General features: G+C 57.9%; 29 protein-coding genes across 29 annotated transcripts; 13 read left to right on the top strand and 16 right to left on the bottom strand.

The window, feature by feature from the left end:
• Positions 1-2,245: 2,245 nt before the first annotated feature.
• CNS1 (HSP70/90 co-chaperone) lies at positions 2,246-3,764 on the bottom strand (the record flags this gene model as incomplete). Its single annotated transcript, XM_066778367.1, has 2 exons — positions 2,246-2,958; positions 3,146-3,764. The coding sequence occupies 2 exons, from the start codon at positions 3,762-3,764 to the stop codon at positions 2,246-2,248; spliced, it is 1,332 nt and encodes a 443-aa protein (XP_066630804.1).
• Positions 3,765-6,205: 2,441 nt separating this feature from the next.
• On the top strand, positions 6,206-10,403 carry SLS55_006937 (uncharacterized protein; the record flags this gene model as incomplete). Its single annotated transcript, XM_066778366.1, has 2 exons — positions 6,206-9,365; positions 9,412-10,403. The coding sequence occupies 2 exons, from the start codon at positions 6,206-6,208 to the stop codon at positions 10,401-10,403; spliced, it is 4,152 nt and encodes a 1,383-aa protein (XP_066630803.1).
• A 4,566-nt stretch (positions 10,404-14,969) lies between these two features.
• Positions 14,970-16,182, bottom strand: SLS55_006936 (uncharacterized protein; the record flags this gene model as incomplete). The annotated part of the gene is made up of 4 exons (XM_066778365.1): positions 14,970-15,284; positions 15,343-15,537; positions 15,585-16,047; positions 16,100-16,182. The coding sequence occupies 4 exons, from the start codon at positions 16,180-16,182 to the stop codon at positions 14,970-14,972; spliced, it is 1,056 nt and encodes a 351-aa protein (XP_066630802.1).
• Positions 16,183-17,440: 1,258 nt separating this feature from the next.
• Positions 17,441-18,803, bottom strand: SLS55_006935 (uncharacterized protein; the record flags this gene model as incomplete). Its single annotated transcript, XM_066778364.1, has 3 exons — positions 17,441-17,732; positions 17,783-18,365; positions 18,419-18,803. 3 exons carry the CDS (start codon positions 18,801-18,803, stop codon positions 17,441-17,443), a joined length of 1,260 nt encoding a protein of 419 aa, XP_066630801.1.
• A 705-nt stretch (positions 18,804-19,508) lies between these two features.
• Positions 19,509-20,558, bottom strand: HEM4 (uroporphyrinogen-III synthase; the record flags this gene model as incomplete). The annotated part of the gene is made up of 1 exon (XM_066778363.1): positions 19,509-20,558. One exon carries the CDS (start codon positions 20,556-20,558, stop codon positions 19,509-19,511), a length of 1,050 nt encoding a protein of 349 aa, XP_066630800.1.
• A 359-nt stretch (positions 20,559-20,917) lies between these two features.
• ERV1 (Flavin-linked sulfhydryl oxidase of the mitochondrial IMS) lies at positions 20,918-21,695 on the top strand (the record flags this gene model as incomplete). Its single annotated transcript, XM_066778362.1, has 2 exons — positions 20,918-21,111; positions 21,215-21,695. The coding sequence occupies 2 exons, from the start codon at positions 20,918-20,920 to the stop codon at positions 21,693-21,695; spliced, it is 675 nt and encodes a 224-aa protein (XP_066630799.1).
• A 671-nt stretch (positions 21,696-22,366) lies between these two features.
• tmk1 (mitogen activated protein kinase) lies at positions 22,367-23,590 on the bottom strand (the record flags this gene model as incomplete). The annotated part of the gene is made up of 4 exons (XM_066778361.1): positions 22,367-22,395; positions 22,448-23,177; positions 23,230-23,425; positions 23,484-23,590. 4 exons carry the CDS (start codon positions 23,588-23,590, stop codon positions 22,367-22,369), a joined length of 1,062 nt encoding a protein of 353 aa, XP_066630798.1.
• A 1,923-nt stretch (positions 23,591-25,513) lies between these two features.
• On the bottom strand, positions 25,514-26,762 carry SLS55_006931 (uncharacterized protein; the record flags this gene model as incomplete). The annotated part of the gene is made up of 2 exons (XM_066778360.1): positions 25,514-26,343; positions 26,546-26,762. 2 exons carry the CDS (start codon positions 26,760-26,762, stop codon positions 25,514-25,516), a joined length of 1,047 nt encoding a protein of 348 aa, XP_066630797.1.
• Positions 26,763-28,136: 1,374 nt separating this feature from the next.
• DBP3 (RNA-dependent ATPase) lies at positions 28,137-30,265 on the bottom strand (the record flags this gene model as incomplete). The annotated part of the gene is made up of 4 exons (XM_066778359.1): positions 28,137-28,293; positions 28,342-28,413; positions 28,470-30,072; positions 30,223-30,265. The coding sequence occupies 4 exons, from the start codon at positions 30,263-30,265 to the stop codon at positions 28,137-28,139; spliced, it is 1,875 nt and encodes a 624-aa protein (XP_066630796.1).
• Positions 30,266-31,180: 915 nt separating this feature from the next.
• SLS55_006929 (uncharacterized protein) lies at positions 31,181-31,675 on the bottom strand (the record flags this gene model as incomplete). The annotated part of the gene is made up of 2 exons (XM_066778358.1): positions 31,181-31,503; positions 31,636-31,675. 2 exons carry the CDS (start codon positions 31,673-31,675, stop codon positions 31,181-31,183), a joined length of 363 nt encoding a protein of 120 aa, XP_066630795.1.
• A 3,299-nt stretch (positions 31,676-34,974) lies between these two features.
• Positions 34,975-37,438, top strand: SLS55_006928 (uncharacterized protein; the record flags this gene model as incomplete). The annotated part of the gene is made up of 6 exons (XM_066778357.1): positions 34,975-35,427; positions 35,482-36,452; positions 36,511-37,002; positions 37,062-37,103; positions 37,162-37,238; positions 37,293-37,438. The coding sequence occupies 6 exons, from the start codon at positions 34,975-34,977 to the stop codon at positions 37,436-37,438; spliced, it is 2,181 nt and encodes a 726-aa protein (XP_066630794.1).
• A 7,229-nt stretch (positions 37,439-44,667) lies between these two features.
• Positions 44,668-45,623, top strand: SLS55_006927 (uncharacterized protein; the record flags this gene model as incomplete). The annotated part of the gene is made up of 5 exons (XM_066778356.1): positions 44,668-44,690; positions 44,774-44,851; positions 44,908-44,959; positions 45,010-45,189; positions 45,243-45,623. The coding sequence occupies 5 exons, from the start codon at positions 44,668-44,670 to the stop codon at positions 45,621-45,623; spliced, it is 714 nt and encodes a 237-aa protein (XP_066630793.1).
• An 844-nt stretch (positions 45,624-46,467) lies between these two features.
• On the top strand, positions 46,468-47,612 carry SAS2 (SAS complex subunit; the record flags this gene model as incomplete). Its single annotated transcript, XM_066778355.1, has 3 exons — positions 46,468-46,803; positions 46,862-47,150; positions 47,209-47,612. 3 exons carry the CDS (start codon positions 46,468-46,470, stop codon positions 47,610-47,612), a joined length of 1,029 nt encoding a protein of 342 aa, XP_066630792.1.
• Positions 47,613-49,301: 1,689 nt separating this feature from the next.
• Positions 49,302-50,198, bottom strand: SLS55_006925 (uncharacterized protein; the record flags this gene model as incomplete). Its single annotated transcript, XM_066778354.1, has 1 exon — positions 49,302-50,198. The coding sequence occupies one exon, from the start codon at positions 50,196-50,198 to the stop codon at positions 49,302-49,304; it is 897 nt and encodes a 298-aa protein (XP_066630791.1).
• Positions 50,199-50,581: 383 nt separating this feature from the next.
• Positions 50,582-51,885, top strand: COQ1 (coq1 putative hexaprenyl diphosphate synthase; the record flags this gene model as incomplete). Its single annotated transcript, XM_066778353.1, has 2 exons — positions 50,582-51,661; positions 51,724-51,885. 2 exons carry the CDS (start codon positions 50,582-50,584, stop codon positions 51,883-51,885), a joined length of 1,242 nt encoding a protein of 413 aa, XP_066630790.1.
• A 7,757-nt stretch (positions 51,886-59,642) lies between these two features.
• BUB1 (protein kinase) lies at positions 59,643-63,515 on the top strand (the record flags this gene model as incomplete). Its single annotated transcript, XM_066778352.1, has 3 exons — positions 59,643-60,602; positions 60,722-61,220; positions 61,267-63,515. The coding sequence occupies 3 exons, from the start codon at positions 59,643-59,645 to the stop codon at positions 63,513-63,515; spliced, it is 3,708 nt and encodes a 1,235-aa protein (XP_066630789.1).
• Positions 63,516-64,229: 714 nt separating this feature from the next.
• SLS55_006922 (uncharacterized protein) lies at positions 64,230-65,552 on the top strand (the record flags this gene model as incomplete). The annotated part of the gene is made up of 1 exon (XM_066778351.1): positions 64,230-65,552. The coding sequence occupies one exon, from the start codon at positions 64,230-64,232 to the stop codon at positions 65,550-65,552; it is 1,323 nt and encodes a 440-aa protein (XP_066630788.1).
• Positions 65,553-67,226: 1,674 nt separating this feature from the next.
• RPN12 (regulatory particle non-ATPase) lies at positions 67,227-68,146 on the top strand (the record flags this gene model as incomplete). Its single annotated transcript, XM_066778350.1, has 2 exons — positions 67,227-67,775; positions 67,868-68,146. The coding sequence occupies 2 exons, from the start codon at positions 67,227-67,229 to the stop codon at positions 68,144-68,146; spliced, it is 828 nt and encodes a 275-aa protein (XP_066630787.1).
• Positions 68,147-69,154: 1,008 nt separating this feature from the next.
• Positions 69,155-70,028, bottom strand: MRPL19 (mitochondrial 54S ribosomal protein uL11m; the record flags this gene model as incomplete). The annotated part of the gene is made up of 2 exons (XM_066778349.1): positions 69,155-69,568; positions 69,900-70,028. The coding sequence occupies 2 exons, from the start codon at positions 70,026-70,028 to the stop codon at positions 69,155-69,157; spliced, it is 543 nt and encodes a 180-aa protein (XP_066630786.1).
• A 1,156-nt stretch (positions 70,029-71,184) lies between these two features.
• On the bottom strand, positions 71,185-72,686 carry SLS55_006919 (uncharacterized protein; the record flags this gene model as incomplete). The annotated part of the gene is made up of 3 exons (XM_066778348.1): positions 71,185-71,448; positions 71,536-72,298; positions 72,349-72,686. The coding sequence occupies 3 exons, from the start codon at positions 72,684-72,686 to the stop codon at positions 71,185-71,187; spliced, it is 1,365 nt and encodes a 454-aa protein (XP_066630785.1).
• Positions 72,687-74,264: 1,578 nt separating this feature from the next.
• On the bottom strand, positions 74,265-76,029 carry SLS55_006918 (uncharacterized protein; the record flags this gene model as incomplete). The annotated part of the gene is made up of 4 exons (XM_066778347.1): positions 74,265-74,332; positions 74,449-75,004; positions 75,058-75,620; positions 75,852-76,029. The coding sequence occupies 4 exons, from the start codon at positions 76,027-76,029 to the stop codon at positions 74,265-74,267; spliced, it is 1,365 nt and encodes a 454-aa protein (XP_066630784.1).
• Positions 76,030-77,160: 1,131 nt separating this feature from the next.
• Positions 77,161-81,981, bottom strand: JHD1 (JmjC domain-containing histone demethylation protein 1; the record flags this gene model as incomplete). Its single annotated transcript, XM_066778346.1, has 3 exons — positions 77,161-78,189; positions 78,244-80,993; positions 81,621-81,981. The coding sequence occupies 3 exons, from the start codon at positions 81,979-81,981 to the stop codon at positions 77,161-77,163; spliced, it is 4,140 nt and encodes a 1,379-aa protein (XP_066630783.1).
• Positions 81,982-83,285: 1,304 nt separating this feature from the next.
• On the top strand, positions 83,286-83,913 carry SLS55_006916 (uncharacterized protein; the record flags this gene model as incomplete). The annotated part of the gene is made up of 4 exons (XM_066778345.1): positions 83,286-83,323; positions 83,409-83,432; positions 83,494-83,744; positions 83,813-83,913. 4 exons carry the CDS (start codon positions 83,286-83,288, stop codon positions 83,911-83,913), a joined length of 414 nt encoding a protein of 137 aa, XP_066630782.1.
• A 2,074-nt stretch (positions 83,914-85,987) lies between these two features.
• On the bottom strand, positions 85,988-86,718 carry SLS55_006915 (uncharacterized protein; the record flags this gene model as incomplete). The annotated part of the gene is made up of 2 exons (XM_066778344.1): positions 85,988-86,443; positions 86,509-86,718. 2 exons carry the CDS (start codon positions 86,716-86,718, stop codon positions 85,988-85,990), a joined length of 666 nt encoding a protein of 221 aa, XP_066630781.1.
• A 1,019-nt stretch (positions 86,719-87,737) lies between these two features.
• On the top strand, positions 87,738-89,615 carry SLS55_006914 (uncharacterized protein; the record flags this gene model as incomplete). The annotated part of the gene is given in 2 exon segments (XM_066778343.1): positions 87,738-87,742; positions 87,758-89,615. The coding sequence occupies 2 exon segments, from the start codon at positions 87,738-87,740 to the stop codon at positions 89,613-89,615; spliced, it is 1,863 nt and encodes a 620-aa protein (XP_066630780.1).
• A 2,237-nt stretch (positions 89,616-91,852) lies between these two features.
• SLS55_006913 (uncharacterized protein) lies at positions 91,853-92,230 on the bottom strand (the record flags this gene model as incomplete). The annotated part of the gene is made up of 1 exon (XM_066778342.1): positions 91,853-92,230. The coding sequence occupies one exon, from the start codon at positions 92,228-92,230 to the stop codon at positions 91,853-91,855; it is 378 nt and encodes a 125-aa protein (XP_066630779.1).
• Positions 92,231-95,963: 3,733 nt separating this feature from the next.
• Positions 95,964-97,031, top strand: SLS55_006912 (uncharacterized protein; the record flags this gene model as incomplete). The annotated part of the gene is made up of 2 exons (XM_066778341.1): positions 95,964-96,134; positions 96,273-97,031. The coding sequence occupies 2 exons, from the start codon at positions 95,964-95,966 to the stop codon at positions 97,029-97,031; spliced, it is 930 nt and encodes a 309-aa protein (XP_066630778.1).
• A 1,748-nt stretch (positions 97,032-98,779) lies between these two features.
• Positions 98,780-100,118, bottom strand: RPN6 (26S proteasome regulatory subunit rpn6; the record flags this gene model as incomplete). Its single annotated transcript, XM_066778340.1, has 2 exons — positions 98,780-99,786; positions 99,848-100,118. 2 exons carry the CDS (start codon positions 100,116-100,118, stop codon positions 98,780-98,782), a joined length of 1,278 nt encoding a protein of 425 aa, XP_066630777.1.
• Positions 100,119-100,364: 246 nt separating this feature from the next.
• Positions 100,365-101,765, top strand: sof1 (the record flags this gene model as incomplete). Its single annotated transcript, XM_066778339.1, has 2 exons — positions 100,365-100,367; positions 100,425-101,765. 2 exons carry the CDS (start codon positions 100,365-100,367, stop codon positions 101,763-101,765), a joined length of 1,344 nt encoding a protein of 447 aa, XP_066630776.1.
• Positions 101,766-105,408: the final 3,643 nt, after the last annotated feature.

The following is a 105,408-nucleotide window of genomic DNA, read 5'->3' as shown; positions in this document are numbered from 1 at the left end:
AGGTTCTCTCTGTACCTGTGTTTCATAATAAAATTCGGGGCGGCTCCTTGACTTACGCCAATCGACTAATCCCAGCATTACTGATGCGGAGGTAGACTAGCAAAAGCAAATGATATGCACGAGGTTTCGGGCCTGTATAATAGCCAAATAGCTGAGCGGAGAAATCAAGAATCTACTGACATGTCCCGTATCTTGATTGATGTGACACTGCTTCTTCGATGGCAGTCTCAGTCACCCCGGTGCATCTACATGCTATCTCCGGCCTGTGGCGCGCCGCATGAATTTCGCTATGCACCCCGTCTCTGCGTGTGTTCCTGCGTCGAAAAGCCATGTTGATAATGCATAAAGTGGCTGCATGCGCCTCGAAATCCGGGGCACACCGCCGGCCGCGTCAGTTGAAACACCGCTATACACATGGGTCAGCTATACTTCTCGCTCAGCCCTGTCGCCGCATGACAAACGGAGGTGGCAGCTACGACCACGTGCTTTCACATCACACACACATCAACAACCTGGCCCGGTGGTGATGAGCGCTTCCCGCTCTACGGCACATGGGACGGGCGAGGGGGGGAAGACCACCTCCCTCTCTCCAGCTTCCCGCCCTTTTGCACTCGATCCGACCCGATCCGCGCGCACTCCCTCATGAGTCGGACAACGAGGCCCACGATCGCGAACGTGCATCGAGCCGATGTCCGAGGCTCTCGGCGCGGCCGCCTCGCTGAAGACCGCCCTGCTGCTAAAATAGAAGAAGAAAAGAGCGGACTGGGTCACTACCGATGATGACAGATAACGGCGTGGGTCGTTTTGTTGGACTATCGAAACGCCGGGTCCGGGCCAAGATGGTCGGGGTTTTCTTGATTTTTTATCTCTTTTCTTTTTTTTTTCAGGGTCTTGATTCATGACCGCCTTCGGGGCCGGGCTACTGCGGTACTCGTCCTCGCTGCGGCTCCTGCTCCCTCTCTCTCTTTTAAGGCCGGCGGCCCCAGGGGTGGGTGGCTGAATGTCACCTACGGTTTTGGGAATGGGGCGATGGAAAAGCATTGGCCGTTTTACGCATGCGGCACGGTATTGGTGGTTGTTGCTGAAGGTAATCTTGCGTCGGGCCGTCGCTTGGTCAGGGCGGCCACGTGCGTCGACGCGGCTAAGTGGGAAAAGGGCAAAGGCAGTGGGCGGTCATCGGTCGTATGCTACGTACGTGTTGTCGAGTCGTGCTCGGATGGACGCGGCGAGGAATCTGTCGTCGTTGTTCAGCTGGACAGGGGTGGTCGGCAAGGCAGATCGAGAGGTGGTGAGTAATCGTGGAGGGATGTTGTTGACGGGTCATGTGGCCCGTTGTAGCCTTTTGTCTATCTCAATTATCGACGACCCACGGATGAAAGCATCTGGCCTTTTGGTGGGGTAATCTGTGGGTGCGCATGGGCTTTTGGAGGCGTTTGAGCTGTGTCGTCAGGTGGCTGTCGAGGCAGATCTGAGTGAATGCCGGAATCGGGCCGGCTGCTTCGGCGAATTTCATTGCAGAGGGCCATTTGTTGGTGGGTGAGGATTGCGTGCGAAGTCAGTGTTGTAGCAATGAGGGTCTGCGCATGTGGGATTGTGGTGATGATAGTGTGATGCTTGGGCCGGGTGTCGGTACTTGTGGTGGTAATTGGGATGAGCGGGAGGTGCCGTCACGCCTCTTGCACGCGCGCGCCTACACCTGTTAGGAAGTTGTGCTGAGCGGTCTCGTTATAGCGTCGCTGGTTGGCAGAGCGGTCTGGAGGGGAAGGGAAGTGGAGAGTCCGCGTGGGGCTGCGAGAGGTAGGACCCTGCATGAGTTCGCCGGACGTGATTCTGGGGTTTGAAGTGATTGGGCTGAATGATCTGAGACCGGGATCGCGGAGAAAAAACCGGGCGAAAGTCTGTGACGTGGTGGAGCTCCAGCCCAGCAATCGGATTCGTCCCTCGGTGGTGGGGAACAATTGGTTCGAGCGCGCGATGCGCGCGGACTTGAAGATGGTGATGCGTGTTTCAGGGCACCGTGTGGAGAAGGGTTTGTTTGGACGTGGTTGAATGTCTTACCGCCCGGTGGTTGCAATTTGCTCGCCATCTTGGACGTGGTTGTATTCAGCTCTCCCAGCTGGATATCATTGCTTCATTTCTCCCATACACGCGAGATGAACTGTCTCGCCGCTACGTCATTCGTCGGAGTCCAGCTCAGTCTCGCCAATATGGCTCCCAATCATCGGACCGGGTTGTGCTATTCATCTCACAGACCTTTTCTCTTCTTGAACTCCGCGATCCACTCTTGCGCCCTTGCTTTGGGCACGACGTTGACCTTGACCAGTCCATCCAGGATCTCTACTGTGCCCCCTGCCAGCAGCTTACCCAGCGGAACCTTCTTGCCCGCTTTGATCAGGCCACTGGAAGACGTCTCCAAGTAGCACTCGGTACCCGCCTGGGTGTATTCACTGCCCTCGTCCCAAGGCACTGGCAGAATGTACTCGAGGTGCTGGCCCAGGCTGTCTGTCTCGGCACAAGCCTGAATGAAGTCACTCTGCGCGTGCAGAGGGTAGAGGAGGATTAAGGGAAATGAGAGGACTGAGGAAGGGTCCAGAGGCTCTGCCAGCGCAATCTTCGCATCTCCAGTGTCAGGGTCTGCACCAGTAGACCGTGTCTTGATGTTGCGTGCTCTGAGCGCTAATTGAAGGGAGTTCTCTTCATTGCGCTTCTTCGTCTCCCGCTCTTTGCGTTTTTGCTCGGTCTCCTCGAGGTACTTTTTGCGTGTTGCGATCTTGGTCTTAAGTGACTTAAGGGAGGCATTGTTGGCATCAATCGCCAGACCACGCTCACACGAGTCCTCGGCTTCGGGGATCTTGTCCAGGGCAAGGAGAGCGGTGGCGCTGCGGTACCAGGCCTTCACATTCAACGGGTTGATAAGAAGAGTTGCCTTGCAATTTTGTATGCAGGAGCGGTAGTTCTCTGTTTGCAGATGCAGTTAGCCTGTTTCCTTGTGTAGCAATGAAGGAGCATCTAATTTGCTGGGCGCGCAGATGTATAGTAGCAAATTGATACGAGGACGAGATACCCTGCAACATCTGCGCCCGCAAAGCACTCGCAAATGTTCCAGGTGTATCTCTCGGCTTGGTCATGGAAAGGGCTGACATACTCATCTCCAGGTTGCACAACGCCTTGTTTACGAGAGAAGCTTCCTCAATCTGCTTTTCTTTCCGCGCCTCCTCCTCCGGATCTACTTGTTCTTCCGCAAGATCCATGTCCGGGTCCTCGCCCAGCTCTTTGCTCGTGCCCTTCAGCACGCCAAGGGCTCTGTCATAGAACTCCCGTGCGTCAACCCACTGCTTTGCGCGGGCACATTCATTTCCTTGCTCCCGGAAATTACCGGCGACCTCGGCCTTGGTTCCTTCATACGCGAGCGCCTTCAATCCTTCCAGCGCCGTGTTCTCGCCGCCCTGCCCATCGCTCTCGTCCAGTGATGTCATAAAAAGCGGCGTGCGATTGAGCTCGGCCAACAGCTCGTCAGCGGTCTTGGATGCTGTTTCCGTCATGACTGGTGGCTTTGCAGCCGACGCCTTTCCGTCGGACGGCTCCTCGACCGCAGACGCGCCCTTGGCTTGGGTAGCATTGTTGAGAAGAGATTCGAGCGAGGGCATGCCGCTTGGACCGGGGCCACTGGGGAGGTCAGAGGGTTTGGGTGGCGAGTTTACGGCCGGGCCATTGAGGTTGAGTGACTCGTCGAAGTCGTCGGGCAGCTCCTCGATCTTGCCCATGGTGGCGGTTTCGGGGGGACAGTCGCGTCGCGGAATATTAGGGTCAGGCACTTCGAAGCAGCAGCAGCTCCAGGGTTAGACGAGGCACGGGCGGGCGAAAGACTGGATAGAGACGGGAGCCACAGCGAGAGTGGACGAAATTTCGTTATCGATAACATGCGGGCCTCAGGCGCCAATGACTCTCTAGATGGGCGGCGGATGCGCGACGGATTCCGGAAGCAGCCATCCGACCGGGGACGGGCGCCTGCTGCAGAGATTGGCTCTCGTCTTTGCTTTTTCTCCGGCTGTCAACGCCCATAAGCCGCCCCTGCATAAGCAACATTCGCCGTGGCGGCATAACGCTCGATCCTCCTTCATGCCAATGCCAGTCCGGCTGATCGTCGACGGCAGAGCCGCAAGGATTCACACACTGATCTGGACGGATGCTCCCTGTCGTCACGTCGTCCAGCGGATAATGGACCGCTAGGGCCACGGGCGGATCCAATTTACGTCCAAGGACGCCCTGCCTACTGCCACTATGGGGGTTCGGGAGAGGAGCTATTTTGAGGCGACAACGGTACGCTAACGGTTGGCGCTCTCTCTTGTACTGTACATACAGCTGCATAGCCTCTCGCACCAAGGGAACGTGCGGCATAAACCAGGCGGAGCTGCTATCTCGCGTAGGCCGATAGGGCTTCCCGACAGCCCAGGCCCATTGATGATATGATTCTTTTTATACCCTCCGCATTGCGGTCCCGCTAATGCACATTGGATTACGTTACGGTCGATCATGAGAGCACAGATGCCCGGGTCGCGGGCATCTGCTGGGCTCCGCATCTAGGTACGACGCAGCTGGGGCAGAGCTAGATTCCGACGATTTGTCAACCACACTTTGGGCAGCGCGCAGCTGTGCCCACGCGGCGGGCCATGTCTCGGCAGCCAGCGGAGGCGCCAAGCTCACGCGTCTCATGGTGACACAGAGCAATCTCGCTCCTGCCAGCCGCATCGCAAATGCGGGGAGGGGGAGCAGAAGTGCTGGGCGTGGAGAGGCTGGACTGTGCGGGCTTGCAATCGAATCGCCGCAGCAGTGGAGCAGAGAGGCGACTTGGCGTGATCTGCAGGCGGGCAATTTGCTGCAAATACGGACGGCAATTGACAGCAGGGTGCGCAGCGATAGTGACGGCGTGACGGAGGTGCAGCAGCCAGCAGCCGCCATCTCAACGCTCGAGCTCCTGAACCCGGCAGGCTGGCACCCTGGGACGGGCTGCCGCTGGCCGCTGCAGGTGCAGGCAGGTGCGGTGCAGGTGCCCTCGGCGAGGCACGGCATCGCCGGGCAGGGCGATCGTCACAGCGCCAGCGCCAGCGACGGTGCTCGCGCGCAGCTGGCAGGGCCACCTGCTGCGCCGGCCGCGGGCTCGCAACGCGATACACGCGCCACAACACCACGGCACGAGGAGCGCGAGGCCGTCGCCAGGGGCACCAACGGCGGCGCGCCCCGTTGGCCGAGTGCGCGGTGGTGGGGCTAGCGACGGGGTCCTGCGTTGGCCAGCGGGAGCCGGCCCCTGATGAGCGGAAATCTTCCACTACCGCTGCACTCCAACGCTCGCCGCAATTTCGATTCGGCCACGCCCCCATTCGCGCGCACGTCCGCCGATGCCAGATGCAAGTCCCCTGCCACGCCGGCGCTGCGCCAGGAACCCCAATAAACCGCATGGATCTGCCCGCCATGCCCTCAGCTCTCCTCACGCTCCCAAGTCCTCTCCACGCCGCCGGCCGACCCTAGGCCTGCACGACCCTCTCTCCCATCTGCGTCACCCGGTCTCTCTGCCCCACGTCCGCTTCCGCCATTTCTCCAATGCACTGCCGTCCCTAGCGTGCTGCCCTTCGTTTAATCGCCCGGGCTAGCAGCCTTGTTTGGGGCGCATACGCAACCTCCACGAATACTTACTTGTACGCCCCGTCCCACTGCCTCCCGCGCCGCTGCTCCACGCGTGCAACCCTCCCGCCGACTCTCACACCACTCGGATCTCTGTTCTGCCAGTGGCGCCTGCTGACAGCTCCGGGGTGGCACAGCATTGACTTCCGCTCTGCATAATTGGCGCCTCTGTCTCTCCACCCATCGCTGCTCGGGCCCCCCGCAGACGCCGCCATCTCAGAGCCGCACCCTCCTCTCCTTCAAAAGGGTCCGGTCCATCACGGCAAGGCGCCACGCAGAATCCGGCTAATTCCGATCCTGCCTGCCCGTCGTTTCATCTTGCATTGAAAGGACTTCTGGGGCAGACAAGCTTTCTTCTCAAAGTATGTGAGGCAAGCACCATTGCTCATTGCCAGGGCCTCTCCCTGCCGTCCAGGGCCGGCCGTGCTAACCCTACGGGCAGTCATGTTTCAGGCTCGATAAAGTCTTGGGAAGTCCGAATTTCACCTGCTGCGGAGCGTGGGAGTATTAAGGCCCTCCTGTCACCATGGCGACCGAGTACTTCTCCGATCAGGAGTCTTCAATCGCCACACATTCGCTGCCAACGCCCACCGAAACTCCATTCATGACCCCACAGCCGTCGAGGTCAAGGCGCTCCTCTCGACATGGGACCCCTTCGTCTCTTGGTGACCTATCGCAGGCATCACCGGTGCCCCCGCCTTCCGACTGCACCTCGGATGACCCCGCAAATGATGAGCACATCTCCCAGTTGGATCCTCGCCGCTTCACCCCAACGCTGCAAGCTAATCTCGTGGCCGAGATCCTCAACTTGCGGCGAGAACTCGACTCCAAGCACCGCGTCATTGAGGATCTCGAGACCAACTTGCATTCCACACAAGAAGAAAACGAGGTTCTCAACGACAAGCTGTCGACCAGCTTGAGGGAAAGCCGAACTGCCAAGCGCCAAATTCAGCAGTTGGAGACCGGAACGCTGTCAGCCCTCGAGGAACTGGTCAAGGAACGAGACCAAATCAAGTCTGACAATGACCATCTGAAAAACAAGCTCGAGGCATCCCAGAAGAAAGCAAAGAATGAAGTTGACGCATCAGATCGTACGCAAGACCTCTGGCAAAAGGACAAGGAGGCCTGGGACAACGACAAGCGATCTTTAGAACGTCGGCTCCACGTCACTGAAACTCGACTGAAGGTCGTCCTTGATGAGCTGGCAACGCAACAGGCAGCACTCGAGGCCCGAGTTCCGGGAGACTTTGCGGGTGGCAAAGACGGTGAGAGCGATACGGCCAGCGTTCAATCGTCACCCAAGAAAGGTCGGCACCGACGAAACCAGAGCAGTGGCAGCGCAAAAAGCGTGCGAAGCTTCGGCCCTCGTGGGTACCGTGCATCGATCCTCACCATCGGTTCTGAAGCACAAGCGAAGCTCTCGAACGGCCTTAGCCTTGCAGACGAGCTTTCTTTTGACGAAGAGGATGAAGATTTCGACGACCTGGAAACAGATTCTGACGATTATACCGAGCACGAGATTCGCGCCCGCAAGCTGATGGAGGCGAGAGCATCGTCCGTTCCCGACGAAAAGGCGCGCAAGATGCTCGGCATAATGATAGACAAAGATAGGACCACCCCGACACCAAGCGAGCCCGACAGGGACATGTCTTACTGTCTCGACGACACGATTCCCGACATCCACCGCCCGAAGCACCAGCAGTCTTTCGATACTATCGTCCCGCCACAGTTTGAGCCGAGGATCGAGCCGGAAGATGTAGCCAAGGTTGAGCAGAGACGTGTTGAATACGTCGACACCGGAGTTCAGCCGTCTCCTCCACCGTCTCCCAGAGTGACTGCGCAACAGATTGTGGCTGCAAGGAACAGCAGTCATATCATGGCTGCCATGGATGTTGAAGCGAACCAGAGGAAGAAGCGTGTCTCTGCACCTCCTTCCGAGGTTCTGAGGGAGAAGGAGTTGGCGACGTCTCAACGGAAATCGGGACTGATGGTCTCAACATCGTGTCAGACCCTGGGCCAGCCGCTGAGCCCCCCTGAAACGCCAACGGTCGTGCTTCCGCAGTCCCCGACTGGCCCTGAAGCTCCCGGTCACGCGCCGCAAATGGCTTCGACGTCTACGCAGACGGAGTCGCGGGTGGATCCTCAGCCACAGCTGTTGCCTGAAGTCATAGTTGAGCCTCCGCAGTCGCCGCCTCGGACGGAAGTGCCTGTGCCGATTGCCATTCCACAAATCGCCATCCACCCCCCAGGATCGACTCCTGGATCTCCTAAGCACGCTGTGCTCCCCCCCAACACCAAGAGCGCCGCTGTCCAGACTGGTCCTGAGTTGCCCAGTAACATGCGCGATTCCGAGGCACAGACCGATCCCATTTTGATCGACCAGCGAATTGCCAAACTCCCAGCGCACCTGCTGCCTTCGGCCATCTCGTCGAAGCCAGGAACGCCCGTCAAGGAGGAGCAGAAGGCTCAGCCCGTGCTCGCTAAGCCCTTTGAGGAGAAAGGGAAATCTCCCTTGCATTCGTCCACACAGGAGTTGCTCAAATCAATGCGGACCATGTCCATCCAGACCACTCAAGACAAATATCCCGGCAACAACGATAATGGCCCCCTCACACAGGAAAGCACTGACGGCATAAGGCGGCCATTCAGGACCAGCAGCTTGTTCGCCGGCTTTGACGGAGCAAGTTCCGATGAGGATGCTGCAGCCGATGAAGAGGCCTCGAGCGATGAAGAGGGATACAGCGGTCACGCAGTGGTGGTCAGAGCAATCAAGTACGGTCGCATGTTCAACAAGCCTCCCACGCCGGTGCCGGAGGAGAAGGAACCTAACTCCAAACGCTCCTCGTACGAGAAACGGTCCTCTTACGAAAAGCCGGCGAAGGTCGAGAAACCCATCCGGGCTGGATCTATCCGCAAGCAGCCGAGCGTGCGTCGCTCCGCGCTGCTGCAGAGCGGTATCACCGCACACGACCGGCCAGCACCTGGAGAAGCAAGCTCCAGCAACACGCTTTCGAAGCCCAAGCCGCCTCCGTTCCCCGTGCCGACGAGGTCAAGCTCCAGGAAGGTGCCGTTCAGCAAGAGCGAAGGCTCGCACAGCCCGACGCCACGCAGCAACATGTTTGCGAACCGTCGCTCGCGCCAGCAGCAACACGCCAGGCAGGACAGCCTGCGCAAGGTCCGTTCCGCAGCCGTCATCCGCCGTGATGGTCGTCCACGAAGCAGGTCCCCGCCTCCGCCCCAGTCCTCTTTGACTTCGCCCGACGAGCCAAAGGATGCGCCGCCGCTGCCTCGTGATCGTGTTACTCCTCCGTACCAGGCATATGCATCCCGGCACCATGGCCGCCATCCGTCGGTCAGCACAGCAGTCAGCACGGCGGTCAGCACGGCTGTCAGTTCTGCAGTCACGAACAGCAACCACTCGGCGAGCTCTGTCCAATCGGTCAGTGTTGTGGACGCCATTGCGGGCGCAATGGTGGGCGAGTGGCTGTGGAAATATGTTCGCGGTCGCAGATCCTTCGGGGTGGCTGATGCTGTAACACCGGAGTTCGGGAAGGATGATGGGACGGGCGGAAGCAGCGTCAGACACAAGCGCTGGGTCTGGATCTCGCCCTATGAGCGTGCTATCATGTGGAGCAGTAAACAGCCCACCTCTGGTACTGCGTTGATGGGTAAGACAGGTCGGAAATGTAAGTGGCCACCGCACGACTTGACGTGCCCATGCTGACTCTCTAGTGCAAATCCAATCCGTTCTGGACGTCAAGGACGATACGCCTGCACCAAGGGGCATTGGCGCCCAGCCACTCTTCAACCGATCCATTCTCATCCTTACTCCTGCGCGAGCTCTGAAGTTCACTGCCACTTCAGCCGAGCGCCATTACCTGTGGCTTACCGCCCTCTCCTTCCTCGCGCACTCCTCGCAGGCCGTCCCCGACCTGAACCAACTTCCAGTCGTACCTACCGAGGAGTCGCCGCAAACCAAGCGCTCCACTGCAGCTCTAGGCCGCCGGCCGATCACGAACTCGGTGCGCCTGGCCAAACAAAATCAGGGGGGAGTGAAGAGTTATGTCAACCGCGCAGAGCCGATATACGAAGGCCAGGCCGCCCAGTCGCCTGTTTCCGAAGCCGCAAGCCCGCCGGTGATACCTCGCCACGGCCGCAAGAGGAGCATGACGTCTCCGAGACAAGCGGCCATTCCGCCCCCTATTCCCAGCAACCCATTCACGCGTAGCTTTTCGCAGAACAGCGTGCACTCAGCCGGAAGTGTGCGCTCGACATCGGCTGTCCCACCGCCGATTCCCACTGCCCCGTACTCGGCAGCTTCCAGCGTCGGCATGTCTGATCTATACTCGCCGGGGGGCACCAACATGCCTCCGTCGGTGCCCAGCAGCATCTACAACCCGAGCCGACGCACTTCCGAAGCCAGCAGCAGCGCGGCCACGGCAGCAGGAACGCGCCGTGAGCTCTACGACCCAGCTTTAGGCACGGTGCGCATGGAGGCGTTCGTCGAGCCGCGCCTCAGCCTCAGCCAAATCCCGGGTGGCGGCTTCCCGGGTCTGGCACCGAGCTTCAAGGAGAAATCCGCAGCGCGAAAGTACCGGAAGAACAGCCAATACTCTGTGAAGAGCGGAATGTCGGGCTCGGATGCGGCGAGCAGAGCCCCGAGTCAAGCGAGTGGCAAGTACTCGAGCGAACACGGAAGCGATCTGTTCAGGGGCTTCGGATAAGCGAAATCTATTTGCGGCCGATGAAGAATGCAAAGTGCGATGTTTTAGATGGTCGTTACACGGGTTTCGCTCAAGATTCCGGCGGACGTAAGCGCTGTCTACACGGAAGGCGACCACCCCATCACGGCATACCACGCTCACTTACGGCGAATGCTCTCCTACATGTCATTCCATGCGGACCGACTGCTCCGACATGCCACTCACTCTTGTCTTTCCTACATCACAGTTTCGGAGCTGTTGATTGACCATAGGCGAGACGGCCACAAATTTCCTACATTATGCGACGACTTCATGGCGACACGGATCGCACATTTTGCGTCCTTCAAGAAAGAACACAGAGTGAATTCCTCATGCTTCACGCTCTTTTGATGTGTGTCTCAGCTTTTAGACACATCTACTCCGACATTTCCAGCACTGTCTCGGTTCCAATTTCATCGCTCGATCAGCCTGAACACGTTGCCTAATTCGCTTCTATCTACTCGCGACTCTTACTTGCCCGTTCTATACCCGCTGTTTCTTTTCAACCGATATAGCAGGCAGTCCGTGTCTCTGTTTATTCTTCGATTTGTACCTCTATTTCAACCCGTCGTTTTTAAAAGTGAGGGATCTTCTTCCTTAATCAGGATCTATACTTGTATTTTTATCTATTTCCTTAGGGTGGCCTGGGGACCCCGTCATTGGCTTCTTCACATAAAGTTTTTTCAGAGAATTGGAATCATTTGCACTGGGAACAGGGTCTAAGGCAGGATTCGGGGAAATGATTGCATGGGAACGCGGAACTGGGAATGGGAGATTTCGAATTTCTTGTACATTGCATGTAGCTCTGCTCGGACGCGCCGAACGGCACTGCGGCATCTGAATATGCACAGCTCAAAGAAAGGGCTCTGTCTCACAATACTCTGGTTCAGACACGGCCATTGACGGGCCGACAGCCTCTCACGTTTGGGACATCTCCGAGACATGGGCATTTTCGCCTTGTCCGTCTGACGTCCCGTTAAAGGAGAGGGCCTAGGGGGTGGCAAGTGGGGCAGCAGGGAGGATTTACACATTGCGGGGACGGGGGAAAGCAATCAGCCATCAATCTATCTGCCACGGCGTGTGGCTGGAGCCGGGACCTCGATTTGCTACTACACATACGTACGCACACACGTCTGAAGAGGGCTCCGGTCCGTGTGATTGGTCGTCGTCGCGTCCTTTCTCTGTGCCCGGTGCACGGTGCCTCCGTGCCTATTCATACGAGCAGTGAAATATGAGCAGGATGAGGGAAGATGATCCTCCCGCTTCTTCCCACCCACTTGCCGGTGATCACGTCGGGGGTTGCCGTCTCGGTCATCGCCTTCCTCCCTACCTGCGCACGTAACGTGGGAAACGATGGGTTTGTTGCTTCGCCCCCAGCCGGTTCGATCCGCCGCGGTACATTGGCATTGGTGGCGAGAGGGAAAAGGGAAAAGGGGGGAGCAGGTTATCAGTGCCCCCTCGCTCTCACGCTTGTTAATTCAGTGTCAAAAAGTCTAAAAGAAGGGTACTTTGCATGAGCTGCGAATCGAGAGAAACCTCGGATGCCAACTACCGCAAAGGCTGGGCGGCCAGCTGGGCGGAGGATGCTCCGCACCTCGTGGTGTTCGTGTGGCTTTCCCGCCCACCCCCCCTGCAGCAGCTGCTAGGGCGGGTGGGTATCGGGATGGCGCGCCAGAAATGCGTGGCCCCCGGCTCCCACTCCCCCCTAGGCGCACTGTCCCCTTTTTTCTCTTCCAGCCTTTCCCCTTCTCCGTGGATCGGAGTGCGCGGTATTGGAGCCGTCAATGGGGGAAAGGGTTAATATATTGTGGCTGAGAGAGCGCTCGTTTTCATACGCGTTCTCTCTCTTGCATAGTGGGGCAGTGGAAGTTAATCGCGGATGGCGATGTCGATCTTCTCATGAGTCGGGCATCAGCGCTGCCCTTGTCCTCGTGCGCGAGTGTGCGTAATAAGAGGGAGTTGCTGCGGGAAGTGGGTCGGCCTCTGCGGTGGCTTGTAGTAGTGACTCGAGCAGCGGATACACTTACCGACGGCCGAGAACCGTGGGATCTTCAACCGGGATGGATACTTTGTTAGCGTCTGCTGGGGGGTAGAGGAGCAATGCAACGCCTACTTACCGCTATTGGAAATGGGATGGGCTATCACGGGCTTTGCGGGCCTACCGTCTCGCTCATGCCAAGACACTTGCTTTTTGGTAGGTTTGAACCGCCTGCTTCATGACATGTAACGGCGCTAAACCTTGCAGTTCGGCCGTCGCTCACTGCTAACGGCCGCGGGCCTTAGGACCAAATTACCTCGGCCTAAAGGTTAACCAACTCTAGTGTTCATCGTCTTTGACCTCTTGTAGTGTCTACGCCGATCCAATCTTCGATCAATTGGATAGTCTGGAGCGACGAAGTATAAGCGTCACTGGGCTTTGATATTTACAGAAGGCCAAGACGTCTCCACTGCGGAGTGGTGCAGCGGATAAGGTTTGAGTCGTTCCAGGCAATACCCAAGATCACCACCGATTCTATAATCATCGATCCTATCTGGTGAAAGTCTTACGTCTATGCGCATTGAAGGTTCTCTTCTATTTGTCATTCAGGTCTCCTCATGGACTGGCACAATATTTGGCTACGAGTAACCTAAAATCCATTTTCAATTCAACGTAACAGCTTCCTGTCTCTCTTCTTAAGCCACACATAGCGTGAATGGCACTGACTGCGCCTTATCTACTTGAATGAATATCTCATTTGCGGTATCAATTTTGTGAGGTGATTTTGGCTGGACGATTATTATGGTAAAATCTTCATTCTTCAATGAACGAGTATAAGAGTATATGGATTCTTGTTCTCTGCTTTCAATAACACTTGTCTCCCTTTAACGGAGGAGCTTGCCAATACGTGGTCCATGGCCGGAGTGGAGGATGATTGGATACATCTTGTACATGGACCTGTCTTCGGTGCTGAATATCTTGCTCTTACAGGAATATTCAGCCGCCCTGCGTGAAGCTATGCTACCCCTTACAACGTTGAGAAAAACGTTCAGTAGTATGGTTGCAAACACTGCCGGTAGTGAAAAGATGTCCGCGTGCCTCGCCGAGGTGAGTTTCATCAGTGAGACCCACAATCAGCACGAGGCGCCCTCTTGAAGAACTGATGTAGCACATGATAGCGGTCGATAAAAATGGTAGTGTCGCAACCAACATACTTGCAACGGACAACACCCAGAGGGAGACCGCTCTTTCAGAACTGCCTGACGACAGGCCATTCTGCTGTGGGCTTGACGATATAGCTTAAGATACTTGATCTTCTGTACAAATCCCCCCACCAGGACTTTCGATTAACCACTGTGAAGAGAAGCCCTCATTGTGGCGAGGAAGGGAGTTCAAATCATGAATCGACTCATTAGAAGCCAGCACGCTCTTTCGAATGTCCATGTCGTCACCACTGGAGTTCTAGACACTATCTCGTCCGACACAAGATACTGTTGGTATGTATTAGTCACCGTGTGCAGTTAACGACTATCGTGACAGGTTTAACCGGCTTTGATAAAGACTTGTTTTTTTCCTGGGCTCAGTCCTGCACAACCCAGCGAGTCAAGTTGCTGGTATACCAAGTCAGTTTAATTGTCTACAGTGCTACATGCTCTACTCTATCTATAGAACCCACTTGCTTACTCCACCATAACGAGGCTAATGCTATCGTCCGGCTTAAATGTAGGAAGTTCCGAAATATATCCTGAAGAGGCGAATCCTTAAACGATCAATATCAACCGCGCCCTGCAAGTCTCTTCGAACACCTCAGGAGCTGAAAAAAGCCGTCCGGAGTCAGGATCCCCTAAAAAACCGAAGGACATTCCAGCAGCATATATCCTTCGCCTCGCAGGCCTTTCAAACGGCCATTTCCAAGCAACGCACACCGTCCAACCATCTCTGTCCCTTACACCGCGTCCGCCCATTTCTCAACAAACTTCCCACTCTTCCAAAAACTCCGCCCCCCGGCCTTCTTCCCTCACCAGCACACGAAAATCTCCTTAAACCACTCCTGGTCCTGCGTCTCTGCCTGCCTTCCGGTCGAATATTCAAAAAAAACGTTCTCCGGGAAAGGCAGGTTGCCTGCACGGGTGGCAGAATGTGGTCTGCGGATTCTTGGGCGAAAGTGCGGCCCCCGTCCTCGACGATTACGGGCCGCCCTGTCATTACTGGCGGGCAGTGAGGCCGAGGATCACGTCGCCTGTCTGCCAGTGCGGTCACTGGACGCGTGCGAGGGACAACAAATGGCGCAAGCGGAGGGAGGCGAAAAACCATCGCGGGGGCGGTTAGGGAGGATCTCTCACTGGAGAGAAGACGAGTTTCGGTCCGAAAAAAAGCGTGGGCAGACCGTTCACATTTCCGTTTGGATGGAGTGGATGGAGAGGAAGTCGACAAAAGCGCGAGGTTCGGATGCGGACTGGCGGTGTTGGTGGAAGATGTGGATGAGTAAGACGCAGGTTCTTCGGATTTGAGTTGCGTTCGTAGTGGTGTCCTTTTTTGTCGATTGGTTGACGGGTTAAGATACCCCATTCTCAATCCAAGGCGAAGCGGCGAGGGGTGAGGAACTCGGGGGGAGGGGCGGTGTGAGACAGCCTTTCGAACCGGTACGCATCTTCTGGATCCCGCGGCGCCTTCTTGGCCGTCACACCGAGCAGGTGCGGCTTCAGCCCGTGGCCGAAGTTGATCATGGTCAGGATAGACGCGACAAGGGTGGCAGCGATGAGGCCCAGCGACACGAGGGCAAAGAAGAGCATTTCGTCCTTCATGATGGTCTTGGACCGCGGGCCGTTGCCGAAGAGGAGGACGGTCCTGCTAACCAGATAGGCGACACCTCCGGCGTAGACCAGCTGCGATGATGTATGTCAGTACATCTTTCTTCCTGGTCTGAGCGTCGAGACAACGTACAACGCTGATTAGCATCCAAAACCTGTTCTCATGCCGGGCAGCAAAGGCCGAGAGGAGGATCTGGAGCATGGCGACAGGAATGACGGCCATGGTGAGGGCAAATTCCGGTTGTTCGTAGTGCACGTTCACGAAACCGTAGATGATGACGAACGACACTAGGAAGTAGAAGGACAGCTTCATGCAGACAAGGAATACCTGCGGCCGGTTAGCATCGAAGTCAGCAGGGGGGCCGGAAAGCATACTTGATAAACCAGATAGCGGGTCCTCAGACTCGTGTCAGCGCTGATATCCTTATACAACGCCCAGGCAAACTGTTTGTGAAGCTTGTAGGCCAGGCCGCACATGGCCAGACTGCAAGCGGCGAAGACGGCGATGGAGGCGATCAGAGCTGGGTGGATCTGGATCCATATGTCGATGTCCAGCTTGACGAGCGGCTTGTCGCTGGCATCACGGCCCGGCGGCAGCCCCTTCACCACGTCCTGCACCTGCTCGTACTGCAGGATGGCGGAGGCGAAGAGACAGACATTACAGATGGCCTGGGCGAACAGCTGGATGTTGTTCTTGCTGCTGAGCGAGTCCCACGACAGCACAAACTGGTAGACGACGCCGAAGACGAAGATGGCAAAGGTAACGGGGATGGTGTATGAGCGCGGGACCTCATAGACGTTGGGATTCACCCAGCGCAGGTAGCGGTCCAGGACGTAGCTGCCAAAGACGTGAGCAACAACGGCGAGCGGGAACAGAATAACGGACTAACAGCTGGAGCGCGGTGTTCACACCGGCTTGAGCGGCAGCGGTGCCCAGGAAGGCCCACTCCGACTTCGTCTGTGGTTTGAACATGATGGAGCGATGCGTCAGTAACCGCGCGCCCGGGCTTATGAGGGCTAAAGATATATATAGCCAACACGTGCGCGGGATACGAGGGATCCGCTTATTTAGTGCTGAGTAGCGGGCGTGTCGCCTGAGGCCAGTAGTTTTCGCTGCTGAGCCCAGCCCAGCCCGAAGCGCGAAAAAACAAAGCAAGCGGTCAGCGCGGTGTACCGGGGCTCCGTCAGCCAGAGACAGGGCGTGCGGTCGTCCGGGTGGTGTGAAGGAGGTGCAGGGAGGAAAGACACCGTCTCAACGATTAAAAAAAGAGGCAGCAGCGAGAAGAACCTTAGGGTCGACATGCCAACCTAAAATGCGTAGCTCGGAATTCCCGCCAGCCGGGCCCGGCGACGTGCTGCTTTCTAGCTGACGTAGGCATGCGGATCCCGACAGCTGGGTCCAGCCCCAATCGTCGAGCTCCATGTCTCTCTCTGTCAACGGCGACTGACTGAGGCGGCCTGCGACTGACCCCCCTGGCCACGTCATCCCTGCAAGATCTTCAAAGAAAAAGCGTCGCCAGCATATCCGATTGGCCCCAACCTCCCTTTTTCGAGCACAACAAACGGTCCAGGGATTCAGCCTTGCGACAAGAACGCGGCCTCCATTGGCGGCGGCGTCCCTCCTCAGGTGCAAACACAAGGTCAAGGTGCTGACGGTAGCCACGATCCTTGGCACCGCAACTCTGGCCTATAGATGCAACGGCATATACCTAGGCCGTCATGCATCTAGACCCTCAGTCCGTTAAGTCCGACGTCGAGGCTGGAACCGTCCGAAAAAAGATGGGAATGCTCACAAGCACGGAACACCCGTTCACATGCGCTGATTACGCGGTCGCTTGCTTTGATCATTCCACCCGGCTATCATCTTGCATCTGCCGCAACTTATCAGCAGGGTGTGCTTGTCGCATGTCCGAAAAAGGAAACCAAAGTCACATGAAAAATTGCTACTTCCCCACTTTCCCAACACGGCAAGAGTTTGCGCTAACAGCAAGGCCGTCCCGGCCATGCAACTCAACTCGATGTTTTTGTATTTGCTGCGAGGCTACCGGCTATCGACACGTAAAGAAGCGTCTGTCCGAAGTCTCATATCCTTGAAATGCCCAAACTGGATCCACCCAGCCAAGGCAACCCGTTTTGACGTTGCCGTTGAACGCCCATCAATGAGCAATATAGCCACCCGTGAGTACGCCGTTGAGTGCTTCGTAGCCCTCTCCCTCCTTCGGCTTGGTTGTTCACCAGGTGGTGGGGACCTGGGGGTACTCGTTCTTGCTAATCTTCAAATCATCGAAGACCGTGTCATTGCCGTGAAGATGCTCGACCCGAAGCTCGTCCTCATGCTCCAGCTTCTCTAATTCTTCCTGCGGTTCGTCCTTGCCCTCCCTCTGGTCCTTGGACTTCGGCTCGACCGCCTTTCCAAAGTTATCATCCGTGCCCTCGCCAATGAGCAGGATCTGAACGTTATCGTAGTTTAGATATTGCGGCTTCACCGACACCCAAGCAAGGCCACGGAATTCCGCAATCATCCTATAAATTGAGTTAGTCATTTGCGTGAAGCTCCGAACGAAGACACCTACTCTTTGGGCAAGTCAGGGCCTTGCGGAAGCTGAGCGCTAGCCGGGCCCTTCCTCTCCGGGTTCTTGACACTCATGACAAAGCTGCCCTGGTTGCGCAGACCCATCTCCTTCTGGACTTCACCGAGCTCGGTCGGAATTGTGAGCATGTAGGCGAGGTGGGAGCTCCTTCCAGTCTCCGTGATTGCGTAGATACCCTCGCCGATCGGAGTGGCTTGGGGAACCTCGCGAGTGCCTTGAGTCTTTGTCTCGTGAGTGGCGCCGGCAAAGAAAGTATCCTTGAGGTTCTTGATCGTGGTCTGGCCCTTCTCGACGAATGCCATGAACCTGTCGTTGTGGCTCTTCGGAAGCACCTTCTTCGGAAGAGCGAACAGCCTGTTGTTCTCACTGTCTTCCATCGGACCAGCTCCAAGCTTAGCATCCTTGGGAATGGGGCGGAGGACAAAGAATGTCCGCTGCAAGTCCTCCGGGCCCTCGGCGTCGTCAACGCCAATACGCTTACGGGTGAAGAAGTAGATGACGCCCTTTTCGACAATGCTGGTTGGGACCTTGTCCTCGCGCTCCGAGTCGTGTTTGACGGCACCACCTGGAGATAGTGTCAGATGGTGACCAACTCGCTGCCATTCGATGCAAACTTACCAGTCTCGGTGGCACTGGACTCCTTTTCCTCGACATTCGGATCCTCTTGCTTGGAAGAGTCTTGCTCTAAACCCTCCTGCGAGGTCTGCTTTCCATTCTGTGCTGCCTCCTCACCCTTGCTCTCGGCATTTATGTCGGTGGCCTCCACTGCCTTGCCGGCCTGGATCATATCAACATCGTCCGGGGCACCGGCGTCATCGATGGTCTCTTCCAACGTCTTCTGCTTCTTCTCAGGCTCAGCCTTTTTGCTGCCGCGACCCTTGTTGGGTGAAGCGGTGTCAGCCTTGCGCTTGGTGCCCTTGGGCGAAGTCTGCTCTTGCTCGGCCGTGGGCTCATTGTCACCCTTCTCGGCGAGACGGGCAGACTGCCTTGTGGAGGAAACCATGGTGACAAGAGCTTCGTGATGTGCGAAGTGATGGAGGTTTGAAGTGCGCCGAGATAGCCGAGCTCAATTGCTTCGAGGTGTTATGGGGGGACGATGGGTCGAAGCTTCCTGAAGCTGTACTGTGATGGGACAATGCAATTGACGAAGTTGTAAGGGATGTAGGAGAGACTGGGTAGAGCGCGAGCGGATGGAGGTGCTAAAGAGGAGCTGTACCGTGACGCGCTCGTTTTAGCTCCAGCGCGTCCCTGACGTCATCCAATCGCAACGCGTCTCCCCGCGTCTCGCCTGCTGGTTCCAGCCAGCCTCGATCTACCTAGGTCTGTCAGATGCATCGTGCGTGCACTCACGTGAGGCCCTATACTAAGTCCAGATGCCCAGCTATGGAGATGGCTGGAATGGGGGGAAGTGACTGGCTTGTCCACCCTCGCTCCATAGTTCACTCCAGGCCTCAGCAACCTCGAGACTACCATGTTTGAACTTGACTGTGCCTCTAAAGATGTCCGAAAAGCCGCAATCGCATAAATTTTGCGCAACCTGTCCAAACTCTGTCTATGAATGTTCTTGCTTTCAGTCATTCTTATCCACACAGCCGTCAAGAGGTATCATGTACTTGCGGAATCATGCAGCACAACACTCCCGTGTACCACATCGAGGACCTGCTCGTCCTCGAACAAGTTTTTCCCCACCGCATACCGAAGCCGACGTTCAATTGGTAGCAAACCCATGCATGAAGTCCTCAATGCCGTTGCCAACGCCCTCAGGGCTCGGCTTCTTCGCGCACACCTCAGGCTCATAGCCGCACTTCAGAAGATACTCTTTCGTCGTCGGCCCGATCGTCGCAATCCATGTCTTGAACCCGTCACCGTCCAGCGTTGCCGTCTTCGCGTTCCCCTCCCCCTCCCCCTTCCCCAACGTCTCCAACATCGCTTTCCCGCCCGTAGGCGAGAAGACGACAACCCACTGCTGCTCCGCACCCGCACGCCTGTTCCCCTCTACGACGGCCGCGAAGTCCTGGCGAAACGAATGCATTTCCGCCGTCTCGTAGACCACCACCTCGTCGACGGCCGTGTAGCGCCCGGTCGGCACGAGACCCGGCGCCTGCAGCGTCTTCGGTATGATGTCGCGGCGCTGCTCGCCGACGAGGAACAGAATCGGCAGCTTCTTGCACCCTTCCTTTCCCTTCTTCGCGGCCCCGTCGACGCGCGGCGGCGGCGGCAGCACCCGGCCGTTGTAGTCGTCCAGTATGATCTTTGCCAAGACCTCTCCGGTCCCGCTCTCCTCGCCGAGGACGGGGCACCGCAGGCCCAGCGCGCGCAGGCCCCTCGCCGTCGCGGGGCCGACGACGTAGAGCGGCAGCGACGCCGGCAGCAGGGCGTCCATGTCGTGCTGCTGCTGCTGTTGATTGTTGCCGCCCTCGCGCCGCAGGTCCTGCACGACCTGCGCGAAGGCCTCGACGGCGCGCTGCGACGTGAAGATGATGGCGCCGTACTTGGCGTGCTGCTGCGCGCCGGTGAAGCCGCCGTGCGCGATGTCGGCGCGCAATTGCTTCAGCGCGTCGGGCCGGAAGCGGTGCTCGAGGACGGGCACGAAGACCGGGTCGTAGCGGCCGTCGCCCGCGGCGGCGAAGAACTCCTCGTAGCCATCCGTGGGCGTGGACTTGGTCTTGAGGAGCACGACGGGGATCTTGCGGTCGGAAGGCGGCGGGGCGGCATGGATGGCGGCGGCGGAGGCGGTGGCAGTCGAGGGAACGCTCATGGTGAAAGGACAGAAAAGAGGGACGGAGGCATGCCTCTCCGGTCCAGCTCGAGGAAACGAAGAGAAGAAGAGAAAGCCCGCGCGGCAGTGTAGCAGTGGGAGCAGAAACCCGCAGCAAACCCCAGCGCCAAGGTGTGCTCACTGCTCATCAGCTCTGATCTCTGCTCGGCAGCAACCCGGCCAGTAGGCGGGCGTCATTCCGCAAGGGCAACCCCGGTCGGTCTTCGTCCGCGCGCGCAGAGGGCCACAAGGGCCATTGCCCGGGAAGCACGGACAGCCGGGTGCCTGCTCTCTGGAATCAAATCGAGTGACTTTCTTACAAATATTCTTCTTTTTTCTTCTTCTTTCTTACCATGCCGATGTCGTACCTCGAGGTCCCCATCCTCTCTCAATTCCTGTGCGTTGTAGAGTCGACCACCGGCATGCCTGCGCAACCGCTCGACGCGCCCTCCGCCCAGGGCTCCACCAACAATGACGCAGCGAACACCATCGCCGGTGCGGATGGGCCCAAGAAGCTGCCCAAAGGCGTAGTGCTGGGTCCGGACGGGAAACCGTGAGTGCAAAGCAGCAACCGCCGAGAGGAAGCCCGCCCTCGAGCGTCGTGCGCGCAATCGGGGCAACCATGAACGAAGGCTGACCACATACGTCGCGCGCAGATGCCGCTCCTGCACGTCCGTCTCCTCATGGTTCGCCATGGCCAAAGAAAAGACCAAGAACGACAGCCCCAGCGCCAGCGCATCCTCCACCACTGCGTTCGCCTCGCCCCAGCTGCAACAATCGCCACCCAGCGACTGCCCACCGGACGTCGAGCAGCTCGGCCGCTCCTCCTGGACCCTCCTCCACGCCATCACGGGCAACTACCCGGCGCAGCCCTCGCCGCAGATGCAGGCCGACACGCGGCGCTTCATGTACACCTTCTCGAAGCTGTACCCGTGCTGGACGTGCGCCGAGGACTTCCAGCGCTGGCTGGCCGACGACCGCAACGCCCCGCGCGTGTCGTCGCGCGACGAGTTCGGCCGCTGGATGTGCGAGGCCCACAACGCCGTCAACGACAAGCTGGGGAAGAAGCAGTTCGACTGCGATCGCTGGGAGGAGCGGTGGTATACGGGCTGGAAGGATGGGAGGTGCGATCCTTGATTGATCGCATCTTTCTTCCCTTGTCACGGCGGCGAAAAAGACGGCAATGATGACACCTTGGCTCTTTTTATGATGTATGTGGGGGACTGGGAACTTTACTCTCCTTTGTAGATGACTTGCTCGGGATGATTCCCTAGCATGCATGCGAATTGGCGTTTGGTGAAGGGAAAGATGATAGCTCACGAACTAGACATGCATGGGTTAGTAGACGAGATAAGACGTGGATGTATCGATAGCAACGAGTTGAAAGCTGTAGTCTATATGCATTTAATAACAGCACGAGGCCACGACAAGCACTTCTTCCACCGTTTCAAAAGTCACGTTCAATGCAGAGTACCGGTGCAGTCTAATCCAACTTTCATTGACAATCGGTGTGAAGATCCCTATCTTGAGGTAATGCTTTGCAACCACTCGCTGGCGATGATGCGAGACCATAAAAGGCACCTTTAAAAGAAATCTCTCCATCGTCAGAAGACATCCATCCGTGTCTTTCTGCAGTAGAGAGGAAAGAGTAAGAAACCCATGGTCATCGTCGCTACAACCGACCCTCTGAACTATGGTCATGACGGCCCCCAAATCCAATCGCCTACACATGATCGGTCATTGGTAGTCCGGTGAAAGACGTCCTCGTGTACGTAAACGCTGTCGTTTCGGCATCTGCTATCTATCAATTACCGCATAATCTCCTGGAAGATGAGCACTATAAAACAATTAGCATCCGTGCACCTGTGGATTGATGGGAAATAGCCTACTCTTCAGCTGCTCTTTGGTCAAGTTGTCCTTGTTCTTATCGAAATCGAAGAACTCCTCAGGAATCGGGTCGGCCGTAGGCTCATCATCGGGGTCGTGGTACGGCTCGAGGTACGGGTGCTTCAGAGCCTCCTCAACGGTGATACGCTTGACGGGGTTGAACGCGAGCAGGCGCTCGAGAAGGTCCAGAGCCAGATCCGAGCTCTTGGGGAACATCGCCTTCCACGGAATCTTCTTCTTGAAGGGCAGAGACCGGATGTATTCACGGGCACGGCGCGACTTGATGCCGTAGTAGTCCTCCATCGTGGGTGTGCCCAGAACATCAAGGATCAAAGTGAGCTGGTGGTGATAATCCTTGCCTGGGAAAAGAGGCTTTCCGCTCAACATCTCTGCCAAGATGCAGCCGACACTCCAGATATCAATGGCCTTGGTGTACTCCTTGAACGTGAGCATAATCTCGGGAGCGCGGTACCAGCGAGTCGCCACGTATTCCGTCATGAAACCAGAGTTATCCTCAGTCGACGCAGCGGACCGGGCAAGACCAAAGTCGCAGACCTTCAGGTCGCAGTTGGCGTTCAAAAGCAAGTTGGACGGCTTAAGATCGCGGTGAAGAACGTTCGCGGAGTGCATGGCCTTCAACGCACGCAGGGTCTGGTAGATAAAGTACTGGCAATGGTCGTCGGAGAGTTCCTGGGTTCTGATGACACGGTGCATGTCCGTCTCCATGAGCTCCTACAGGGATGTCAGTTTCCACTTCACCTGTGCAGGTTGGTGCACGACAAACCTGGATGAGGTAGACCTCAGTGAAGGTCTCATAATTCCTCGGCTTCTGGATGTCGAGAATCGAGATAATGTTCTCGTGGTTGAAGTAACGCAGGAGCTTCATCTCACGAAGCGTACGCAGACAGAACATCGAGTGGTCGAACGGGGTGATCTTCTTGATGGCGACCTTCTGACCCGAAGGCTTGTGCAGCGCGGAGCTGGAAAGCGCGTTAGTATCGAGGCAATGCCGTCTCACTCGGGCTGTAGGGAACTCACCAGACAACTCCGTACGCGCCCTCACCGACTACATCCTGAATATCGTACTGCTCCGAAACGTTGAAGGAAATCTTCCTCGAGCTGCCCTGGGGCGGTGCGCGCGACATGGTGAAAGAGGGCGTGGATTAGGTCTATTGAGAAGCTGTGACGTGGGACGGGTTAGAGAAGTTGGAGCTGCGTGGAAGAGTGGATGAAAGCAGAGAAGATGGAAAGGAACAAAAGGCGCTGCCCTGAGCCCTTTTCAAAAGCCTGGAGATTGAAGTGGGTCCGAGCGACCGACAATAGCAAGCAACAGCCATTGTCTCTATTGTGTTCACTTCAGCCTGTGAAGTGAGAACAATGAAAGTCAGGCAGGTGGCACGCTCACGGCCCCCAGCGACGGGCGCGCCGCTCCGCAGGGAGCTCAGTGCTTGCGCCCAACAGGCGCATAATCCAGAGAAATGGAAAATTCAAGGCGGACGGCCCATCCAGTGAGCAGCGTCACCGCAACATACCTAGGATATCGTGTGCGACGTCTTTGTCCGTGGGTGACACAATCCGCCAGCAGGGACCAACCAAGGGACGCTCGTCCTACTGATCTAGACCGGGCCAACACTCGCTGTTCCACGACCAGCCGTGAGAGGGTGCGCGAGAGGTTGGCGTCGGGAGAGCGGTCGGGGGTGCGGTGGGCGGGTCGGCGGGGGCTGGCGAGCTCGGGAGGGCGAGTCGTGAAGAATCGGAGCGGGACGCAGGCAGCCGCGGCGGGCGAGGGGCGCGGGCGGTGGGTTCGTGCTTGATGCTCGGTGGTCGCGGCGGAAATGAGGTGAGGGACGCAGGCGGCGGGGTAGACGCGCGGTGGGCTCGGTGGCTCTCTGGCTGCTAGATTGGGGCGGGCGGTCAGCGAGCTGTCGCTGCGCGCCAGACTCGGGAGCGGTGCGGTTTATCTGGCGCCGCTTGGCTGCGCACAACTCACCAGGCGTGCTCCGGTCTTGGGGGCACCAGGGGGTCTGCGGGGTCCAGGAGGCGGGCGCGTCGCGGGTTGAACAGGCGAGCTGACGGCGTGGGAGAAGAGCCAGCGGATTGCAGGCTTGGGCGCGGCAGAGCACAGCTAGATAAAGACGGGGCGCTGCAGACTCGAGCGGCCACGAGGGAGAGGCATGCAAAAAGGCCGCCCTATTGTTAGCATTGCGGTGGGGTTTGCCAGGCCAATCCCGCGGCAAGGGTGCGGCCGCCGAGAGGGCTGCTCCGTAGCCGCCTGCATGTCGCCCCAGCCATTGGCCCAGCGCGCTGAAGCACCTGCAGCGCGGCCCGCGAGTCGAGAGCTTTGCTGGCAAGCCGCGTCAAACGCCTCTCTGGCCGCTCGTCGCACCAGAGCAAACGCGCAGGCCGCACGCTGCTCGCCGGCCAAGCGATATAGGGCCGCACATGAAACTGCCCGTCTTCAGGAACGCCCGCAACGATCGTGCCTGCGTTTGACATCCGTCACAGCACGACGTGACGGGCTAGGCCCCGCCGCCTGAAGCGCCCCCGCCCTCGCCCGATGCTGCTGTCCCGCGGCTGTCCCGCCCGCCCTGGCGACACCGCAGCCGCCATGCAGCGGGTCGGCAAGCATGAACGAGAAGCTTACTTCCAGAACACCTCGAGCTCCCGGATCGCCCGCTGTGACGCCATCCGCCGGCCGCGGCTGCCCGTAAAAAGACGCATCCGAGACAGATCATAGCTCAACGCCCGCCTACTGATCGCTGCTGCTACTCCACCGCACTCCTTCCCCATATGAGCGTCCGGCTTTAGGCGCATCTAAGAAAAGACCCTCTTCCCTCGTATTCTGGTGCCTCAGCCTCTACCACGCGAGCACCGGCGGCCGCTAGAAACGCTGGGCCCAGGGCCTACCCCTACCGGACCCCCAACGATCCTCCCCGGCATCGCATGATTGACCCAATCGGGACGATAGCGAGGTTTTACAAGTCTCATAGCCCTGTCTCGAGGCGTCAATCGGCAGGGGAGATCAGCTTGCTCGACTGATATTCAGGGACAAACACCAACTGATGCCGTCATTCTCTCCACCTAATGCTCCAGTCCCCCTTAGCGAAGCTTGACTCCACCACCTTCCCGTGCATCACAGCCTCGCACTTCTTCCTCGTCTCCGTCTGATCGCCGTCCGCCTGCTTGACTGCGAAACCAAACGCCACACCTCTCCTGGCAGCGCACCTGACCATCTCCCTCTCATGCGCCCGCTTCTGTCCCTGCTTCCTCTTCTCTATCATTGCGTCTGTCTCATCTATCCGCTCGGCCCGCCCTTTCTCTCCACCCACGCTACCATTGACCTCAGAGACGCCTTGCGCCGGGCGGATCCGCGTGCCGCTCCTGACCGCCAACCGTGCCAACAGGTCCCCATCTGTGACCATGGTCTCCGCATTCTTGGCATCGCCTGCAGCGGTGGCCCCCGTCACGATCCTGGCCTCATCCAAAGGAGTCGGGCCGTCCGCAGTGCTAGCATCGCTCGCGGTAGCACGCTCCTCGTCTGAGACCATATCCACGCTTTTCCACTCCTCATCATCCGCCGCCCCGCGCCGAGCCCTATTCCGCCTTCTGCCATAGACCTTCTCCGGATCGAAGTGATCTCCAAAGACGGTGTTCTCAACGGCGTCGCAGGAGACGAGGATGCGAGATTCGCCCTTCCTCTTCTTCGGCCCTTTCTCTTTGGGCTTGGGTACAGCACCGCTGGCCTCTGTTTCCGGCGAGGCATCCTCTCCATTGAGGAACTTGACAAAGGTATCTTCGATCTGGCGGTCGAGCTTTCCGGGCTTGTGGCTGCGGCAACGACTAGAGCAGTACTTGGCGGGGGTACTCGCGGGCTCCTTTGCGTGAGACTTGCGTTGGCCTTTGCATTTGAGAGTCAGCAATGGCCACGTCCATTTGATTGAAAAGCACTTCTCGGAGGGCATTAGAGGAAAGCATGGGCATTCGAACCACTGTAGATCGATACTCGCACGCCATCGAAAAGGATAACCGATATGCCGTGACAAACGCGGGGTAATTGTATACAGACGCATGGATGGGCATTGCAGACAGAACACACTCACTAATCACTCTTCCACACGATCTGCAGTAAGGCGTCGCTTCGCCGCCGGCAAGTAGATACAGCGGCGGAGGTGTAGCCTGGGATTTGGAGGGCCGCGACCACGAGTCCATCCAGCTCATCTTGGCGAACTGTCTGCGTTGATAATATCTGTGGTGACGGAGCGTGGCACTCGATAGAAAGCGAAGCCGCAACGTGACGGCTTGACGGTCAAAGAACATGGGAGGTGGGCGCGATGCGTAGCCTGCATTCCTAATTGCGTAGTCGGCGTTTTCGCATCCCCGGCGCGCATCAACGACGACGTCATCGGTGCGCAAGAGACGAGACGGGGACCTAGGCCGAGACAACGTCGATTCTCAGATTCCCCATATTAACGGTTAAATGTTTGATCACCCTCGCATCGACAAAGGCAATATAACGACTGCTCCACTCCCCATCGCTCGGCTCACGCCACTTCGTCGGACCTATCTCCACCCTTTTCCGACATCAATACCTCTCCGCTTCCATCTCTTTAATCACCAGAACTTGAACACGGATAGTCAATTGACCTTCCCCATAGGCGGGTACTCCTTGCCCTCTTTGGTGACTTTAGGGTCGCAAGTGCACCACTGGTCCTTGGGAACGCCGTCCAGGACGGCAGGCACGTGGTTGCCGCCTACATGAGACCGGGATGGGGTGTTAGCGTATCCGTTGCCTGCAGCCGTGAAATCGATAGCAAGCCACGTGCACAACGTGCTCCTGCGGGAAGAAACAGGGGGATCCTTGAGACAAAGATAAAGAAAAGAAAAGAAAAGAAACGAGAGGCAAGGGGCGGATGCGAGCACGCTATCGACAGAGATCTCAAATCGCAGGGAACTCCGTTTTGTCCTGGGATTTTGCGGGGGCGGGCTTGGGGAGATGCGAGAGGAAGGGGTGAGAACGGAAGGAAGAACGAGGGTTATCGTGACGTACAGCCCCACCAGGTAGCCTTCTCTGCACACAACGACGCATGTTAGCTCAAACGAACGTCTGGGACTCCTCTGTTCCGGTCGGAAATGCGCAGGTCTCAATGATCGAACATGCCGGGGGGTGAGCCGTGAGATATGCTTGTTGGATGCGTTGTTCGGAGGGTGGGTGCACTTACGGCAAGTCTCGCAACTAGCGCTTTTGCACATTTTCCTTTTGATGGTGTCAAGACAGCCTATGTCGGTGGTTCTGGATAGCTTCTGTCTTGTTCGAGCCGGAGGTCGTCGGATGCGTCGACGGCCAAGAGTGACGGAAGTGGAGCGATAGATATACGATCTCCGCTCGGCGAATCATTTTGGCTGGTCCCCGAGGTCGCCGTTCCGGGGCTCGGGAACAACGCAACTTGAAAACGCAGCGAGAGGATGCCGTCCGGTCTGCATCGCAGAGGTTCAAATCTTTAAAGCGGAGACAACGGTCAAGAAACGTGTATTTGTATTCATACACCAAAACGCAGTATGTACCAACTGGACCAGAGAGATGGCTATCCAGTCTTTTCCCGTAACAACAAGCCCAATTTTGACCAGTAACGCCTATTTTATGCCGTGACCTCTCTCACCTCTCTACGTCTAGTTTAGGCAGTACTCCATCCTCTAGTCGTCAAAAGTGATTTTCGTCGCCTGCTTCATGTCGGTGGTATCCTTGAAGAAGGCACCATATGCCTCATGGCCCTTCTTCTTGACGGTAGTGCCGAACTTCATGAGCTCTTCGGGAACGGGCTGGTTAGCACCCTTGAGAACGTTGACAAGTCTAAATCGGTTAGCTTGCATCACCAAAGCCACGGAATATATGACTTACGCTCCAGCCAACGGCTTGTCATGCTCGGTGAAGAGGGTGATGGCTTTACCATCCTGTCCCGCACGGCCCGTTCTGTAAAACCGTGTCAATGGCCTGTACATAGTTCCGTCATGGTTATTAGCACTCACCTTCCAATGCGGTGGACGTAATCCTCTGCAGTCAACGGGAAGGTCACGTTGATGACGACCTTGACGGCAGGAATATCCAGTCCTCTCGCCGCGACATCCGTAGCAACCAAAAGGGGAATCTCGCCCTTCTTGAACTTCTCCAAACTGGCTGTACGCTGTGCCTGACTGAGATCGCCATGGATACCGCCAACCCTGAAGCCCTTGCGACGAAGCGTCTCCTCTACCCGAGTGGCCTCCTTCTTGTACAGACAGAAGATGAGAATGCGGTCGTTCTTTTTGCTACCCGCCGTGTGCTCCTTCAAGAGCTGGGAGAGCCTGAAGTCCTTGTCCCGGGGCTCGACGACTTCTACGGTCTGGCTGATGCGGGTATTGGCGCGAAGCTCTCCAGTCGGGTTGTCGCCAATAGTGATCTTGACCGGCGACTTCATGAACGTGGACGCTAGTTCCTGAACGGATTTCGGCCAAGTAGCGGTGAACATGAGCGTCTGGCGCTCGTTGAGCGGGCGAGTGCTGCTAATGATTTTGCGGATGGCATCCTCGAAACCCTTGTCAAGCATACGGTCGGCCTCGTCCAGGACGACATAATCGGCCTTGCTGATGTCCGCAGCACCCTCGTCAATAAGATCGTTAAGACGTCCAGGAGTGGCAACAACAATTCTCGCCTTCTTCAATCCAATCTTCTGCTCATCCTTGGGAACCCCTCCATAGATACAGACGGACTTCAGACCCGCTGGGTCCGCAATCTTCACCAGCTGCTCGTGGATTTGGGAAGCAAGCTCGCGAGTAGGCGACACGATGACTGCCTTGACACCCTTGCTCTTGGGCTGGCGCATGATGTGACGGACACATGGGACACCGAAGCCAAGCGTCTTTCCTGAGCCGGTCTCGGCCACGCCGATGACGTCCCTACCAGCGAGCAGCGAGGGCCACGCTGCAGCCTGAATAGGAGTGGGTGCGGTGAAGCCTGCGAAGGGAGCACGCAGCGCCTCGTCGGTGACCGGGAGATTGTTGAAGGTGATGATCGGGCGGAGCTTCGTGGCAGTGCTGAGGGGATCGGTCACGGCGATGAAGTGCTTTGACATGAAAGCATCGATCTCCGATTGAGGAAGAGAAGAGAGAGCGGGGTCCTCGACGTAGCCAGATGCAGCTGCTTCCGCAGCCGCAGCCGCGCTGCCATTGATCGCAGGAACAGCCTTGGACTCCACGGGAGTGTCCTCAGCGCTGCTGGTCGCCTTCTTATCCTTCTTTTCCTTCTTCTCGGACTTGTCCTTCTTTTCGCTCTTGCCCTTCTTCTCCTTCTTGTCTTTCTTGTCTTTCTTTTCCTTCTTCTTCTCCTTGGATGATTCCTGCTCAGTCACATCCTCGGAGGCAGTGGGCGCGTCGACCATGTCGACATCCTCGCTGGTCACGCCATTCGCCTCGGCAGCTTGCTTCGCCTCGCGCTTCTTTTGCTTCTTCTCCTCCTTGGCTTTGGCCTTCTCCGCCTTGCGCAGGGCCTTCTCCGCTTTCTTGGAGAGATCGGCGGAATCGGTAGCTTCGGGTTGCGAGTCGGTGGCGTCGTCGGTCTTCAGCTTCTTCGGGGACGCGGCGACAGCATTCTTCTCTGTGACGAGGTTCGACGGTCAGCATCGGCTCCGTCAGCGCTTCTGCACCCTAGGGTTTCTGCGCGCGCGCATGTTCCTCCTCCGTCTTGCGCCTCAGCTGCGGAACAGCAGTCGCTCTACCCGCACCTCTGTCTGGCGGCATAACTCACCGGACTTGGAAATGCCAGCCTGGCTGGCCGTGCGCTTGCCCATCTTGATCAATGCAAAAACCGTGGGTATAAACTGGGGTGTGCTGGGGCGGTACGGCGAAGATTCTCAAGGAAAAAAAAGTTACCAGGGTCGGGGCTCCCGAGGGTCGGCGGGTTGATTCGCCGACGTCCGCTCATCAGGCGGTACCAACCGCATCCCTGCACACTTATTTTTATTTCGAGCGGAGCCGCTCTGCAGCTGCAATTGTGGCCTCTCGCTGCGCACTTAGCTAATTGGCCTCTGTTACGACGAGTAGGCTCGCGCCCTCCGAGCAGGCTTCTGTCGGTACGGACTTCCCGAGTGGTTGAAATGTTCCCTTATACAACTAATGCCAGCCAATTATGTGGCGTGGTTGGCCTATTTCGACACAGTTGCCTCTATAAACGCATTAGAGCGTTTTTGTTACGGCGCTTTCCCTTCCGCAGTGGGGAATTCCGTCAGTGGCGGAGATAAAAAAGCAAACATAGCCAGACAGGGAGAGCTGTGGGCACATGGGTAAGGGAGCGCCTTGCCTACCAGACAGGAAATGACGCGCGCGTAGCCGTCACGGGCGGTTCCCACTTCCCGACTCCACCCACCACTTGGACACCACTAATAATCACCAAAAACTCCACAGTCCAGGTCACCTGCGCGGCCCCTTCATCGTCCGTCGCCGGCAATTGATTCTTCCGTAAAAGGATTCAGGACCAGCTCCTTTGCTGTAGTACGCGACTCAGAATGTCTCTCCCTTTGACGAGCTGAGCGTGCCCTTGACCGTAGCAGAGTGCTTCATGCGTCCCGAATACCAGGGTTTGTTTTCTTTTGACAAGTGCCCACACTAGTAAATCTGTCCAGAAATGGTCCGATGAGGACGGCAGGGGTCCCGTCCAGACCCCTTCGATTTCCTGCTTCAGCGCCGCCACGTCGCAGAGGAAGGTCTCACTCCCTCCTCTCTTTGCCCTTCGTGGCATCCACCCCAGCGCAGCTCTCCCGACCTCCTCCGGCATCCTCGTCGCTTTCGGACGTGCCGCCCTCCAGGTCAAGTCCCGCATGCACCGCCGCAGCTAGCGGATCTAGGTCGCTGGGAACGCAGGTACCTGGACTGCCGTACGGGCCAAGGGAAGACTCGGCTTTGTCATCGAGCTTCTTGCCAGCCTTCAGGGCCGAGCTCGAGATTGCGCTCTTCACCTCCCTGGCCGTGTCGGCAACCACCTCTGCAGCCTCACTCGTGGCCTCGGCCACCTGCGCACCCGCAGCCTTCACTATACGGCCCGGTGCTCGCGTCGTATCCTAGACCCACAGCACATTAGACCGCGTTCCTTCTGTTTTCTCGGATATGTCCCCTGTTACCCGTTGCGCCGCGTCGCGATGATTCGTAGACGCCCTCAATCCACTCGCCAGGACGGAGCGAACAACATTCTGGGCCGTGGGCATGACGGCGTTCTGGATCCGGGTCCGTCAGCGGTCACGCTCATGGCTGCGACGGTCCACATGGAGGATTTTCACTCGCCTCATCGTTGATCACACTCGGTTCGGCTACGTGACCAGAGGGATCCGCTGGACTCGCCACAGATGCGTCAACAGCCGGGCGCTGATCTACCGCGGACGCGGCTGGCTTTCCTTCGTGCTCGCTCATGCTGGTCTGCGGCTGAGAGGGGACCCTTGGAATATCAGACGATTACCGCGTCCGTTTCTTCAGGCCCGGAGGAGATTGGGCAGCAATGTGTTGTGCTGCAGATGCGAAGAGCCCAAGGAAGCCGATGATGCGAAGAGCTGAAGGATGCAGATGATGCGAAGAGCCCAAGGATGCGATGCGAAGAGCCGCCGAGATCCTTCCCGCCGGAAAGCGAAGGTGTCAGGAAGAAGGCGCCAGCGCGTGCTTCGTGGCTGCCTTCTTGATCGGGACTTGATCGGGAAGAGCAGCAGCTCGTTTGCCAGAGCGAATGAAACAGGAAGTGGCGACGGTCAATTGCTTGCCGCCGCTCATTCTCCCTCGCCGCTACGGTATACAGCATGCCAGATGGTGTGTCCACTGCTTGCAAGTACCGCCGTGTTGTGGGCCAAGCCGTTCAGACTATCCGGAATGTCGATGTCCACAACGGAGACTTGGCAGGACGAGCGCAATACCGAACCCGATACCCAGGTAGTAGCTCAGATGTGTCGTCAGCTCGGACATAAAGCGTCTTCGCTCGTGGTGCTCTCAGTTTTCCGGGATGGCGGGTCCGCTATCACCAGCGTCCATTGTGGCGTCATTACGTTCCCTTCACGGTTGTTAGCGGAGAAGCCGAAGCAGCTGGGATGATTGTAAATGCCATGCCATGTCGATGCAGCAAGCGGTGGTCAGTGCCAACCTACAATCGCCGCCTGTGCGCAAGGAAGCACCAAGGGAGTCGCCTCGCCAGCTCCGCGAGGCTTTCAGGCGAAGCGCATTGCCATTTTGAGGGCACAGCTACTATAATTGAACAGTGGGAGATGATCCGTCCCAGCAAGACGGTAGGGTCCAAGGCCCAATCAACCCAGATCCGCCTGCAACATCTAATCAGCAAGCAAAAATTTGACGAGTCCAGACCGGATGCGGGGCTGGGGGACTTGACCTGGCTTCCAGGTGCAGCTGCAGTGCACGTCCTCACGCACCCTGATGAATTACATCAGGAGCTAGCTCCTGGAGCGGAGTTCCTCCCAGAGGTTTGTGGTGTGCTCGTGCAACTTGTCCATCTTCCCACTTTTCCTCTCGCCATGCTTGTCGAGGCTTAAGCGAGGTGCTCTGGAAAGGTGGAGGATGTTGTAAAGGAGCGGTAAGGAAAGGACCCGCTTTCCCCTTGTTACCACTTGAATCAGCCATCTACGTCTTCTCACCGGTTCCTCTCTACAAGCCACGAGGCGGAGGGAGCTAGTGCTTCGATGCGGAGGGCGGCAGCCTATCAAAAGCCGGCGTAACCGAGACCACCTGTGGATGCACGCAAGCTGCATGTTCGTTGTGTGTCAAAAGTGCTTATTCTGCAGGTTAGCGGGTCGCATGATCCCCACCGGACAGGCACAGAGGTAGGACAAACGGGCAGTGCATAGCGGCAGAGGGGCTTTCACCAGGAAATACACAGGGCGAGCTTGTATACTCGGATATGAAGCACAGATTGCTGCGCATGCAAACGTGCGAGCGGGCTGGTACCGGGTTAACACCCTCGACACTCGTCATCCCTCTGCAATTGCCCTTGCACTGTCTCGGCGGAAGAGCCTGACCCGTTCGTCCCGGACCATCACCCGCAGCGGATACAGCCGGACGAGCAGCCAGTTGGATCTGTCATTTACAATACCGCGCCGATCAGTTCAAGGCGCATCACCCCTCGGGCCCCGGTGGACCGCCACCTGGCGGGCGACGCCATCGGTTCCTCTGGCGCAGCCTGATACTACGTATCGCCCACATGTACAGCTGAGGGCGGCAAGCCGCGTTTGCGTCAATTATGGCTCGTCTCGGCCATGGCCGTGCGAAATGTTGCATCTGACGGCGCAGGCGGCTGGGGGAAGAGTCAAGGATATGGCCAGGCTCGTACCATGTGCGGAGCCCTGTGATGATCGACGGTTCGATGTGTGGACGGGCGTTCCCGACAGGATTCGAGCAACCTTGGGCTTCCAGAAGGCAATATACGACAGCGTTGGTGGAGGCCAGACGCGTGGCTTGCGGTATAGCGAAACTGAGACACAGCCGGCTAGTGATTCAGGGCAGGCTGCTTAGGCGGCTGCGTCCGGCTCACTGTTGGCTGATGCATAGGCTGGGAACGGGCGGCTGCTCGGTCTCGCAGAACCTGGGGCTCAAGCGTCATCGGAGATGATGGTTTCAGAGTCTGCACCGGTGGTTATACAGCAGGCGCGGTGGATATGCAGTGGGTCGTGACGGCGAAAAGAAATAAAAAAGAGCATTCAGACTGCTGGAGTGATGTGCAGGCGGGCTGCTGTTTCGGTCGGCCTTCCGAGGCACGGGGGCAGGGCGGGCACAGAGTGTGGAGGGTTGGCTGCCCGCGGGCAGGCCCCGCACCGGGCGTGCTGGTCGAGTGACACGGTGGAGGCCTTGGCTTTAATCTAATTGTCCATTGCAGTGGTGAGGGCAGCAGCGGCCGGTGCCCGCGCGGCAGGAACGCGGGCGGCGGCACGATGCTGATCCGCCGTCAATCGGCGCGGTGGTGAGGGATTAGCCGCGGCCAGGCGTGGTGGGCGCATGCTTGGTGCGCTGCAGTGCGCAGGGCGCCAACGGTGTGCTGCTGTCCTACGCATGCAACACTACTCCGTACCCCGGCGCCCATCCCCACAAGCTCGCTTACCGCGAGTGCTCGCGTGGCTGCCACCGCCACGCCCGCCGCCAGCATCTCTACAGCATGACTCTGTTGTTTTTCGGCATGGGTTCACGCTCAGGCTCAGGCCCCAGGCCCAGGTCCCCCGGCCCCGCCGCCGCAGCAGCAGCGGCAAACGCCTCCAGCACCGCCCAACTGTCGCCGTGGAATAAATAGTCCTGGCAGCCGAGCCGCTGGTGGCTATATCGCAGCTCCCTCTCAGCCCTCTCCCTACCGGCCTTCATCTCGGGCCTCCTCGTTCCAGCCAGACCCGCCGCCTGCCTGCCAATCTACCTCGTCCCAGCACACCTGCAGAGCTCAGGCTAGGCCTCCCCGAGCCTCCAGCCACGCGCCTCGCCCTGACAGCGCCGCTGCCGGACCATGTGCCAGCTCCAGGCCTACCCGCCAATCATGACGCCGGTCACGCCGTCCCCAGATGTCAGCCCGCTGTCAGCCGAACCAACAACCACTGCCGCGCTCTCGCACGCCCAGTACTCGCGCGCCGGGGATGCCTTCGCGCTCAACCTCGGCACCCTGCCCGACGCCAGCAACTTCCTGCTCAAGGCAAATCTCAAGTCGCCGCACCTGCCGCTGGACTCGCCCGCCTGCTTTCCCTTCTCGCCCATGAGCAACACCTTCCTGAACGGCTCAGGCAACTACAAGAAGCGCGCGCGCAACATGTCCACCACCTCCAGCACCGAGCGGGACTTCCACTCCACCACCGACTCGCAGCCCACGCCGCACCAGCACTCGCTCTTCGGCAATGGCTCCTCCAATGGTGCGGGCGACATCCAGAGCTCCAACGCGAAGAAGAGACCCAGCGACGGCACCATCGACTACCCGCGCAGACGCGCCACCATTGCGGTAATGCTGCGCTCCTCCACCCCCTACCAGCCCCACATAGACTGACATCTCCAGTGCGAAATATGCCGCTCGCGCAAGTCCCGCTGCGACGGGAACCGCCCAAAATGCAGGCTCTGTACTGAGCTCAACGCCGAGTGTGTCTACCGCGAACCGGGCATCAAGCTCGATGCCGGCGACAAGCTGATCCTCGAGCACCTGGACCGCATCGAGGGCCTGCTGCGCACCAACATGACTCCCCAACAGCCTAGCAGCCTCTTCGGTGGCCTTGGAGCCTCCGGCTCACCCGCCGCCAGTAACAGCACCAGCGAAGACGTGCTGATGCGCCAGGGGCCTGGTGCTGCCATGGGAATGCTCCCCCTCAACGGCCTCGGGACGTGGTCGACGGCCCTGTCCAATATCTCGACCATGCCCAAGATCCATACCACTCCTGCCCTGCATCTGTTACAGTGGCCCATGATCCGGGACTTGGTGTCGCGACCGTACGACCCCCAGGTATTACTCCAACTGGAGATGTCCCGCGAGCCTCTCCACTTGAACTCTTCACAACGCCTCGACTTGTCCAACACCAACATCTACGTCCATGCCTTTTTTGACCGAGTCAATGTCTGGTATGCCTGCGTCAACCCGTACAACTGGAACTCGTATTACCGTATTGCTCTCTCTAACGGTTTCCGTGAGGGCCCTGAGAGTTGCATTGTTCTACTTGTCCTCGCCCTCGGCGCCGCGAGCAATGCGGGCAGCATATCGCAGCAACCACGAGACAAGGACCCGCCGGGCATGTCCTACTTTGCGGCCGCATGGGCCTTGCTTCCCAATCTCATGACCAGGAACAACACCATTGCAGCGCAATGCCATATCCTGGCTTCTGCATACCTTTTCTACATTGTTAGGCCGCTTGAGGCCTGGAATCTGTTGACGAACACGAGCATGAAGCTCCAGTTGTTGCTTAGTGCGCCAGGAAGGGTACCGCCACAGGCCAAGGAAATGAGCGAGAGAGTATACTGGAACACACTGCTCTTTGAAAGGTAATAGCGCCTGGAGACCTTCTTTTCCCGAGCGAAAATGCTAATTTATCGTTTGTAGTGACCTGCTTGCCGAGCTTGACCTTCCCCATTCGGGCATCGTCCAGTTCGAGGAAACCGTGGGCCTACCCGGAGGTTTTGAGGACGAGTGTGACGAGCCGCCAGCCGGCCGCGACGAGCTGTGGTATTTTTTGGCGGAAATCGCGCTTCGACGGCTGCTCAACCGCGTGAGCCACCTCATCTACACCAAGACGTCGACCAACACGTCTATCGCATCACTGGAGCCCTTGGTCGCCGAGCTCGACTTCCAGCTCACTCAGTGGTATGAGGGCCTGCCCCTTCCGGTGCAGTTCCCGCACAGCAGAGTGCCACTGTCGAATCCCGTCCAGACGGTGCTGCGCCTACGATACTTTGCATGCAGGACCATTATTTTCCGGCCATACATCCTTGCCGTGTTGAACGACGAGTCGGCCGCCATGGATCTGGTGGTGCAGGAGAATTGTCGGCGATGCCTGGAAGCCTGCATCCGCCAATTGGAGCACATCTCTGCGCAGTAAGTGACCCATGACAGCTTCGCAAAGGAAACCAGCCGCGTCTAACCCCGGCAACCAGTCATGCCGGCCACCTTCCCTATCTGTGGCAGGGCGCACTCTCGTAAGTGACCAAACCGTCGATTGAAGGGATGTCATTTGAGGCTAACAATTTCCTGCAGAATCGTTTCGCAAACCCTGCTCGTCATGGGTGCCACTATGTCCCCGTCGCTCTCGGCACTTCTGCCGCCGCCACCAGGTATGGATATCACCTCTTGCATTAGCGCGTTCCGCATACTGACGTCTGCCACAGCCATGGACGCCATCATAAACGACGTGGTTGTGGAAATCGAGCGCTACGCCCATCTGGCGCCTAGCCTCCGCCTGTCGGCCGAGATCATTCGCGAGGCTGAAGAGCGACGCCAAATGTTTCTACGATCTGCAGGTTTGAAGGTTTGATGGGGGATGTGCTAGATGCACCTCATCAATAAAACCCACGTTCAACGCGGACGCGGACCTTTCTTCTCCTGTCCCCATACATGCAGAGCAAAACACCCCGCCCCACACCCACGATGCTACGACTTAAGCTAGCCTTGTTGCGCCACCTCCGCGTACAGGTTTTGCAGCCCCTCGTCTTATGACACCCATCTTTCACCCGCCCGTCCAATGGGAAAATCGGCTGTGAAGCCAATTTACCCGTATGACGCGATGCGTGCGGCTCTCCCATTGGGTCCCCCGGACGCCACTTCCACGAGTTCTCTATTTGGCTTCCAGATGCAGCCCTAAGCCCGGCGGCAAGTGCGATCTATACTATCCCGACTAGGCACAGGGGCAAGGGAACGAGAAGGAATCATTGGGGCTTGGGTGGTGGAAGGCGGGGTGTTGGGGGCCAGCTGACACCTTTTGAGATGGTGCCTGATGAAGCCGATATGCAGGTGCTTGTGTCGATCGAATTCTTCAGGGCACTCATGCAGGTTTGCAGTCTGGATTTCTTTCTGGTGGGAGGGACTGGGATGAGCGGCCCGGCTATTTCCAGGTCGCCCTGGTGCCTGTGCCTGGAAGTGAAGGGAGATTGCGGGGTACAGCGCGCGCTCACCGCATGCTGTTCTCCACGCGCGCACACACACATCCAATACTTGGGGATCCCTGTCGCTTCTCTTCCTGCCCCCTTCCCTTCCATCATGGTCGATTTACGAGCGACTGCGCAAATCCGCCTCACAACCTCGATGCATACGATGAATGCGAAGGATCATGAGGCCCTGCCGGTTTCCCCTTCTGCTGTCCGTTCTCCTCTTTCATCCTCTTGTAATCTCTTTTTCTTTCCTCCTCTTGTCTTACTACTTCCAATTTTACTGTGCATTTTACGAGAGCGAATCACGCACAATGTAACGAATTATGCCATTTTAAACCACCACACTTCACACACTTCGAGATATACCCATGTTGAAGGCGTTTCCGTGCAAAAAGAAAATTCCCACGTTCGGAATGAAAGGGGGAGGGGGCCGCAACAGATGTCCTGTCTTACCCATGTTCGCGGAACCGCAGGGTCTCACATCTGAGTCGCGATTGAGGGAGAGAGAGAAAAAAAGCACCTTGAAGCGGTTCCCACTTTTTCGCGTTTTGTAGAACAGGTACGTACGTAGTAGTCATTGCACGAATCAGAAACCTGTCCGCCGATGATTCGTGTAGCTACATGCTAGATAGCAAATCCTCGGGGAGGAATTTTTTGAGTTCTAGGCCTTCTAGGCCCTCCGAGACATACATACAGCAGCAGCAGCAGCACCTACATCCCTATCTCTCTGATCCACATGCCAACTATATTCCCGCCCACCCCCTTTTTCGTTTTCCCCCCCTTTGCCCATTTCGGAGAGACGCTTGGAGCTGTACATACATGCCCAACCGTCCGTTTGAGGAAAGAACGTACGATTGGGTTTCGTTGCATCACCCCGACAGCCAGGGAATCGACTGCGTGTACTTCATAAATCCGACGCCGATATGACGTTTTTGCTACACAGCGGGAAGAAGCAAGGCAAAAGTAGATGAGAACGAAACATATGACGCAAAGTCAGGAGAGACGGAGAGAGAGCGAGAGATGGAGAGGCCGCCGGCGACGGCGGCAAAGGGAGCCATGATCAACCCAAACCGGACTGATGAGCGTGGTGGGTATGTGATGGGAGCCGGTGGAAACAAAAGCTTCCTTGCCCTCTCCCTTCTCCTTTCACTTCCCTCTTTCCCCATTCTCCTTCTTGCAGCGTGAACGGGACGGTAGAGCGGCAGTAGGCGGGAGGCACACACCACCTCTGCGGGCTTGACGGGCTCTCAACAGAGATATGATGTCCCACTCTTTTGTTTCTTGTTTTACAGGCACATGCAAAAAAGTTCCGAAATGAGTGGTGTGAGAAGGCAAGGGGATGGGCTTTCGAGGGAAGGTATCTCCGAAGGGGTGTGGATACAAAGGGAAAGCTACTGGGACGAGGGAGACGGGGTAAGGCGTTGCGATGTCATGACTTCGTTGAATCGTCGAATTGTTGTTTCGATCGTGAATGGATCAACAGTTATCTCGTGAGTACGTGGTAGCCGGGGTGGGGCGAATGGGGGGAAGGAAGGAGCCAACGCAACCAAGAACGACGCTAAATGAAGACAAGCCCCGCCAGGTCACTAGGGAGTAAAGAGGAAAATAGAAAGCGCGATGAGAGGATGAAAAATTTCGAATCGACGTGATGAGGCATGTCCACTTTGCAAGTATAGCAGACTGTCATTATGCCGATCGCGGGAGCGGCATGTGGAGAGAAGGGAAAAAGGCAAGCAAGAGAAAGTGGACAGAGACAGGCCTCAGCTGCGGCCACTCGTGGAGACCTCGGGGCACGACTTAACCCCGGAGATGTGGGTCGCTGCTTGCCGCTCGGTGCACACCCGGCCGGCGCGGCACGCTCGTTTCGTTCTGCTTAGCGTTGCTGGGGTTGCTGTGCACGCGGGACAGGGAGCCTGGTTTGCCTCAGATTTAATTGTCGAAGGTTTCTGGAACATGCTGCTCAGAGCACCTGGTTGGAGGGAAGCAGATGCCGAGGAAAACCTTGGAACGCGGCCTTGTACCAGACCCTAGGGCGGAGGCACCGTCTCCGAGTGTGATTTGGGCAGTAGAGAGGCATACAGCAAGAGAGCAGGAAAGGGACGGTTGAGCGACACGCGCGCGCGAATGAGAGAGGGGCCAGGGAGCAATCAGGTGAAAGGAGTAGGTGGAGAACAAAAGCAGGGGCGACAAGGGGAGCGTGATGTGTTAGCATGGATTCATCGGCCATCGTCATTGTCCAGAAGAGTCGCTGTCGTCTCGCCGGGTGCTTTGCTGCTTTGGTACGGGCCTGAGCGCGCTCTGTGCACATCTCGTTGCGCAGTCGGGGCACTCACCGTTTGTACCCGACGATTATCATAGTAGCGGTGACTTATACGTCGTACGGCGCGTGTTGCACGTGCTCCTGGGTATTGGGAAGTCGTCTAGACTTCTACATCAGGACCCCGCTGCGTGAGTCGGGCTCGCGTCTCATCGGGGAGTCCGGCGGAAAAGGCAGCGAGCCAAGGTGGGGTGGTGTGACACTGAAACGGCCGCAGTTGCCGGCGGGCGCTGCGTGCTGGTCGTTCGGAGCGCGCGCTTCTTGGGATCTGGGGTGCATGAACTATTTCCTGCAATGCACGCTTAACGTTGTTTTCCTTTGCCATCAGCGCACCTGTCTTCGGACCTCTTCCGTATTCCGAGATAATCTGCGTGGCGATACGCGAAAGACTGGCCGTATCTCGCGCTTGCCTGCAATTTCCCGGTGGCGGAGGGGTTGGTGGTGCGTGGGCGAGCAGAGCCGTCGCTACGTCGCGCTGCTGCCGCTTGTGCATTCGTCCGTCGTGCTTCGCTTTGCACAATGCAGAGCCAAGCCGCTGTCTGACCGGCTGGCGCGGGCGTGGCGTAGTGATAGGTGCATTTCCTTTGCGCGCTTGCCGGTCTGCTTAAGTATGAGACGGCCCGGCAGTGGCTTTTTCGCGAGAGAAGCTGACAAGCAGCAAGTAGGAGCCGCTGCTACACAATAGTCGAAGTATCGTGACAGGGGTCCGAGCATGGCCGTATTTTCCGTGGCGAGTGCCGGGGGCGTGAGACGGAGCTCTTTTCGATGCCCCCGGCGCTCGAGCAACGACAACGAATCGTGCATTTCGAAACGAGAGAGCCCCAGCGCCAGTTGATGACTTGCTCATCGTATGCCTGATGGACGCGAGGCCGGATCTCTGCACCTCTTTTCCGGATCCGACTGGATGTTCGATCCCATTACTCTGCGCGTGAGACACGGCCGCTTGACAATTGATGCGAGGATCAATTCTCAGGTGATGGGAGTAGATCTTGCTTCAAGGCCGTGAGGAGGATGGCGGATAAGCGCCAGCCCGGAGCCGATTTGGCCAACACAAGCACTGAACAGGCTCACACACGGGCAAACGACCCACCCACTAAAAGAGCAACGTCAGGAAGGGTGGAGTAAACAGGACCTTGGGGCTGTAAACGTAGGCAATGGTAGCACACGCGTAGTATCTCTCGGCCGCAAACCATGTAACCGCCGTTTGCGCCCTGCATGGTCGTGTCATTCATGGCGCTGACCGGTCAGCAGCAGACGAGCATGAAGCCTCCATCCCGTGTGTCCAAGCTCTTTGATGTGGATGTTGTCTGAGGAGATGGATCCGCCTTGCTAGGATTTCCGACAGGGAGTCGCGAGAGCGGTCGCCGGAATCGGAAAACGTCGGACGAAAGGATCCGCAGAGAGCGCGGAACAGCCGAGGGCAATCTGCCTGAACTGCCGTGGCTACCTCCGGTCCCTCAGGGGAGCAGACAGCGCGGGATATTTCCTCATTCTTCGCCCAGCACCACAACGCAGCCGGCGCTTATGTGGACCTTCTTGTACGGGACCTGTGGGCGTTGGCACGTGGGTGACCCTTGGCTCTTGTTTCCTGGAGGCAAGGTACGAACCATTTGGAGAGGATGCTTCTAGTGGTGTTCAGCATCGCTGGGCTGGCCTTATTCGGGTAAGCGTGCAATGATCCGTCCATCAGCCTAAAGATTTCCGCGCGAATGTGGGGAAACATGCTTGAGCGCACGCCTCGGCGAATATGACGACCGACGACAGGTGCTCGAATGCATCTTGCTGCTGGAGAAAAAGCTGGAAGAGGTGGAGATGACGTTGGGTCCGTCCGCAGCGACAAGGAAGATCATGTGGTCTGAGGTGAGGGCTTAACGGAGATCCTATGGGCGCCTTCCTGTTTGCTTGGCGATTCTGGGTGCCAGGACGGATATCCAACGCTGGAGACTCACACAAAGAGCGAGGGAGAGGAGAGGTTAAGGAGCCTGGAGTCGCTTTGGGGTCGCGCCGCGCGTCCCTTCCTCTATCTTTCCTTACTCACCGGCGCAGTGATGTCATTGCTGATGGCGGGCTCACGTGGCGGCGTGTTGCCGCGTCGCGCCCATCCTTCGGCACTTCTGTTTGCAATCTGCACAGCGTCCTTAACCCCATTCTATCACTCTCCGATCTTCCTTTCCCCAAAATGCCCCAGGAGAGGCCGGCGCGACGTCCAGTTCCCCCCGTCAACCCCTACACGCCGAAACAACATCTGACGCGGCACCCGTCAGAATCACCTCCGCCGTCCGTACAACCCTTGCCACCCCGCTCGCCAACTTCCCCAGAGCGCACGTCTCAAAGCCAGGGTATCCCGCGCTCCGATCGCCCTGCAGAACCTACGCGTCAGCACTTTGATCCCTGGAACTCATCCTCCACCGGTCACCAGCGCGCTGAAAACCGGCTGGTGGGAAGCACGTCTTGGCGCGAGTCCCGCAATGCGAAGCTTGCGGCACAGTTCGCCGGCGGCGCAGGCGGTGGCGTGAGGCTTGCGGACACAGTGGAGGCCGGGAGCGTGGGCTTTGGCAACGACGGCCGCAAGGCCAACGGCGGCTGGGAGAGGGGCGCGCCGGGCTTGAGACGCAACGGGCAGCTGGCCATATGGGAGTCTATGGAGCGCGCGTCGAAGAAGAGGAAGGCGGAAGATGCTAGTGACGGTCGACGTGGCCAAGCAACGCGCGGCAAGGGCACAGATGAGACAAGCTTTGCAAGTGACGACGGCCGCGCGGGAACGACCGTGGATCGTACAGGGGAGCCTGCAGGGAAGCGCCACGATAATCCTGAGGGAAGTTCCAGCGATGTGGAGAATGCGGAGGAGGTACTTTCAACCTCGAATCAGATCTTCCGTGGTCTTTGCTTCTATATCAATGGCTCGACGGCGCCGATGATTTCAGACCACCGGCTGAAGCAGTTGCTCGCGATGCATGGAGCAAGCACTTCAATCGCCTTAGGCCGTCGCACCGTAACGCATGTGATACTTGGCTGCAGTGGTGAGGGTGGTGCTGGCGGTGGTCTCGCAGGCGGAAAGCTGCAGAAGGAGATAGCTCGCGTGGGCGGGAAAGGGCTCAGATACGTTGGGGTGGAATGGGTGGTTGAAAGCGTTCGGGCAGGGAAGCGGCTGCCAGAGGCAGGCTTCTCAAACTTGAAGATTGCAGCGGCGGGCCAGAAGAGTGTCTACGGTATGTTCAAGCGCGGGGAGTGCGAAGGTTCAGAGAAGGCATGATGGCGTGGGGGAAAGAGGTGCAGTTGGTTGGCGTTGTTTTCCTCTGGCGGCGCGTTTGCGCTGCATACCAAGATTTAGAGATACCCACAATGGGATGGAGGCGTCTTCAGTTATAATCAAGAGATCTCGTGCTCGACCTGCCATGGCGTGCATGGGTGGGTGACGCGTCGCATTGCCAACGTGCGGTGCGGTGCAGGCGTGGTTCAAGTTCGAGTCGCCATGCCCATTAAAAGCCAAGGTAGCAATTCTTCCTGGCAACAGTAGTGGGTAGGTTGGCGCAGTGGTTTGCGCACATCGATCTGCGTCGTCCCGATCAGGAAGCGCCCCACAAATACTGCCGCCCGCCACGAAAAGAAGCTCTTCCGCGCCCTGGTTTAACGCCTCGCTCTCGGGCAGGTGCAGTAACCGACTTGGCTGTAAGGGCGTTACGACGTGGCTATATGCAAATGGAGGCTGCACAGAGCGCGCTGGATTCAGACTATCCAGTAGTGTCTAAACTGACTCCGATATAGTTCTTTTTTGCCCTTCTACTCCACCGCCTCTGGCTCTCTTAACCTCTCTCTCCGGGAATTGAACTCTGGCACTTTCTCGCACCGTGCTAAGCAAACACTTTGCGCAATTGGCACTCCGGATGGGCACTACAACGAGCACTGCGCTACATAGCAGGTGAGGCGGGCATGACTGCACGCTCACAGCATACATGCCACCCTATGTCTTAGGCGCGGCTCTACACCCACCTCACCGCGCTCTGAACTTTCGAGTGCGAACAGCTGCTGCTAACAGCCGCCGTCGGCCTTCAACGAACTTCACCTTAATGTAACTGCTAGAATGAGGCTGCTTACTTCCGATCGTTCGGACTTGCTCAAGGTTTCATTCGTTGAAGGTGCAACCAAGGTGAGGTAGAACAGCACTTCACTTCGCATCACTCGCTGAGCCTAATAGATTCCTTCCCGCCGCCCTTCGCTTATAAAATCTCGTTCTTCTACCACCTAGACCTTTCACACCTCAACACCAACCAACAGTGGCGACCCGCTATCTTGCAAACCATGGCAGCTCCTCCTCACGTTAAGTGCCTCGAGGATGTGCCGGCTTAGTATGTCACACTCCCTTGCCTCGGCCTTTGTACGGAAGCAAAACTGACATCAGACACAGCTTGTGGGAGACCAAATCCTTCGCCGACGTCACAGTCGTCTCCTGCGAAAAGTATGAGATTCCGGCTCATAAGAGCATGTAAGTTACTCCTCCACCTTTGTTCGATGACGTTATTACTGACTCTGCATTGCCAGCATTTGCGTAAGAAACCGCTTTTTCGACAACTGTCTCCGCACTGGATTCGTCGTAAGTAGGCACCTTTACTTATCAGCTCATTGTACTGAGGTCCCGTGAAGGAATCCGTCACCGGCCGTGTATCTCTCACCGAAGAGTTTGACATCATCGAGGGGCTTCTGCAGCATATGTACGGTGTTGAGGTTACGCTTCTTCGTCCTCTGGACGCACAAAACACCAACGTGGAGTCCAAGACCTGGAAACTCAATAGACTGATCGCTCTCTATGTCTGTGCTGACAAGGTATGATATTATGAAGTGTTTGAGAACATCTCGGCAACTGACAACATTTCTAGTATGGTGTGGCCGATCTACAAGAGAAGGTTGCTCAAGGTTTCTCGTCCAGGCTCGCGAGTATTGACGATCCCGCCATAATCTTAAACATCGCAACTGTCGTCTACGACCAGACGGCATTTTTCGATGTTCAGCTTCGCAGTGGCATGATCAAGCATGTTCAAGCTCACCTTGACACCATCTTGTCGACGGATGAATCGGCGTCTACCTTGCTGGGAATCGCTGAACTCAACCTCGATATCCTCAAACGCGCAGCACCAGTACTACAGCAGCAAGCACAAGCGGTGAAGTCGGGATCTGCTCCGACGCCCAAAAAGCGCAAGTCCCCCAGGATTCCCCAGCACACACCGGGAACCTATGCTCTCCGAGTCCACATGTCATGACGGGATTGCGATTGGGCATCGTGCCTTACTGCATGCGAGCGTCAGTGTCCTTCATAGCACCTTCACAATCGACTCAACTACATTTGAGCTTGCGCTCCGGTAATCCTACTAACAGGGCTCGGTACTTGAAAGGACCAGCCCTTTTCTTTTCTTTTTTCTTTTCTTCTTGGCTGTGGATTCCGGATGTCTTTTTCGATTGAACGAGGAGTCCCACGATCAAGACTTTGGAAGGGAGCTTTTGGCGCTTATTGGCTGCAGTCAGTCAATTGCAGCACGCATGCTGATGGGATTTCAGGCCGGCTTGTTTTGGATTGCTTTTCTAGACAAAAGTGAAGTTTCAACATCTCAGTAATCGAGTATAGCTATGCAATCAATCGAAATTGGCGGATGAAAAGGACGCAATGGCGGGGTTAATGAAGGTGAAGAGGAGATGAAGTTGGGAACCCCGCCCGGGCGGCAGCCAGTGCACGCATTCGCCGAAGTTGGCGGCTCCGCGGCGCGACGTGCGCAACCTCACAGCAAAGAAACGCCTGGCCCCAGCCAAACACGATGTGATAGCGAACGACGGGCCCCAAGTCCACCACCGCCGACCATGGGCCCCGAAACCCCCTCCCGCCTGGGCGCGAGTCCCAATGGTGCGCCTGCCGCCGTCGCGACTGCCTCCGCCGCCGCCGCCATCGACACCACCGCAGCCGCCGCCGCGACGACAATGACGGTGCCCACGCCGACCATGGCCGCCGCGCCCTCCGCACCCCAGCCGCAGTCGGCGAAGCAAGACCAGCGACACGCGCAGCCACCGCCGCAATCGCAGCAGCAGCCGCAGCAGCAGCAACGGCCCACGGCCATGGAGCCCAACGTGCTGAACGTCGTGCTGGGCGACCTGCTCGTCAAGCCTTGGTACCCGTCATTCTACCCGGAGGAGCTGGTCGGCCGCCGCGTCGAGCGGCTGTACGTGTGCCAGTGGTGCTTCAAGTACTCGAAGGAGCTGATCCCCTTCCTCGGCCACACGGTCCGTCCTTCCCGCCCCCCATCTACACCCACCGTCGGCTTCGAAGCGAGCTGTGAGGCTGATGCGCGTAAGCAGAAAGTGTGCAACCTCAAGGACGCGCCGCCGCCGGGCACCAGAATCTACACCAAGGATTGCTACTCGATACACGAGGTGGACGGCGAGGAGCACAAGGTGCGTGGCCGCCGGGGCTGCTAAGGAAGGCCGGATATATTGCTGACGCTTGGCCCAGCTTTATTCGCAAAACCTGTCCCTTTTCGGAAAGCTGTTCCTCGATACCAAGTCCGTCTTTTACGATGTCACGACCTTTCTGTACTATTTGCTCGTCAACACCAACCCGGTGACTGGCTCGCGCCAAGTCATCGGCTTCTTCAGCAAGGAAAAGATGAGCTGGGACAATAATAATCTGGCCTGCATCCTGGTCTTCCCGCCGTGGCAGAGGCAAGGCCTAGGCCAGATGTTGATGGGCGTGAGCTACGAATTGAGCCGGCGAGAAGGACGCATAGGCGGTCCGGAAAAGCGTGAGTAGTCCTTCCACACGTAACTTCTTCCTGTTCCCCTTTTTCCTCCCATTCCTAGACTTCAAGTACTGCGTCAAAGTCGATAGGACTCTAACTTCTCCGGCAGCTCTCTCGGAGCTCGGTCGTCGCGGATATACGGCGTACTGGTCTGCTACAATTGCACGGTACATCTTGTCCGTTCCGGTGAAGCGCACCGTCACGCTACGTGATGTCAGCGACGCGACATACATCCTGCTCGAGGATATTGTTGCTACGCTCAGGGAGATGAAGGTACTGGAGCATCGACCGAACACTAATAAGAAGTCCAGCTCTGCTCCTGATGAGGTTCCTGTCCTTAACAAGGCCAAGGTGCGGAGATGGGCGCTGGAGAATGGCGTCGGCCTAATGCCGCCTGTTGATGCGAATGCGTTGACGGTGGAGTGGACGACACGAGATAGAAGGGAAGATGCTGGAGGTGAATAGAAGAAAGGCTTGCATTAGGTTTCCTTACATCAACGTTTAGAGGGGTTTCTGTGGCGTGGAAGTCTGTTTTGGAGCATATACCCCGGGCATAGAAGGTACGTCGAGCACTGCATACGAGGGTAGACAGAGCCCCGTGCGTTAATATGATGGTGGTGTCAACAACTATCAACCTTGAAGGAAACTTGTCAGGAGGCACGGTGGTTATGTGGGACCGCATGGCAACTGACACCTATCCAACGCCCTTCTTTTCTTTCTCCTTTCGCTATCTTTTTGCCCATTTTTGACTAGCCATTCCGCTTTACCAACACTATCGGTGAACGTGGTCCAACCTGCTGTCATGTTCAACATTTACATATATTCTCAAGCCGCTCGACCACCATCTTTCCCATAGTTCTACCAACTGCAGCAACCACCGCTCTCTCGGACACAGCCCTCCAAGAACAGACATCATCTCCATCACCACCACCCACGCACAGTTACCGCCGCTCACGCTCAGCCACACCACAATGAACTCATCCCTCGCCAACCTCCTCGCCCGCCTATCGGGCCCCGCCCTCCGGCTCCTCCCCCAGTCCGTCTCCGACCAAGCATCCAAGATGTTCGTCAAGCGGCTACTCAAGCACCTCTTCGACCGCCTTGAGCAGCTCTTCGTGCAGCTCTGCTGGGCCGCGCTGACGGGACTCTTCCAGGCGTTTTGGCTGCTGGTGCTGCAGAAGGTTGCGGGTAGGAGGGCCGCCGTCGTGTCTGCCGTTGCTTCGCCGTCGTCGAGTAAGAGGGCTTCGGGGGCTTCGACGCCGGTTGGTGCCGCCGCTGGTGGTGTCGAGGCTGTTGAGGTGGCTGCGGCTGCGGCTGCGGCTGCGGCTGCTACGCCTCTTCCACCATCCCCTCCCCTTGCTGCTCCTGATAGCGAGAGGTCCGACCGTGCTTCTTCCGCCGCGAGTCTGTACCCGACGACGCCGGCCACGCCGAGGAATGGGACGCACCACGCACCCAGTGAAGTCGCAGATCGCTTTGCGCCGAGCAACGGCAGAGTCCCGGACACTGAAAGCGCAGCGGCGAGTATGCGGGGAAGGGGGGGTCAGGGAAAGATGCCCGCTGCGCTGCCTCTCCCAGGTGTTCGCGATGGCGAGCAGGGGGAAAGCGCTAAGACACCCGGAACGACAATGAGCCCCGGGGGGCAGAGCAGTCCACCCGCTCCGGCGCTCGATGGCGTAAGTGTGGCAAGTAAGGCGTCGGGAAGAGATACCTTGAAGTCGATCAAGACTCGGCTGGAGCAGGTCCGAGACTCGATGGCGGCTCATACGCCAGTGGTGGAGGGGAGGCTCGCGGGTAAAGCTGGTGCCGGGAATTTCAGACGGAGCAATAAGTTCGAAAACCTGAAAGGGATATTGGCCGAGGCGTACCACAGTCGCGCGAGGGGGAGGCCGGTAAGGGGGGATGGGGAGAGCATTGCTGGACTCCTTTCTGAAGAGGACGCTGAGGTACATGGAATGCATGAGGTACCTGAGGACGTGGATACGGATACGGACCCGGGTGAGAAGAGGGGCCGGTCGGCGATGGAGCTGCAGAGATAGCTGTCTAAGAGATGTGCTTCCCCTGTTCTCGAGTGCATTCAATATAGTCATGTCCAGCATGCGGAAGGACTGGCAGGATTACAATTCTTATTTCATAATCTTTGCTTTCCACAGTTTACTTCTGCTTTCCCTTCCTCTGTCGTACGGTGTCCGCTTCATCACTGGCTACCGCGGTATTCTGTATAGCAATGCTCTTCTTTTCGCTGCCGCCCTCGATCACCCATGTCTCGGCAATCTCCTTGACTTCCGGCTTCTTCTTTTCCTCGACCTTTGCTTCCTTTATCTTCCTGAGGTATCCCATGTAAATAACCACCTCCGCCACCGCCACGACGGTGCTTCCTGTCATGCTCAGCGCCAGGCGTGCCGGGGTACTCCAGTACCTTGCAGCCATCCATATAGCACAGCTGCAGGCGATGATGGATACTAGAACGTTGATGATGAGAGCCACCTGCCTGTTGATGTCGGCGTATGTGACTTCGTCATCTTCATCGTTGCTAGCATAGCTATCCATCGGACGCGCAGCGAAGAGGTTGGCGGCGTTCGATGCCGGGAAGCGCTGGCCGAACGTCTCTGTGGGTTGGGGTGGGTTCAGCATGCGTTCGTAAGCGCGGGCTTCCTCTTCCTTGCGGAGGCGAGCCATCAACTGCTTGTATTCATTGCTCTGCAAAGGCATGCTGTCAGCGTAGCGGGCACATTGGTATCTCCGGGTGCTTACGGGCTCAGGCTTTGGCGGAGGCGGTGGCACGTAGATTCTGGAGCCGCGAAGGAGGTGGTTGAGAGCAGAGGGCGTTGAAGCCGCTTCTGCGCTGTCGTCATCGTGCTGTGCCGCACGAGCCTTCAGAAAGTCGGAGATGTCGATTAGCTGTGCGTGCGAGATGGGCTTCCCGGGCTCCGGGTCGTTGAGCTGCGGCTCTCCGCCGAGCTGCAGTTTCTGCGCTTGCTCGGGGCCGGCAACCGCTTGGTAGTGTTTGACCGCCGCCACGATGGACGGCGTCATTGTGAGGAGGACCATTGCGACGGGCAGGTGGTGATGTGGAGCAGTGATTGCCTGCGGCTCTGCGGGTGCTGGAGCTCGGAGCTCAGAGCTCAGGCTCGGCCTTGGCGCAAGATCCCTGTTCGATTTTCCGACTCGCGCCGTCTGACCCTCGCGTGCAACCGTTTTGCTGGCTGCCCGCAACACTTGACGTCTGCGACCGCGGCCACCTCGTCCCGGTCCAGCTCAACCCCGGATCCTGCTCAATTCGCCTCTACAACCCTGCGCCACCGTCCACAATGGCCGCCCGCGCAGCACGTAGCCCGGCGCTGGCCCAGAGCGTCGTTGCCGCTCATCGCCCGCGGATATCTCTCTGCTCGAGATGCTTACGCTCTTCCCCCGCCATACAGTCTGCCTCCGCCATGTCCGTCTTCTATCACCCCTCGCGGCGGCGAGAGAGCTCCAACTGGGCCGCCGCCGCCGTCGCCGCTCAACAGATTTTCAAGAACTCGGCTCCGGACCCGTCGGCGCCCATCTCTGTGGACCCATTGCGCTCTGTTGCCAAAGAGATGAAGTTTCTCACTAAGAACATACGCCAATTGCTCGGCTCCGGACACCCTACCCTTGATACCGTGGCCAAATACTACACCCAGTCCGAGGGTAAATACGTGCGGCCCATGCTCGTGCTGCTCATGTCGCGCGCAACCGCATTAATTCCCAGCAACGACCGCCCTTCCGCCCATAACGTCGACCGCTCCATTGCGCCGCCCAACGTCCTCGTCGACGAGAACCCCGCCGCCCCCGAGAACACGCCCATCACCTCGCAAAACTCTATTGACAACACCTACCGCCCGGACGACTCGGACATCCTGCCCTCGCAGCGTCGGTTAGCGGAGATCACGGAGCTCATCCACACGGCGTCGCTGCTACACGACGACGTTATCGACCACTCGGAGGCGCGGCGAGGCGCGAGCTCGGCCAACATCGAGTTTGGCAACAAGATGACGGTGCTGGCGGGCGACTTTTTGCTGGGGCGGGCGTCGGTGGCGCTGGCGCGGCTGCGCGACCCCGAGGTGACGGAGCTGCTGGCGACCGTCATCGCCAACCTGATCGAGGGCGAGTTCATGCAGCTCAAGAACACGGCGCGCGACGAGAAGCACCCGGCCTTCACCGAGGACACGCTCACGTACTACCTGCAGAAGACGTACCTCAAGAGCGCCAGCCTGATCAGCAAGAGCTGCCGCGCCGCCGCCATCCTGGGCGGCAGCGCGCCCGACGTCGTCGAGGCCGCGTACCAGTACGGCAAGAACCTCGGCATGGCGTTCCAGCTCGTCGACGACATGCTGGATTACACCATCACCGCAGAGGAGCTGGGCAAGCCGGCCGGTGCCGACTTGGAACTGGGGCTGGCGACCGCGCCGTTGCTTTTCGCGTGGAAGGGTAATGCGGAGCTGGGCGCCTTGGTGGGAAGGAAGTTCTCGCGGCCTGGAGATGTGCAGACGGTGAGTCTAAAGGGGGGATGGTCCGGTCCTGTGGCTGAGACAGAAGCTAATCGGATTGACAGGCGAGAGAACTCGTGGCGCGCAGCAGCGGCCTGGAGCAGACCCGCGCGTTGGCCCAGCAGTACGTTGATAATGCCATCCAGGCCATCAGCGGCTTCCCCACCAGCGAAGCCAAGGAAGGTCTCGTCGAGATGTGCACCAAGGTCATGAAGCGGAGGAAGTAAAGAAAAGCACTCTGCACGTTATTATTGTCAAAGCCTCTTTTTTTCATCTTCCTTATTTGTACCATACGATCCATCATAGAGCGGCGAAAGTATGCGTCTTCAAGCTGTTTGATGCTAACAGGCAGGTTTCCGCATGGATTCTTGGTGTCATCTTCTTTTTTCTCGTCTCTCTTCTCTGGGGCTGGATGCGGACTCGGGAGGTACTTGGTTTGGTAACAGACAAAAGGAGACAGGCGCCGGTATGCTACGTTACGCCACTACACTTTCACCCCCTAGTTTGCCACCTTCTGACACGCTGTCTGCTTTTTCCATCCGTGTCTGCGTGTAGATGTTCCTCCCTTCTCGCTTCTTCTAGCCTGACAGCAATCCACAACGGATGAAATCGCCAATTTCATGAGGATGTTTGACGTTTTCCGTGTCCTTGCTGTAACGTGAACCTATGTCTCGGAAAGGTAAGGCCCCCGTTCGCGAGCCTTGTTGTACTGTGATACCGCAACGCCTCTGCGACCAAGCTTGCTTGGTCTTCAACACAAACACAAGGAGTTGGCTCTGCTTCAGAAGGGGTAAGTTGTAGCCTGACGCTATCAGACACCGGGGAAATTCAAGGACGAGAGAAATGGAGAGAGCTAACTAGCGGTGAGTTGCAAGCCTTGTTCTACCTGCTTCTGTCTCGGAGAAGGGTTGAAGCGCCTTTGCAAAACACGGCTCTGTCGAAAGAGGTGCGAATTCAGCAGCGTAAGCCCCTCTAACCATCGGAGCCATGGCAGAAAGCAAGCTATGGCTTGGAGGTTTGCGCGATGCGTCCGATGCTCTATCATCCCCAGTACAGCAAGCAACCTTGGGTTGTTCAGGGGTAGGAGAGGTTGTAGGGCGTTTCTGTACAGGATCACTGTCTCGTTAACTTCCAATGCTTCAAGTCAATCATGTCTTTCCGTTCTTATCATGGATAATTTGTTTGTCTCGGAGCTAATTTACCTCTCTTTCTCCGCCGTGGGACCAAATTGGCCGCAACCGGTAACACAATAACAAACGGCACATGTCTCCCCTCCAAGGAAAAGGAAAAAGCTTGCTGTTACCGTCGCGCAGAGCCCCCATGACGAAGCGCCACACCGCACCACGCATCTGCAGGCCGGAAATGACTTGCGGTATACCGCACGCCAATGGAAGGCCGAGACCTTTTGTCTCTCCACCAATCCAGGGCCGGGGGGCTGGGAAAAGAAAAAAAAGCAAAGACAGAAACAAGAGTAAGCGCAGGCGGCAGGAACGGCCCATGGCGTCGCATGAAGCTGCAAGAAAAAGACAAAGCGAACGCCATGCAGTGTCGACGCTCGTTCCGGGCTGCAGCAGCTAGCCGCAGGAAGCTCCGGCCATGCGTCGATTGGTAGCCGCTGTTGTGCTGCATGCCCTGCCTTTGCTGCCGTGGTGGTAGCGTGGTTGCCCCGCAGTTGCCCGTAACGCCATGCTGAGCAGAGCAGGTGGTGCAAGGTTGAACAATAACAACAACAAGAGCCAGAATCGTGCGACGTTCGGGATGTTTTGCGTGAGAAAGTGGGAGGTGAGATCGTACGGTACCTACCTCATGCGGGTCTTGGGGCAAGCTGCTGTGTTGCGTCGCCGCGAAAACAGGAACGGAGAGAAGAAAGGACACACGTGAAAATGCGAGACATTTTGGAGCCGCTCACCGGTCAGCACGATTCGTCTCAATGGCTGGCATGCCTTGACCCATTTCCGAGGACTCGTGTTCTCCCGAATTGGAGTAAACAAGTGGTTTTCCGACTTCCACTACTCCACCGCTAGCGTAGCCATGATCTCTTTCCGGGACTGCAGCGAGCTAAGTCGGGACTGATATCCTCTGAATCTCCCCCACTTCGTCAGATCTCTAGGTGAGAACACGGCCCATCAGACTCTAGGCGGCCGTGTTGTCACGTAAGCTCAGCCGAGGGTGGCAGTCGGCTCATCATTGTGCTGGCGGCCTCCGTATCTCCGGCCATACCATATCAGCTGCTCGGGGAATCCTGGATCGTCGTCAAAACAACGCCGAACATTTGACTACGTGCAACGTGGACGTCACCAAAAATAAACCAACGATTGCGCGGAATGGATGGCAACGGGGATATGAACCACAGTGAAAGAATACACTAAACGCAGATTGTGATGTAGTCCTCAAGGTAGCCTGGAGCCAAGCCGTTGCTAGCGCATCTCGTTTGGTGACGTCGAGAATGCTTCGTTGTCGATGAAGAAGGGCGTGCGGCGCGCTCATTCCGCATTCTTTAGGCACAGGTCGCAAGGCGTGCCTTCGCTATTCATGTGCCGTGCAACGGGAAAGGCGATTGAGCTGACAGAAGATTGGAAACTCATGTTCGATCCACAAAAATCAAGCCAGGATGGTGTGAATCGCCGTGTGCTAGGATGGCTGTTGAGTCGTTACAAACGCAGTACGTCAACGATCAACCTAGTGTCCGTCGTAGCAGCTCCTCACGTGCTATACCGGAGGCTGCGGCTAGAGCACCCTCGGGTGCACTTGAGTGATCATCCGGCGTCATCGAGATCCTAGCCTGGTGGCCACATGCGCACCCGTCCGCCCTGCCGCACTGCCCAGTCCGCCTTCTGAAGAAGATGGCCTCTGGACGGATATGGTTTGCGCAGAAGACATGCCGTCGCCTGACAGGGCTGCATAGCCCCAACGAGTTCCTGCGTGGTCGGCAAGGCCATCCCATGGGAAGCAGATGTGGTTCCTGCGCGCTGACCACCCTATGCCTGCGTTTCAGGCGACAGTGAATTGAACGCACGGCTATCGTACCATGCGTTGCATGATTCTGGGACTAGAAAGCGATGGATGACGAAGAAAAAGGACGACGGAGGGATGATAGAGCCACGGCTTGCAGCCACGGAAGCGAGAAGGAAGCCGAGGGAAACTTACTCGAGGGAACGGCTGGCCGGGAGGCGTCGTGCCCGCTCGACATCAGCCGCTTCTTATTTTATCGCACCAAGCCCCCTAACGCCATCGAAGATTGATCGCTGCGAATTGAGACGGCTGGGAGATCTTGATGCATGCCACTGCCGGGGCGGGGGACAGCTGAGACACGGTAGCTCCGCTTCTCCTCACAACATGCCAACCCACGGACAACGTGCATCACCACGTAGGGCCCTGTCGGACGCCGCATGAGGGGAGGCTGGCGGGCTCGGGGACGTGATCGGATGCAGTGCAGGAAGCAGAGTGATAGCTGCACGACCACGACGAAGCAGCGACCACGTATGTATGCATGGCACGATGCTGTGCCAACGGCGCGGGCGATGGAAGCAGAGCGATTGGGCAGCGCCCGAGTCTTTGCAGATGCCAGCGGCCAACTCTGGGAGTGTCCGTGCCTCCCGTCGAGGATCTCCGGCCTGGACGGCGTGCGCTCCATGTCCGCCTGATCGGCGGCCGCGTCGCGCGCTTTGACGGCGCGCGAGGCTGGGCGGGCGAAACACTACAACGCCAGGCCTTGCATAGAGCCCAACGGCCGCGCAGGAGACAATCAGCCTGCGCACCCGCCTGAGCACCACCCCTTCCCAGCGCTGTTTCCCGGGGCGAGCCGGTCGCGACGCAACACGGGCGATTGGAGCAGCGCCCGTCCGTTGAGGCCGAATGACCCACCAAAACGCGTCGACGCGTCCGTCGCGCGTCAGAACGCTAACTGTGTCGGGCTGGGCATGTCACAGCGGCCGGGGTGGGTGGAGGCCTCCGCGCTGTGCTGCGGTGCGCGGGCAGCCAATCGCCGCGAAGAGCGTCTGGCAGGACAGCCTGCGCCGCGAGGGCTGTTGATAGGCGCGCATGGCGTGGCCGTCGTCCTTCGTCGGGTGCCGCGCAGACAGACCGCCGTTTTCGGTTCCTGCTTCTGGCGGCGGCTGCGACGCTGTTGCTGCCATGAGGCTGCGTGCTGCGACGGCTGCTGCTACGTCGGCGGCGGCTGGGCCGGTGCGGGCTCGGCTGGCATTGCGCTTCCAATATTCAGGGTCTGCTGGCCTGCTGGTGGAGTTCGAATCGGTGTGAAGCTTTCCTGTAAGCGGTGTTCGAATCGGTGTGAAGCCTTCCTGTAAGCCGTGCCATGAGCCAGGGTGGCGCTATTGTGATGTTAGCGCGGACGGCAGCCGCCAGGCGCATCGCCGCTTCCACATCTTGCCCGTCGCATCGACCCTCGCCCGCCTCACCACCTCTCCGCTTTGTCGCTACATCGCTCGCCTTCCCCCCCAGTCCGCCGCCCACCACCCTCTCCCGGCCATGCGCATTTCGCCGTGACAAGCGCCTACTCAGCGACCTTCGCCAGTAGCAACCACCCGCCTGCTCATCGCTGCGCAGCCGGTCGCCCGCCTATTTGCGCCTCCCACGACGACGTCCCTCCGCCCAGCCACCGCTCCGTCGCCTGGTTTCCTTCTATCGCACACGCCCACCCGCGATCTACCTTGCCGTATCTCCACTTTTTATTTGGCGGAACAACTCGAGTTGCTCCAGCGACACTGCGCGCGCTGCTGTCGCATCCACACTCATTACCACCACACTCGCTCCACCGCCTTTCCTCGTTGATCCCCTTCCCGGGCACGACTCGCGACACCCAGGCAGGTCGAGAGACGCGTGCGCCACGTATCCGCGACAGCTAAGGAGGGCTCCAGTCACCAAACACCAAATCAAAACATTGCGCCTGGCCGGACGACAGCGTGATTAGATTCTCGCGCGAGCACAGAGGCATCCCGATCAGCTTCGCTAGCGAACAACAAGACTCTCCAAGCTTTCTGGGCTTCGATTGGCCGTCACCGTGTCGTTGGAATTCATCCTGCAAGGAGGCCGATAACAGATACCACACGTGCTCTCTCTGTTTGGTGGACGACAATCAAGGGATAAACACAATCTCCGACACTTGATTCCTTACCGGTCATCTTATATATCGCCGATCAAAATGCCTCCCGTACGGCCTCATCTCTCAGTTACGTTGCCGAAGAACTTCACCTTCCACTACACGGACGGCGAACAACCACGGACACCGGAACCCGAGTGCGCCGAAGAACCAACAGAACCACCTCAACTCCCTCGCCAAGCCTACCGGGTCAGACGCCGCAGGCGTGCTTTGCCAACGTACGCGCCTACCAACTTCTCGCACGCGTCGAAAGACTTGCCTATCCCAACAATTGAAGCTCCCGAGCCTGGATTCGACACGCCTTACGCACCTTACTCAGATACGCCCTCTGAACCTGATCGAGGCTATCTTGCTCCAACCCCTCACGCATTCCGCCTATTCTCTCCACCCAAGACCCCAGTGGCCCAGACAGGGATGGAGGGGATCAGCACTGGACATTTCCACCCCGATGCGGACATTGAAAGCCAGGCCGGGAGCATCAGCCGCCCGTCGTCTGCGTGTTCCGGTATTTCCGACTCCTCTGTCTCCTCCCGTGGCAGCACGGATTCGTATGGCGGCAGCTGCACAAGCCCCGAGAGTGACAACTCAGACCCATTTGTCTTTCCGGAGCCCAAGCCCAGCCAGTTTCCTCCCTCATCGCCTCTGCAGGCGTACAACACCGAGCGACCCGCAAAGCGTATCAGGACTCGCAAAGACATTGTTTGGACCAAAGCAATGGATGACCATCTTTGGCTGACTTACATGATGTGTCTACAAGACCCCACCGTCACGCCATTCAAGATGCTGCCTGGAACTGTTCCTCCTCTGGGTATCTGCACCAAGGTTGCACGACAAGCCAAGAAGACATGGAGAGGTGCTGTGGCTGCGAAGCAAAATACCCCGTACGCGAGGAATGGACGTAGTGGCAGCAACACACCTACAACCCATGACATTCCGAAACCCGGAATCAAATGGCCTCGTTCAGAAGCAGCTGCACGTGGAAGACTCCGCAAGCTCAGCAAGCGTCAGCCCATGTTAGCCGCTCATTATCAGCGGCTCCTAAAAACCCGGACACCATCCCCGTTCCCATCATCTTCCCCACGCTCTCAGCCAAGCTCAGGAACTGCCCCAATGACCTCACCCTTTGAGCCTGCCCAGCCCGCGGATTGGAACAGTGCGTCGGATTCATTCTCTACTCGCGACATGAATGTTTCATTGACCACGAGTACCTCTGCCATGATGCAGATGGGGAACCCCCTTCATGCACTGGCAGCTGATGAACCTCAGCAAGCTCCGGATGACGAATGGTTTGGACAGCAGAATGCTCGCTCTAATGCCCACCAAAAGAGCCAATCACTCCAGTCAATCACTGGTCTCGGAAGCCCTGTGTCTGGACACTCATCTAGTTCTTCTCTTGCTTCTCCGTTTGCTGCCATGCCCCAGAAGCCGCGTCACTATACACAAACCGAGCGGCCTGTTTCCCAGCCTCAACCGATGCTTGACCCTCCTGTCGAACTGCATGCCCCAATCCCCATTACTCGATCGTTCAAACGCAGAGCCCAGCAGTACTTGGAAGACCTACAAAACGCCGAGAATCCGCACGTAGGACAGAACATCCTGCAGGAGTTGTTTGGTGCTCCAGCTGAAATCAGCAACCGCCGTGTGCGGGCCCGTGGCTTCAGCTTGGGCGATATGAATCGTGGTGCGAGGCACCTGTCCGCACTGTTCACGCCTCCGTCATCGTTTGACCAATCAAGTGGGTCGCCGATGAGGGTCGAACAGGAAGATCGGCCGGAATTGGCCCCACAGCCTTCGGCAGACCCAGCGAGACGGTTGGGGTCTCCATTCTGTGGGCGGCCTTCGACCAGCAACATGAACAACACATTCCCCCGGATGACGTCGCACCGCCTATTTGAGGAGTCGGCAAGTTTCGAGGAGCGTATTGGCGGCTTAGGGAACTAGCTTGACTACTTTGCATGACTGGCGTTGGACTGCACAAAGAGCGTTGACTTTGCATAGCGATTGCGGCATACGACTCCCGGCGTACGGCGATGGCTATCGGCGGCCACGAGCTGATTCAATTTCGTAGAGGTGCGAGCCTGTGGATGATGTCTTATATGCACATTGAGGGTGCTGCAGGCGCAAGAAGGCGAGCCGAGTTTCCTTAGATTTCTGATGACGACGAAAGCGATGACCTTTCAGGATTCTTTCATTTCTTTAATTCTCTCTAGTTTATTTTCAATTTTTTCCTTTGCGTTCTTGGCGGGGCACTCCTGCGTTTTTGACAAGCAGCAGCATCAGTTGTTTCGCGCATCACAGGAATTGCATATCCCCGGCGCACACCCCGGCTATCCGTCCCCACTCGATACGGCTCTTACTCCCTTCTCATCCTCCTGCTGGCTCGGTTGTTTCAATGCTCTGTTTTTTCCTTGTACGTGACTGCTTTAACGATGCCATGTTTACGACCTATGAAGGCGGGCCATGAGGATGCGTTTCATGCGTTCCTAATAGTCCAAACGAACGCCTGATGAGTTTTCTTGTAGTTAGATCTTGCAAGAAGTCAAGCATCCGTCAATGAATCAAATCCACGGATCTGAATGTGTCGAGCCAAGCGATACATAGAGTGAGAAGCATCCGTGCAGGGGTGACGCGTGGAGGCCAGGTGGCGGCACGTGTTGCGTCGCGACGGCTAGTGGCTTGGCGCTTGTTTACCAACAGTCGCTGCTTCCATTTCTAAACATCTCTGCCCAACACCTTGACGAACCTCCACTAACCACCAGCCCACCACAGCAGAATTACCTGCAGAGCTCCCTTTGAGCCGTCGCCATTTTAGCCTCACCCTCTGCTCTTTCTTTAGTTCCTTTCACGAGATACCCCACCGTCACCATGGCGGCCGACGACCTCATCAACTTCGACGAAATAGAGCCCCACAAGGAAAACATCCAGCGCGTTCAAGGCGGTCGGTCAGCAAGAGCACTCGCAGCTGTTCTATCCCCCAAGAATGTCGACAACGCATTGAAGCCTATCCCTTCAGATCAAGAGAAGATCAACAACGTCAAGCGGCAAGAATTCGAACAAGAGCTCGAGACTATTGACGAGTCCGACGACCCACTCGACGTCTACGACCGCTACGTGAAGTGGACGTTTGACACATATCCCAACCCTACTTCCCAACAATCACAGCTGCTGCCGCTGCTCGAGAGGGCGACCAAAGCGTTCCTCAAATCGCCACACTACAAAAACGACCCGCGTTACCTCAAGCTCTGGCTCAACTATATCAAGCTTTTTTCCGATGAGCCGAGGCAAACCTTCGCCTTCTTGGCTCGCCACAACATTGGCGACGGCCTCGCGCTATTCTACGAGGAGTTCGCAGCATACTTGGAGACGCAGGGACGTTGGAACCAGGCTGAGGAGGTATTCTCAATGGGTGTCGACAAGGAAGCACACCCAAGCGCTCGCCTTCTGCGCAAGTACGGCGAGTTCCAGCAGCGCATGGAGGCGCGCGATCAGGATAACAATGGTCCGTCGAGCCCCGCTCTTCCGGTCGTCAGGGCGGCGCTGGCAGACAAGGGCGATGCTTTCGGCTCTGCTACTGGCTCGCCCAACCCTCAAGGTGGCTCGTCTGGAGCTGCGCCCAAGAAGAAGGCCAAAATGGCCATCTTCGCCGATACGGAGGAGCCCAAGCAGTCTGTCCTGGGAGGTACTGCCAGGAAAGGCGAGTCAATCCAGACAATGGCGGAACGCAAGAAGGAGAACAAGCAGGAAGCTCAAGCTTGGGCGGGACAGAAGTTGAACGGAGGCAAGAGGAACGTGGGTGCGGAGAAGCTGATGATATTCAAGGATCAGGTAAGTTTTCGCACTGCGATGCCTCCCCGCTTATTTCCCCGATTTCTCTTCCGAAATATTTACGAAGACCAGGACTAATTTTGGACGGCGTGCTTTTACGCTCTGTTATGTGTATGCAGTCCTTATCCGAATCTCTTTCTGCCGAGAACAGCGCCATGCGTGAAGCTCAGCAGACCGTGAACATGCGAACGGGAAAGATCGAACGTGTCTTCGTGAACCTAGAAGCTGTGTACCCGAATGCAGACGACCCGATGGCTGCGGAGTTTTGTTTCGAGGAGCTCCGAGCGAGACACAGAGGATGGATGCAGTACGACTGGAAAGCGATCAACCGCCAAGACGCGGAGAAGCGGAAGCAAGAACGGGCTAGAAAGGAGCAGAAGGCGAGGAACGTACTGAAACCGAAAGATCCGCAGCAGTCCCCGATGAAGGATCCAGCTGCCATGCTGGCCAAGAGTCTGCAGCAGAGCGTCGCGCTTAACGACGTCAACGATGAGAATGCGCCACCGTCACAAGAGGAAATCCAGAGGGCCAAGATGTTGAAGAAGCAGCGCAAGGAGGAGCGTGCAAATAGGACGAGGAAAATCAAGGTTATGGAAGTTCAAAACGAGACGCAGACCAGTAAGTTGAGCTTTGCACTGGTCAGAGTGCTTTATGCTGATATTAGCAGTACGCGCAAATCTTGGCTCTCCAACGGGTCATAAACCCGTCAGAAGAAAGAAGATCGCGGAGCCCACGATGACGATCAACACCAAAGAAGCCATGGATGAGATTTACGGCATCTTCAATCAGCCTCTCAAGGAAACAAAAGAGTCTGACGAGGAAGAAAGCGAGGAAGAAAGCGATGACGATGATACCTACACCAGCGGGGGAGAGAGTACTTGCACTGGTAGGATGTCCGGCACAGAGAGTGAGTACGGGGACGAGACGACTCAAGGAGACTTCACGGTCAAGAGTGCGATGGACGATGACGACGATACCAATGCCAGCCGTGCGAGCGCATGGTCAGAGTTCACGGAGAGCAGGCATGTGCCAAGAGACGAGGAGTCGGAAGCAAGTGGGTCAGAAGAAGGTGAGAGCGAGGACGAAGCGGATGGAGGATATACAACAGAAGTCCATAACGACGAAGGGTATGGAGGCTCACAGGAACCAGAGGATCTCCACACGCCGACTTCTCCTGAACATAAGCCCGCTACTTTGCCAACCCGCTATGTTCCTGTCCCACCAGAGGACGTTGAGGTTCCTAGACGGACTTATCGCGACCAGGTGCAAATGGCTAACAATCGCCTGCCATTCATGACTCCCATCGCTGAAAAGACCGAGTCCTCTATTGGTGCCGCGACAGTGTTGGCAGAACAGAAGGATTTCTTCAACGCAAAGACACCCAGCCGTCAGTCCGGAGGCAAGACACCCACCATCCTGGAGGATGAGACGGAAGACCTGAGCGGATCGTTCAACGAGATTTTGGAAGAAGCCCTGAAAGAGAACGGGGGCAGAATGACGCAACCCGCTCTGCCGAAACCTAAGGATTCGAAGTCTAAGCCCGCCCCCCTAGGTATTTCCAAATCAGCTGTTCTACAAGAGACCAAGGATGTCTTGCCTAAGGGGCCCATCATCCAGGATAAGCAGTGCAATCCCGTAGATGAGCAGATCCGCCAGACGATCTTGGAGAACGTTCACCCTCCGGTTGCGAGTTACGACGGATACCATGCCGATCTTGACCGCTCTTACGGTCGCCACGCGGAGATCAAGAAGTTCACCAAGGCCATCGCCAAAGCGAAGAGTGGTGGTGAAAAGACTGGAAGCAGCTTTGTCGCCCCAACCATCTACTTCGATGGCGGCGACCGGGAATACACAATCAAGCGTCAGCTCGGCGAAGGTGCATTCGCTCCCGTATACCTTGCTGAAAGCAAGACCATCGGAATGGACGTCGATGAAGATGAAGGTCCAGCACAGATGGGCAAGGGCGCATTCGGCGCTGTCACGCGTAAGCCGCTTGAAGCCATCAAGATGGAAGATCCGCCCTCGGCCTGGGAGTTCTACATCATCCGCCAGGCGCACCGCCGTCTGGGCGTGTCCCGGGCCGCCGAGTCCATCATCCACGCCTACGAAATGCGCATGTTCCGCGACGAATGTTATTTGGTTCTCGAGTACCGCGACCAAGGTACTCTCTTGGATCTCGTCAACGTCGCCCGCGCCGAGATCACCACGGGCGGCGCTGGCGTCATGGACGAGCAGCTCGCTATGTTCTTCTCGATTGAACTGCTACGCACGGTCGAGGCGCTGCACGCCAAGGGCATCATCCACGGCGACCTCAAGGCAGACAACGTCCTCGCCCGGCTGGACACGCCGCTCCCGGACGGGCAGTGGTCATCGCAGTACAGCGCCGACGGGTCGGGCGGATGGTCGCGCAAGGGCATCTCGCTCATCGACCTCGGGCGTGGCATCGACATGCGGGCGTTCAAGCCGGACGTGCAGTTCGTCGCCGACTGGAAGACGACGGAGGCCGACTGCGCCGAGATGCGCGAGATGCGGCCATGGACGTTCCAGGTCGACTATCACGGGCTCGCGGCCACGATCCACTCGCTGCTGTTTGGCAAATACATCGAGACGGTGGCGGAGCGGGGCGCGGTGCTGGGAGCGGGCGCGACCAAGACGTACCGACTGCGGGAAAACTTCAAGAGGTACTGGCAGACGGAGCTGTGGGGCGAGCTGTTCGACCTGCTGCTCAACCCGACCAAGTGGGTGGAGCAGGAGGAGGGTCAGAGGTTGCCGGTGCTCAGGGGGATGAAGAGGTGTAGGGAAGGGATGGAGAAATGGCTGGAGGCTAACTGCGAGAGGGGAGTGGGATTGAAGGGACTGGTGAGAAGAATGGAGGAGAGAGTCGGCGGGAAGAAGGGGAGGCAGAGTTACTAACTGATAACGAGTGGAGGGGATGACTCGTGTATCTATCAATCTGGGCATGGCTCCGGCGCATGGGGTTGGATGGCGGTATACCAATTGGAGTTTTGGAGAGGTTTTTGGCGTTTTCCAGAATCGAAGCTTGAGTTCCATCTCGTTTTCCCATGCTACTATTATCAACTTCCTCTTCCAGCAGCTGGCGGCGCCGAAGATGATCCGCACAGGATCCCCGCCGCGGGGCACAACGCACGGCCCCGGCGCCCTCCGCGGCGATACGACGACGACGTAACGTACATAAGGCAATGCCGCTGCCACCGCTCCCAATGGCCAGTGACGGCCGTACTCTGCAACACGGGGTGCAGCTGCAGGTGAAACAGCGTCTACAATACTCGCGGTAAGAGCTGCCCGCCGCCCGCTGCCCGTCGCCTTTCGCTGCTGCGGCGAGCTGCCCCCCATGGCGCACATGCAAGCTGACCTGGGCGGTAAACAAACGCAGCAATCTCAGGCCACCTTGTTCAACCTAGTTATACGGAGTCCTAGAAAACGGAGCACACACCCACGCTCCACTTCACCCACACCCGTCTCCTTTTCTTCCATTCCCCCGCTGCTCCACATTCCCTCACCTAAACCCCTCCAATCTCGACACCCAGCAGCAATTACCACCACTTCCACCTCACCACTCGCCGCTCCTGCTTGAAACAAACACAACTTACGGAGACAACGCCAACCATGGACGCCTGGCTCCCGCAAGAAGTGATCCGCCGCAAGCGCGACGGCCTCGCCCTCAGCACGACCGACATCCAGCGTTTCGTCGCGGGCATCACATCCAAGACGCTCTCCGAGGGCCAGATCGCCGCCTTCGCCATGGCCGTGTACATGAAGGGCATGACGCTGGAGGAGCGCATCGCCTTCACGTCGGCGGTGCGCGACTCGGGGCAGGTGCTGTCGTGGCCGAAGGAGCTGGTGCCGGGGCCCGTCGTCGACAAGCACAGCACGGGCGGCGTGGGCGACTTCATCTCGCTGCCGCTGGCGCCGCTGCTGGCGGCGACGGGCTGCTACGTGCCGATGATCAGCGGCCGCGGCCTGGGCCACACGGGCGGCACGCTGGACAAGCTCGAGAGCATCCCGGGCTACGTGGCGACGCCGGCGCCCGACGTTTTCCGGCGCGTCACGGCCGACGTCGGGTGCTGCATCATCGGGCAGACGGCGGACCTCGCGCCCGCGGACAAGACGCTGTACGGCATCCGCGACGTGACGGCGACGGTCGAGAGCGTCGACCTCATCACGGCCAGCATCCTGGGCAAGAAGCTGGCGGCGGGCCTGGACGTGCTGGTCATGGACGTCAAGACGGGCAGCGGCGCCTTCATGGCCACGACGGAGCGGGCGCGCGAGCTGGCGGCCAGCATCGTCGCCGTGGCCAACGGCGCGGGCACGCGCACGCGCGCCCTCATCACCGACATGAGCGCGCCGCTCGCCCGCAGCGCCGGCAACGCCGTCGAGGTCGAGGAGGCCGTCGCGCTGCTCAAGGGCGACGTGCGCAGCGCCCGCCTGTGGGAAGTCACCCTCGCCCTCGCCGAGGAGACGCTGGTCGAGGCGCGCATCGCGGCGTCGCGCGACGAGGCCCGCGCGCAGCTGCTCCGCGCGTGGGAGAGCGGCGAGGCCGCCGCCCGCTTCGGCCGCATGGTCGAGGCCCTGGGCGGGCCCAAGGGCTTCATGGACGCCCCCGAGAAGCACCTGCCGCGGGCGCCCGTCGTGAAGCAGGTCTTCGCGGACAAGGAGGGCGTCGTCGAGGACGTCGACACCCGCTCCGTCGGGCTGGCCGTCGTCGCGCTGGGGGGCGGCAGGCGCCGCCCGCAGGACGACGTCGATCCCGCCGTGGGCTTCACGGGGCTGGCGTTCCCCGGCGAGAGGGCGGACGCGACGCACGCGATCGGCGTCGTGCACGCGCGGGATGAGCGGCAGGCGGAGGACGCGGCGACGGCGTTGAAGGCGGCGTATAGGATCGGGGCGGCGGCGAAGGAGGAGAGGGAGGCGGTGCTTATGAGATTGTAGGTTTGGTTGGTGGTGGACTGGATGACGGTGACGGTGACGGCGCCGGCGGTGGAACGGACTCGTGGTTGGTTTTCGATAAAAAAGAATATGGGCGATATATTTTCTGCTTGGATCGAAGTAGAGCAGAGCACCCTGCATCGGTGGATGAAATGATATCTTTTGTAGACCAAGGGATTTGCTTCTAGATATCTACTACAGTTGGAGCTAGCTCCCTTTGCGCCTCTGACGGATGCTTGCAGGAGCGCGTTACTGGTTCTTTCTCTGGAGGAACCTATACACCAGGTCTGAGCTGGTGCTCGCAAGCATTCCTGCGGGGTTCCTGCGGACGGCCTCGCTCGTTGTTGAGTGAAGTTTACTCTCCACTGTGTAGATTCCTATGGATATATGCTGTTCAGGTCACCGAAAGTTGTGTACAAGCCCAATAGGCCAGTGGATATCCAAGAGATTTCGGACTAGGGGCTTACGTGAGGGGGAGAAAGACGAGAACGGAGGTCAAATAGAAGCATCGTGGTGTAACCATCAATTCCCCGATTGGAAATGGAAGATGGGTTACCATTTCCAACGGCTTCCACGGCACTTGCATGCGGCATCGTGGCGGAAATAGTCGATAGCTGGGCGGCCTGTGATAAGTAGACATGTGGGACGTGACGGTTTTGTGGGGACGGTTGCACATGGGAATGGCGGCAGAATGCCTGATCGAGCAGGCACAGCAGATTACATAAGACTTCAGCCCTTGATGTCCTCGGACGGATGCTCTTCTTCCTTTGTGAGTAGCTGATGTGGATCCGGACGTTCACGGTACATGCAGGCACCAGATCCAACAACCTACGTAAGCATGTGTGGCGCGATGTTTTTGGCAAGGCAGATGCTGGAAGGCCCATTTCTTTTGCGGCCAACCGTAGACAGCGGCTGCAGGCTAGGAGGGGTTGCACATGCAAGTGCGCCGCTTCCGTAGCTGTTGCGGCGTCGGATACATCGAATGAGCTAGGCGCTGCAGGCGCGGTGGTGAGATCAAAACGGCTCCAAGTTTGCTGGCGAGATAGCGCGGATCCGGCTGGGTTAGCTGCGGCAACGATATGCGGCCGTGTAACTATCCAGAAACGAAACACGACCAGCCACTTCCAGGCGTGCGCGCGTGCTACTTGAAGAGCGTGGTCATCTGGCTCGTCGCCTCGCGCGGCCCGGCCCCCATGTGCGTGGTTCCATTGCTCTGCTGCTCCGTGTCAGCCGCTGGCTTTATAGAGCCCTCTTTGCGGGCTGTTTGACTTGCACACAGCTCTGCACCCGCCCAGCATGAACCGTCCCTACTTCAGCTTCCCGCGCGCGTTTGAGCAGCCCGTGTGTGCGGGCTGGGACCGCAGCTTCGCCGTGCCTGACGTATCACCCCGGCTAAAGCCCGGCGCCAGATCGCCCCAAGCTCCGAGCGCAGCGCCAGCACCCGGAGCTCACCAGCACCAGCACCACCACCGCCAACGCCGTCCCCAACTTCCACCGGACCATCAGCCACCGCCCAAGCCCGCGACACCCGCTGCTCCATCTCCATCCCAGTCCCAGCATCCATCCGCCGCCTCCGCATCATCCCAATCCTCGCCACCGCCCGCTGCACGCCCGCCGCAGCCTGAACCCTCGTCCTCAGCAGCACCTCAACCCCAACCGCCCTCCTCCACAACCACCATGGCAGACAAGGAGCTCCAGACCATAACGCAGCAGCTGCAGACCGCCCTGCGCAGCAACCCCTCGTCGGCGACGCCGCTCCTCTCGCGCGCCAAGGTGACGCTGCTCAAGCACAACGCGCTGCTGCCCTCGCCCTCGACGCCGCCCCAACACCTGCTGGCCGCGCGCGAGATCCTCGAGCTGGGCGCCCTGCTCAGCATCAAGCAGCAGGACCCGGATGGCTTCACCCGCTACTTCCACTCGCTGCAGCCCTTCTACCAGCTGCCCGAGCGCCTGCTGCCCACCCGCGGCAGCGGCGCCAGCAAGATCACCGGCCTGTACCTGCTGCTGCTGCTGAGCCAGGGCGACTACGCCGGCTTCCACACCCTGCTCGAGAGCCTCGAGGTGTCGCAGAGCGCCGCCGGCTCCGCGTCGAGCCTGGAGGACGACCAGTTCATCCAGTACCCCGTCCGGCTGGAGCAGGCGTTGATGGAGGGCAGCTACGACCGTGTCTGGGGCGAGACCAAGAGCGAGCGGGTGCCGAGCGAAGAGTTCAGCGTCTTCTCGAACGTAAGCAATCCTCCCCCTTCCTTCGACGCCTTACCGGACAAAGGCGTACTCTTGTAGCTTTTGATGTGCGAGCTGACTTTTTCGTCTTGCAGGTCCTCGTCGCCACCATCCGCAATGAGATCGCCTCCTGCAGCGAAAAGGCCTACCCCTCCATCCCCATCACCGACGCCAAGTCCCTCCTCTTCCTCGACAGCGAGGGCGCCGTCATCGAGTTCGCCAAGAGCCGTGGCTGGTTCGGCAAGGACGGCCGCATCTACTTCCCCCAGCAGGAGCAGGAAACCTTGAGCCAAGAGAAGGACGTCATGCAGCTGAGCGGCCAAGTCATCCAAAACACGCTTGGATACGCGAGGGAGCTGGAGACGATTGTCTGAGTGTTTTTGCCTGTTTTGGTGTTGCCCCCCATCATCACACAAAACCAATCGTACGTACTTTTGGGAGGGAGAGCGGCAAGAAAGAAGGAATGCCATTGTGGGGATGGAGATGAGGTTCATTGCATGGTTGAGAAGGGCAGAATGCCATGGCTCATTTAGCTATGTAGGATGAGAGAGACTACGAGATGAAGGAAGTATTCCGGATACATTTTGAGAAAATCCGATCATGATGGATGGGCGCGGGTGTCCTTTTTTTTTTTTCTTTCTCTCTGGAACGGTATGACGTTTTTCAACTCATCTTATAGACCTAAGTGACGTGCTTTAATGTATCACCAGCAGAGGAAAAGAAAAGATAAATGCATGTGCGCGGAGGCGCTATGATTGCATCTGCCCTTTCATCTCTCCCCAGGAGTGGAACTTCAATTGCGAGATGAATATACATGGTATTGGTATTCTTACAAATGTTGCAACTTGTGCAATGTCCTGCCGCCGTTGTTTCTGACGGGGGGAATATCTTGAAGACTTGATAAGAACAATCCCCCCCCCCCCCCCCCCCCCTCTTGAGTGGTGTAGCAAAACCAAAGCCTTCCACCGTGGACCCATTCTCTACCGCGATATAATATTCTGAAGCGCTTTGAAATGGCCTACTCTCAGCACTTCTTTTGTCTCTCTCCACCAGCAAGCAAGCCCGAGCCGGCTGCTTGCCAGATATCTACCATCACCACAGCTGTCCCATCCTCAACCAAACCGGCGGTGGTGGTAGTGGTGGGAGCAATCTCCTCCTCCTCCTCCTCCTCCTTCTCTAGTAGAGCCTCTCTCAGTCGGCCCATCCATCCATCCATCCCTCCCTCTCACCCTAGCAATGCAATTCCCCCCCCCCCCCCCCCCCCCCCCCCAAATCCCCCCTCCCCTTCCAGAGAACCGAACTGTTCTGCCGCTCCATCATCTCTCCGCGAAAAAGAAAAAGAAAAAGAAAAAAAATAGGGGAGGAGACAAAAAAGCCCGCCACTACGGCACAACAACAACACCCATGCTGCCAGCCTGCGCAACGACACTCTTGACAAGCCCCTCGAGATCCAAGCCGGACAGGCGACTCTCGGCGTGCTTGATGCGGGCGATCTCGTAGACGTGCTTGAGGGAGACGGAGCCGACGGTGCCGGTGGCCGAGTTGCCGCGCACCTCGGTGTTCTTGCCCGAGCCGGCGCGGCCGGCGGCGCCCTCGGCGTTGGCGCGCGGGCCCGCCGTGTTGCCCGCGCCGCGCGGGCGGTTGCCCTTGCCCGGCTTGACGCCCGCCGCCGCCATGAGCAGTGCTGCCGTCGGCGGCGTGCGCAGCTCGAAGTGGAACGAGCGGTCCGGCCGGACGGTGACGCGCGCGGGGATGGGCGTGCCCGGGTTGTAGTGAGCGGTGCGGGCGTTGAATTCCTGTAAGTGGGTGGGGTTAGGGTTGCGGGTGAGGTGAGGTGTGGATTGGATGGAGCGGGAAAGGGAAAGGGAAAGGAAAAAAGACGGTGGGAACACAACACCCCCGAGGTTCCCCTTCTGACCGGCTTACAACGCGAGAACAATCGAAAGAGAGAATGGAGAGGAAGAGACCGCGGACGCCGGCAGAGAGAGAGGCGCGCTCCCCCTCCTCCTCCTCTGCACGCCAACCCGAAAACACCTTCCCTCCTCCTCCTCTGCACGCCAACCCGAAAACACCTTCCCTACTCACACCTGCACGCACAGTCTCCTCTTCACACAACACAACACGTACCTTGCAGAAATCCATACTCTTCACACCCTTACTTCCCAGCGCCGGACCCACGGGCGGCGACGGGCTGGCCTGGCCCGCGCCCACGATCAGCTTGACGATCTGGTCCTTCTGTATCGCCTTCTTCGCCATTGTGTGCTCTGTCGTGTCGTGTCGTGTCGTTGTGCCGTGTGTTCGGAAATCTTTCTCTTTTAGGGGAAGAACACCCTCCTTCGTTGCGCTCCGGCTCGGTGTCGCGCGAATTCGCGGTTTCGATATATGGTTGTTGGGGCTTCTACGCCGCCGCTGCTGCTGCTGCTGCGGGAGTGCGGGTGTGGGGCGGAGATGGCCGTGGGAGGAAGGCAATTGATGCACTGGCACCAAAGGTGATGGAGAGGCTCCGGGTGTGGTGGCTTGAGCAAGCAGCGTCGAGGGTGGGTGAGTGGTGTGGTTCGCGGGCGGGAAAATGTTCGGGGAAGTAGAGAAAGCTTGCGGCGATCTTCCGCGGCCGGTGGTGGTGCCGCCGTGCGGCATGGGCAAGGGCAAAAGCTGCGCGGTTGGTCTGTGAGCGTTGCCGTACATACTACTAGCATCCACCATCATTTCTGCTGCAATGCGAAAGAAGTACCCAACTCTTGTATGGAAAGACGGGCAACAAACCCTACATAGCTGACCCTGACAAATTCACATGAGCACAAGCAAACCCAGTGGGAGGGAAAAAGAAAAAAAAAAAGCCTTCGAAATCGTCCACCTACAGACCGGGCTCCTTGATTTGCAAGACCGACTTGATGAAGCAATCTCTATCCTACATCATAGTAGTAGTAGTAGTGGTGGTGGTATTAATTCCATTCCCCACCATCGTCCCGGTTTTGATCCCTAACGTCTTCACCTCCCCTTTTCACTGGCTTGTCTGATCTCTCCCCCTTGCCTTTCTCTCATCCTGTTTCCCCTCCCTCCCTTCTTGAGCATTGTGGTAGCCGCACAGCTAACTTTTGCAAGCCGGGTCCATGTGTCGCACGCGCAACGTACTCTTTTAGCTTTTGAACAACAGGCGAGACGACGAGAGGATTCTCTCTCTCAACCCAATCCTGCCAATGAAGACAACGATCCCAGCAGCGGAACAATGACGCCACCCTGCGTGCACCGGACTTCCGATGCAGGGCTCTGATGGCGGCGCATGAGAAGCGCGAATGGCGTGAAGTCCGTCAAACGAAGAAAAAGGCCGAAGTTTTTGGAAAGGAAGAAAACAAAACACCAGCGCCAAAATGAGGTCTTGTGAGAGAAGGCGTGATCCGTATTCCCCCACTCTTCAAGGGTTGCCCTGCAGCGATAACGCACCACCGGCCTGCGCGATCTTGAGCTGGTACTCTCTCAGATCCGCCCAGTTTTTCAGCTCCGCCTCCTCGTCCTCGGGCGCATCCTGGTTCTGCGGGTTTGTGGGCCTCGCGCGGTCGAGCCTCACCAGGATCTCGAGGAAGTGGTGGAGGTACTGCTCTGCCTGCAGAGCCACGCTGCTCTTGCGGTCCTGCGGCTCGTTGAGCAGCGTCGACACGATCTGCCGAACCTTGTGTGTCTGTGAAGAAAACAGGAACCAAGTCTCAGTGTCAATTGCGCAACGGAGGGGTGCAATAATCGCTCCGGGCTCGTCTTGCACACTTACAAAACTGTCCGCATTCGGCTCCATATGAATTTGGCTGATGCTTTGCAGCACCCGCAGCAAGTCCTTGACGATCTTGTCCTTCTCCGTCGTCATCTCGTGATCGAGCGCGTCGTAGTTTGGACTGGACTCTTGCAGCATCGAGTCAAGACCAGCCGCCCCAACAGCAGGCGAGCTCTGCTCCTGGTTCTGCGCCTTGGTGTGGTTGTTGATATCGCGCATGTTAAAGTATCTCTCCGTGATGTATGACCGCGTCGCCAGTTGGCTGAGGTAGATGTTCGCCTTTTGGATTTCGTACTGCGTCTTGCGCTTCTCCTCAGGGCTTTGTTCCGAGCCGTTCAACGCCAAGAGCATGAGTGGTTCTCTTCCCTGCATCTCTTGGCCTGGCGCAAACAGGTTCGGCGCCTGGTTCTCCTGCGCCCCTTCCAGCCAGACTGACAACTCCGACGGCAGCTCGTCAAGGACACGCTTGGAATTCCGCAGACTCTGATCAAGAACCTTGCTTTGCCTCTCCCAGTCGAAGACCTCGTTGATACCGTACGTGAGCTCTGTTGTCGCGAGCGTCGTGTATGACTGGTACACCTTCACGTTGGCATTGAAGCCAACGAGCTCCGGGACGACGCCGTGCGGCTGGGCCTCGATGTGATTGGGGTAGATGTAGAGGTCGTCGACCTCCATGGGCAGCGGGGGGTAGGGCTTTCCGGGAGTTTCCGGCAGAATCACGAGTTCGTCGTGGATGGAGCCGGATTGCGCCATCGAGCTTGAACTGGGTCAATCAAAATATCTTCTTTGTACGCACACGGATCGGCCACTTACCGCCAGCTGACGAACGTAGTCCAAAAGATCCTCCTTCCCATCTCGAGCGTGATGTAGTCCGGACCAAGCTGCGGAATGCCATCTCGGGATGCATCACCGTTTGCACTGCTTTGCGGCCTGTAAAACTCGGATTTCCCATCATGCAAGCCCAGTGCCCTTATGATAGCCAGCGCCTCAGCGAAATAGAGGCGTGCTGGCCTCCAACGGAAGATGTAGGCGTGCGAAAGGCCGAGAAGGTAGCTGGTTGCCGCATCATACACGGTCAGATCATCCCGCTCAAGCAGAGCAGGCCCTCTCGCTGCAGCGCATACTTGCTGACACCGGGCAATGAGGCTCATGTGATTGGGAAAGAGGCTTTGTCGGCCCTGCGCTTTCAGCACCAGACGAGGTTTCCGGGGGAAGGACGAAACAAGCGCTGCTATCATTGACGCCAACAATGCCAGAAACGGACGGTTGTTGTAGTCTTCCCTTCTTCTGAAAGACTCGCGGAAGCTCGGTTCGTGGGGGAAGGGGCAGAGCGGGTGGATGTAGGTGAAATAGTCGTTGATGAAGTGCTCAATGGTGTCCAAAGGAGCAATGGACTCCGCAGACAGGGGCGGGTGAGTTGACAGCGCAGCCAGGGCATGCGCCGCATTGGTCGGAGACGACGGCGAGGCTGGAGACATGTTATTCGGAGAGCCCTCAAGGCGGCGCTTCTTGATGGCCTCGGCATGGCGGTTCGGGGGACCTCGCCGGCGGCTTGGACGGTCGAAAGTGCAGGGAATATCGAGCGCGGCGCAAGCGCGACACGGCGGACCAGACTCGTCACATTTGACCTTCCGTATGCTGCAGGAGTCGCAGGCTTTCCGTAGCCGGTTCGCCTTCTGCTGCTGGCCGTCAGGGCCAACGCTCGCTACGCCTTGGGGTGGGGGAGGCGGCGGCATGGACATGGGGTGATGTTGCTGGTCGACATGCACACCATTACCCGGGTACCCGCCATCGTGAGGCGGGCCCTGGCTCTGGTTCGGGTCGGTGAAGCTCGGCTCGATCTTCGCGTACAACGATTGGCTTGTTGACGGGCTGAAGTTGAAGCCTTCGGTCGGCTGGGGTTGGCCTTGGGCGGCGGCCTCGATCAGCTGTGCGCTGGCGGCGGCGGGGTAGATGGGCGCATAGTGCTGCTGATCGGCGGTAGGCGGCGGTGGATACTGCGACATGGCGACAGCGTGGCGGCAGCGTCAGGAGCAAAGGTTGGGGGAGCGATCGAGATAGAGCTGTGCTCTGCGGATGGATCGGGTGAGCTTGGGCGGGTGTGTGGCAGCACACGACGCTGCACGCGAGCGTCAATTGAGGCACCGGGGCGCGAGAAGAGACGGCCGGGGGCATACCTTTTGTACAATTGCCGGGACACGGTAGGCCGTGTGCTGTGGGGACGCGGGTTCAGAAATTTAGCAGTCAAGCTGCAGTCACAGACGGGGAGGTGCCGTGCAGGCGAGCGCGTCGGGGAGGGCGGTGAGAATGGGTGTCGAGCGCGTGCGTCCGGGGGGCTACAGGAAGGACATGGCGAATTGCGCTCGCGACAGGTGATGTTGGTGGTGATCGGGGCAGAGCTATGCGGATGCGGATGGAGAGCGTCAGGTCTGCGGCCGGCTTAGTAAGGCATGCGCCGCTCGAGTCAGGCTACGGTTTAGGCTGCTCGCACTGCGTCACTGGCGCAGATCCCGAGCTCCAGCGCGCCCACTCCACCATGTCCAGCGTGCGTGAAGAATCTCTAGCATTCCGCGTATCCTACAAAGTCCGTCGCTTATCCAAGTTGCTCCAGAACTCCGGATCTCGGCCCACCTGCTGCCTGCCTGCCGCCCGTAAAAACCCCGCGCCGCACGCACATGGAAGAGACAGCCGCCGTTTCCCCATCAGCCACCAGCCACATCCGCAAAGCCTCACAGGTATTTCTTCGGCGCGCTGTCCCGGCGCCGCTTGTACACCAAGTAGCCGCCAAACATCAGAACTTGCGCGATGACAATCAAGAAAACAAATGTCCACATCTGGGGCGCGTGCCGAGTCACCGCTGTTCCAAGTGTTAGCAGCCGCCTATCGCGTCGCGCCGAAACCGGGCAGGCTTACCGTCAGAAAACGAATCTTGCAGCCCTGCGTGTGTGTCCTTCAGCGCACTCTGCAGCTTTGTGAGATGGCCGCTGTAGTCCTTTCCTTCCAGATCCTTCTGCACCGCAAGCAACATGCCCTCGATCTTGCCCACCTTGCTCTCGACAGCTCCGACGTGGTCATGGATAGGTCCGTTTTTGTTGAGGCTCATGAGTTCGTTGTGAGTCTGCTCGTGCCTAGTCTTCATTTCTTGGAGAAGGTTGTAAATGTCATCAACGCGCTTGTTGATCCCTTGGACCCGACCATTCAGGTCATTGAACTGGTCCTGCGAGATAGAGCCAGCAGCAGCCTGCTGGGGTGGCTGCTGGGCTTGAACTGGCTGCTGCTGCTGCTGTTGCTGCTGTTGCTGCTGTTGCTGTTGTTGCTGCTGTTGCTGCTGCTGTTGCTGCTGTGCCGGCGGCGGAGGCGGAGCAGCCCCATCCGCAGTAGAGACGGTGAACTTGAAAATCTCAAAGGAATCCGGGTTCTCTGCCGAGGCAGCGGAAACACCGAATTTATAGCCCGCCGGGATGTTCACCTTCGGCAATGCTTAGATATAATTACCGCATTTTCTAGGGGCGCACGACGTACCTTGTTGGTAGAGAAGCATGTTTTGTCATCCACCTCCACCGCGAAGTTATTACCGGTCTGAGTGATTTTCAAGCGCGAGGGGATACCACGATTGCGGAAGGGATACGGGCAGTGGCCAAATGCTAAAGAGTCCACGTTGTGGTGGTCCTTGAAGGACTTCGTGCCGTCGTTCAGGAACCCTCGAATCTCGCCGCCGTGTCCGCCGTACTGGTCGATGCTCAGTACCAACCCATCAAAGGGGCCCGCCGTGTAGAGGCTGCTGACGCCGCCCGCCGGTGTCCCGCCGTTGGTAAGCCAGATCTGCAGGTTTCCGTTGCCTCTGTCCTGGCCCGACGCCCTGAACTCGACGTCGGCCACGAACTCGTTCTTGTCAATTGGGCTTTGTGCCCAAACCTGACCGCGTTTGTTCCCGGGGTATGGCGGAGTCAGGATCACGCGGTCAGAGAGAATCTGCGGGTCGTGGCCCTCGCCGGACACGGTCCAGCCTGGGATGGTGGTGCGGTCCGGCGAGATGGTATCTTTGTGGCCGAAACTGAGGTTGTCAATGATGGATACCGCCTGGGCTGAAGACACAGCGAGTGCCGCCCAAGCCAGGGACTGGAATTGGCGTGATATATGCATGGCGCTATGTATATACAGAAGGTTGCGGTCGAAGTAGGTCGGCCAGCTGCGACAGCGGGCAGCGAACAGGGCCTGGGCGCAGAGGCTGGGTAGGAGCTGCCATGACGTTAGCCTTCTTCCGGGAATGCAGAGCTCGGATCAACGCACTGGGCTCTAGGACGGCGGGGAACGACGCGCGTTGATGGAAGAGACGATGCTGACGATGCTCCAGGCGACGACGGCTGAAATGACCACGTTGCGGACGTCCTTGGCGATTGAGGCAACGGAAGGCGAAACGTCTAGGGTGTGTCGGATTACGAATTCGCCGGGAAAAGCATGCTTGACGGCGATGTCAGAGGTGAAGTCGCCCATTAGGAATCGTGGTCTCCTGTGGCGCCAGCTGTCCTGGTTGGAAGGCTTGCTCCAGCGCGTATCGATAGCTCGCTCCGGGCCGTGCGCCGCTGCCTACCTCTACGCTTGCGGACAGCAGCAACAGCAACCTTCGCAGATAACAGCACCTTCGCTCGGACAAGAAGTCTCTCTCTCCGGGGGCTATGGGTTTCAATTGAGCTTGCGCCAGCTGTCCAGGCACGGCGGTTTTCGAATTCCCGTCGTCATGCATTAGCCCGGGCTCGCTGCAATCCTTGCGTCCCGCCTCCACGTCCGCGGTTGCGGGAGCCACCTGCCCACCCCGCTGATTTGCCGTTGCATGTGCTTAAAGCTCGAAACGGAAAGTCTGCACCTGGTCATCGCAAGCTCCTTTCAAGTTTATATTTCATTCAACGCGCCATTGCTGCTTCATCATAATAGTAGCTACCTGCACGCAAACTCCCTTCCCAACTCCGAGGCCTGGTCGCTTGTCTACGGTTTCCGGCAACGTATTTTACAACCCGATCATTTCCTCCGATACAAGGAATGGTCCGGCGAAGGAATGAAAGCAATCATTTCGAATTTCCAGTAATCTTGTGTGGGGTATTAGAAGTACCGCTCGAGCTTGCTCTACCGCCACCGACCTGCCCTTGTACGTCGGGACTTTGTAAACAGAAGGGAATGTCTCCTCAACATTGGGAGGTAAACGAATCATCTGGCCAAGTGCTTGTGCCTCGCTCCGACTATATACCTCCCCAGAAAGAGACGGATATATCATGGTTCGGATGACGAGGATAAAAGAAAGTAAAGAGCAAGAACAAAGTACGAACTGCCGTCCGAGCGGCACGCAAAAGTCGACGAAATGTGCAGGAGACCTCCGCGCAAGACCGTAACACCACCCCAATAACCCAAAAACGCCCGTGATTTCGCCATTTTTCCATTTCGCCGCCGGATTTCTACGCCCGCTGGCGAGAACCCATCTTGAATCGAAGAGATAGGCGGATATCTCATTCTAGTTCCCCCAAAATCTTTGTTTTCCCCTCCCCTTCTCGGACTGGGGAGTTTCCGATCACCCTTTCACCTTGTTATCGTTTCCCCTCCCAACCTCTCAGCCTCCTTCCTTGGGTATCCAAATTACCTGCTCCCCCTTCTCCTCAAGCCTCTCTCTTCACCCATAATCTCTCGTATAAGCCGCATGCTGGCCTCATCCTCCCCAGGCAATACGCTCATCGCTCTCTGTGTCGACACATCCACGTCCTCGCTCTTGATACTCCTCTTCCTACTATTTGCGGTAACGTTCATATCGATGCTTGCGTTCGACAGTCGCCGCTGTTGGGTAGGTGTGGCCAATGAGTTTTGCTTGACCCCTACGGACAGACTTGGGGTGTGGCTCTTCGTGCCGCCTTTGCTAGCTGAAGGCGGCTGTGAGTGTCTACCGCCATTACTGGCCGGGGAGTAGCGCTCAATCGGCCGGGAAGCGCGAGAAGAATGGCGGCGCTCGGATGGTGATCCGCCGATAGGCTGGACTTCATGGTGTTGGCGAGTACGCTCTGGAGATACGGAATTGGCAAGGTCTGTAAGAGGAGATGAAGGCGCCACGCCATTTACTTGTCCAGAACCAGGTGGAGGTGGTGATTTCTCTGTAACAGGTTGCTGGTGATCCGTCGATAGCACTTGCTCTGGAACGCTTTCCGTGCTGGGGAGGGCAATGTCGCTTGTGGGCATGGGTTCAACCGCGGTTTGCTGCGGTGAAGGCTCAACATGGTCAATTCCGTTGGTCATGACCTGGTCGGCCGTTTCCTCGACGATTGCAGGGTTTGTCGGGTAGGTCTCCGAGGCAAGGTCGACTGAATTGTTGACGGGTTGCACTGGGGGCGCTTCAGACATGTGAATGTCATCCGCGACCTCCATGGATGCGTGCGCTTGCAACTCCGTCTCCTGTTGATGTTGCCCATCCAAAATTATGTCATGGTCGAACAAAGGAGTCCCACTTGGCAAGCTGAAGCTTGGTCGAGACTCTTTCTTAGGCTTCTTGATCATGTCAGCCTCGTCTCCGGCCCCGCTAACCCGTCGTTTCTTGGCACTTTGGGTTCCTCGAGGAATGGGAGCTTCCTGAGCCTTTATCGGATCGATGTTTCCATGTTCATCGTGAATGCAGCGACGCTAGATGAGAAATCAGCTACAATGTAACAATGTAGCAGTCGATGTCCAACTTACCTTGCTTTTACGACAGTCCAGGCAAGCCTTGCTCCGTCCGCGTTTGCCGTCGGGGGTCTCTTGTTGGTTCTGCCCATCGAAGGCGGTTGCAAGAACTGCCGTAAGTTGAGGATCCACTCTCGGAGAACCGTTCACAGGCACACCGTTGGACGAGCTGGGGATGACGACTGCGACCATCTGGGCACTCTGGCGCCTCTCCCCAGGTTTACTGGGAGTGTTGAGGTTCGGAGCCGAGACCTCATCTTTGTGCTTACATCTGATCCTGCGCTTCCGGCACGCATCGCATGCTATACGCTTAGGCCCAAGAACCGAAGTCTTCGGGGTACTCGTATGCTTGACAAGTTGACCGGAAGGACTCTCGGAAGTGCTCTCAGCTTCGGCATCCTGCGCTTTCTTTTGTTGTCTTGCGGAAACTCGCTCCGGAAGCCGGAAGGCATCGACGAAAGCCCTGCGCTCCAGCCTTTTCAATGCGGCTGCGCTCAGCTTCTTGTCGCCACCGGATTCTCCGACTTCCGGGAGTACTGCGTCAGGGTGGGCCCACTGAGGGATATCCTCGTTTCCACGCTTCCAGGCGACCCACATAGCGAAAGTCTTGATGATCTCAAGTGCATCTCCGGCACCTTTGGGGATGGATTTGGTGACCGCGTTCCGTACCTCTGCAGTAATGCCTTCCACGCGGCCTTGAGAGATCATGACTGTCCGGAAGATGTAACTTACAAGGTCAGGCAGACCTTCGAGTTCGCTGCGTGAGTAGTATCGAGCATTGTAGTTCTCCGGGCCCAGGTCAGAATTGTGTCCGAACTTATTGGGCTCCATCCAGATGGGCAGCTCGCGAGAGAACTGTTTACCTTCATAGAAGAGCTGCATGACGGATGATGGCAGAGGGTCGTGGTGAAGATATTGAAGGACTGTGTACCAGTGCACTTTTTGGAAATGCGGGTAGCGGAACTTTCTGGCCACCTTGGTGTTCTTCTCGACCTCGGCGACCCGAATTTGCATGCCATAGTTGAGCCGCGTGAGGAAGTTGCCCCCGATGACCAGGCTGTTCTCCGGAGTCCATACAGCGTGAATCCAGCCAGACGGGATAAGCATTGTATCGCCCTCGGACAAATCTACTCGGTAGCACTCCTTTGTCTCGTCTGCAAGGAAAGTCCAGTTCTGCGCCTGAGACAAACACCAATCCTCGTACTTCTTCAAGTGTTGCTTCTTGGGCGGGATGAAGAAGAAGGTTTTCTTGCCCTTGATGATGTGGTAGTACACCGAAGATCCTCCAAAGTCGATATGGAAGTCCGTGTAACAATCTGCAACGGACATAAGGCAGTAAAACTGCACCTTCGGGAATACACCTCGAGCTGTTTCCTCTTCTGGCCAGACTGCATCTTGGAGATCAAGTTCACGAACAACTTTCGGCCGTCGGATGAGGCGACCCAGCTTGCTGTGTGAAATCTCGAGGCTGATGACATTGCGAACAGGCTTGTCGCCTTCTTCTTCGTAATAGTCAGCCCATTTGTTCATGTTCCATCTCCTGTCTTCACCCTCCTGGGATTTGACATCAATGACTTCGACTTTCTCGTCAGGACCGTAAAGCTCGGCAACTCGGCGGACGGTCAATCCTTGAGGAATGACCATGTCAAGAGCGTCTTGCCCCTCGTCAGCGACAGTCTCATACTCGACATCCTCATGGAAGTCGTCAGATGACTCTGCTTGTTCCTGAGGATCGGTCGAAGTGGTGGTCGCCGTTGTTTGAGCTCCAGGAATAGACGGGCGAGGGTTCCAACATGCGGGAATGACGATAGGCTCCTTGAAACCACCGCTTTTCTCGAAATTCTCGGCTGTAACAAGTTCTGGGCGCATCCGTGGGAAAGTCTCCGGCTGGAAGTTGAATGTGCCGTCCTTGATCAATTGGATGTAGTGATGTTCGTGCTCGTCCTCGGATGTGCGGAAAACGCCCTCGTTGAGTCCAGCGTAGTCTACACGAACTCCACCTTGCGCGCGTTTCGACTTGCGAACAAACGTCGTCGGGCCAAACTTTGGCTTGCAAGCACGACAGAAATACTTGTCCACGCTGCTCACCTCCTTGGCGTTTTTGAACCCTGCACAAGCAAAATGATACCAGTTCTGGCATCCATTGCAGCCAATCCACTGGTCTTTCTGCCCGGTAGACGGCCCCCGAGAAAAGTTGCACCCAGCACATATCGTGACTTCTTCCTCGCCAGCAGCGGGCGGAAATTGACCAGGATTCAGTGCCGGTCGAATTGCCATAGACGTCTCCGTTGGTACGGAAGATGCTCTTCCGAGATCGGCAATGCTCTCCTCCGCATTTAGCGGAATATACATCCCAAAAGAGCTGCGTCGCTTGGCCCTTTGTGCGTCTGACCGTGCCCGTGAGATATCGTAGGTAGCATCGCGCAAAGGAGCGGTTACTGGCTTGTTTTCCGGAGCAAGAGGTTCTGCAGGTTCACCAGCTAGACTCTGGGGTGACTGGAGCTGATCTGAACCCCCTTCCCTGAGGGGGACAAGCATGCCGTCGTTGGTGCTAGCAGCCGCCTTGCCTTTCTTGCCACTCGTAGTTTTGCTTCGAGGACCTCTTGGCTTTCCTTTCGGCCAACCTTGGTGCCCTTTCCCTTTCTTGTGTTCGACAGGGTCGTCGCGGATAGCGTGAGCGGTAGACTGGTCGTACGTTTCATCAGGCGGTGTATGCGTCTGGACTGCGGATGAACCCGATGGCCCATATTTAGCTTCGCTCATCTCTGTTCCGTTGAGAAGCGGTTCAGGTTTTGGCGCCGAGAATGAGTTTGCATGAGGGCGAGTCCGGTGCTGGCTTTCGGCGAACCCATTATATTGCGCCTCTCCCGGTCGATAAGTTTGTGTGGGCATCCCATACCATCCGGAAAAGTCGGTTTGGCCATAGTGAGCCTGTGGAGCCGCTATAGATCTTCGTGCGCCACGGGAGCTGTCTGCACTGCCATTTCTTAGTGTCAAGAGGACTTGCGCAATGTCTATTTCATCGTTGTTTGTCGGAAACGGGGGATTGGGGACTCGATCTGGGTATGTTGCATGTCCATTTCCTGCAGGCTGTTCGATGTTGTGAGGCCGCTCAACAGCAGGAGCAGGAGCGTGAGTGTGACTCGTAACTGGCCTGGTTGTAGCTTGGTCGTATTGCTCAGCAGGCGCGACCTCTGAGCGCGCGCGTTTGGAGGGGCGCTCATCGCATCCGTAGCCATTGTCGTATCCATAGTTGTAGCCGTGGCTGTAGCGGTGGCTGTAGCCATCTGAAGCAGCGTGCGAGTGTCGGGAGCTCGAGCCGGTGGGGCGGGAGGACGTCCGCGGAGAGGGTTGGGAGTGAGGGAATGCGGCAGGAGAAGCAAAGAGCGGACTTGGCGCCATAGACGAGGCAATATCGGCCAGCGCATCTATGGGAGAGCCATGTGAGGATGAGCGGCTGCCATGGCCGTTGGTCTGGCGCGACGATGGCGGCGCCCTTTCAGCTTTTACACTGACACTGGGCACCCTCTCAGAGCTCGCGCGCTTGCCAGCATGGGCATTGCTGACCGACCAGCCATAGTTCTGGAGGGCCTCGACAAGGCCACTGGCACTGCTGTTCGGAAACAATGGGCCATCTTTGTATGCGGTGGGGCAGGTAGGCGTGAGCGGCTCGACGAAACGGACAATCGGAGAGGGTGTGCGCGGCGGTAGCGGGGCGTCGGAGACAGGCTGCTTGAAGCTTGAGAGCTTCATCGTGGCGTGGAGAGCAGCGCGGAGGTGAGAGAGAGGGTGAGCGGGTGCGAAAGGACCTCGGAGGTCCGCAAAGAGAAAGACCGCCGGCTAGGGCGCGCCGAGGGCTGCAGTCGGTCGGTCGAGGTGCTGGGAGGGCATTCCCGGAGTGCTGAGGGAAGCGGTGCGCCCGGCTTGCAGCGCCGCGCGGGGGTCGGCGGTGGTGGGAAGTCGCTGGACGAGGGGAGGTCGGCGGAAGTGGTGGTGTAAGAGAGGCAGCGCGGCTTGCGGAGGATTGATGGCACCGCACCGCAGGACCAGCAAAGGCGCATCAACAAGCGCACCAGAACCCTCGCCCTGCGCCCGCCCGCACCCGCTGCTCGCTGCGCCGGCAGCACCTTACGAGCGCTCGAGTCACGTCACACATGCACGTCGCGGAAGTCTGCAGCTCTATGTTCTGCCTCTGCTCGCGTCGTTGCTGGGGCGCCGCTCAGCAGCACCGCCGCGGGCGCCGTCGCAGACGCCTCCGGCTACGACATCACGTCTGCTTGCAGAACAGCTTCTATCTACGAGCCAGCGTCCCCAAGTCCAATTTCTCGGCGTTTCCCAGCACCGTCGCCCATTGTCCACTCGTTCCAGCCAGAACCGCGGCCGTGCCTCCGTTGTTGCGCCTCCCGTTTCAAGCCGTGCCAACTGCGCGATGATGTCCCAAGAGCGAGTGCAGCGCGGGGCGCGGCTGGCTGGTGGCGGGGCTGCTGTCGTCCTGGGACTGCTGCGATGCTTGGAGACGAGTAAGGGCGCGCACACAGTGTACTGACGGCGGTGCGATTTGAGTGACTGCAGCGCTCGCGCGAACCTCAAGAGTGAGGCGGCCAAGGGTGCGCGTGCCCTGATCTATGTCCGTGAAGCTATCAACACCCCCGGCGCGTATCGTGGTTTTAATTAAATAGATACACCCCCTTACGGTTCCCGATTTGCACCGCGCTCATCGATCAAGGCCTACAACCAAGTTTTTGGAGCGGTAGACGCACGTATGCGTGATACCCGGACCTTCCAAGGACCCTACATACAGCTTTGCAGAGCCATTGCAAACACAGGATCGGCAAAGTCGAGGCGGGTACTTTTGACTGCAACGACGCGCGGGCGGGGGCGCTGTTACCGGAACGACAGAAAAATTACGTAATCGCTTGGCTGCGCTTGGCGTTCGCCGGGCATCGACATGCGCCAACGCCTCCCCGCCAGAGCCTCCTCCATACACCACCACTCTTCGGAGTCCCACAATCTCCCACGCATATCCCGGAACTTAATCTACACCTGCTAGCCAAGCTATGAGTCGGCCTGGAAAGCTTGCCCCAGAAGTCAACCGGTAAGCCGCCTCGCTGCACGACGTGACGCATTTGGCGCGCCACGAAGCTGTACATTACTTGCTTGCTAACGCGATAGCCGCACAGAGCTCTCTTCGTAAAGAACCTGAGGTACGTCTGGCCTAGTCGCCGTACTCGCCCGACGCCATCGCCGTGCTGACTGCGCTCCCAGCTACAACGTATCCCCGGAAGAGCTCTTCGACCTGTTCGGCAAGTTCGGCCCTGTTCGGTATGTCGCAGCCTCAATCCCGACCGACGTCACAAGAGGATCTTCACCGCTGACATCCACCTACAGCCAAATCCGACAGGGTATCGCGAACAACACCAAGGGCACTGCCTTCGTCGTCTATGAAGACGTGATGGACGCCAAGCAAGCCTGCGACAAGCTCAACGGCTTCAACTTCCAGAACCGCTACCTCGTCGGTATGTGCTCCACTATCCTTGACTTCCTACATACTCTCGGTTTGCGAGCGCGCTGACACCCGTGGCAGTACTATACCACCAGCCCGAGAAGATGTCCAGGTCGAAAGATGACAGCAGCCGCCGTTCGTCCGATCTAGAAACCGGCAAGACTAGTAACGGCGTCGAATAGCATGAGGCGAGACCCGCGGGAGACAACTCCGGTGAGAGCCAGGCACCCCAGGCACTGGCTGTCCTGGAGCCCGTGGGTCTCAAGACGACGACGAGGAAATCCAGGACGACGACTGTACGTTTCAGCATGGATACCAAGCCGGCGGCGTCGACTGCCAGCAGCTTCACTTCTTCTTCATCTTCGTCCGCTTCTACCAACAAGCGGAATTCTGGGGACTCAACTTCGGCTGGCAACATGCATCAGCAGCGGCCGAAACTTTCTAAGCGGGGTTCAGGGTGGGATTCTGCTCATAAGCTTATTACACGATTCACCTGGTCGGCGTTGAGGGGTTCTCAGGCTCAGGCGGTTCGCGCTTGAACAAGCTCATCCAGTAGCTTTGATCCGGGCATTTCCGAACTTGCTTAATTGGGTATTCCCCAGTTCTTTGCAAATTAAGAGCGCTGCTTAAGGTATGCAGCTTTTCCTTAACAGATTGCGTAGGGCAGACAAATCAAGGATTGCCCAATGGGGGCATTGCAAAGTTAAAGATTCGAGTAAATCTTGTGCTAATGTGAGCATGTCCGAGAGCTGAATTTCACATGATACAGAAAGTTTCCTTTACGTTGTAGTACGAGATCTCCGCATACGGAGCGGGAACGTCCGTGCAAATGTTGCTGTCCTATCACTTGAGACATATTTACCCGAATAGGAATTTCGACCACACATCACCTGGCTCGTGTGATGGCTTGCTTTAGGCGACCCTTTTCCACGAAAATCCCTGGCACCAGCACCTTCATCCAAGATTCGAGACGCAGTCGAACACAATACCACCGGTATCTTATGAGGATTGAAGCAGAAAGCGGCCTTGTCGCGCAGGTACAGCAGTCGTCGACTATCGCTTTGGATTATATGCCATGACCAAGTACACACATCAGCCACCGCAATCCTCCAGTTCCGAGACGAAGCCAATTCCCATGACTGGAGTGAAAACAACCATTGTTATCCGTTTTCCCAATGCCTCTGGACCGAGCCAGACGTTCGAGATGGGTCTGCTGCACGAGATGGTCTGACCCACACGCGCGGACTCAGGGCCGATGGTCTCCACGGGGGACCTTCTGGCCTGTAGCACGTCCTCTTTGGCATACTGTGCTAGAGGGCAGAGTTTTCAGCAACTTGACCTCCAAACGCCGATGACCTTCGAGCCTGGCAAGGCTGTAGAGCTAGGCACACTTGCTACGCAGCCTGCTCACCTCGGGAGTATTCCCACCCTCTCTGATGGAAGGGAATTTTGCCATGTGATATACCCAGACCTAGTGCCAATGAAGTCACCTTTGACCATACTGCGAGAGTTCTGATGGTGCAACACGTTCTCCGTCCGTAGTGGAAACCTTCCCTCACCCATTGTGGTAAGGCAATGCTGCAACATATCACCGACCATCTCTCTCGCCGACCAGCACCATCAACTTCGATCGAATTGCACAAGTTCATGACTGCTTCCATATCGGCCATGTGAAGGACTCTCTTTACATCACAAAGACCGTCAAAGATTACCAAACACGAGAAAGACTATATGAAATAGTCGACAAGTTGTAAATCCTGGCTACAAGCCGGTACGAGCGACGTCAGCGAGCATAGTCTCGCCACGTATCCAGGCGTAGATTCGCGAACGAAATTCCACCAACATCCGGGTACTGATCTCCCCCAACGATGGCAAAGAGAGCTGGCTATGTATATCATGTAAGAGGGTTGTGCCTCGAGCGGTCTTCTCTGCGAATAATGCTTCTCTGCTGCGAGCAGGGGCTCCCGCTCCAGTTTGAAGAGGAGTGTGTGCATCTTTCACATCGCATGCGACCTTGCTATCTATGCAGCCTGGCCTCGCAGTAGTTCCAGGCACGAACGCGTTATGAGACGTGTACATTAAAGGGGTTAACGCTAAAATATACATCGTGCTTAGATAATTGTGGTGAAGCTACAGATCAAGGTAGCTGCTGCTTCAGCAAGGCGATAACATTCATTCCATCTCCGTTGACATTTTTCGTAAAGCCGCATGGCCGTGACATCTTCGTCCTCCTCATCCTCTCCCAACAGCTTTTTCTCAATGCTTCTGCGCCGCCATCGCCTTATCGTCGGCGATCTTCTTGACGGCGGGCCTGTCCAGCAGGCTCTGGTTCCACTTGGCAAAGGTGGGGAAATCCTTCGCGTAGTCCCAATCGGGGGTCAGGAAGCCGAGGCCCATGTGCCACGGCACGAAGGCGAGGTCGGCGTACGACACGCGGTCGCCGACGAGGTAAGGGTTGCCGGTCTTCTTCAGGTGGCGGTCGATGACGCCGACGACGCGCTTGATCTCGTTGGCGTAGCGGTCGATGGCGGACGTCAGGTTCTTCTCCGGGTGGAAGTAGGTGAACCAGGCCTTTTGGCCGTAGTACGGGCCCTGGCCCGACATCTGGAAGTGCAGCCAGGCCTGCTCGAGGTACTTTTCGGCGCCCGAGGCGTGGTGGAGGGCGTTGGACTTGTCGTAGGTGTCGACGAGGTATTGGATGATGGCGCCGGACTGGTGTTACCGGGGTGTTAGCTCCTTGTTCTTCGTTTATTTTACTTCACAACTGGGAGACGGACCTCGAAGAGCTTGATGCCGGTGTTGGGGTCCTCGATGGCGGGGACGCGGCCGTTCGGGTTGATGGACTCGTAGGGGTCCTGCTTCATCTCGGGGAACTCGAGGAACTTGGTCTCGTAGGGGATCTTGAGCTCTTCGAGGATGATGGCGACCTTCCACGGGTTGGGACCGGTGGCATGGCTGTAGAGGACAATGGGCTTGAGGGAGGACATGGCTGATGGCTGGAGATGGGAGTGCAAACTCGGGGGGTCAATTGCTGGGCTGTGGTGGGGGATGGATGCGGAGATGAGGGCTGGTGGTTGGAACCGAGTTTCGACGGGCCCAGCGCACCTTTATAGCTACATTGACTTCATAGTGTCATAGATGCTTTCAGGCACGAGCATCGTATGCGGGGCATGCCGTCGGCCATGCCCCACCCGGCTTACAAGTGTTCTGGTGTACCTTGATGTGGGCGGTCAGGATTCTGCTCGGGCTCATGTAAGCATCAATTCGATCGTCTTCTGTTGTTGGGTACAGGAGCTCTGCATCGTGTGTATTTGTCAGCAGTGACCAAGTTGGGCAGGCGGCGGCGCCAATTGCGTGCCGCTCGGGCTCTTGAAGCACGGAATGGGCAATAACACGGGAGAAGCGCGTGGTTGAGGTTGAGGTTGAGTCAGCAGCGAGTGTGAAGGCTGCAGGTGCGAGGTAACGGCGGGGTGGAATGCGGGGCGGAATTGACAGCGCGCCCCCGGCCGATCCGCCCCGGCCGAAGCCAGCTCATCATTTAAGCAGATGCTTCCGAGACATGCGGCCGGCGATGGTGATGCGGAGAATTGGTGGTGCTGCAGGGATGCGGCCGACAACACGGGTGAGGCGCCAGGCGTGCAGCCCGATCGTCGCTACTCATCGCCCGTCAGCCTAAGCCCGCCATCTCGACGGCGACGGATTGCATGCGTGCCAAGCTCAGAGGCCGTTGCCGTGGCTGGACTAAAGCCGTCGGCTCCCGCGCACCGTCTCACATAGAAGTCGACCATTCTTCCACCGTGTCTGGGGTTGCCGCGACCGAGTTCCTGCCAGGCATACGCGTCAGGCCCGCCCCCAGTGGCTTTTTGCGCGCCAGACCCTCAGCATTGCGCGTCTCAGGGGCGCTGCCTGCGCACTTCGACATCCGCCGGCGCCATGATTTCTCTGTCGCAATTCTTCCAGCAAAGCTTCCACTGCGCTCGTGAGCGCGTTATGCCGCTGCGCCGCCATGCCGTCACTAATCACTAGGCGCAAGTCCCTCTTCGTCTTCGCCGCCTTTGCCTTCCTGTTCTACTGTTTCCACGGCTCCTCGTCGCCCTATCGCCTGCCCTATGCGTCTTCTGGAAAAGGCTCGCATGCGGCGCTGCCCGCCTTTGACTGGGCCAATGTCTCCCACCGCTACCCCGTTCAGTCCATGGCCGCCATGCCCACCTCGGTCGCTCACCTGCCGTCCATCCAGCACCAGTTTGAAGAGGAGGCTGCCGAGGACCGCAAGGTGCGGTTGAAACGCCAGGCCAAGGTCAAGGCCGAATTTCTCCACGCCTGGAAGGGCTACAAGAAGCATGCCTGGCTGCATGACGAGCTTCTCCCCATCTCCGGCGGCGCCCGCGATCCGTTTGGCGGCTGGGCCGCCACCCTTGTAGACTCGCTGGACACGCTCTGGATCATGAACCTGACGGACGAGTTCGACGAGGCCGTCCACGCAGTCAACGCCATCGACTTCAGCTCGTGCTCGCTGCAGGAGCTCAACGTCTTTGAAACCACCATCCGCTATCTCGGCGGCCTGCTCTCCGCCTACGACCTGAGCGAGTATCCGTCGCTGCTGGCCAAGGCCACCGAGCTGGGCCACATGCTGTACAAGGCGTTCGACACGCCCAACCGCATGCCCATTACCCGCTGGAACTTCCGCTCCGCCATGGACGATGTCCCGCAGGAGGCCGACGCGAAGGTGCTGGTGGCCGAGCTGGGCTCGCTGACCATGGAGTTCACCCGCCTCTCGCAGCTCACCGGCGACCCGCGCTGGTACGACGCCGTGCACCGCATCATGGCCGTGTTCGAGGCCCAGCAGATGTACACCAAGCTGCCGGGCCTCTTCCCCACCGTCGTCAGCGCGCGCGTGCAGAACTTCTGGGAGAGCCCGGCCGACCCGGACGAGCGCACCCCCTTCACCATCGGCGCCATGGCCGACTCGCTGTACGAGTACTTCCCCAAGCAGCACCTGCTGCTGCACGGCGCCGACCGCTCCACCTACCGCCGCCTGTGGCTGCGCGCCGCCTCGCCCATCAAGAACCACCTCCTCTACCGGCCCATGACGCCCGGCAACAAGGACGTCCTGCTCGTCGGCGACGCGCACGTCTCGGGCGGCGACCCGCCCGCGTTCGCGCCCAAGCAGCTCCTGCTCGAGCCCAAGAACCAGCACCTCTCGTGCTTCGCGGGCGCCGCCTTCGCGCTGGCCGGGCGCGCCTTCTCGCTCGCCGACGACGTCGACGTCGGGCGGCGCCTGGCCGACGGCTGCCTGTGGGCCTACGAGGCCGGCGGCCCGCACGGCATCATGCCCGAGACCATGTACACGCTGCCGTGCCCGCTCGCCGGGCCCTTCTCCGGCGACGGCTGCGAGTGGCAGGAAGACGCGTGGTTCGGCGCCGTCGAGGCGGCCCACAACGGCATCAACGTCGACGCCGACGGCGTGCCGATTGTTCTTCCTGCCGAGGAGCTCGTCCAGGCCCACCACCTGCGCAAAGGCGTCGCGCGCGTCGCCGACCCCCGCTACGCCCTGCGCCCCGAGGCGATCGAGAGCGTCTTCGTACTGTTCCGCCTCACCGGCGACGAACGCCTGCCCGACCGCGCCTGGCGCATCTTCGAGCGCATCGTCAAGCAGACGAAGACGCGCTACGGCCACGCCGGGTTGGACGACTGCGTCAGAGAGGGCCGCACCCGCCAGGGCGACCGCATGGAGAGCTTCTGGCTCGCGGAGACGCTGAAGTACTTTTACCTGCTGTTCGAGGACCCCCAAGTGCTGAGCTTGGACGAGTGGGTGTTCAATACCGAGGCGCATCCGTTCAGGTGGAGGAGGGGCGGGCATGTGGGGGTTGCTGCGAGGGGTTGATGATGGGATGTGGGATGGGAGTGGAGCGATCTAGTTGTGGCAAGGGCGTTTTGTGGGGGGTCCGGTGGTCGGTTTGGAATGATATATTTTGTATAGGATATTTACTAGTTGAAGTTCAAGGACGTTTTTGTTTTTCGGTTCATTGAGCGAAAGGGGAATGGGAGGGAAGGGATGGGATGGGGAAGGGGAAGAAAGAAAAAAAAGATGAGCGGTAGCAGTTGTAGTAGCTGCCTGAGGCGGGTTCGGCTTGTACTTGTACTTTCCTGCTTGTATACCGCCGCATATTATGGGATCCGTTCGGTCTACTGTTGCCGAGTTACAAACCCGCTATAGACTTGCGCTACGTACTTTGAATACTTTGAACTTTTATACGCGGAGCCAATGCGTTCACTCCTTGCCGGTCCCGTGGCCCGGCCCGCAATGGGATCTTTCATGTTCCTCGTGCCGTCCGCTTGCTACCAGTTTCGTCTCTCAAGTTTTCTTGCATTGCTTCCGCTGCCGTCTATGAGACCGAAAGAACACGCGAAGGATCTTCGATGATGCTTGGACTCGTGCTAATTCCCGGACTAAGATACAGTTGCATTACCGACGTTCGGTATTGAAGTGTAGAGTTCACATGTGTGCTGCAATGTTGTCACAGATCATTGTGTCGATATCAATTGATCGCATAGTCGTTTCATTCAACTATATCAAGTGGGCTCTCACAGGCCTGGCTGCTTATTTACTGTAATGCCTACTGGGAACTTGCCTTGTTTGCGCATGGCATATTTTTTTTTTCTCAATTCATTGTGAATGATTTCGCCGATGCATCAATCGTGCCAAGTGCAACAGCCGTTGCTGGTGTGGCCGCAGTTGCTGCAGCTGTAGTAGGTGTCGGCAGAGTTGTCGGCGCCGCATTGGCAGCACTCTACAATAGCCATGTCCTTGGGTTGGGTGCCCTTCACGACGGCCGTGTTCTTGGGTAGGGCTTTGGGAGCATGCATGGCCGGTGATGGTAGTGGCGGTGCAAAGGGTTGTGCTTGGTTCGAGTTGGTTGGGTGGGGAATGGATGAAGCTATGCTGGTGAGGGTGGTGGTGATGATGATGATGATGATAAGTTCGCTGACCCATGGTGTTTTATGTCGCTGCTCGAGTAGCTGTTCACGACATTGGGCTCGAGGGGTTTCTTTGGTGGACAATGGCGTTGTCTTCGAGCGCATTGAAGTCGTGACGTTTTCTTGGAGGGTCGGAGGTAGCTAGAACCATGGCATTGTTTGAACAAGGAAAAGTGTAGTCATATGCGCGGGATATTGCAAAATCTTTGTTTCTTCCGACACCTGAAGAAACAAGTAGCAGTTCGTCACATCAAGCTAACAGTCCAGCAAATGATACTGTTCGGCGTTCACCAAGCATAGGTAAGATAGCATGGCAGCGGATATGTTCCAAATTGTTTCCTCAGTGAGCCTCCTCCATTAAGTCTTGATATATACAAGAATACGTATCGTCCCCCCATGTCCAACATTCCCCACATCAACAACAGTGATGATCCGTGGTATCAAGCATCTCTAGATAACAGTCGTGAAAATGAGCGTGACGAATGGCGTTAAGTGGTGTGGTCCTCCAATGAGCCAACCGAGATATTAAACGAGAAAAGAAAATGTTCCTTTCTTCCCCACTTCCGAAGTGTTCACCCCTCCTTTTTTTCCATGCAGACCAAACAAATAAAAACCCAAAAAGAGGTTGGAAGGAAACGGTAGGCATCGGTTCTTTTTCGTTTTTCTTTAGCCCCCTCTCCTTCAGTGACCAAGTCCCAAGAAGAGAGCCTCGATGCACCGGTCCCACACGTCCATCCCGCTGCCTCCGGCTCCGCAGTGGGAAGTGGGTCCGCTTCCTCGGACAGTGGTAGCAGGTGTCGGGGTAGGCGCAGGTGTTGATGCGGTCATTGGCGTGGAAGCGGTGGCGATGGCGACAGGCGGTGTCGGGATGGTCAGGAGTGTTGAGTGGTAGTTGAGCAGCTCATTACCTGTTCAAGAAAGACACAGAGAAACGAATCAACAACCTGACCACCCCGTAGCAGCAGCGAAGAGTTGGACGAAGACGAGCAAAACGAACAAGCCAAAGAAGGAATCTGATCTCGTCCCAGCGACGGCTGCCGCGGCAGAAGCGCTGTTGCCACTACTGCTAGCGCCGCTGCTGCCGCCGCCGCTGCTGGGACCGTTGCGATCTAGTAGGCGTTGCGGCGTTCGTCGTCCATGGATTTAGGCCTGGAAGGGCGTACCGGTGCCGTAAGACCGCTTGACGAAGCCGGTCGGGCTGGCCTCGCGCTTGATGATGCCAGAAGGAGCGGCGACGCCCTCGACGACGGGGAGGTCGCGCTTGTCGAAGATGCCCTCGGTGGTGTTCTTGTCGAGGGCCAGGCGGGGGAAGACGGTGCTGTTCCAGTTGCGGGGCAGGATGGGCTTGCCGGTGAAGTTGAGGCTGCGGGGGACGACGGCCTCGGTGATGTTGGTCAGGGAGCCACGGGTCTCGAGGTGGGCGGCGGTGCCGTTGACGGCGGTGACGCCGACGTGGTGCGGGGGCAGGGCCGCGGCGGTCGAGGCCAGCAGGAAGGTGGTGATGGCGGAGGTGAACAGCATTTTGGCGATAATGACCGAGTTCTCTGCAAGTGACGATGGAAGCCTTGTCCAAGGAGGTTAGATCACGAGTTGGCAGGAAAGCAGTGAGTATATTCCAGTCCTCGGACAAAGGCGAGAAAAAGATTGACGGTAGCGGTAACACAAACCAAGGCAGCCACCGCAGGACGTCTCCTTTATAGCAGGAAGAGCAGCATCTGGCGGTCGCGGCAGGCTGGGGCGCGGGCTGGGGCTGGCCCACCACACCACCGCCGGGCTATCTCTTCCCTGCACAGTATCTAGCGCGGCGCCATGGGTGACGGGGACATGGCATCTGCGCATGGGGCAGAGACACCAAGACGGCGCGCCCGGTAGTGCGGGTGCCAGGCCGATGACAGCATGCCAGCCAAGCGGAGCCTCTTAGGATATGCGGTATGGGCAATGCAGGGTGGGCGAGCGGCCTGACACAGGAAGATCGACGAGAAAATATTCGCTCATAGGTGGGTTCGGTGGGCTTGAGCGGGTGGAGGAGCCAAGAGAACGTGCGCTGAGATAGTGACTGGGGCTGCTCATGCCCCTTTGGGAAGAGTGGTGGATGGTGTGCAGCTCTGTCGTGCTCGCTGTCTATCTGCTTCGTCCAGCGCCAGACTCATGCGTGCCGCCGGACCGCTGAGAGCAGCCGCCGTGCGCTGATAGGTAGGGTGCCCTGCCGATCGCGCTTTCTGGCTGCCTCTCGTTGTTTTAGACCTAGCCACAGCCGGCAGTTGCAGTAGCACAACCCTGGGGATGCTCAGCAGTTCCCTGGCGCTGAGGCTGTTCGGATAAGCTTATTGGGCTGTCTCGGAGGCAGGGCTGCTTTCGGCGGCGGTCGCGCCGTGGTGGGCGTGGGAGAAAAAAAGAGAACCCACTGGAGCGCTGGCGTCAATGGGCAGGGGCCCGGGTGAGGCCCAGCGCTAGCAGCATCGCTGGGCTTGTTGGGGCAATACATGGCGGTGATCGGCCCATGGTGGGTGCTGAAGGCTTGTTCAGAGTCGCTCCTCGGCTCCGGCGCCCCCTTCAGCTAGAGCCGCTCCAACGGTGCCAACACTGCCCGTCGGTGAGCGATGGCGCCCGCACGGTTCTTTGCACCACAACGCATCGTCCGGGCGATTCAGGCGCGGCGGGCGGTCGGGAGGGCGGCCCTGCGCAACAGGCCAATCTGGGAATCTGCAGTGGCTGCGGCGGATAAACGAAGCGCAGCCGTTTCACACGCAGGCGGGACGGCCGCCTTCGCTCTGCCAAGGACAGCGTGTAAGCCCTGTCGGCGCCCCACCCGACGCAGGTACCAGACGGCCGTGATGGGAGCGGCGCGTCGGCGGTTTGGCAGAAAACGAAAGAGTCGGTGATGGTCCTGAGTCAACGCGCCCATCGCCGATGTGCTCCGTGCCACACCACTGCCGACCTGCCCAAGGATGTCCTCTGCGCCGCCAGCCTTATCGCCGCTCCTGCCGTGTCTCCCCGTCTCCCTGCCTGCCTCTTTGGCTCGGACAATTCAATCTCTTGAGCGGGCTGCGGGGAGCGCTTCCCCAGAGCTTTGCCGCGTGTCTTGTCCTGCTCTTGATGCTCCGCGCCGAAGGAAAAGTCATAACCTTATTTCAACCCTCCCGAGTTCGCTGAGTGCTTCGGTCCGGATGGCTTCCTGCTAGCCCCTTGGCGCCGGGGGCAGATGAGATCGTCAACGCCTCACGGATGGCTGACGCCCGCCTGCTGGCCTTACTTGGCTGCCGCGCCACGCCCTGTCTCCTGAACCTCCATCGCTCCTCCCTTGCCGTTCCAGACGCTTCCTCCACGACTAAAGCAACTCCGGCAAACCCCATCGTCGACTTCCAAATTGCTCCGTCGCCCTCCCGCCGACGCGCGACGATCGCCTCGCGAATGATGAGTTGTTGTTACGAGCCGAGATCTGCGGTCCAGCACGCATGAGCCGGGAATGCTCGGATAGAGAGCGAGAGGCAAAGGCGGCCGATCTGAAGCTGTGTTGCAAGAGTGGATGTGACTTGAGCAATCGAAGACCCTAATCATCCATGCGTCATCGGCCGGTGGGCCAGCCATGTGCTGACCCCTGGGAGGAGAGTGGACACCCATCTACTCGTGCTCTTGCCGTAAGGGGCAGGCGGCGGCGAGTCCAGAAGCGCAGTGCGAGGCTGGGAGATCGGCGAGGCTCCAGAACCGCGAGACGAACCATCACTGCATGCTCTGAGACGGATGTCGCACCAGCGACGGCATATCGCCAGCCAATGCCCATGTCTTGCCGCCCATCTGCGTCCAGCATGGCGAATCACGTCGATGCGGTGCCTGGTGGTGTTTACACATCCCGGACGAACACGGGAAGGATTGATAGGCTTCCCTGTCGTCTCGACCAGGACAAACCCCGATTGGTGAGGGCCCGAGCTTCCATTGTAGGAAATGATAGCTGGTTGAGCTTTTGATAGCACGCCGGGTTATCTGTTTCCGCGACAGAAGCGGTACCACACCATTGGTCTTGGGTGTTTGAAATAACGACGAGGCCGAGTGCTGCGGTCCGCGATGCCGGCCGCAGCGAAGCGCCGGGGAAACATGTCCGGCGTCCTATCTTGTCATGCCGTGCGACCAAAGCAACAACAGGTCGGCAACAGCCGTGGACACAATGTGATGGGTCCGCCAACGACAGCTTGCCTGAAAGCGCCAGATGGAGACACTCCGAAACAACTGGTTTGAAACTAATGATAGCTCAGGCCGGCCGCACGTGTTTCTTAGTGCGGCTTCTTTCGATTCGTGGGTTGCCGCCCAAGAGTCCAAGAGGCGTTGAGACGAGCCAAGAAGCAGCAAGTCAGTGAAATATTTGGACGCCTTTCTGGCCTGTCATGGAGTTGAAAGCGGCTGAGTCGCGCGGTCGAAACGGAGAGATCCATCATCTCTGTCATTGTCTCGTATGCAAGTGAGAGCCGGAGAAATCCATGAGGCCGCCGGTGATGCAACAGGCTGGTTTGAGAAGAGACTGAATCATTACTCGAGTAATGACGGGCCTCGAGATTTGGCGACGTGGTCGTAGCGAAACGAAAGCTCGCATCGAGCGAATACAGTTCGGTCCGAGCGCGTTGCGTCTGTGAGGTGAGTGGGTGCACGCGGGGTGGAGGGTGGAGGCGGGGATGAGGAGAAGACGGGGTCGAGGTTGGAGCGTTCGCGCCTTGACGCGTTCCCGTCGCGTAAGTCACGTGACCAGAACTCGCAAAGGGAAACGGGCCGGCCGGGGCTTCCTCTTGTGCCGAGAGGCTCAACCGGAGCTTCCGCTTCGTGCTGCACGTCGACTGTTCGTCCCAATCAGCTCTGTTCTAAGCTCATCCTTCAGCCATCACGCGTGGAATTGCGCGTCAGCACCGCATTCGTCTCAACACCAACAACACTGGTGTGTGTGATTCGTCCAAGAGCATGATGCTGCTGCGGCGTATCATTTAGTCACAGCAGCGTGGGCGTCTGGACTCAAGTCTGTCCAGGGATCTGCCAAGCCACACGTCGAAGGATGCGTGCACCACCAGCCAGCAGCCTTCTTTAAAGACCAGGCCTTCAACCGTGACCTCCCAGAGCTCTGCACCTCGTTCCTGCAAGCCGTCAGCAAAACCGCAGTCCTAGTGGCTCGCGCTCGCACTTGGTGACGTGATCTCACCGGAAGGATTCAAGACCTCCACTACATTTATCTTCCATCCATTCCCGACAGAACTCGCCCCTGAGAATCGAGAAAATGGCCGAGAACAACGAACAGCAGCCGCTGCCGCCCACCGTCATCTCCACCAGCAAAGACTCCCCGTGGTACTTCAATGACATTGACACCTTGACCCCGGAGTCCCGGGATCTACTGGAGAATTACAGCGGCATCTCGCCTGAGAAGGTTGAGGCTCATGTGAGAGAAGTGGTCAGTTGAACATCTCGACAAATATCTTGCAACACTCTGGCTGACTTCGTTCATAGAGGGACAAAGCCTGGGAGATTGTATGACAGCCTCAATGCTTCTCCAGATACACGAACGGTTGAATAACTTCAATCTCGACAGTTTCCCTACCCATGCATCGGGGCATTCCGCTTCCTCGATCTGGCCATGTACAAAGAGCCCTACTACCCCGAAGTCCTCTCGCGCGTCAAGAACGGCGACAAGCTGCTCGACCTAGGCTGCTGCTTCGGGCAAGAGCTCCGCAAACTCGTAAGCAACCACAAAACTCAACATGATCCCGCCTCATCTCATCTCATCTCACCCGCGCAGGCCCACGACGGCGCCCCGCCCTCCTCCCTCTACGGCAGCGACCTCCGCCCGGCCTTCCTCACCCTCGGCCACGCCCTCTTCCTCGACGAAGCCAAGCTGCCCACCACCCCGCACTTCATCGCCGCCGACATCCTCGCCGACCCCTTCTCCGCCTCGCCCCTGCACCGGCAGCTCGGCGGCACCGTCTCCGTCGTCCACGCCTCGGCCTTCTTCCACCTCTTCTCGCGCGAAGACCAGCTGCGCGCCGCCGAGGCCGTCGTCGCCCTCCTCAAGCCCGAGCCCGGCGTCGCCGTCGTCGGCGCCCAGATCGGGACCCCGACGCCGGGCGTCGCCGAGAGCTGGACCAAGGGGAAGAAGTCGCCGCGGTTCTCGCACAATGTCGAGAGTTGGGCCGCGTTGTGGGACGAGGTGGGGACGCGGACGGGGACCGGATGGGAGGTGGTCGAGGCGCGGTTGACCAAGGTGGAGAAGGCCGTCAGTCCCGAGTTGTTGAAGTTGGTGGGTGAGGGTGGCGTGCATTGGTTGAGCTTTTGGGTGAGGAGGGTCGAGTAGGTCGGTCGGTTGGTTGGGTGGGAGCGTCGTGATTTGGGGTCCTCGGCTTTGGTGATAATTCCAGATCCACTAGGTAGTTGACGTCGCCATACTTGGTCCTTGGTTCGAGTCTGATGGCTTTGAAAGGACCGCGTAGACGGATCCATCCGTCTTGGACGTCATCGAAGGTGTTTTCACTGGCAAGCTTACTACGAAAGTGGCCAGATTCATTTGATCCCCATACCCATATCCTTTCGTGGCTCGGTTGTAAAATACGTACGCCGTGACTCGCCCAAGACCGAGAAGGTATCCGTTAGGTCTTTAGAAATTCTGGAGCCGGTTTGGATGAGTACCAGCACAGCTCTTGAATCAGACCTTGCCGCCACATACCCGCGAGGTGCAGAATGCTCGCTTGTACGCGTTTGCTATGCTAGACGCCTCGTGGTTCCAATTGTCAAGGGAATCTTGCATGATGCACAACCTGTCCACCCAAAGGTACCAGATATTCAGACGGTACGCGATAGACAAGCGTCAAGGGGTGTCTTTGGCAGGGTGTTGGCGGAAACCCCCTTCTATCAACTTTTCGACCGTCTTGCTTATGAGCATAAGCGCCTTGTCGCTACGGCCCCAGCGATAGCTCAGTGAGGTAGCGAACTGGTGGAAGCCGTTAGTGAGAAGGTATGTAGCTAATCTCAATCATCTAAGAACCTCACATTTGAATAAAACCAATATGTGAGCTCGGGGTTTCGCTTGGTATCAAGAAGAGGTTGGTGTAGATGGAGCACCGCCTCCTCTCCTTCATCCTCGCACAGATCTTCAATGCGTCCTTGGCGTACATGACATCCTCTCCCCGACGCGCTACAGCAATTCAAAGGCTCGGATATTGATGTGTGACGTGCCCGTCAGTATTTCGACGATGGGAAATCCATCCCAATGGGTAAAACACCCGAGGATCCCTCACGAAGGCTCCACATGGTTTGCAGAGCACAGTTGGCGGATCAATCCCAAGATAGCTGCCGGCCATCTGGAAATCCGGATCGTAGTGTAAACGTGAGGGGTCTCGAGTCAACTGGGGGGCATGAACGTCGTCTAAGCAGCGCTATGAGTTGAATCGGGACACCAGCGTGCGCTGGTCTAGTTCCAGTCGTGGATGTCTCGCCGAGCAGAAGTGCATCCATCCACTGGCATCTTGATGAAAGAGAGGGGAGGGATAAGACTGATGAAACGGAATGTGATTGTAAAAGGGACGAGGCTGGCTTCAGGTGGTGAGAGCGGTGGATATGTTAGCGAGGTGTGACAAACAACGCTGCTGACATCAGACCCGATGGGCTGAATTGATCCTTCTTTAACATAGTCGGAGACGCGAAGGGTAATGTCAATGAAGGGTTTGAGCCGTGTTCTTCACTCCCAACATCTTGGATATATGATGGATACGTGTCAATCTATCAACGACTGTCTCACTGCCAGCACACACCTCATTCAATCATCAATCGACCTGCCAACGACTTACAAAGGTTCGAGCGAAGTCCAAGCTTTAGTCTTCATGGCTTCCAGCTCACCACTATCACAGCTGAAGCAAGAACGGCTGCCAAACCCTAACGAAGACACCGGTCATGCCAAGATCATAATTATCGTCCTCGACAAGACGTTCGCGCGGCTGTCAACGCTTGTCTATACTATGATACATCATCATATTCGACGTAGAAGCCCGACCGCTTTCTTGACCCCTCTCCAATGATATCGACCATGCCCCACCCTTTTGTCTTCCTCTATTCCAGCAGCGAAGCCTGATTGGTGTAGAGAACGTCGACGACGTTGTGCAACTTCTCGATCGTCCCAAGGGCGGCGTCGTAGGCCTGGTCGCGCTCCGTCTCCTCGAAGACGATGAGGCAGCCGGCACCCTGGTCAAGCACGCCAATGATGACCTTGTCAAGGATCATCTGACTGAGCTTGCGCTCGACCTGAGGAGTATCCAAGCCGACAAGCTTAGCGATATGGGAGATCTCAACGCGGCTGTAGGGCTCGATGACCTTGATAAGGTTCTGCTCAAGCATGGCATCGTAAAGGCGGCGGAGGTGGGAGGCGATGAAGCGGTCGGAGCCGAGCTCGAAGCGGTAGTCGGATAGAGATCGCTCGTACTCCTCCAAACTGCGGTTGGCGTGCGCGCGTGCCACAGCCTTCATTGCGTCCAGGTTCTTGCCGGCGTACTTCAGAGCGTGCTTCGAGGCCATGATGTTGTTGACGTCGTCGGTTTGGTTCAACATGACCTTGCAGAGCAGCATGTACTGTAATGCCGAGGTGGACTTCTGCTCGTCATCCTGCGAGTGGTAGCCCTCCATGGCCTCAATGAAGTAGGAGAATGCGGTGGTGAAGTCCTTGTCTTCGGCATGCAGCATGCCACTCTGCATGTCCAGACCGGCTTGTAGCAAAGGAGGAGTGTAGACAGACGCGGCGGAGGTACGGGCGGACGTGAGGGCGGCGCGACCCTTGGGGACGTTGCCCAAGGCGTGGTAGACACGCGACTCCAGAAGCTGCACCTCAACCAGCACCAACTTGTCGTCCAAGCGCTTCAGCTCCTTGAGCAGGCTGTTGATCAGGGTAAGAGCATCGTAGTAGGATTGCTTCTGCATGTAAAGCGAGACGAGACGTGTCTCGAGGTTCTGGCGGAGGAAGCCTCGCCTCTCCGAAACGGCCCATTCTATGCACGACTTGGTGACGGTGATTTGAGTCTCGAGAGTGTTGGGGATGGCGGCGAACATGTCAAGGAGCTGCCTCACTACAAGGTAAGAGAGTTAGCCTGTTACGCAAACAACGTACAGCATGATCCAAGCGCATACCGAGCTTCGCAGTCTTGGCCCTCGCAAAGGATGACAGCACCGATCTTGTCTGGCGGATGAGCTCGCCGAGCTCGTTTGTCTTCCTGTGGTCGCGGTACAGCTCGCCCAGCGACACCAAGGCGTTCTCGAAGTTCTTGATGGCAGCATCGTTGGAGCCCGGGTTTTGAGACAGCACGTCGCGCAATGTCTGCTCTGCCTTTGCCGGATCCGTCTTGGCCAGCTTCTGGGCCTCCTCTATCCGCTTCGCATCTTCCGGGGCGGCGGGAGCCATGGTCAACGAGGGCAGCAGCGGGTCGGGGGGTAGAGATGGAGTGGGCGAGGAGTAAGCGGGTCGGGGGCGGGTTGCGGATGGGCGATGTGGTGTTGAGAGCAGCGCGGCGGGCTGGAGCTGTGATGTCGGAGCTCCACAGAGCGCCTCGCCGGGCGCGCTACGACCGAAGCGGCCTAGCCCGGCATCATTCTCTCCAAAAGTTCTCGACGCTGCGGCGAACGCCTGCTCCTCCGCCCAAAAGACAAAATGGTATGTGTACCGTCCCGCACGCTTGCAGCTGGCTCTCGGCGCTGACACTGCGCGCAGAAAATCAAGGCCCTCTCTCGCTCTGCAGGCGACTACCAGGCGCCGGGCACAAATGTGTCCCGCACGCCGAGGAACCTCGACCCGGCCCTGCACCCGTTCGAACGTGCCCGCGAATACACGCGCGCCCTCAATGCCACCAAGATGGAGCGCATGTTCGCGCAGCCCTTCATCGCGCAACTCGGGAAGGGCCATGTTGACGGTGTCTACTCCATTGCGAAGGATCCCGAATCTCTCCAGCACTTTGCCAGTGGTAGCGGTGATGGTATTGTGAAGGTGTGGGATTTGACAAGCCAGGACGAGATATGGCAGGGCTCTGCGCATCAGAACATGGTGCGCGGTCTTACCTGGTCGCGCGACAAGAAGATTCTGTCCTGTGGCGCGGACAAGACGGTCAAGATGTTCGACCCGTACAAGACGGTTGGCGGCAGCCCTCCAGTAGCAACTTGGCTCGGACAAGGCGCCTTCACGAGCATCACTCACCACCGTTCCGACCCCGCTGTCGCCGTGTCTTCGTCCAGCCAAATCTCCATCTACGATACCACGCGCCCTGCCTCGAACCCTTCGCAAACACTCGCCTGGCCTACCGCAATTGATACCATCAACGCCGTTTCCTTCAACCAGACAGAGACTTCGATCCTTGCATCTGCAGCCTCGGACCGCAGCGTCGTCATGTACGACCTCCGTACTTCTTCGCCGCTGCACAAGACAGTACTCACGCTCGCCGCCAACTGCATCTCCTGGAACCCCATGGAGGCCTTCAACTTCGCCTGCGGCAGCGAAGACCACAACGTCTACATCTTCGACATGCGCAACATGAAGCGCGCCCTCAACGTCCTCAAGGACCACGTCGCCGCCGTCATGGACGTCGACTGGTCGCCGACGGGCGAGGAGCTCGTCTCGGCGTCGTACGACCGCAGCATCCGCCTCTGGACCCGCGGCCAGGGCCACTCGCGCGACATCTACCACACCAAGCGCATGCAGCGCGTCTTCTCGTGCGCCTGGTCGCCCGACAACAACTACATCCTCTCGGGCTCCGACGACGGCAACGTCCGCATCTGGCGCGCCAGGGCCTCGGCCCGCCAGGGCGTCAAGTCCGCCGCCGAGCGCCAGAAGCTCGAGTACGACGAGGCGCTCAAGAGCCGCTACAAGCACATGCCCGAGATCAAGCGCATCGCCCGCCACCGGCACGTGCCCAAGGTGGTCAAGAAGGCCGGCCAGATCAAGGCCGAGGAGATCAAGTCGATCAAGAGGAAGGAGGAGAACGAGAGGAGGCACTCTCGCAAGGGCGAGGTGCGGAGGAGGAGCGAGAGGGAGAAGATGGTTATGGCTACGGAGCAGTAAAAAGGTTGCTCCAATGGTGTCGAGCATTCAGACTAGGTGGTAGTTGGGGGGTTCGGTTTGGCAGTTGCAGTCTTGTCGCTGCTTTCTTTTGCTTGCATAGCACAGCGCCGGCGTTTTGAGGGTATGGCGGTTTACGCGAATTGATGCGTACGGCAAGTGGCGTTTTCGAGGCAGGGTTGTCCATAAGGCACCTTCAAAAGTCCGGAAGGGATGTGGAGGAATTTGGTGATAGTAGTCTAGTAAATGAGATAAGATGGAAAAGAGATACTCGACCTTTGCGAACAAGGTGTTCATGCTCTGGTTGATGAACTTGGCCCGCTGTATGTTGGATTTACTAGGTGAATTGAAGAACAACCACAAGGCCTTGTACATAAGACTGTCCAATTTCGCCATATAAGGGAGCCTAGTCTGTAGAGATTCAAGTTGTGGTCGGCAGTGGTGTACGCTGGATGGCCGATTACCTACCATGCCCTGAATGAAGCATCACACCCAACAGCAACAGATCACCAGAATCACGTCTTAGCATGATGTCACGCTCTTCTGTCTGTAGCACCGCGCATCGAGAAGCGTCAATTTACCCTGTGCTCACATCCGACAGGGAACCGGGCCGATCACCGCAGGACCAAAACAACGACGGATAACTCGGCCGCCGCCCGCAAGGTGTTGATTAACTGCCGCACCGGGAAGGTATAAGATAGTCGCCCTTCCTCCTCAGCTTCGGCTTCGTCGGATAGCGCTCCGTGACAGGCTGTTGTGGAGAAGGGCGAAAAAAGAAAGAGCACTTTGCCGCCGCTCCGAGTGAGGCGCTGATCAGAGGAACAAGTGAGGTCCAGCAGCATGAAAGATCATCGCTCCTTCTCGTATGGCATGTACATAGGGCAGAGGAAGAAATGCGCTTTCATCTCGTGATGGATAGGATGGAGGGATGGAGGGGTAGATGTGGGGAGCGGCCACCCCGTCAGGCCAACCTTCTCTCGTTTCAAACAAAAAAGCGAGACAGGAAGAAGGAAGCGTATACCCAAGGCTTGGGCTCCGGTTGGGTGGAGTATTATGTAGCGGCTGCGTTTTGCCGAGCTAGCTGCCCGTTCGAGATGGGCGGCCCTGATGCAAAGCAGCCATGATCTTCGTCCATTCAAACGTCCGTAACCGCTCCCCATCCCATATCATGGACTTTCCTTGCAAGTGTCGCCGATGAGCGGACGAGCCTGCCTCTCCCGGCAAGTGATGGACGGCGAAGCAGCGGCGCGGCGCGTAGGTAAAATCACACATGTACCGAGTAAGTGGGTGAGGAAAAAAAAAAAAGCTTATCCTAAACGCTCACCATTCATCTCGGTTGCAGGAAGTAGTGTACCAGTGCAAATGACACCGAGAGGAAACAACTCGTCGTGCTTACTCGCTAAGCGCGTCAATGACGTGATGTGACCAGGACGCCCTGCTGTGCAGATGGAGAATGCGAAGAGGTTTCGTGAAAGGTGTGTGGGCGGGCGGTGATGATGCTCGAGCAACCCTGGGAAGGCGAAATTTCAAGAGCGCCACCAAACCAAGCGGACGGTACCTGCGGCCGGGAAAAGCAGGCGGCGGATAAGGCCTCCGGCAATGCGCTTCGCCCCCGGCAGAGGGCCGGAGAAATCGGGGAAGGTAGCAGGTAGAGTGGTGACGAGAGAGGTGCCGGTGTCACGGCGGAGACGGACGGAGATGGAGCAGAGTGGGCGGGTGATTGTTACACGTGTTGCGAGCACATCTTCTGCCTGTTCGGGCTACTGCTTGGACGGTTGATCTACCTCGCGCACACGTGTTGCATGCCGCGATTGCCCTTTAATATTGTGCTGGCTGCTGCCCTAGCATCCGTCCGCGCTTTAGCCTCCCCGCCGGAGAAACGCATCAAAGGGGAGGGGCGGAGCGGAGACCCCTCGGAGGCCCAGCTTTCTGCACTTGTGACGGGCGAACAAACCAGCGCAGCGGGTCGCCGGTGTTTGCTCTGCCGCCGGCCAACCAGCGCGGCCAGCGCAAATTACCAGCCCGCCGATCGCAGCGCCGGAGGGACCGGAGGGACCCGGCGGGTTGCATTCCATCTCCAGTCTCTCGCATGTGGCAGGCTGCGGCGGCAGCATTGCCCACACACACCGTCCCCATCCCGACCCTCTCCTCACTGTGCTGGTGCCTTCCGTTCACCTGGTCACGCTGACGCCTATCACTTGTGGAGTCGAGGCACCACCCACACCACCGTGCGAGCCCACGCCTCCAGCTCAGCTCCCAGCTGTCGTCATGACTCTCCTCCTAGCTAGCTGGCACTTTCGCTCGCTTGCTAACGGGCAGCATGTGGCAAACGAAAGGACGGCGGTTGCCTGTGAAACGGGAACAGGCGCGCGACGAATCCCTTGACGCCGTTCTTCCCACCAGCAACAAACACCAGGATGAAGGGGAAGCAAAATAATTAGGGGACCCGGCGGAATCGATGACGCCATGGCAAGTGCTCGGGCCCAGAGACAAGCCCGTCCGTGTGCCCGAGCTAGAATCTCCATGCCCGCTCCCCGTCCGTCGTCGACATCGGAGAACGGTGGCCCCGGCGTCGGCGGCCATGAGTGCGGCCCACGCGCAAGCCACCCAGCGACAATTGCCGATGTCTGAGAGAAAAGGAACGGACCGAAGGATTATGATTTCTTTGGCGGCACAGCGCACACCCGCATGGTCTTCCTTCGGCTTCGGGTTGATTGGGATGGAAAGGGGGGCGGGCGGCAGCGGCGGGCAAAAATGCGCATGCAAAGGAGGGTTTTCTGCCATGGAAGGGTTGTGGAACGCCTCCAATAACCGTAGCCTCCTTCTGCCAAAACGCCTCCAACGCCACTCTTCTGCCCTCTGGCCCTGTGTCCCCCCGCCAAGCTGGGAGCCAAGCTCGAAGCGGCCGGTAGGTGGACGGTCTCTCGTTGCGTGCCGAGAGCTAGCGGTGGTCGGGGCTGTTAACGGCCTGCGTTCTTGATCCCAAGGCTTGATTCCGGCAGAGGTAGCGCGCGGCTGGTCGCTATGGGAAAAGGAGGATTAGCATGGCGGCGGTTTGCACCGTGGCCGCGAGCCGGGGCGGACAGCAGGGACAAAGACAAGGCAGAGGGCTCGGGATCGATGTTATGCTACCTAAAGTATACCAACGTGCAGACTGAGGCGGCTGCTTAGTTTGTCTGCTCGTTGGTTGGTCGGCTGCCTTGTCAGCTGGCCAGGAGCCAAAAGCAGGTTCCGCGAAGACAAGCTTCTCCGACGAGGGATAAGGAACGTTAAGGTAGCGGCTGGAAGTAAACTAGTGAGGCTGAAGTCGCCATCATGGTCACAAGAGCCTCGCCCCTGCCATCAGCGGGCATCATGGTTCCGCTTCCTGCGGCGAGCCGACGATGATATACGGGGTTGCAGTGGGCAGAATGCACACAGTTAGCGTTACGAAGTAGCGGGTAGCTGATCAAGCTACTGCAAGAACGCGCAATACAGTGTGGCTGGCTACGTCGCTTGCAACCGGTGACCATACTCCCGCTTCTATTTCGATCGCTTTGGGCGTTGATTGTTGGTTGGTTGGGAACCAGCCATACCCCTTTTCGCCTTCTCTCTTTTGGCTTTCCTGCATCTTGCATGACTGCGATCGCGGCGCATGCAAGATCGC

This window comes from Diplodia seriata, assembly GCF_021436955.1.
Source record: "Diplodia seriata strain FDS-637 chromosome Unknown scaffold_7, whole genome shotgun sequence".
NCBI lineage: Eukaryota > Fungi > Ascomycota > Dothideomycetes > Botryosphaeriales > Botryosphaeriaceae > Diplodia > Diplodia seriata.
The sequence above is the reverse complement of the archived record's forward strand: the minus strand, read 5'-3'. Positions and strand labels throughout refer to the sequence as shown.